The sequence below is a fragment of the Mobula birostris genome, chromosome 2 (genome assembly GCF_030028105.1).
Source record: "Mobula birostris isolate sMobBir1 chromosome 2, sMobBir1.hap1, whole genome shotgun sequence".
Classification (NCBI taxonomy): domain Eukaryota; kingdom Metazoa; phylum Chordata; class Chondrichthyes; order Myliobatiformes; family Myliobatidae; genus Mobula; species Mobula birostris.
Genome location: NC_092371.1, coordinates 152,623,059 through 152,767,237, shown reverse-complemented (window position 1 = coordinate 152,767,237; position 144,179 = coordinate 152,623,059).

The window sequence follows — 144,179 nt, the reverse complement described above, 5'->3', positions numbered from 1 at the left end:
GCAGCATCACAGGCACATAGCATCAGATACACGAAGTTCACAAGAAAAGCAAAACTTAAATTATCTACAATTTTTGTAAGAAGGACACAATTAGAATAAGAAACAACAAGGTCCATTTCAATGTAATGTGGTCAAAGTTAGAGCCTCGTGGTCAAAATGATTAATGTAGAGAATATACAGAAATGCTTCACAGATCATCTCTGAAAAGGTCCTGCATGGGAGGGAGCACTAGAAGGTTAAGTCAATTGCATTCAAAATGACATAGTAAAGTGGATTAGGCTTTGGCTTATCCGGAGATGGGTGCCTCTCGGACCGGAGGCCTGTGATGGTGGTGTGCTGCAGGGGTTGGTGCTGAATTCATGGTTGCTTGTCATCTATATCAACAATCTGGATGATAATGTGAAAAACTGGATCAGCAAAATTGCAGATGACTCCAAGATTTTAGGTGGCTGCAATCATAACAATCTATTAAGCACTCAGCTAAGGCCAATAAAAAGAATGGAGGTGTAAGCAGAGCAGCCGTTGTGTGAGTGGACAGTGTAAGAGTGGTCAGGCTTTGGCTCAACGGGCTTCAGTAAAAACAGGTGGAGGCTCAAAGTAAGTTTCTAGTAAGGGGTTCTTTCTCTTTTTTGTCCTTTAGCTAGTGCAGTGAGAATGGTATGTTCTTTGTGTGAAATTTGGGAACACTGGGAGACTTCCGCTCTCCCTGATAACTACATTTGTGTGAGTGTATCGAGCTGCAGCTCCTTAGAGACTGTGTTAAGCAACAAAGCTGCAGCTAGATGACCTTCAGCTCTTACAGGAGAATGTGGAGGTGATAGATAGGAGCGACAGTGAGATAGTAACCCCTAAGTTGCAGGAGGGAGGCACCTGTGTGATTGCAGGAGAAGGAGGCTGTACAGAGTATCTCTGTGGCCATTCTCCACAGATATGTAGACCACTTGGGGTAGTATTGGGGGATGACCTACCAGGGAAAAGCACAGTGACTATGTCTTTGGCACTGAGTTTGGGTCTGTGGCTCAGAAGTGAAGGGGGATGGGAGGAGAGGGAGAAGAGGAGTGTAGTATTGATAGGGCATTCCATAGTTAAAGGAGCAAACAGGAGATCCTGTGGACGTGAAAGAGATACTCTGATGGTATATTGCCTCCCAAGTTCCAGGGTCAGGGATACCTCAGGTCTGGTCCACAGCATTCTAAAGGAAAAGAATGAGCAGCCAGAAGTTGTGGTACTTATTGGTACCAACAACATTGGTAGGAAAGGGGAGGACGTTCTGAAGAGAGGATGTAGGGAGATAGATAGAAAGCCGAAAAGTAGGACCTCCAGTGTAGTCATTGCTGGATTGCTGCCTGTACCACACACCAGTGATGGTGAGAATAGGATGATTTGGCAAATGATTGCGCGGCCAAGCAACTGGTGCAGAGGGGCTAGGTTTCAGATTTCTTGATATGGGGGCAAAATCAAAAAGGTGAGGAATACAGGATTGAAGGTGCTATATGCACGCAGTATACGATATAAAGTAATTGCTCTTGAAGCACAGTTAGAGGCAGGCGGGTTTGTCATTATTGGCAATGCTGAGTCATGGGTGAAAGCAGATCAGTTGTGAGTTTAGCATCCAAGGATACAACTTGCATTGAAAGGACAGGCCGGTAAGCAGAGGGCAGTGAAGTGGCTCTGTTGGTAAAAAATTAAGTCAAATCCTTAGAAAGAGGTGACATAGGACTGGAAGCTGTAGAATCCTCATGGGTGAGGTTAAGAAACTGCAAAAGTCAAAAGACTCTGATAGGAGTTATATAAAGGCAATATGTAGTCAATATGTGTCAATAGTCAATATGTACCTGTAGTCAATACGTGGGATACAAGCTACAGTGGGGGATGGTAAATGCATGTATTGCAAGAAAGGTACTGGCATAGAGAGAAGATTGGCTGATTGACAAGAGGCTAAGAGTGGGAATAAAGACATGAGATTCTGCAGATGCTAGTAATGCAGGGCAATATACATAAAATGCTGGAGGAGCTCAGCAGGTCAGGCAGCATCCATGGAAACGAATAAACAGTCAACATGTCAGGCCAAGACCCTTCATCAAGTCTGGAAAGGGGGAAGACATCAGAATAAAAAAGGTCGGGGGATGGGATGGAATACAAACTAGAAGGTGACAGGTGGGTTGGAGGAGAAGGAATCTGATTGAAGAGGAGAGAGGACCATGGGAGAAAGGGAAAAGGAGGGGGACATCAATGGGAGGTGTTAGGCAGGTGATCAGTGGTAAGAGGCTACAGTGGGAAATAGAAGAAGAGGGAATGTGGAACCACAAATAGGACCACTTCTGGCTGGCTGACAGTGATAAGTGGTTTTCCGCAGGGGTCAGTGTGTTGGAAACATTTCTTTTTATGTAATATGCCAATGACTTAGAAGGCAGAAGTGATGGCTCTGTGGCCATGTTTGTGGATGATTTGCAGGTAGTTAAAGGGACACTAGTATCGAGGAAGCAGAAAGTCCACAGAAGAACTTAGGCAGATTTGGAGAAGGGGCAAAGAAGTGAAAGATGGAATATAGTATAGTGGAGTGTATGGCCATGCACTTTGGTAGAAGCTGTGTACATACATCTGTGTACATTCATCTATTGATGCTTCTGGACACATCTTCAGTGATGTTCTACATTATTTTCTAAATGGGTTGCAAATTAAAATTCAAGAAAAAATTGGATAGATACATGGGTGGGAGGGATGTGGTCCATATGCAGGTCATTGAGACTAGGCTGCATAATAGTTCATCACAGAGTAGATGGACCAAAGGGCCTATTTCTGTGCTGTAGTGTTCTATGATGCTATGGCATTGTGTTAATTGAAGGACTTGGGTTGTAAGGAAAGATTGGGTAGCTTGCTCTGCTTTCTATGGAAAGGAATCTCAGAGGTGACATGATAAACATAAAATTATGGGAGGGGCAGATAGCCATTGTCTGTTTCCTATTATAAGGGTGTGAGATGCTAGAGCATATTGGTTTAAGATGAGATGGAGAGGACTGGAAAGGCCTAAATATTTCATGCATAATTGGTATCTGATATGAGCTGCCAGAGGTGATAGTGGATGTAGGAACAGTAACAATATTTATGAGACATCTAGATAGGTACCTGATTGAGCAAGGCCTTAAGGGATACAGGATTAATGCAGGTAAGTGGGATGAACATGGAAAGAAATGATGGTTGGCATAGACACTATTAATGAAGATATGCTTCTGTACTGTACAATTCTATATCTCTACATTTTCTGCTTTGGAGAATACCATCAATTCTTGAAATCATACTCTTTGAATCCCAATACCTGATGATCCCTGGATTTCATCACCTCATGAAATGTGACCTGGAATCCTGGAATTCCTGCCTTATACCTTTCTATCTCGAGACTCCTGTTTCTCTTTCATTAAAGTAATCTTTAAAACCTTCCCTTTGACTAGACCTTGGAATTATTTGTGGCTCAGAATAAAACATTGTCTGTCTGGTTGAAGGCTACCCAAATGAAATATGAAGTGTTCCTCTTCCAAACTGAGGGTGGCCTCACTGTGGTAACAGAGGAGGCCACGAATTTAAACCTTGACCAACTGACCTTTAATACACCTCATCATATTCCTGATTTTGAATTAATCTTAATGACATAAACTGTGCATTATTGCAAAATCATCCTTTTTTTTGTTCTCATCTCCTTCTTCTTGAGAAATATGGGGTATATATCTAACAGAGCTCTTTAAAATTACACAAGGTTTTGAAAAAATTGTCTTAGGAAGAATGCTTCAATAATGCAAGTAGTACAAGTATAGTATAAGACAGTCACAGAAAAATCCAAAAAAAAGGAACTCCGAAGAAATTTCTTTACCCAATGAGCAGAGAGAATCTCGTAACACTGCCACAGGGAGTCTTTCAAGTAAATAGCACTGATGCATTTTAAGGGAGCCAGGACAAACATTTCATGAATTTGTGAACAAACGATTGTGCTCAAAACTTCAACTGAGAAAAGATGGATGAAGCTTAAATCAAGCATGGACTGGTTAGACATAATGGCCTGCCTTGATGTTATTCTACTGCATTACCTTCAAGTAATCAATTTAAGTATTTCCCACTACATTTCGTCCAATTTTACAAAAAAACACTCAAACACAACCTCAGGGCTAGACTGTCAAATAGCATTCTAGGCATTTCTCACAATTTAGAAATAGTTGTTTAATTTGATTATGTATCACAACAATTTTCTGTTGGCTGCATGTGTATTCATGCCTCAGAAATAAGATGTTAGTTTATTTTAATTTTATACAAGGTGAAAAATCCATCAAATGATGCTTCAGTCTGATTTTGTTTTGGGATGATGACAGTAAATCTCTTTATGCCATTGTGGAAATCAATTCCAAGATTTGATTTCAGACTGAACTTGCAAGTCGTGGATTGTCTTTGCTGATTGCCATGGACCTTTAAGAGGTTTCCTGAAAAATTTCATCATTGAATTGAATTGACTTTATTTCCTATACCCTTCACATACATGAGAAGTAAAAATCTTTACGTTACGTCTCCGTCTAAATGTGCAATGTGCAATTTATAGTAATTTGTAATAAATAGTATATACAACAGGATAGTCAATATAACATAGAAATAGAATTGTATCAACGTGAATTAATCACTCTGATGGCCTGGTGGAAGAAACTGTCTCTGAGCTTGTTAGTTCTGGCTTTTACGCTGCAGTACTGTTTCCCGGATGGTAGCAGCTGGAGCAGTTTATGGTTGGGTTAATTCTGGTTCTTTTTATGCACCTGTTTCTGTGAATGTCCTGAATAGTGGGAAGTTCACAGCTACAGATGCACTGGACTGTCTGCATCATTCTTTGCAGAGTTCTGCAATTGAGGGTAATACAGTTCCCATACCAGACAATGGTGCAGCCAGTCAGGATGCTCTCAATTGTGCCCCTGTAGAAAGTCATTAGGATTTGGAGACTCATACCAAACTTCTTCAATCATCTGAGGTGAACAAGGTGCTGTTGTGCTTTTTTCACCACACAGCGAGCATTTACAGGTCACTTGAGATCCTCAGTGATGTGTATGCCGAGGAGCTGTTCACCCTCTCAACAGAAGATCCATTGATGTCAATAGAGTCTAGCTTGTCTCCATTCCTCCTGTAGTCCACAACCAGCTCCATTGTTTTTGTAACATTGAGGGAGAGGTTGTTTTCTTGACATTACTGTGCCAGGGTGATGACTTCTTCTCTGCGGGCTTCCTCATTATTATTTGCAATTAGGCCAATCAGTGTAGTGTCGTAGGCAAATTTAATTAGCAGATTAGAACTGTGAGTGGCGACATAGTCATGAGTACACAGAGGGTAAAGGAGGGGCTTAGGACATAGGCCTGAGGGGACATGTGTTGAGGGTCAGAGGGGCAGAGGTGAGGAAGCCCACTCTTACCATCTACCAGTGGTCTGACAGGAAGTCCAGGATCCAGCTGCACAAGGCAGGGTGAAGGCTGAGGTCTCAAGCTTCTTGTCAAGCTTGGTGGGAATTATAGTGTTGAATGCTGAACTATAGTCCAAGAACAGCATCTCACATAAGCATCCTTCTTCTCCAGATGTGTAAGGACCGTGTGTAGAGCTGTGGCTATTGTATCATCTGTTGAGTGGTTGTGTCGGTAGGTGAATTTTGTAGGGGGTCCAGTTTGGCGGTAGCATGCTGCAGATGTTGTCCTTGCTTATTGTTGAGGTGAGTGTGACAGGATGCCAGTTGTTCAGACATGTTGCCTTGGTCTTTTTAGGTACGGGGACAATGGTGGTTGTTTTGAGGGCACTTTACACTGGGAGGGGGAGAGATTAAAAATGTTTGTAAACACACACCTGCCAGTTGTACTGTGCACATCCTGAGTACCTGCTCTCAGATGCCGTCTGCTCCTGCAGCCTTGTGACTGTCCACTCATTGGAAACACCTGCGTATTTCAGCCTCAGAGACGACCAAAGTGCAGGTCACTTCAGCGCTTTTCCTCAGGGTCTCAGTGTTGGCGATATGGAACTGAGCATAAAAATGATTTACGTCATCTGGGAGAGAGGCCGTGATGTTGGCAGCACAACTGCACTTAGCTTTGAAGTCTGCGATGGTGTGCAGAGTTTGCCATAAGCTGCGTGTATTGTTGGTGGAGAGATATGTCCAGATCTTGTCCCCGTATTGTCGTTTTGCTGCCTTGATGACTTTGCCTAGATCGTAGCTGCATTTCTTAAGATCCTTTTGGTTACCGACAACGTAAGCTCTATCTCACGCGGTAAGTGCTGGTCACATGGAACTGTTGATCCAGGGGTTCTGGTTTGGTTAGACCTTGACCAATTTTTGAGGGATAACATCCTTGATGCACTTCTGGATGAAGCTCATGACACCTTCTAGGAACTTGGAGACATCCTCATCATGAAAGACATTCCAGTTGACATCATCAAAGCAGTCCTGTAGCCTGGAGACCGATTGGTTGGACCAGCAGTGGACAGTTTTAACTATGGCCGCCTCTTGTTTCAGGTTCTGCCTGTACATCGGCAGAAACAAGATGGAGGAGCGATCCAACTTTCCAAACGGCAGACAGAGGAGCGCCTTGTAAGCATTTTGGAAGGGAGAGTAGCAGTGGTCGAGTATGCTATCTCCCCGTGTACTCACCTGGCTGTGTTGACAAAACTTCAGAGAGGCTTTAGAGAGCCATGCTATATTAGAATCTCCAGCAACAATAAAGGCAGCGTCTGGGTGTGCAGTTCCAGGGTGCTGATAATCTTGTACGGTTCCCGGAGAGCCAGGAATAGTGCAGTTATATTCACCTACATTATTGCACAGAATGAAGAGAAAATTATGACATTCAAGAGATAGGCTTATTTTATACTACGTCAGAATTTCCTTAACGTACTGTAGGGTGGGGGGAGGGCTGTGTGGTTGACAGCCCACTCCAGCATTCCTAGTGCATGTGTGGGATTATGGTGGAATAACTAAGGACATTTTTTGTTACAGTTTAGCTCAGGTTATGCTGCAGTTATTTGTTTGTGGGTCACCCTGACTGTAATCAGGGTGTGTAATAATCATCTACCCCATCTGTTTGTGACTGAGTGGGTTCTCTCCCCAGGTCACAGTGCCCTGTCTGTTTTTTGCTTGTCACAATAAGTACAAGCCAGCTTTCCTTGATTGTCATCGCGGACTGAATTCGTGCCACATTGCTGTCAGGAGTGGGATGAGAAATTGACTGCAAAATTGAAGAGCTACGACATCGGATGGAGCGCCTTAAAACCTGGGGAATAAGTCAAGGGACTGAGCAGTGTGCCTACCCTGCTCTCCGGGGCCGGGCTTCCGAAGACGAGATGCTGACCTGGAGGGAGGACCAGGGAACCAAGCATTGTGCCTTCCCAGGGAGCCCCTATGGGGCGAGCGTACCCAGGAACTCAGCGGGGTGCGTTACCTGCCTCCCTTGTGGCCCGCACCAGATAACCCAAGACGCTGTCGCCATGGGAGGATGGGCAACATGGAAAGCACCACTGATGCCACTGAAGCAAAACGAAGACCAATAGGCCTCAGCAATTAAAGCCACAATGTCCACCCGGAAGCTCCCCAGGTACACTGGTATCAGCCGCCTGTCCAGCGTGCTGCATTGCGCGATGGGTGGAGCCCCACCGAGATGGCAGTGCACTTTGCCCAGGCACTGGAGGGGAATACCCTGTAGGCCCTCCTCGGCAGAGCACCGGCTGAGCAGCATCAGAGCCCTCATTGTGGCGCTGAAGCAGCGTTTCAAGCAGAGGCCATTGAGGAAAGAACTAGACAGCAGACAGCGCCTTCTGGATGAAAGCCTGGTAGTGTTCACTGCAGATCTCTGCCACTGTGCTCAGCATGACTAGCCCCAGTTTCCTCCTGTGGCCCAGGAACAGCTTGCTCTCCACACCTTTGTAAAGGCGCTAACGCCAGAGTGCCTTGGGCAGAATGTTTACCTGACATCAGCATCATCGCAGGCCAAGGTGCTGGCAGAGGTGGAGGGGGCAGAAGCAATTTTAACACTCCAAGGCATTCCAGCATCACCCTGCATGCTACAGGCCCAGCTTTGTGTCACTGAGATGGCGGAGCAAACTGACAAGGAGGAGTCCGTGAGATAGGCCTGGCCAGTGCAACTCCAGCACTTCCGTGTGTCATAGAGTGATATTTGCTACCTGTGTGGCGAGGTAGGCCATGTGGCCTGGAATTGACCACACCACCACGATACAGACCAGTGCTGCTATTGGGGAGCGTCGAGTGTGCAGTACCACCCGAGACCTCCAGCAGAATCCCTCTGTTGTTGCTTTTCTGGGTGGGCCGTTTGAGTGAGGAGCAAGGCTTATATGTGGACTGTGTGGTGGAGGCCATCAGATGCTGTGCGTTGGTGGACGTGGCATCAGCCTTCACCATGATCCGTCTGGGTGTCCTCCCCAACAGGGACTAGCCATCCGTGCTTGGGTAGACAATGATGATAGTCCAGCTGGCTATGGTCACCGGTGACTGTGCGGTGATGAGTGGGCAGAGGGGCTGGGAAAAACACAGTGGCGCGCAAGGCATGGCTCACTGACATTCGGGAGTCCTGCATCATTGGCCTAGACCTGCTGTCCCGCTGCCTGAGTGGATGTGCCAGGGGCCACAGAGCCAAAGACATGGCCCTCTGGCAAAGGAGCTTCAGAAAGCGGACCCGACAGACGCAGCAACAGCCGTCACTGGTCTCATAGCAGCTCGCCGCAGTAGAGCACATTCTGCAGCGGCCCGACACAACACAGCAGAACCAGGGGCAAACGGCGGTGGCAGTGCTTCTGGTGGCAGCCAGCAGCGATGTAGACATCCCCGCCATTGACCAGCAGCTGCGCAGAGAGCAGGTTAGCGATCCCATGTTGGCTCGCGTGAGGGAATGGCTGAGCGTGGGATGGCAGCAGGAGTGGGCAGAGGTCTCTGCCCTGGACCCAGAGACCAAAGCCCTATGCGCTCAGTGGGACACGCTGAAGGTGCATGACGCGTTGCTATCCCGGCGGTGGCAGTTTTCCGATGTCAACAGACATCTCCTGCAGCTGGTAGTCCCCAGGGGCTCCGCGGCACCGTGCTTCAGTCGGTGTATGGGCTGGCGAGGGCCAGCCACTTTGGAGTCGCAAAGACATTGGGCAAGCTGCAAGAACGCTTCTATTGAGCGAGGCATGGGCAAGACGTGGAGCTGTTCATGCGCTGCTGCGACACTTGCATGTCCCAGAAGGGGCTGGGCAGCCAGTCTGGGGCACCAATGCAGTAGTACGCAGTGGGTGTCCCAGTAGGGGTCTACTGCCCCTCCAGAAGAAGGGACTATCCCCCAAGCTTGGAAGCCACTGGAAAGGGCCAGGAGAGGTGCTCGTCTGGATCCCCAATGTGGTGTATCAGCTGCAGATTCCTGAGCGGCGGAAGGCACTCGAGCTGCATGGGGACCGGCTGGCGCCATATCGGCCCTTGGCCACCACCAACCCAGCAAGACTGAAGGAAGTAAGTAACACTCTGCATGCCCTGCCACTTGCCTCACCAAACAGTGCCTCCTCCCATGGGGAAGGAGTTACAGACCCCCCCCCCCAGTGCACTCGGCATCAGTGTCGACCGCCACCAGGACTCTTGGACTTTCGTGTGGACTCTGGGGTTGTGGGGGATGGCTGACCCTTCAGATCGGGGCAGAGTGGTTCTCCAGAGGTGGGCGTGGTCAAATCCACTCCAAAATTCCTACTGGCTAACTCTATTGTTCTCGTTTTAAAATGCCTTCATGGGATTATGGTGGAATGCTCAAATTCATTTTTGTTACGTTTTAGCTCAGGTTATACAGTAATTCACTTGTGTGTTTGAGAGTCACCCTCACTGTAACCGGGGTGTGTATAATCACCTCCCCCAATTGTATGTGACTGAGTGGGTTCTCTCCCTGGGTCACAGCGCCCAGTCTGTTTTTGTGCTTGTCACAATGAAAATAGTTGTTGAGTTAAATGAACTTTTCTTGTCTATCGTTGTGGACCGAGTGCTCGCCACAATGCTTTATTAAAGCTCAATCACATGCATGTTCCCCTGAGGCCTAAGACTACCTTTCGCACTGTCAAAAACTCCACCACTTTTGTATCATCTGTGAAATTACTGATCCTGCTTCCCAGAGCCACATCTGAATTATTCATGTATATTTCAATCGATAACGGTCCTGGTACTGATTCCTGTGAAACACCACTGGACGATTCTCTGCAATTACTCTCTGTCTCCTATTTTTGCTTCAATTTGCCAACCTTGCTTAATCTTTTGAATTATTTCTAATATTGGGCCTTCTCAAATGTTTTACTGAAATTCAGGTTAATACATCTATTGCACTGTCCTCATCAATACTGAATTGAATTGAATTGAATGATCTTTATTGTCACTATACATAGGAACAATGAAACTCTGTTTGACTTCCTCTCAGGCAATTAAATAAAGCGGTAGATAAAAACAAGACAGTAATAGAAAAACAGTATTAAATAGATAAGTAACAGAAAATAAGTTTCAGCAGCACCAGAATATCACAGTGATGCACAAAGTGCCGTTAGTGCAAGTAATTGAGACCTTGTGTGTGCATGTGTGTGCTCACAGTTTCAGTCATTGTTCTGTGGGAGTGGTGTGATGGAGGCCACAGCTCTGAGATAGAAGCTGGTCCTCAGTCTATTTGTTCTGGCTTTTAGTGTCCTGAACCTTTGCTGGACAGCAGTGGGTCAAACAGGGAGTAGCCAGGGTGTGTGGTGTCTCTGGTTATGCTGAGTGCTTTCCTCCTGAGTCTGCTGGGATAGATGGTGTCCAGTCCTGGGAGCTCCATCCTGACAAGTCGCTGGGCCGCCTTCACCACGCGATGCAGGTCTTGTTGCTCAGTGACCGTGCAGCTGGCATACCACACTGTGGCGCTGCTGGTCAGGATGGTTTCAATTGTGCTTCTGTAGAAGTTAAGCAACAGCTTTTGTGGAAGTTTGGTCTGTTTCAGCTTTCTGAGGAAGAAGAGTCTTTGTTGTGCCTTTTTTACAAGCAGCGAGGTGTTGGTGGTCCATGTCAGCTGTTTTGACAACATAACTCCAAGGAACTTTAGGTTTTCCACACCTTCCACTACCTCTCCATGTATATGGAGGGGGGTGTGTACTCTGTCCTTCGGTCTCCTGAAGTCAATGATCATCCCTTTTGTTTTAGAAGTGTTAAGGACCAGGTTGTTGTCCTTACACCACTCCGTCAGATGATCCACCTCAAGCCTGAAGTCTGTTTCATCCTCATCTGAGATCAGGCCAACCACTGTGGTATCGTCCGCAAATTTAATTATGGAGTTGGAAGTGTAGATGGGGGTGCAGTCATGTGTGAAGAGTGTGTAGAGCATAGATAGGGCTCAGCACACAGCCCTGTGGGGTGCCTATTTTTAAGATGAGGGTGGTGGAGGTGCGCTTTCTAATTCTGACTTGCTGTGGTCGGTCTGTGAGAAAGTCCATGACCAATGAGCACAGGGAGGAACCAAGGCCAAGAGTGTTCAGTTTGCTGACCAGTTTTTGGGGGATGACTGTGTTAAATGCAGAACTGAAGTCCACAAATAACATCCTCACATAAGCGTTCTGTTCCTCTGAGTAAGTCGGAGCAATATGGAGGGCTGTTGTGATTGCATCCTCTGTGGAGCGGTTTGCCCGGTAGGGAAACTGATGCTTGTCCAGATCAGGTGGGACTATAGCCTTAATGTGTGAGCACACAAGTCTCTCAAAGCACTTCATGGCTGTGGGCGTCAGCGCTACAGGGCGATAGTCATTCAGGCACTTCACAGCTGATTTTTTTGGGCACTGGGATGATGGTGGAAGTTCTAAGGCATGTTGGAACAACAGCTTGTTGCAGTGAGAGGTTAAATATACTTGTAAACATCTCAGCAAGCTGGTCGGCCCATGCTTTCAGTACCCGGCCGGGCACTCCGTCTGGGCCAGCTGCCTTACTCACATTCACTGTCCTCCGGGTGGATCTCACCTGATGTTCTTGAGGACCAGTGTGGACTCATTGTCAGGTGGGTTGATGAGTGGAGCAACCTTCTCCCTCTGAGTATCAAAGAGGGCAAAGAACTGGTTTAGGACATCAGGCAGTGTGGTGTCATCATCTGGCAGCAGATTATTAATTTGTTACCTCTTCAAAATATTTAATCAAATTGGTCATACAGGATTTCCCATTAAGCAAAGCCATGCTAGCTGTTATTGATTACTTTCTATTCCTTTAAGTCATCATTAATTTGTGAAAATTTATTAAAATTAATTTAAGGAGCTACCTCCTTATGCCTTAACTTGTACAGTGAATTCTATTCCTGAGATACTGTTTCAGATTGGACACTTAGCAATTAACTTTTTGAGATACTGCAATATACATATTTCAAATTTATCCGTTCTATTCATTGAAAAAAAGATATTTCCCTTTAAGTACTTAAGTGTCCCAAGCACAGAGATTGTAAACAAATTGAGCAACTTTCTATCAGGTTTTCATTAGATTTAAATATTCTGAATCATCACTCAGAAGGTAATATATCCACCAATTTGCATCAACACTTGTGAAGATTATGCAAAACCTCACACAGTTAATTAATTACTATTGGTGTTGCTGTGAGTTGTGTTACAATTCATGTAAGTAGGCCCTAATTAAAATTTGCAGCCATGTAATCTCTTATGAGAATGATTTCTTGCTGATGTCCTTCCTGGTTATGGTTTTAAGTGATAAAGAGGCCTTTCAATATAAAAGTAACTTGTCTTACATCTTGAAAAATAGCATGTGTTTTATTTCCAAGCAACAAATAAAATGACAGTGAACAATTCTTAATGCCAGTATTTCAAATTTAATTTGAGAATTTAGCCTTCAGAACAGTGATCTAGTCACTGGGTATATTTAAAATGGATGTTGATCAGCTCTTGATTAGTAATGGCATCAATGGTTATAGGAAGAAAGCAAGAGAATGGGGCTGATGAATTGCTGGAGCAAACCCGATGGGCCAAATGACTTAATTCAACTCCTGCATCTTATAGCTTTATTAATATGGTCTAAATCCAACCTATTAACTTGGTTTTAAGAGTTGTTGCCACTATTGCAAATGTTGAAAGAAACTTTCCAGCAAACCTACCAGTAATTTGAGCCAACTGCATCAGAAATACAGTAAAAATATGCATTAGTAATCTTGCAGCAAGGAAACTGGAGCCAATTTTGTGATGACTGTTACTTTCTTTATCAACTTTTCATAGGATGAGTTCCCAATGCATTTGAATATAACTATAAATACAGCATAAGGCTTTCTAAATCTGACACAATGCTTCTAGTTGATTGCACCATTTAGATATTCCAGACAAAATGCTTCAGAAGGTTGGAATTTCATTTAACATTGAAAATAGTTCAATAATTCAGTGATAATAATTCTGATTTTATTCTAAGAGCTGTTGAACTGATAAGCCTTAGAGAAATTACACTGAAGGTCATGTCTGGTGTTCGGGCTCAAAATCTCTGAGTTCCTGAGAGTTCTTCAGGAAAGTTCAAACTAGTCTTGATTGATGTGAGCCTAATGCACAGAACAGTCCCTAATAAATCAGTCTTACTCAGAAAATAGTAGGGATGAAGGTAATGGGAAAATAGGCAGTTAACCTTTAACCTTGGAGCTATGACATGGTAACACAAGGGACCGAGGATGGGATAGTACACCAACATTAATTAGTCTCCAAAGCTATACTAAAAAAATAGTACCAGTTACACTAGGTATTTTAGCACTTCCTATTTATGTTTAGCTTTGAGATTATTTTAATACCATTAAATAAAACATTAAATTTGATTTGCTGAAGAGTAGAAGGATTTTGCTTCCTTGTAACAACTTAAATAACCCTAAGGAGCCATAACGATGTAATGTTAGACCCAGGGTCGATCTTGACCCCGGAGTGGAGTTTTCACATTTTTCTTGTGACTATATAGGTTCCTTGCAGAAGCTCCAGTTTCCTCCTACACCCCAAGGATGTGATTGTGGCCACTGCAATTCACCACAAGTGTGTAGTTGGGGTGAGTTGTAACAGTCCACTACTGGAACTACCGTATATTAATAGCATAGGGGGATTACATATTATGTTAATTTCAGTTGATGTAACTCATGCTTTCCATGTTTTAATGTACTGTGTTGCTGCTGTAAAGAGATGATTTGTAATGCCATTTATAACCCGGGTATGTAACACTGTAATAATAAACTGGAACTTAAAAAAGGGGAAAATATATGTTATTTTCATATAATTTCCAAAAATGAAATTGTTTAAATGGCTCGTATTATGGGTAGTTGTTTTGATTTAATGAATCAGATTCAAATTAAAATTGCACAAGGCATTCACTTTTTCTTTGGTTTAAACCAAAACTCTTTTATTGACTCATTGTATTTTGAATGTCATTGAAGGCATTAGATAAAGTTGACGCGCATTGGACTGTACAAGTATTAGTTTACCCAGAAACAATTTCCTCTAAATCCACTGTTTCCAAACTATCAGAATTCATTGCCCTTGAAGCAACGCAACTGGAGCTGGCTGCCTTTGAAAACAGATGCACTTGTTTCAGCTCTCTTCAATAGTTGCATTTAATGTGATGCACAAGCTTCAGTATATTATACATTACCTCGCTCAACTTATACATAGAAAATAGAACATAGAATAGTGCAGCACAGTACAGGCCCTTCAGCCCACAATGTTGTGCTGACCGTCAACCCTTGCCTCCCGTATAAGTCCCCAACTTAAATTCCTCCATATACCTGTCCAGTAGTCTCTTAAACTTCACTAGTGTATCTGCCTCCACCACTGACTCAGGCAGTGCATTCCACGCACCAACCACTCTCTGAGTAAAAAACCTTCTTCTAATATCCCCCCTTGAACTTCCCACCCCTTACCTTAAAACCATGTCCTCTTGTATTGAGCAGTGGTGCCCTGGGGAAGAGGCGCTGGCTATCCACTCTATCTATTCCTCTTATTATCTTGTACACCTCTATCAAGTTTCCTCTCATCCTCCTTCTCTCTAAAGAGTAAAGCCCTAGCTCCCTTAATCTCTGATCATAATGCATACTCTCTAAACCAGGCAGCATCCTGGTAAATGTCCTCTGTTACCCTTTCCAATGCTTCCACATCCTTCCTATAGTGAGGCGACCAGAACTGGACACAGTACTCCAAGTGTGGCCTAACCAGAGTTTTATAGAGCTGCATCATTACATCGCGACTCTTAAACTCTATCCCTCGACTTATGAAAGCTAACACCCCATAAGCTTTCTTAACTACCCTATCCACCTGAGGCAACTTTCAGGGATCTGTGGACATGTACCTCCAGATCCCTCTGCTCCTCCACACTACCAAGTATCCTGCCATTTACTTTGTATTCTGCCTTGGAGTTTGTCCTTCCAAAGTGTACCACCTCACACTTCTCCGGGTTGAACTCCATCTGCCACTTCTCAGCCCAATTCTGCATCCTTTCAATGTCTCTCTGCAATCTTTGACAATCCTCTACACTACCTACAACACTACCAACCTTTGTGTCCTCTGCAAACTTGCCAACCCACCCTTCTACCCCCACATCCAGGTTGTTAATAAAAATCACGAAAAGTAGAGGTCCCAGAACAGATCCTTGTGGGACACCACTAGTCACAATCCTCCAATCTGAATGTACTCACTCCACCATGACCCTCAGCCTTCTGCAGGCAAGCCAGTTCTGAATCCACCTGGCCAAACTTCCCTGGATCCCATGCCTTCTGACTTTCTGAGTAAGCCTACCGTGTGGAACCTTGTCAAATGCCTTACTAAAATCCATATAGATCACATCCACTGCACTACCCTCATCTATATGCACTGGTCACCTCCTCAAATAACTCTATCAGGCTTGTTAGACATGATCTGCCCTTCGCAAAGCCATGTTGACTGTCCCTGATCAGACCATGATTCTCTAAATGCCCATAGATCCTATCTCTAAGAATCTTTTCCAACAGCATTCCCACCACAGATGTAAGGCTCACTGGTCTATAATTACCTGGACTATCCCTACTACCTTTTTTTGAACAAGGGGATAACATTCGCCTCCCTCCAGTCCTCCGGTACCATTCCCGTGGACAACGATAACATAAAGATCCTAGCTATTTCATAAAAGCTTCTCAATGTCAAGCTATTTGATTACTGCTCCACTTTGTCGAATGCCTAGAGCAGCTTTAAATGATAGTTGACTGGTTGATCCACTGGTTTAAGCAATGCATGATGTCCAAAGAGATAAAATGTTATCAGCTTGTCCAGTATGCTCACAGATGGATACCATATATGAGACATAGCTGAAGAAAGATAAATACTGCACGTAAACAAGGCCTTTAAGAGACCTGGTCTCTGCCTACTGCCAAGCACCCATTTACAGTAATCCTACATTAATCCCGTTTTATTAAATGTCTTCACATTCCCATCAACTACAACACAGCCCCCATCCCCTTCTGCATCCCCAGCTGTACAGTAGGGGTCATTTACAGTGTCAGTCTAACTGTTGGACTCTGATGTGTTAATCCAAAGTCTTTCAGAAAAAAGGCATAAAACTTGTTCATTCATGATTGTTTTATTAAGCATTAATAGCACAAAGAAATATTGAAATTAACAGGAACAGAAAGTAGTACCAGAAGGCTGAAAGACTAAGAACCTAAGATGGCACTGCCCTGCAGTCAGCTATTTTTATACCCATAGAGAAGGAAAAATTCCATTCAATTTCATAGATAAGAGTCAACCAATGAGAAAGAACTTATTCAAATAATACAATACCAAAAGAAGCTTCCAGAATTATACCAGTGCAACCACAAGGAGAACACACTGAACAACTGGATATACATAATGTGACCACTATGAAGCAGAGTGAGCAGCTACTTGTACATGTATCAGTAATTATATGAATTACAAGCAGGCAATTAACTGTTAAACTGCAAAGAAAATAATAATTAAATCAATATAAGAATTGAACAGTCGGATCCAACATAATCTACAAACCATCGCATCCATGAGATGTGGGAAGAAACTGGAGTATCTGCAAGGAACCCCACATAGTCATAAGAAGAACATGTAAACTCCACACAGACAGCACCTGAGATCAGGATAGACCCTGGGTGTCAAGCTCTGTGAGGCATTTCTTCTACAATGTGCATAGAGAGTTACAGTAACCCTTGAAGGCCTTAGAGACTTCTTCCAAATTCTCACTCACTGGCTTACATGTTTGGTGGATCCCTCTGTCTCAGCGACCAATTAGTATTTTCACCTTCTTTCTTCCCCTTTGTTAGCTATAGTCAGCTACATGAAGAGAGAAAATGCCTCCTTTTATGCTTCCATTCAGCTGACAAGTTACTAGCTTTCAAAGACCGCTGCTGAAGAGATTCTATCTATACGATCCTCCAGCATACTCCTCAAAGGGGTACTGTTCAATGGAGAAAGACCATATCTAATCATTGGACAACATGTCTATCCTGTGCTATTTCAATTATACTGATGCTGGCATACTGTTTAAGCAGATGAATCCAAAATCTATCATGCTCAGTCTTCACCTTGTGCCTCTTTACTCCTAGAAATCAGAAAGTGGGTACAGAAGCCTGAAGACGATTCAGGAACAGCTTCTTCCCCTCCGCCATACGATCCCTAAATGGACATTGAACCCATCAACATTACCTCACTTTAAAAAAAATATATAATTAATTCTGTTTCTGCACTATTTAAATATATATATAATATTTTAATAATATACTTAATGTGTAATTAATTATTAATAAATTTATATATATTAATTTATTTACTTATTTTTTCTTTCTAGGTTATCATGTATTGCATTGAACTGCTGCTGCTGTTAATAAATTTCACAACACTTCAAATGATAATCAGCCTGATTCTGAATGAACTGCCAAACGATTCTCAACAGCTTTTCCAGGCAAAATCTGTTTAAACGTCTCCCTGACACCATATTGAGTTAGGTTGTCTCCAATAGCTGTTCTTAACATAAACTGCTACTGGGTTCTTAGTGTTAAACTTATTTCTGATCTACTTGCAAACCTGCAAGATTGCTGTCTTCTTGGTAATAATGATCAAAGGACAAGCAAAGCTTTGTACACGCAAATGTTGTATCATTATGCAATGGTGCTAAGTGTTACAACAGGTGTAATTGGGTGATGTGAACTCCTTGGGCCAGAGTGTATCTTCAAATAATTTTTAAAAAACTGTTATTGTCACAGTGGCTAAATTGCCAGACAAGGGATCAAGATGCCTGTACTAACAATCCAAATTTGAATTCCACTATGGCATTAAATTCAGCTTATAACCGTGAATTTGGAGAGAAAAGTAATTATGATAAAAAAAAAATTAGGTTATTGTACAAATTGGCAATAAAGGAGATCCTGTCCAGCATATATATGACTCTAAATCCATCTTTGTCTTATAAATGCCTTCTGAAATGCCAGTGAGTCAATTTGCTCTGTCATTACTGATTCTCCTGTGGACGCACTCTGGGCAAGCGCTTCGTCATCAGTAGAAGATCAGACCCATTACTTCTATGAGTCGCTCACTGCTTTTAGATCTTGGAGTCATAATGTCTGAGTTGTATGGCACACAAATAGGCCCTTCAATCCACAATCTAGAATACACAACAGTACAGAACACAACAGGTCCTTCAGCCCACAGTGTTGTGCCAAACCAATTAAATTAGTAATCAAATGGCTACTTAATCTAATCCCCTCCACCTACACAATGTCTATATCCTTCAATTTTCCTCACATTCATATGCCTACCTAAACACCTCTTAAAGGTTTCTAATGTATCTCCCTCTATCACTGGGCCAGGCAGTGCATTCCAGACATCTACCACTCTCTGTATAAAAAGATCTTGTCCTTCACATTTCCTTTGAATTATGCCCTCTCACCTGAAATAAATACTCTCGGAAATCAGACATTACAACCCCTGGCTAAAATATACTGTCTGTTCTCTATCTATGCCTCTCATAATCTTATAAACCTCTATCAGATCTCCCCTCTGCCTCCACTGCTCCAGAAAAAAAAAACAACACAAGTTTGTCAAACCCCTTGTTATAGCACATACCTTCTAATCCAGGCAACATCCTCATAAACCTCTTCTGCATCCTCTCCAAAGCTTCAACATCTTTCATATAGTGGAAGTGCTATAGCTTAAAGTGCTAAGGTTAAGACCCTAAACAGTTTTGAGGACCAGCGGGATGTTAGGATCCAAGTTCATAGCTCCATGAAAGTGGCTACACAGGTTGATAGGCTTGCCTTTATTAGTTCAAGAGTCATGAAGTTGTGTTGCAGCTTTATAAAACTGTAGTTAGGCTGCATTTGGAGTATTGCATAAGCCATGGTTTCCCAAATGCTCATAAATCATATCCATAAGAATTCTCTCCAGTAATTTCCCAACTATTAATGTAAGACTCAACAGTCTATAGTATCCATCATAATCCCTGGTTCCACTCTTGAATAATGGAGCAACATTAGCTCCAGGACCTCGCCTGTGGCTAGAGAAGACACAAAACTATCATTCAATGCCCCAGTAATCTCTCTACTTGCCTCTCTCAATAACCTGGGTTATACCCCATCAAGCCCTGGAGACCTTTCCAAATTAATGCTCTTTAAGAGACCTAACATTCTGTCCTTTTTACTTCAAAATGCCCCAGCATATTAATACTCTTAGCACTGATCTCTCAATCCTCCACTTGCTTCTCCTTGGTAAATACTGATTTGAAGTACTCATTAAAGACTTCACCCATATACTTTGCATCCGTTTCTCCCTTTATCATTTGCATGCAAATGTTTCTCTTATTATCCTCACGTGGTCCTACTCTCTCCCTAATGGCTTAAGATTCTACTTAATTTTACTGGCTAGGGACTTTTCATGGACTTGATTTTCCCATTTCTATTCTTGAGTTCTTCTCTGGCTTATTTATAATCCTCATTGTCTCTGTTTGCTTCTAGCTTCTTAAGATTTATATACACTTCTTTTTCCTTCTTGGCTAAAATCATCACTTCCCTCGATATCCAAGCTTTTCTTACTTTATATCCTTGTCCTTCCTTCTGACTGTAACATACCTGTTCTATACTCTGTGCAATTGGTTTTTAAACACCCTCTACATGTTGGATATAGACCTGCCCAAAAACAGCTATTCCTAATTAACTCCACTCATATTTACCCTTATCTTACCTAACAAATTCTGCCCCACCCAAGTCCCTCATGACAACAACCTTCTTGCTTTTATACCATTCCTTAATTTGCATGCATATCCATTATGCAATGTCCCGGTGGCTATTGGGTATCTGTAGTACAACCCCATCAAAGTGATTGCACCATTCTTATTTTGGAGTTCTACCCATACAAACTCATTGGCTGATCCCTCCATTATTTCCCCTCTGAGTGCAGCTGTGGTATTGTCCCTGATTAGTAGTGTAACTTCTCCCCTCTTTTACTCCCTCTCTATCTTTTCTAAAACATCAAAACCCTGAGATATTAAGCACCTATTCCTGTCTCTCTCTGAACCAAGTCTCTATAATGGCCATAACATCATAGTACCATGAACTGATCCAAGCCGTAAGTTCACCACTTTTATCTATAATATCCTAGCATTAAAATATACACACTACAAAATATCCATTCCATTGTACCTATTACTTTCCTCCTGCATGTTTTTACTGGCCCTGACATCTACCTTCCTCTCGATCTCCCCACTTTCTGACTTGATCCTCTGGTTCCCATCTCCCTGCCAATCTACATTAAACCCTCCTGAGTAGCACTAGTGAACTTTCCGGCCAGGACATAGTGAAGAAACAGAAGGTGGTACTCAGAGGAGAATGGCCAGAGTGATTCAAGCTGACAGGAAGTTGACTGTCAGAGAACTCAAAGAACCAGGCATTACAACAGTGGTTTGTAGAAGAACATTATATATACATATGCCGAACCTTGAAGTGGTTGGGCTAGAGCAGTAGAAGACCACAAACACACTTTCAGTGGCCACTATTAGAGTCAGGAGGTACCTAATCAGTGGCTACTGAGTGTAAATATATTTTCCAGTATTCTTCTTCATGTTGTTAATGTAGTACAGTGATTCCTCGCAGGGGCAATTCCACATCCCAAGGCTTACATGTATTACAGGAAATAGAAGTTCCTGGGCGGGGGGGGGGTGACATTCAACATTCTTTGTGGGGAGGGACAGTAAATGGCACCCTAACTTGAGGCACAAAATCAGACTGACTGTTAGTAGAGCAGGCACTTCCAAAAAAGGTACAGGAACATAGGAAGAACCATTGCTCCGCAGGCGGTGAGCACTCGTCGTCACAGCGCATCTGAAACTCAGCAATCTAATCTGACATTACCAACCAAACAGATATTATTGGGCAAACAACAGGAATTCTGCAGATGCTGGAAACTCAAGCAACACATATCAAAGTTGCTGGTGAACGCAGCAGGCCAGGCAGCATCTCTAGGAAGAGGTACAGTCGACGTTTCAGGCCGAGACCCTTCGTCAGGACTAACTGAAGGAAGAGTTAGTAAGAGATTTGAAAGTGGGAGGGGGAGATCCAAAATGATAGGAGAAGACAGGAGGGGGAGGGATGGAGCCATGAGCTGGACAGGTGATTGGCAAAGGGGATATGAGAGGATCATGGGGCAGGAGGTCCGGGGAGAAAGACAAGGGGGGGGGAACCCAGAGGATGGGCAAGGGGTATATTCAGAGGGACAGAGGGAGAAAGAGGAGAATGAGAGAAAGAATGTGTGTATAAAAATAAATAACGGATGGGGTACGAGGGGGAGGTGGGGCATTAGCGGAAGTTAGAAAAGTTGATGTTCATGCCACCAGGTTGGAGGCTACCCAGACGGAATATAAGGTGTTGTTCTTCCAACCTGAGTGTGGCTTCATCTTTACAGTAGAGGAGGCCGTGGATAGACATGTCAGAATGAGAATGGAATGTGGAATTAAAATGTGTGGCCTTTGGGAGATCCTGCTTTCTCTGGCGGACAGAGCGTAGGTGTTCAGCAAAGCGGTCTCCCAGTCTGCGTCAGGTCTCGCCAATATATAGAAGGCCACATCGGGAGTACCGGATGCAGTATATCACCCCAGCCGACTCAGAGGTGAAGTGTCGCCTCACCTGGGAGGACTGTTTGGGGCCCTGAATGGTGGTAAGGGAGGAAGTGTAAGGGCATGTGTAGCACTTGTTCTGCTTACAAGGATAAGTGCCAGGAGGGAGATCAGTGGGGAGGGATGGGGGGGACGAATGGACAAGGGATTCGCATAGGGAGCAATCCCTGCGGAAAGCAGAGAGACGGGGGGGGAGGGAAAAATGTGCTTAGTGGTGGTTGCAGATATTATCGGGGATGCATAAATTAGCAATCAGGGTGCTCAACAGTTCCCCTTGACTCGCAGCACAAAATGTGTTAACGCAACAATTTTGGGTACCATATCTCAGAAAAGACATGTTGTTATTGTACAGAGTCCAGAGAGGTTGAAGAGAATGATTGCGGGAATGGAGGGATGAACACATGAGGAGCGTTTGGCAGCTTTGGACCTGTTTCTTATGGTGGGGTTATTCAGAACTAGAGGCCACAGCCTCAAGATTGAAGGGTGACCTTTTAGTACAGAGGTAGCGAGGAAACTTTTAGCCAGAGAGCTGTGAATCTGTTCAATGCTCTGCCACAGACTGTGGTGGAGGCCAAGTCCATGGATATATTTAAAGTGGAAATAGATAGTTTCCTAACTTTTCAGGGCATCAAAGGATATGGTGAGAAGGCAGGTGTGTGGGGTTGAGTGGGATCTGGGATTAGCCATGATGGAATGCCAGCGCAGACTAGATGGGCTGAATGGCCTAATTCAACTCCTAAGTCTTATGGTCTAATTTAACTGTTGGTAGGTCAAGTACACCCTCTCGACTTTCTCGACAGATCAACGGAAACAGGTGGTGCAATGATAGAATACAGGCTGGAACAAAACAGTGAAATTGAGACAATCAATGAACTTGCTGATGCTGAGAATTCCTCTTGGGATATTCAAAGTGGCCTTGCTGTCATATGTGCAGTCAGAAACCATCTTGGGGACTATGAGACCTTACATGATCGGTCAATCACACTGGTTGGAAGAGTATAATGTTAGCTTACTGACCACCAGCTGTATCCTGACTAACATTCAGATTTCAACCTGAATCCTTGTCAATGTAATTTTTGCTGTTGTGATTGTCTTCATCTTCACCTCACCATTCTTTTGAGTATGACTACCATCATTCCATCCATGTCAAGTCACAGCCATCATCAACATCTGATAGGCATTGCCGGTTTGTGTTAGTTTTTTATTTTCATTTAGCCCTGTTAAGGATGGATAAAAACGTATGGCACGATCTCTACAAGTCTGAAGGTGGTGATGCTTTGAATTCTAATCCTACTAAGAAACAGAAACTACAGAAAGTGCATCAATACAATATTACATATTTGGAGTGTGGTTTTATTCTATTCCTGTCAGATCAGCAACACCCCATATGTCTTATTTGTAATACTGTACTGTCTAATGAAGCCATGAAACCATCAAGACTGCAGGAGCACTTCCGTAAAAGACACCCTGAAAAGGCTAGTTATGGTATACTCACTTCCAGAAGATGAAAGAAACATTTGAAAAGCATTGCACACTCCACTCATTTGCCAAGAAAGCTAAAAATGCCCTTCATAGTGGTCTCATTGCTTCTTATAATATTTTCAAAATGATAGCAAAGTATGGAAAATCTCATATAATTGGTGAAAGATTAATAATGTCTATGGTATCAGAGGTGCTCACCACTGTTCACAAAATGGAAACCAGTATTTCAAAATCAAGTCCTTCAAGTAATAACTGTGTAGCTCATCATATCAATGAAATCAGTAAAGTCATTCAGCCTCAGCTATGCACAAAGCTACAAAAAACAGAATTTGGGATAGAACTGGATGAATCAACTGTGTGAGACAATAAGGCATTGTTAATGGCATATGTATGGTTCATCAAAAATGGAAAACTTTATGAAGAGATTCTCTTTTGAAAGTTCAAAACAAATACCAATGAAGAATCAATTTATGACAAGCTCAAAATATATATTGAGGATAAAGGTATTCCGATCAGGAACATGATGTCTTGTGCAACAGATGGAGTGCCATATATGACAGGTCGCCATGCTGTTTTAGTGACATTTAGAAATTCTGAGTCTGTTTGCAATCCATTATATAATTCATCTTCAACATCTCACAGCCATAAACCTCAGCCAGTGATTCTTTCAAGCATGACTCATGTAATATCTACTATCAACAAATTAAAGCACATCCATTAAAATAGCAGAATAGTTTGCCTGTTATGCCAAGATAACGATGAAGCGTTTGAATGCTTGCTCCTTCACGCTGAATTGCTTCGGCTGTTAAAAGGCTGCTGCTTAAAATGTTTCCTTGATTTTTTTGACACTTTCATTGAATTTTTGCTTCAAGTCGACAAGAGCTTGGGAAACAAGATTGAATTACGTGGAGATGTGGCATACCTGGCTGATCCGTATGACAAAATGAACATTCTAAATATGAAACTTCAGGATAGCAATTTTAATTTAATCCAGGGAAAATGCAGTGTCCAGTTTTATCAGAAAATTGGAAATACATAAGCAAAACATTGGGAGAAGAATGTTCTCACAGTTTAACTGCATGGAAAGTATGGCACTCTGTTTCACAGATGGTGATTTACAAGAGTCCAGCTTACATCTGCAGTCACTGAAGAAGGATTTCCAGAATTGATTCAATGACTTGAATGATGTGGAACTTCCAGACTAGGCAACTAAACCATTTCTATGCAAGGTGGAAGAGCAGAACAGATCTTGCAAGAAGAAATTATCTAAATTTGGAATGATGAAGAAGCAAAACTGCTTTTCAAAAATGTTGTCTTTTGTGGTATGTGAAGTTTCCTGGTCGTTGGAGAAGACCCAAACTACTCTTCACTACATTTCCATCCTCCTAACTTGTTGAAAGAGGCTTCAATGCAGTGAACCACATACAGAAAAACAGAAATGGCAGAGATATTTAAAGCATCCTTAGCCACAGCTGAAGTGCCAGAGAATTGTAGAATATCTAATGTTGATCCTTTGTTTAAGAAATTTTCTAAGAATAAGTTAGGGAATTATAGGCTGGTGAGCCTGACATCAGTAGTGGGAAAGTTGTGGAAGGTTTTCTAAGGGACTGAATATATAATATTTGGATAGACAGGGACTGATTAAGGATAATCAACATGGCTTTGTGTGTAGTAGGTCATGTTTAACCAACCTTATAGATTTTTTCGAGGAAGTTACCAGCGAAGTTAACGAAGACAAGGCAGTGAATGTTTTCTGTAATGGACTTTAGCAAGGCACTTGACAAGATCCCACATGGGAGGTTGGTCAAGAATGTTCAGTCAAGGAGAAGTCAGAGAGTTTTAGTAGGTGGTTGCTTCTCTGACTGGAGGCCTATGACTAGTGGAATGTCACAGGGATTGGTGCTGTATCTGTTGTTGCTTGACATCTATATCAAAGATCTGGATGATAATGTGGTACACTGGATTAGCAAATTTGAGTATGACACCAAGATTTGGGGTGTAGTTGACAGCAAGGAAGATGATAAAAGGTTGCTATGGGATCTAGATCAACTGAGAACATGGGCTGAAAAGTTGCAGATGGAACTTAACTCAGACAGGTGTGAGGCGTTGCTCTTTGGAAGTATCAACTCTATGGTAGGTATTACACAGTCAGTGATAGGGCACTGATGAGTTTAGTAGAATTAGAGGTATCTGGGAATATAGCTGCATAATCTTTGAAAGTGGCATCACAGGTAGATTGAGTCATAGAGAATACTTTTGGTACATTGGCCTTCATAAATCAAAGTATCGAGTACAGGAAATGGGATGTTATGCTGAAGTTGCATAAGTCATTGGTAAAGCCTAGTTTGGAGTTTTGTGTGCAGCTTCGGTCATCTACCTCTGGGAAAGATGTAAATAAGATTAAAAGAGTGCAGAGAAAATTTTCAAGGATGCTGCTGGGACTTTAGGACATGAGTTATAGGGAAAGATTGAATAGGTTAAGACTTTATTCCATAAAACCCAGAAGACTGAGGGGCAATTTGATAGAGGTATACAACATTTTGAGGAATATAGATAGGATAAATGCAATCACAAACAAGAGAAAATCTGCAGATGCTGGAAATCTGAGCAACATAAACAAAATGCTGGAGGAACTCAGCAGTCCAGGTTGCAACTAGGAAAAGAGTATAGTCAACTTCTCAGGCCGAAACCCTTCAGCAGGACTGTTGGTGAAATATTTAAGGGGAACATGAGGGAGAACTTCTTCACTCAGAGGGTTGTGAGAGTGTGAAGTGAGCTGCATGTGCAAATGGAGGATAGGGGTTTGATTTCAACATTTAAGAGATATTTGGGTAGGTACATAGTTGGAAGGAGTGAAGAGGGCTATGGTCCAGATGCAGGTCAATGGGACTAGGCAGATTAATGGTTTGGTATGGATTAGGTGGGCCAAAAGGCCTATTTCTGTGCTAAAGTATTCTATGACTTAATGATTCTATCAAAATAGGACCTGTGCAGTTCCTAGTAGGAGTTGCATGCATATCTTGTAGCTGCTGCATCGATGCAGGCATGCAAGTCAGCATTTAATTGTCCCTTTGCAAACCACAGTGCAGCAACAGCAGAGACTTCCAAATGAGAGGGAAATTGTGGTGAGGTAACGCAGTGCTTCCGTTTGTGTCTTCACTCCCATCACAACTTTGTTGGGTTTGATCAACTGCCTTGCCTTCAGTAGCCCCATGTGCTTATGGGGCCAGTGTTCTCAACATGTAACTTGGTAGTGATGAATGAGCTGCTTTCAGTGAAGAGAACACCATTGGATCACAGTGTACATCAATGCAACATGGCAAATTAATGAACCCTATGCAGTGTACTCATACTTTGTTTTACAAGTGAATAGCAGAAATCACTTATGCACTAATGCTTCCTTGCCTGTAGCCATGAAGAAGACACACAGTGAGCAAGCTTATGACATCATTAGGTGCATGACCGTTGCAAGAGTGAACTGTGGATGGAGCATCGGAGCTACTAATATGTAGTTCTGATAAGGAGTGATACTTCATACAATCTTTCAGGGATAAAGTCCCTTTTATACATACAATCAGTGGCCACCTTATTAGGTACACCTGCTTATTAACCCAAATATCTAATCAACCAATCATGAGGCAGCAATTAAATGTCTAAGAGCATGCAGAGATGGTAAAAAAGGTTCAGTTATTCAAATTAAACATCAGAATTGGAAAGAAGTATGATGTAAGTGATGTTTACTGTGGAATGATTGTTAGAGTCAGATGGGGTGGTTTGAGTACCTCTGAAATTGCTGACCTCTTGGGGTTTTCAGGCACAACAGTCTTTAGAGTTTGTGGAGAATGGTGTGATGAACAGAAGCATCCAGTGACCAGAAATTCTGTGGGCAAAAACACCTTGTTAATAAGAGGTCAGACTGGTTCAAGCTGACTGGAAAGTGACAGCAACTCAAATTACCACATGTTACAAAGTGGTATACAGAAGAACATCTCTGAATGCGCAACATGTTGAACCTTGAAGTGGACTGGCTACAGCAGTGGAAGACTACACAGGGTTCCACTACTGTACCTAATAAAGTGGTCACTGAGTGTCTTTTGTGACTTAAAAGAGCAATTGCAAATATAACCAATTTCCAGGATGCAATAGATTATGGAACAGAGATATAATTGAGGATGTAATCCAGTACAGGTAAGTGTGAGATATTATATTTCAGTTGGAAAAATAAAGCAGCACATATTGTTTCTAAATTAGTAATCTATGTAGTGTACAGATTAAAAAGCACAGTAGATTAAATCTAATGACACTTATTAATTAATCAAACCAAACACATAGACTTATTTCTGGAGGGATGGAAGTGGAGTAAAGAAACTTTGAGGAAACCCGAGTTTCTTCATACTTGAAATGCACCATTTGCAGGCTTTGCAAGGGTGAAACCAGAACTTTAACATTCAGAAATTCAGCGAGGCTGAAAGAAAACAAACACTAGGCCTAGCCAAAACTACAGGGTAAAGTAGAGTTCACATGTTATAAACTATAAATTGTGAACTCAGGTGAATAATACATTCTGTTTTAACTCAACATGTAGAAAATCAGTGAGGCAAAATGATAATTCATTCAATTCACACAATTTCAAAACAATTGGAGAAGGTGTATGCAACTTGGCCCCTCAAGCCTGCCCTCACTGCTGTTCAATGTGATCATGGCTGGTCTGTTTTAGGCTTCAACATCTGTTTTAGGCTTCAACATCTGTTTTGTGTTGGTTCCCTATTACCCTCAATTTCCCAATCTTTTCTGAAATGATGTACTGTCTCTTTACATACCATTAGTGATCAGAGCCACACTGTCTTCCATGGTATGAAATCCCAGAGGCTTCTCACCCTCTGCAAGAAGAAATTCCTCAGGTTTAAATGATTGCCCAACCTGAAATGATTTTAAAACTATGGCCTTTATTGGAGATTGCCCCTCTAGTGGAAACAACATCACTTCAACATAACCTGTCAGGCCATTTAGGATCTCATATCTTTCTGATTAGAATTGATTTGATTGATTATGCTAAGATACAAGGTTCATGGTTCACTCCTAGGTAGCTAGCAAATATCACAGTGTCCAAAGTTTATTCTATTTTGACATAAGATGAGTTCCATAGTGGAACTCCAAAATACCTAAAGAAAAAGAAGATAGTAACTGAAGAGTAGCTGATACTAGATTTAACTTCGTGCATTCTCACAGACTGCAGCATGCAGCAGACTGGGGAAGGCCTCATTAATGATTCCATTATATTCAATCAGATAACCCAAGCCAGGATATCTGGGGACATTTTTGTTTTAGAAATGAGAATAGAGATTGATATTTGATATGGCAATCCTGAGTTCATCCGTTGGCTATTCTCTAAATAGCTTGGCCCAGACAATTTTAGCAGTGGCCAAAATGCATTTCAAAGTTTCAAAGGTCCAATTTTATGCCAGACAAATGTATAGAATACACATCCTGAAATGCATTTTCTTTGCAAGCATCCACGAGAACAGGGAAATGCCCCAAGGAATGAATGACAGTTAAACATGAGAACCCCAATGTACCCCCCCCCAGCTTCCCCCTCCCATGCGTAAGCAGCAGCATGCAACAATCCCCCCTCTCCCCCCAGCAAAAAAAATGTGCATCTGCTACCAAGCACAAACGTGAGCTAAGCGATAGCAAAGACACAGACTTGCAGTTACCCCAAAGACTATCGTATGTCATCTGACACTCGACAAACCACAGGTTCTCTCTCTCTCCCTAAAAAGGGAGAGTGAGGTGTCCCCCATTTTCACAGCGAGCAGGAGACATAGCAACAACTCGCTGGTTTACGATATTAAGTCAATTTCATCGCTTTTTACGAGCTCTGTGCCTGAAGATCGCAAAGATCTCGGCTCTTCAGGCCCAGAGCGAAAGATTTTCCGGCCTCCCTGATGACATTTGAGTCTCCTGCCATGGCACCGACCCTCAATCCGCCCGTCTTCAGAGCCCTGAGATCTTAGGCTTCCAATTACGAGCGAGACTCTCAGGCCGAACCCTTGGCATGCCGAACAACAACTGCTGGTCCTGAAACCCCAAGAATGGGTCCCATTCCTGCAGAGAACTGAAGTCTGCGTGTAACTCCAGGTCAGGCTGTTCAAAAGAACCATGAAAGGGAAAAATAAAGACATGAAAGATGGAAATAGAGCTGTTTATGAAGATGCAAGCAAAGGAATCTCCATTTAGCGCCATCTTAACTCTACTCCAACTCCTTGAGGATCAAGTTGAGGCTTCTTCTTCACTACAATGGCTATCATAATTTCCATTTAATACATGGGGACAAGGCACAATGATATGGACATCAGGGTCTATTACAGTCTTAGAATCAGAATGACGCTTGTTATCACTGACGTATGTCACAAAATTCATCATTTTGAAGTAGGAGTACAGTGTTCTGTAAGGAGGCTGTACTCCTCCTTGCTAAGAGGAAGTGAAAAGCATGTAAAATGTTTATGAGCTAACTAATCCATCAAAGCAAGGCGAATATAATGTAAAAAAATTGATCCAAGTGAGTCAGAAGGTGCTTAATTCTGCTCCAAAACTGATATCTAAGCATTGGCTGAAGAATTAAACAAGTCATTGACTGATGAATAGCTAGCATTTTGAAACAGGATGTTAAAAGCTGCGCATGATCTAATTTATTTCTGATTGTTAAAGCAGTTTTGAAAATTTCCAAGTCCAAAACATGCACTCAGTGGCCACTTTATTGTGTACGTCTGTACACCTACTCAGGGCAGCAACTCGAATAAAAGCATTCAAAGATGCTCAAGAGGTTCAGTTGTTGTTCAGACCAAACATCAGAACGGGGAAGAAATATGATCTAAGTGACTTCGACTGTGGAATAATTGTTGGTGCCAGACAAAGTGGTTAGAGAATCTCAGAAGCTGCTGGTGTCCTGAGATTTTCATGCACAACAGTCTCTAGAGTTTACAGAGAATGGAGTGAGAAACAAACAAAAAATATTCAGTGAGTAGCAGTTCTACGGGCAACTGAGAGAAGTCAGAGCAGAGTGGTCAGACTGGCTCAAGCTGACAGGAGGTGACAGTAACTCAGTAACTCATGTTACAACAGAGGTGTGCAGAAATGTATCTCTGAACACACAACACATTGAACCTTGAAGCGGATGGGTTACACCAGTAGAAGGCCACAAACATACACTCAGTGGCCACTGTATTAGGTATAGGATGTACCCAATAAAGTGGTCACTGAGTATATATTACACTAATATGAAGTTATACAAAATACCATATGGGATTATAATCAAGGACATATTAAGATATAGATTATTCCTAAATCATGAAATTCACAAGTGTCTGTGTGAATTGCATTATATCTCTTAAACTGTGATCCACTAACTTCAGTCAACTCCATCTTCAGAAACATCTGCTAATACATTACATATTTAGCAAAATCGACGGAGGAAAGTTTGATGCCCCATGAACTAATGCCAATTTTATTTATGTGACAGAGAAATGCTTTCATACAGGTTCATTCAAAATACATGTTGTTGAAATTAAGGTTTACATTGCCTTAGAATAAGTGAGGAAAATGTAGAAGATGAAACACATATATCCTAGTTAGAGATTTATGAAGTGCATGCCTAATGCATGCAACAAAGGGATTTTTTGCATTGTTCCATTGGTACTTCTACTTGAATGGACACTAAAATGATATTGTAACTGATGTGAACTCCTTATTATACCGTGCCAGACAGTAACAACCTGCAGATGCTCATTTTGTGGGATGCACATAATGGATGCAGCAGCATTCGAAGAAGGGATGTCTTGAATCATTGATGTCTGATAAGTTTGTGAGGAAAAGTTATAGTAGAACCAGATGTCATAAAGTGAATGCGAGCGGCCTGGCTTTCACATCCCAAAATCTTCTTCAGCATGAGGTCTTTGTTCTGAAGATATGCAAAAGCAAGAACTCCTTCTGATCACAGCAGTATAAACACCAGGTGTTGGAGCAATTCTCAGAGATGCTGATTAAATGTTGAATGCTGATAGAAAATGCTTCTCTGATAGTGTTCTGATCTTTAAGACAAGGCCAAGAGAGTATGTGTAGATAGTTATTTTCTATATAGAGCATTCTATTAAAGAAAAAGTTCCTACTAACCTCTTAATATGCAATGATAATTTATTAAAATCAACAGTAACATAATAATAATAATACTAAGTACTTTATTGATCCCAAGTAGGAAATTATCTTATTACAGCAGCAACATTTAAAAACACACTTGGCAATAATAAATAAGAATAATGTTAATATTAATGCTATTAAGTAATAAGTACAGAATAATAATATATACACTAATTTACCAATGTGCAATACTGTGCAATAATAATGCATACTTTTTGCATCTTAAAAGCAGAAGTGATAATGATGTCATTCAGATTCAAGGATGACCTCCACCAGATTTGTGGGTTCTGAAATGGTTGATGGGGGCAATGTAGGAATTGCAGGCTCTTCCATAGGTGGCGCAAGGGTTGGCTGAGGGAGTAGGTGGCTTTGCAGCTGGTGAAGGTCTGCTCCTTCTGCTGCTCATGCAAGGCCTCTGTCTATTCCTGATGCATGACCTTGAGATCCTCAAAGAGCCACCCCAAATCCTATTTCTACACTTTAAGCAATCATTTACAAGAGGAACGGGGTGCACCTGAACCGGAAGGGAATCAATATCGCAGCTGCGAGGTTTGCTGATGCTTCTTGGGAGAGTTTAAACTAGTTTTGTGGGGGCTGGGAACTGAGCCCCAGGTTAGTAAGGGAAGGTAGATGTCAGGGAAAGGATTGAAAGGCAAAATCGAAATAACAAGTATGACGGGTTGTATAGTTTGATGTGTGTATATTTTATTTTTAGCAGTGTTATGGGTAAGGATGTTTAAAGATCAATTGTACAGAGCACATGAAAGGTATGTTTCTGTTAGAAGGAAGGGTGGGGATGGAAAGATGAGAGAACCTTGGATGTCAAGAGAGGTGATGAAATTAGTCAAGAAGTAAAGTATGTAAAACTTTGGAAGTTAGGACCAAACAAAGCAAATGAGGAGTATAAAGAAGCAAGAAGAGAACTAAAGAAAGGAATTAGGAAAGCCAGAAGGGACCATGAAAAGTTATTGGAAAGTAAGATTAAGGTGAATCCCAAGGCATTCTGTACATATATCAAGAATAAAAGGATAACTAGGGACAGGGTGGGATTGCTCAAGGATAAATGGGGGAAAATTTGCTTGGATGCACAGAATGTGGGTGCAGTACTTAATGAGTACCTTGCTTCAGTATTTACCAAGGAAAAGGATATGGAAGACCAGGAGATCAGTGCTAAATACGTTAGGGAGTTCAGAGTTCAAGGAGGAGGAAGTTTAGAGTTCAAGGAGTATTAAGGTGGATAAATTCCCAGGGCCTGATGGGATTTACTCCAGGTTATTGAAAGAGGCAAGAGATGAGATTTCTGGGCCCTTGACCAGTACCTTTATGTCCTAACCAGCCACAGGCAAGGTCCTGGAGTAATGGCGAGTGGCTGTACTTACGAGGGGAACAAAGGAAAATCCTGGGAGCCAACAGACTAGTGAATCTCATGTCAGTTGCAGGAAAATTGCTGGAAAAAGTTCTTAGGGATAGGATATATGGGCATTTGGAAACCTGGGCCTATTCAGAGAGAGGCAGCGTGGTTTTGTGCATGGCAGGTCATGCCTCACCAACTTGATTGATTTTTTGACAAGGTGACAAGAGAGATTGATGAGAGTAGGTCAGTGGATATTGTCTACATGGATTTTAGTAAGGCAGTTGACAAAGTCCCTCATGGAAGGCTAATCCAGAAGATTAATGTGCACAGGATCCATGGCAAATTAGTCTCTGGATTCAGACCTGGCTTGCTCATAGAAGACAGGGAGTAGTGGTTGAAGGGACTCATTCAAGCTGGAGGTCTGTAACTAGTGGAGTTCTGCAGGGATCTCTGCTGGGGCCCCTGTTGTTTGTAATGCATATAAATGGCCTGGATCAGAATGTAGATGGGTGTTTAGTAAGTTTGCAGATGATACCAAGATTGGTGGATTTGTTGATAACAAAGAATACAGCACAATATAGATCTGTTGCAGATATGGGCTGAGAAATGGCAAGAGGAGGTTAACCCAGATAAATGTGAGGTGTTGCATCTTGGCAGGGCAAATGCAAGAAGACAGTACGCTGTTAAGGATAAGGTCCTTAACAATGTTGCTGAGCAGAGAGATCTTGGGATCTAAGTTCATTGCTCCTTGAAAGTCACGACATAGGTCAATAAGAAGTATTACGGAATGTTTGTTTTTATTAGTCGTGGCATTGAGTTCAAAAGTTAGGAGGTTATGTTGCAACTTTATAAAGCACTGGTTAGGCCACATCTGGAGTATTGTGTACAGTTCTGGTCACCCCATTATAGGATGTTGAGGCTTTGGAGACGGTGCAGAAGAGGGTTACCAGGATGCTGCCTGATTTTGAGGGCATGTGCTGTCATGAGATGCTATATAAACTTGTTTACTCTGGAGTGTCAGAAGCTGAGAAGAGTTCTGATTGAGGTTTGCGAGATTATGAGAGACATAAGTAGATTGGACAGAGAGTATTTGTTTCCCAAGGTTGAAATATCTAACACGAACAGGGCATGCATTGGAAGTGAAAGGCCGCAGGTTCAAGGGGGATGTCAGGGGTAAGTTCCTTACTCAGAGAGTAGTGGATGCCTACAATGTGGTCTGTGATATGGTGGTGGAGGCAAATACTTTATAAGCTTTTAAGAGATGTTTGGACAGGCACCTGGATGTAAGGAGGAATGGAGAGACATGGACATGGTGTAGTTAGGAGGGATTAGTGTTTGGGTGTTTTTGATTTGTTTTTTAGCTGGTTCGGCACAACATTGTAAGCCCAATGGCATGCACCTATGCTGTACTCTTCTGTGTTCCATGTGCCTGAGAATTTGAGTTGTAAATATTAATGTTATATTTCATCAAAGAGGATGTAAGTGCAACCTTGTGTCTTTTCCTCTTTGTTCCATGACTGAGCTCTCGGGTATGAAAACAATGGCTGCATCCTAGCCCAGATGTGATCTTGGAGAACCTGTGCAGAGTGAAACTCCTTACAAAATCATTTTGGTTTATCACTGTGTGTTGTCCTTGCAGAAGTTGAAAGATAATTGAAATTATGTCAGATATGGTTATAATCCTTCAGGGTTCTATTCTATTTGAAAAGGAAATAATGAATTTCATAGGTTGGTAGTTATGATGGGGCTTGAAGAGAGCTATACATTGCTCTAAGGTAAAAGTATATCATAATAAAGCTTCTGGGAAGTAAGTGCCAAAGTATTTGAGTGAAACAATGAACTTTAACAGGTGCCCAAGCAGCCCTTACAGAAATTCCACATTAAATTGCAATTTTTTCTTGGAAACGATCTCCAGTCAAACTGGAAAAATTTGAAGTTTATTTTTTTGTAATATCCTACAATGGACAGATGTGAAACAAGCTTACATCTTCTGCTATCCAATATGCATCTTAAACAACTTGAACAGGATGGAAGCTGGAAATTATTGTTCTAAACTGAATTATGAGGCTGTAATTGAACACACTCGGGTGGAGCTGCACCCTAAGCTAAATCGACGGCTTTGATTGCTTTTCCGTGTTCTGTTTTTGTAGGATTGGTATTTTTAAGAAGATATAATCCACAAGGCATTTCAGGCTACTTTTTGTTTCATATAAAGTTAAATTGTATTGCATGTGCATGTGTGTAATCAACTGGCATGAAGTGAAGGACTTGCCAGTTTTCCCAGCCGATCTACCTACTGTTCAAAGATGACAAAGACATTAAATGAAGTATCACCTTGTACAATCACTGGAGACTTCAGGGCAGAACCATGCACTAGAATAACATTTACATATAGATTGTACTTCTCAACATAAAATTGAAGTAAGACTTAATACATTAGGATAAGATCTAATCTGTTGGTTGTTCAGTTCAGCTGGTCATTAGATGAGCATTTGAAAACAGCTCAGCCATATTCCCCAGGCGATGAAATATATCAAGTTTCCATTCATATAAGTAATATTTTGAAGTGCCTATCAATGTTCTCCAATGCTGAGGCAAAAAAAGGTATCAGGGCATCTGTCCATAGCTCTGTTTAAACCTTAGTGAATACAGCACATGGCAGCTCTAGAAGGAGGTAATATCAAGAAAGGGCTAGCTCACATAGACATCTTATTCAGTATAGATTTACTGGACCAAATGCCCTGCTACTGTGGCGTGTAACTCCTATGACAATCTTTGAACGATTGTAGGTGCATGAGGTTACATATTATGGTCCTGCACTACAATGTTAAACAGTTAAGTTTCAGTTCCTTGGGCCAGTCAACACTAAGTTCTTGTCAGGCATATTTCAGACTGATGGTTACAAGTGACCTTTAAAACATGGGGTTGTGGGATGCTGAGTACTTGAAGGTAGGCGAGCCTGGTGCATTTTTTTCAGTGCTACTTGTTTTAGTACAAATGTTGGATGCAAACAGGTTTTGTGGTAATATGTAATGCGTAGACTAACGGGAAGTTGTATTACATTCACTTATACCTTTCTGCTTCATTACATTTCCTTCTTGCTCTTGCATCTGCTGCTTCTCCTGTTTGTCCTCTCCTCCCTCTGTCCTGTGTCTAATTTTTTGCTTCTGCACCAGCACAGAATGCTGCCACAATTCCAGCAGCAATCCATCATCAGTGTAACTTCTGACTGATAGAAGTTTTTAGAAGATGAACAATGCAAAATATTAGCGGGTGATTTGATTCAAGTAGAATCTAGTAGTGTGACTTAGTATGGTGCATATTCCTCCTTTCTCTACATAGTCATGTGACTCTCTGAGATTATCTAAAATGCCTCTATTATATCTGCAGCACATTCCAGGCACCCAAGTTCTTGCCTATATATGCCATTTGAACCTTCCCTCTCTCAAATTAAATGCATGCCCTCTTCAAACAGGACTCCCCTCAGCCTCCGATGCAATATTTCAGGTGTGCCTAACTAGAGTGTTATAAAGTGACAACATAACTTTCTAACTCTTGATCTGAATGCCTTGAGTAATAAAAGCAAACATGGCATACTCCTTCTTTGCAACCCTATTAACTTGTGTAGTTTCTATGTTGGCTTTTGTTGAAGAATTCCCAGCAGCACCTGCTGTTGTCACAATGCTCATCCCTCTTCAGAAATGAAGCCGGGGGATAGGTGTCATAATTTCAGCCTGCAGAGACTTTCAGAAATGAGTTCCGAGCTTAGCGCTGAATGTTCCAGTGACATAAATGAATATACAGAACAAAGGCAACATGCTGCTTAGAATATAATGATTGAATGGGGTTTAATTGAACTTAAATATTCCACTGCCTACTTTTGGAGTCTGTTCTACTTTGCTCACTGTTGGAGGAGGAAATTATTCAACAATATTCACGTTTAGATTATATCTTAATGTGATTTATTTAAATAGAAATAACAAACGTTGTTGCTATCATGTTATTTAGTAGCCACATATCTAAGAAAACATCATTTCCCATTATGTTTTGTGATAATCACTTCTATCAGTGAGTTGTTCTGAGAAATGAATATATTTTGTGCATGGGAAAAAATCTTAGAGTTCGAAGAATTCACCTCTCATCACAAATGGATCTCAGTAGCAGCTCCATCTCTCCTTAAACACCTCCTTAATTACAGATGCAGCCATTCCATCATTCACTTGTGAATAAGCCTCAGATGTATCTATCTCATCTCTCAATTTGATTTCCATTTGGAGCGAAGGGAACTGGAATATTTACATAAACATATGGCACATAAGCAGAATGGAATAAAATTAGTAAACATGGCTAACATGAGCAAACTGAAAAAAAATGCCATTTGGCATTTACTCACAGATAAATGTTGGATGGTTCTAAGAGGGCTGCAGTCAAAATATTACGGTCTGTATCTTCCTCTGAATATGTTCTTTGAATTTCTGAAAACTATAAAACTAACAGGGCAGAAGGCAGGGAAGTTGTAGTTTAAGAAAGTCATAAAATGTTGCATCTTCTCGCCCTAGCAGCTATTACATAACACCACACATGACAAATATAGTGTATGACAAGTAAAAATGTTAACTTCAGTATTGCCACGTACCATTCACTGTAAGATTTAAAACTTTGATTTTCCTTGGAAACTCAAACAGTTCTCTCTAGTTCATGAGACATGGAAGAAAAAAACTAGACCAAAATTTAACACGTATTCTCAACTGTCCTTGAGAAGGTAATGCTGAGAACCTCCTTGAACTACTGCAGTTGTTTTGAGGGAGGCCCTTCCATAGTGATACTCGACAAGTAGTTTCAGATTTCACATCTGCTACAATGAAAGAATGATAGTTTGTACTCGGTGGCCACTTTATTAGGTACACTTGCCCATAAATACAAATATCTAATCAGCCAATCATGCAGCAGCAGTTCAATGCATGGGGGTTCATTTGGTGTTCAGATCAAACTTCAGAATGGGGAAGAAATGTAATCTAAGTGACTTTGGCTGTGGAATGATCATTGGTGCCAGACAGGGTAGTTTGAGTATCTCAGAAATTGCTGATCTCCTGGGATTTTCATGCACAACGGTCTCTAGGAATTACAGAGAACGGTATGAAAAACAAGAAGAAAAAAAAACACCTTCGGTGAGCACCAGTTCTGTGGATGAAAATGCTTGTTAATGAGAGAGGGCAGAGGAGAATGGCCAGAATGGTGCAAGCTGACAGGAAGGCAACAGTAACTCAAATAACCACACATTACAACAGTGACACGTAGAAGAGCATCTCTGAACGTACCACGCATCAGTCCTTGAGAAGGATGGACTACCACAGCAGAAGACATGAACATACACTCAGTGCCTACTGTATTAGGTACAGAAGATACCTAGGTGTATTGCCTAGGAAAGATGGTATGTGATGTACGAGGGAACTTTCAGGTGTTGAAAGAAGACCTTGTCTTTTTTAGTGTTAGGCACAGCAGGGTAGAAGGTGATATTAGAGTAGGGAGAGAAATTGCAGAGCATTTTATTAATGATGGACATCAAGATCAAAGGAGTAAGTGATTAAAATAGTAAATTCAATGTTTATCAAGTGACCGCTTTATGACCTTGAGTATTGTTGAAGTTGCAATCATCCAGCTAAGTAGAGACAATTCCAATAATTCTGACCCGTGCCTTGCTGATGGTGGGAAGACTTGGGATAATCAGGAGCTGAGTCACCCACCATAGAATGCTCCCAACCTCTGATCTGCAGTGTTCATGTAGTTGATTCAGTTATGCTACTGATCAATGGTGATCTCTTGGATATTGATGATGCTGGATTCAATGATGAGTGTGTCATTAGATGTCAAAAGGAGCATGGGGGCTAGTCTCTCCCTTCTGAGACTGTTGTTAATTGCATTTCAGTGACATCTGTGAGGGGATCCAGGAATATCCCTATTAACTGTTTGGAGAGAGACATTTATCATTATGGTTTGTTTGGAAAAGAGAGAGAGACAGAGTTATTTACCACTGATATATTGCTTTTGAAAAGAGAGAGAGAGATGAAGATCAACGGTTGGACTGTCACTTTAAGACATTGGAAGTAACTTTGGATTTTTACTGAGTTTGGAGTTGGAGACAGCACCGAGCAGCTCGTAAGTTGCTATGGTGACCGAAGGTGGTGGACACTCGATGTTATGATTTTCAGCAGGTTATTGATGTTACTTCCAAGGACAGGTTGCCTGCTTGTGCTCTCCTTTACAGACAAAGGAAGGAGGGACTCTTTGAGTGACAGGTGATGCTCAGCCTGGTGAAATAAATGGGAGGTCAGATGATACAGACCTCAGGACACATGATCTGGACACTGAATGAACATTGTTCTGCCCGCAGAGAAAGTGGGTTTTGGAGGATCAATCAGGTGGATCGGTCCAAGTTGCTATTCCAGTTTGAGGAGAAGGGGTTGACTGGTGGGGAGTTGTCTATGTGTCCACCCTCGCCTGGGTGATTGCTCCACCACAGAAGACCGGCCCCCCTGGTTAAAGTCACAGTCGGTGACTTGTAAAGGGTTTCGGAGGACGACGAGAAGATCAGTGGCATCAGCTCACCTGAAGACTCAACTCACTCTCTCTCTCTGTCTCTCTCTCTCCATCACTACTCAACTAAATACCACGAACTGAACTGAACTGAACTTTACTCAACATCGTAACACTGTATCTTTTTACCCCTAGACTTAAAGAAGCTTGGTTTTCATACATATATATTCCACACTTACTTTTATATATAATCATTGCTAACCTGTTTGATTTATCTGCATTTATATTACTGTATTGCGTAGTTACTAATAAATATTATTAGTTGTTAGCAATACTGGACTCCAAAGTGTTTTCCATCTCTGCTGGTTCTTTATCCCTGTCACAGGGTACGTGACACATCATTGTGAAATTTAAACTAAATCCTTTGATTTTGTTTTAGAAGTTATGTCCTTGGTTAAAAAATATGTAACCTTTATTCAGAAAACAGTATCATAATCATATTGTGTCTATTATTGCTAAATACACACCCATGAAAAAAAAATTAACAACCACTATCATTTCCTGACCTGCACCTTGCCATTATCATTTAAGATTAGTGCACATGCGCCGGTCGTACATGCAGCCTAGTACAGCCGTTCTGATCTATTCTTACTTTCCTCTTCTTACTTTTTAATTTACGTTACTTTTTGTATTTTTTTTTCTCACGGTAACACGTCGAAGCTGCACCCTCTCTAACATGCTGGTAGAGAGAGTTTTATTTGGGTTTTCTTTAGCGCTGGAAATGGTTACATCCCAACACGTGGGACAGAAGCAAGGTCGCATTGTGTATTCCACAGACCAGCAAAGACCAGCCAGCTTAGCGAATGGAGCGGTGGTCACCTCTGCTGAAATCCGGAGGAAAACACACAGAGGGGGATCACAAAGCGAGGAAAGAGGACCGGGTCGAGACAACAGAGACTTTTGGAGAAGAGGAGTTCGGTGGGTAATACTGTTCCGGCTGACCGGAAGTGCATGGAGAGCAGTAAGCATAAAGGAGTTCGGTGCTTACTGTTCTGGCTAACAATGGATGGTGCAATCCGGGGTATATTATGATCGAGGAACGTGTTTGCAGACTGGATATTGAACTTCTTACTGTTGGACTTCGGCCACATTCCACCGTGATACAACACTTGGCAGCACGGGAGGTCGTTCCTGCCTGTGGCCATCGAACGTGCAGCTCCTCCCTTAGAAGATCAGACACCCTGAGCCAATAGACATGGTTCCTGGACTTATTTTCCATCTGGCATAGTTTGCATTTTGTTGTTTGATTGTTTGTGGTTTTTGTATTGCTATATTTACGCTCTATTCTTGGTTGGTGCGGCTGTAACGAAACCCAATTTCCCTCGGGATTAATAAAGTATATCTATCCATCTGTCTATCTATCTATTAGGCAGGCAGCATACAGATATCAAAAACATTCAGTATCGATTGTGAAAAGAAAATTATTGTCTTAAATTTCTAGTGCAATATCCCTTATCAAAACTGAAAGGAGATAAAACATAATGTAAAAGGGTTCAAAAGTACAGGTCACAGGATCTAGAATGGAAGAAACTCCAAGAAGTTGAATAATATGTGGCATAATGGCGACGTGCAAAAGAAAACCAATGAAAGTCAATGAAAGAGCATCATGGGTCTGAAATTGTTTTGAATACAGACATGCTGTAGGGTTAGAGGACATTTCTTTGGAGGCCCATGTCAATTCAATGTAGCACTGCAGATGGTAATTTTGAATCACAGATCACATGCATGACATAATGTGTGTGAGTGGGCTTTCATGCTCCATTGAACTTCCATGTCCTTTGACATGACTCAAACGGCTAGACTCAGCAACAATAGACAAACTTTACAAAATTAGCAACACATTACACAGACATGGGATCTTAAATTGCTCCATTATTCCTCTCTCTCAGAGTTCCCTTTGTTTTGCCTCCTGCCCTCTCCCACCTTCTCCGCTATCTAACAGAATTAGTTTCTTTCCTGAAGAATGGTCTCGGCCCAAAATGTCAAGAGTTTAAACATTTCCATGCATGTTGCTGAGTTTCCCCAGCATCTTGTGTGTGTTGTTTTAGTTTCTTTCTCAGCTCTGAGGAAGAGTTTCAGACCTGAACCATTCACTGTTCACTTTCCACAGATGATGACTGACATGCTGAACCTTCTCCAAAAATGTCTTTTTTATTCTCAATTATCTAATACAGACAGGATGTGCAAAGTAAAACATTACATTCACCCTGAATATCAAATTGTTCAATTCACCCAATTTCATTCAGGACGGTTCAATTGTTGCTTTTTACTTCAAGCTTGGCCTGAAGCACCCTGATTATTTCATTTCATTTTGGCTTCCAGCCTCTGTGAGCTGCCTTCTTTCCTGAAACCTTGTTCTGCTCTCTGCTTCACACCTTTGCATCTGACACTTAGCTCACTTCTTGTCTCATCTGCCCTGCTATGTGCTCAGATCCTAATGTGAGCCAGCAACTGTATTTGCAAGGGCTGGTCTGAGAGCAAGCCAAATGCTCTGCATGCTGCTTCCCACCAAGGAGAATGAGCTGGTGGAGGAGGAGGAGTAAGAAGAGGAGGATGAGGAGGAGGAAACACCCACACTATTTTAGTTCATCAACTTCTACTCCATCTCCATCCCATCAAAATTCATGTTAATCTTTAGTGCAATTAGAGGTGACATATTTCCATTCTTTAAGCATGCATATTAACCCAGCTGTCAGATAAATCTTAAAGACAGATGGTTCTGATCTGGAACCATCCTCTACTCTGTCACCTTCTCTCTCTGGCAGTCTTGTCTGAGCTTCACAAAATTAAAATCCAACTGTTGCCCATCACACTCTCCTACTGATCTTAGATGGATCACTTATTGCAAATTACAGTTTAGAAAATGAAGTCTCAGATGAAACTGAAGTCAACTGGACTATTATTCCGATGGACTTCTGCAGGAATTGTCACTTAATATTTCTATAGTAGAAGAATATCATTGATTAAAAACAAGTGGTAAAAACATCTGTCAACAAAGGAATATTTGGTTCCCTCGAATGTTGAACAGTAACAAAGAGATAGAATTAAGCTTCAGTCTTATCAGATAGATTTTAATTCCAAGTTCAAGTTTATTGTCGTGTGTGTGTGTGTATCTCTCTCTCTCTCGCTCTTTATATATATATATAAAAAAAAACAAAAATAACATTCCTCCAGAGCATGGTGCACCCACAGAATATATATAACACACAGCACATAAGACAAAATATTACTATAAATAAGTTAATAAATATAATTCAAGTAGTGCACAGCACAGGTAAATAGTAAACAGTGAACTTGCTGTCCTAGTGATGAGACCTCAGAGGAGCTAGGGTATTCATTAGTCTCACAGCCTGGGGGAAGAAGCTATTGCCCAGTCTGGCAGTCCTAGTCCCGATGCTCCTGTACCTTGTTCCTGATGATAGTGTGTCAAGGAGATTGTGGGATGGATGGTAGGGATCTTCAACAATCCTTTGGCTCTTTGTCTACAATGCTCCCAGTAAACGACACAAATAAAGGGTAGGGAAATCCTAGTGATACTCTCAGCAGCTTTTACTATCCTCTGTGGGGTCTTGCAATCCGATGTATTGCAGGTTCCAATGAAATCTCTTCATATCTACAAGAAGAAGGGAATGAAATTGATAATGTTAGGATTGTTGAGGACATATGAAGATAGAAATTAATCAAAGAACCATGAAAATGAATTGACCAGCAGCTTATTCATCATTAAGTGTTGTAGACTGTCTTGGAATACTACCACTCAGAAGCAAGACTTCTCACTTACTAAATTCATGCCAACCATTGAGCACCCATTTACAGTGTATGAATTGTATTTTATTATAGGCACATTCCCATCAACCTCCCCCACAGACTGTACCACTCACTGACGTAATATGCTAATTTAGAATCCCAATACAGATCACTGTTTTCCTTTCATTAGGTATGTGCATGCTTCTGGAATGGATTGTCAATACTTCCAGTCAAGATGGCACAAGTGAACAATGATTCCTCAGGCAACATCTTCCAGATAGCAAACTTACCAATCATTTCATTTTTTCTATGCTTCTGCTTGTCCTTTTTGTCTTCTTTGTGTTATGAAATTGCAGTTTGAATCTCGATGGGAGGGTCAAGCGCTGTGCTGTGTCCAGAGACCTACCTTATGGAGGTCAGAGGGGGGAGGTCTGAGCACACAAGGTCACTCATGGTGAGGTAATGAATGACCCCATCTTGAAGCAGTAAGGAAAATTGAAGCATCAATGTGAATGTGGAGGGGGTCAGCGATGGTTCGGCATGAGACAGTTGACAGCTGGATAAGCACATTTGGCTTAAGGTTGGCGTTCCGACCCAGTTTGGCCCATTCGGCCCTGGTCGTGGTGCTCGGCCCGGATTGGCATATTCAGCCCCACTTTGGCAGTCACCCTTAACAGAAGGACTGAGTTTGTGCGGCTGCTCTGCTCATAGGCAGCGAAAATATGTTTGCCATATTCAAACATTTATGTGATTATTAGACTGTCCTTTATATTGGCTTCCTTCAGTTTTTTTGGTGTCTTCTTTCTTGTGGTCGATTGGTAGGTGGGTGATCTGTTAATTTTTTTGTGTGTTGGGGGGAGGAAGTTGGGGATTTGCTGCTACTGTTGCTGTTCTTTTCTGCGAGTGATGGGGTTGGCGGTTGTTATATGTTGAGGATCGTTGATTGTTTTTGTGGCTGTTTTTTGCTGTTGTCGGTGGGGGGGGATGATTTTGGGGTCTGCAAGTTATGTTTGTTTTATTTTTTCATGCCAGTTGGGTGGGAATTAATGTCTTTATTTCCATCAATACCAATGATCTTTCTTTATTTACTGGCTATCTGGAATAGACAAATATCAGAGTTGAATTACACATGTATACTTTGATAATAAAATGAACCTTTGAACCTTTAACTTTTTCCAGAGGCATTCTTTTTCTCAAATTCAACTGTCAAGAAAATTTCCTTGTAAACACTCAGCTATTTGTAAACCAGTAAACACGATCATCAGAAAATGCTTGTTTAATGGGAGCTTTTTTTTTTGCGAAAGCCCTCTCCACCAATCTCTGTAATATCAAGAGAATTCAGGCTGTCTTTCTTAAATCCATCAGTGATGATTGATGGAGTTGTGGAGTAATACAGCATAGAAACAGGCCCTTCAGCCCAACTTGTTCATATCAACTAAAATAGCCACCGAAGCTCGTCCCACTTGTATGCATTGGCCCATATCCCATTATTCTTTTCAAGCTGTTCAAATCCTTGCGCATAATTTTCAGATTTTTCCGACCACTGTTGTTAGACTTACCAGTTATTAACTCAAGAAACTTAGAAGCAGGACACAAACACAAGAGATTCTGTGGATACTGTAAATCTTGAGCCACACTCACAAGATACTGGAGGAACTCAACAAGTCAGGCCTGTGCATCTATGGAGGGAAAAAAAAAAATCAATGTTTCAGACCAAGACACATGAAATATTGTCCATTTATTGCTCGCCATAAATGTTGCTTGTCATGCTGAGTTTCTCCAGAAGTTAGTGAGCGTTGAACTGGTAGCAGGAGGCTACTTGGCCCTTCAAGCCTGTCTCACCATTCAGTTTGCGGGCAACACACAAAACTACAGATATTCTACTAGACAAATGTCTTGTGAATTATGGTTGCTGTAATCTGCAGCCTGTAATATTCCTTTAAGAAATTTACTTTTGAACTGTCTAAACCAGTGGTTTCTAAGCATTTTTAGATTACCATCCTCTTTGTTCCCAGACCACATCTGCAGCTCCAGCCTCTCTCTCTTTCCTGCCATTATGTAAAAACCAAAGAGAGTTTTGAGTTGTGATGCACAGTGGAAGAAAAAGGGAAATGTAACTTCAAAGAAGTGACAAATTATTTCAAAAATTATTTAAAGCTACAAATAAAATTATTTCTTTATTTAATTACGGGGAGAAATTTTCATCATCAACTTTAGAGTGTACACTAGTGGTCCAACTATTCACTATTTCATTGTTTTTTTACCTTTCAATGACATGGTGCAGTAACATCAGTTTCTCAATGTCACACTAAAAGTCATGCAGAAGGAGTCACAGATCCCCACATTCAGTGATTTGCAGTCTGCTTCATTGCTTTGAAAGAAGATAGGCAAATGTGCTGAATGACATTGGAAAGCAATAAAGAGTATCTTGACATTTTTCCACAGTGCAGGATAGCATTCAGAGATTTCCTTCTGCAACCGAAACTCTTGATATGATTTTGTTGAACTTCAGTTTCAAATCAAAGTAATCTTGGAGTGAGATCATTTCCTACTACATCTTTTCCATTGATTAATTAATTATTTTTTGAGATACAGCATGTAGTACATCCTTCTGGTGGGCACAGTATACTTGAAGATCGTCATTTGGTATTCTTTCTTTTTCTTCCAGCTCAGAGAGGCTCAGAAGTTGGAAAATGTCACGATAGAAAATGCTACACATAAGTAGGGTTAAACTGGACGGACATGTGGAGATGACTGATTCAACTTTAAGATTCACATCAGATCCTTGCAATTGGAAATTGAATAATTCTGATAAATAACCAATGTCATCCCTAATATTCTTGAATTGATTACTGAATAAAACATTCAAGTTTTCAAAGAACATTATTACAGTTTCGAAAAATGCATAAAGGCATCTCAGGCAGTTTTCCTTTGAGAGCCATCTGATTTCTGTATGCAACAGCAAGCATTCAAACTGTTCATCATTAGCAATACAAAGTTTTAGAAATAACATGGAACTTGATCTTATTGACTGCTGTGATAACAATGCTTAACAATCTGTGCAGCTGATCAGTTAGGCTTTTTGCAACAAGATGCTGGCTGTGAATTACACAATGAATGGTAAATATGTTACCATTCTTTCAAGAAACTAATAACGCCATGGTGGCATCTTGTCATTGATTGTGTCCCACCTATTGCACGAGCAAGAATGTTGTTGAGCAGAATGTCCATTTCTTTGAAAATTGCTCAACAACCCAAAATATTGACTCCTCCATATGCAAATGTTTCTCATCCCCTTGCAAATAACAACTCTTGAAACAGGTTCTCAGCTTTTAGGAGGTGAACATAAGCAAGAAGCAGATTCATTGCCTGGCAAAATTGACTCATCTAACTGTAGAGCAAATTCTATCGTCCTAAAAATGTTTCACATTGCCTTCCACATTCTTAGACATCTCATCTCATCCATTTGCCTTTGTACAGAGTTTTTCTGAGTGGAATTATTTTAATTATTGATTTACTCTATGCAAAACCGTACTCAGAACCTCTCTTACTGCTGGCAGAATCAGTTCTTCTCCAATTGTTTGGGGCTTTCCAGATTTAGTCATGAGTGATGAAATGTTGTATGAAGCATACAGATCATCATTGTTTTGTTGTGAAGGGTTGGCAAACATGTTTTGAAATGTTTTCTGTTTCTGAAAGTTTTCACACAGTGGCTGACAATAGGCCAAGTTCTTGTCTGCTTTATCAAAGTTTTTCTCTTCAAATGTTCAAGAAACCTAGATAGTTTCATTATCTCTTTGAAAAAAGCTTGTGGCAGGCAGCTGTTAGAAACATAGAAAGCCACAGCATAATTCAGGCCCTTCAGCCCACAGAGCTGAGCCACACATGTCCTTACCTTAGAATTTACCTGGGGTTACCCACCACCCTCTATTTTTCTAAATTCCATATACCTATCCAGAAGTCTCTTAAACGACCCTATCGTATCCGCCACCACCACGGTCACCAGCAGTCCATTCCACGCATTCATCACTCTCTGCGTAAAAAAAACTTGCCCCTGACATCTCCTCTCTACCTACTTCCAAGCACCTTCAAACTGTGCCCTCTCGTGTTAGCCATTTCAGCCCTGGGAAAAAGCCTTTAACTATCCAGGTGATCAATGCCTCTCATCATCTTGTACACCTCTATCAGGTCACCTTTCATCCTCCATCGTTCCAAGGAGAAAAGACCAAGTTCACTCACCCAAGCTGTTATTTGCTTGTCGCTAGTGTAAATCTAAATTTCAGATACTCCACACTATACTCTCTACATTTCATCTTTGTTTGGTTTGCTTCTGTAATTTTCATAATAGATTAACAACCATGATCAATCACCTATTATTTAAGTACAACCTTAAGCGCTTTGATCAATAAAGGGAAAAGTTGACATTATTATAGCTCAGACAAAACCTGCCTCTCTGGTTGAAGGTAGGTAAAATGGGAGAGCAATATCGTGGTTGGGCCATGGCTAGCGAAATTCAATCAAGACTATTTGAAAGGGCAGATTTTGAATTTTACTCCATCAAACGCTAAACCCTAATTCACAGGAATTGTGTCACCAAGTGATTAGAGTAGTGGAATCATAGTTAGCACTGTGCTACAGTAGTGATGGGTAATAATGCATGGGCCGGGCCTGTAGATAACATAATTTCTTCAGTCCAGATTTCTCATGATATGCCAAGCACAGAAGTGTCATATTGCTTTTCAAAAATTAAAATGTGCTTTGAGCAAAGTCTAAGAGGTCGGCAGGGTAGCAAGAGATGAAATGATTACATAATTATTGTAATCAGTTCTGAAGTACTGAGGATCAAATGATTATAATAAATAATTCAATTCTTAAATTAAGCCTAAATCCATTAGTTGCTCCCTTGCTACTGAGCACCCCCCTCCTTTATCTTCATCGCCCCCTTAAAATATCCCACTGCCACGAAGTGGTCAATATCGCCTACTTGGGGAGCCACAGGTCTAACTGAACTAGTGATTTTACAATCTCCTGAAGTATTAGGTGAACTTGACTCTGGGGAATGTGGGTTCAGCACCTTGAAGACAATGAGGTTCAGCCATCATCAACAGAAAAGGGAATGGAAGAGACAGCTGGGGCAGACTTCAAGAGAGATTAAAGATCCCACACCTGAACCTGCCCCGTCTGCCTGCTTTTGACCCATCTACCTCTCTTCTCATTAATACCATCAGGCAGTAGACGCAGGAGACTTGGATCCCATGCCTCCAGTTTCAGGAGCAGTTGTTGCCCTGCAGCCATCAGGCTCCTGGACTGGCTTCACTCTGCTGCCTGTGGATTCACTTTCTGCAGCTCACGTTCGATGAATTATTTGTTTACTTTTTTATTATTTGTATGGTATTTGAATTTCCACATTGGAGGTTTGGAAGTTGGACAGTCTTTGTTGTGTGTGGTTTTTCATGGGTTCTGTTGTATTTCTGTTTTCCTTTGGGTGCCTGCAAGGAAATGAATTTCAAGGTTGTATATGCTATATATACCTTCATAATAAATTTACTTTGAGCTTTGAATATGACCAGGGTGATCGGCCCTTGACCTCACTGCATCTTCTCTGACAGTTGCCGATAGCTTCCGATTATTGATCTTTCAAAACTTTATCCACTACCCTCAGTGATCTAGACTCCACAGACCTTCAGGAAAGAGAATTCCAGAACTTCACCTCCATCTATGAGCTCAATATTAAATGATTGCTGTCTTACCTCCTTTGTCCCCTGTTCAAGACTCTCCCACAAGTGGAAGCATCTTAATATCTATCCTGCACTACCCCTTCATCATGTTAAGCATAATCACCTACTATCATTCTTAGCTCCATAGAATACATATATTATTAAGGTGATACATGCACATATTTACTGTATTATATTAAATAAATAGAAAGAAAATGCTGGAAGCATTCTGCAGGATTGGCAGCACCTGTGGAAAGAGAAACTGTTAGTGTTTCCTTTCTGGGATCCTTTATTAGAATTTTTTTTAATGTTGGAGAGTTTCTGTGCATTAAACATGGATCCCTGAGCCTTGTATTGCATAATGCTATCTTTGGGTAACCTACAGCTGCCTGCTAGGGAATGCTTGAATACTAGAAGTTAATATGAAATGCTTACAAATCAACTTCAAAAGCCATCTGGCATCTGAGGATCCTCATTGGTGTGAAAAACTAACCTCTATCAGTGCAGCTGGGTAGGGACCAACCATGGACTGTGAGTTTGAGCCGTCTGCTAAGTCCAGCATGATCCTGCCATGATTTAGTGTTTAAAAACTCTTGAAATAATGGCTAAACATTATTGAGGAGCAGTAATAGTATTTATCATAAATGAAACTGGGTCAAACTGTCCTTGAAATTTGTTTAAGAATTAATTTGGTCAACTACTTTTAAATATATGAAATATTATTGCTAATCCCCATGTTTTCCTCCAATAGCATTTTTTTTTCATACTAGAAGGTTGCACTACAGTACAGCTGGTAGTGAGGCATCACAGCTCCAGAGAGCTTTATTCAATCCTGACCTCTGGTGCTGAATAGAACTGATAACAGTATGGATGCATAGACTGAACTGCAAAATGTATACATATAGAGAAAGAAGGTAGAACACTAAAGCACAATACAGCCCAGGATGTTGTTTCAACCTTAAAACCTAACCTAAGATCAATCTAACCCTTCCCTCCAAGGTAGCTCTCCATTTTCTTATCGTCCATCTGCATACCTAAAGGGTTCTTAAATGTTCCTGGCAGGATGTTCCAAGCACCCACCTCTTTGTGTAAAAAAATAAATAAATGAAATAAATTACCTCTGATATCCCGTTTATACTTCTCCAATCACCTCAAAATTAACGATTTCTACCCTGGGGGAAAAAAGTCTCTGGCTATAGATGTGACCTATACCCCTTATTATCTTGTACAACTCTATCAAGTCACTGCTTACTGTCCTTCACTCTGAAGAGGAAAAAATGTACTAGCTTGCTCATGCAGTTTTATTTTGTATTTCCTGTGTATTCATTTGTAGATTATTTCTTGAATATATATATTTTCATGGTGAGGATGTCTCTGAGTTCACGGATGGAGTCATGTGCTTCATCTGGAAATTCATCAACGATGTTGTCTCCCAGAAGTCAGTCAGGGTCTTTGCAAATCAGATGCCCTGGATCAATAGTTCTGTACGAACAGTACTTACCGCATGACACAGTGCTTACATTGCTGGCAATCAGCAGGAGCTCAAGAAAAGCTGCTGATCTGCACAAAGCTATGGAGGCTGCAAAACAACAATACAGGGACAAGATTGAGTCAAGATTCATAACGAATAGCACATGTGACTTGTGGCGAGGGTTGCATACCATCACAGGCTTCAAAGCCAATCGTGGTGGTGCCGCAAACACCGCAGCCTCCCTCCCAGATGAGCTCAATCGCTTTTACTCTCGGTTCAATGTTGCTAACTCTGAGCCTCCAAGGAAAGCCACTGCTACAACCTGCAACCTGGTCATCTCTGAGGCTGAGGGACGCAGATGTTTCCAACTTGTAGACAGTTGCAATGCTGCGGGACCAGACGGCATCCCAGGGCGAGTACTCAGGATGTGCACAGCACAACTGGCAGGTGTGTTTACAGACATTTTTAATCTCTCCCTCTCCCAGTGTAGAGTGCCCTCCTGCTTCTAATTATCCACCATTGTCCCTGTACCAAAAAAGACCAAGGTAACATGCCTGAATGACTGGTGTCTTGTTGCACACACCTCACTAATAAGCAAATGCTTTGAGAGGCTGGTCAAGGACTACATCTGCAGCATGTTACCACCCAAACTGGACCCCCTACAATTTGCCTACCGATCGACAGATGACGCAATAGCCACAGCTCTACGTACCTTCCTCACACATCTGGAGAAGAAAGATGCTTATGTGAGAATGCTGCTCTTGGACTACAATTCAGCAATCAACACCATACTTCCATCCAGGCTCGACAGGAAGCTCAGAGACCTTGGCCTTGACCCTGCCTTGTGTAGCTGGATCCTGGACTTCCTGTCAGATTTCCAGCAGGTGGTAAGAGTGGGCTCCCTCACCTCCAACCCTCTGATTCTCAACACAGGAGCCCCTCAGGGCTGTGACCTAAACTCCCTCTTTTACTCCCTGCATACCCATGCCTGTCGCCACCCACAGCTCCAATCTGCTAACTAAATTTGCCGATGACACCATATTGATTGGCCTAATCTCAAACAATAACGAGGTGGCCTATAGGGAAGATTCATCCCTCTGACACAAAGGTGTCAAGAAAACAACCTCTCCCTCAATGTCACAAAAACAAAGGAGCTGGATGTGGATTACAGGAGGAATGGTAACAGGCTAACCCCTATTGAAACCAATGGATCTGGGGTTGAGAGGGTAAACAGCTTTAAATTCCTCGGCATTCACATCACTGAGGACCTCATGTGGTCTGTACACACCAGATGTGTGATGAAAAAGGAACAATAGCACCTCTTTCACCTCAGACAGTTGAGGAGGTTTGGTATGGGTCCCCAAATCCTAAGAACCTTCTACAGGAGCACAACTGAGAGCATCCCGAATGGCTGCATCACTGCCTGGTATGGGAACTGCACCTCCCTTAATCGCAGAACTCTGCAGAGAGTGGTGCGGACAGCCCAGCACATCTGTAGATGTGAACTTCCCATGATTCAGGAAATTTACAAATACAGGTGTGAAAAAAGGGCCTGAAGGGTCATTGGGGACCCAAGTCACCCCAACCACGGTCTATTCCAGCTGCCACCATCCGGTAAACGGTACTGCAGCATAAACGCCAGGCCCAACAGGCTCTGGGACAGCTTCTTCACCCAGGTCATCAGACTGATTAACTCACGCTGATTTGAGTATTTTTTCTATGTTACATTGACTGTTCTATTTAATATAAATTACTATGATTGCACATTGCACATTTAGACAGAGACGTAACGTAAAGATTTTTACTCATGTATGTGAAGGATGTAAGAATTAAAGTAAATTTAATTCTATATATAATACATCTGTTTCTGAATAAAGTTTATTTTTGAAATTTAATAAAGGTATGGAGTTTGCCCGTTCTCCCACATCTGGGAGGATTTTCTCCAGGTGCCTCAGGTTCCTCCCATGTCCTGTAGATGTGTTTGTAAGTTAGCAAGTCAATGTAAATGATCCTGAGTGAAGTCTGCTTTGGGGGGTTTGGGGGGGCGGGAATGGATTGGTCACAAGGGGTGGGCGTTCATGGGACTGTGGGGAAAATAAAAATACAATTTGGATGTTTGATATTCGGAGCAGCCTCAGTGAGCCGAAGGACCTAACCTGTTACTGTCCTGTATGACTCCAGGATTCTATAAGGGCATAATTCCCCAACTTCACTTTTAAGTATTGCTCGTTGTAATTTCTCTCTGCCATCACACTCACTAGCCCATAGAGAATGTCAGACAACTGTGATTCTGACAGAGGGCAAAGACATCAGGAAGCAAAAGTAAATACTCAATTATTTTTGGCAAGAACGTGAATTCACTCAGTTAAATGTTCAAAGTCAAACCTGAAGCTGCACAGAATGGTGATCACCTGAAGATCTATTTGTTGAAGTAATTAAATGGATTTAGATAAGTTTTGAAGGTTCAGAAGGTATGTAATCTGATAAATACTGAAAATCAATTTGGTAGGGTGATGCATGCTCTGGGCAAGGACACATTCTGCAATGATGGTGTAAGTTGGAGAACTGTCTGAAATTCTGGTGGAATTGGAAACTGAAAGCATGGTTTTTGTCTGAATATCAGGATACAAAACATAAGCCATATTTGAATAAATGACATGAAACCTAATCTACCTGAATGTTTGATTAGCAAAGCCTATTGTCTGGTTGCTGTGAGTGCCTTTTCACATAATATTGCATATTGCCATATAAATCCATTTGTGGCTGGATGCCATAATTCTGAGAAAGTTCGCATGAAGGCAGCCAGCAGAACAAGGCAGAGTATGGAGAGTGTCATCAATCAAAATGCAGCTATAAGGCTTCAGATGCTGAGGAGCAAGCTGATGGAAGTATATCAGCTTATGAGAGGTAGAAATAGCAAATACCAGGAGGTGACAGGGAGAAAACTTAAAGGAGATTTGCAAGGCATGTTTTTAAAACAGGAAGAGGTAGGAGCCAGCAATGTGCTGCCGAGGAAGGTTGTGGAAACAGATTTGATAGCAATGTTTAAAAGGTGTTAGAAAGGCAACTACGATGTGGGGGCCATTACAGAGGCTTGGATGTCTTAGGGCAAGAATGGCTGCTGAATGTGCCAGGCTTTAGATGTTTCAGAAAGGACAGGGAAGGAGGCAAAATAGGTGGATTAGTGGCATTGCTAATCAGGGATAGCATCATGGCTGCAGAAGAGGAGGAAGTCATGTCTACTGAGTCATTGAGGCTGGAAGTTAGAAACAGGAAGGGGGCAATAACTCTACCGGGTGTTTTTATAGACGCCCAGTAGTAACAGAGATATTGAGGAGCAGATAAGGAGGCAGATTCTGGAGCAGTGCAATAATAACAGAGTTGTTGTGATGGGTGATTTTAACTTTCATGATATTGACTAGCACCTTCTTAGAGCAAGGGGTTTAGATGGGGTGGAGTTTGTTAAGTGTGTTCAGAAAGCTTTCCTGATGCAATATGTAGGTGAGCCTACAAGAGGAGAGGCTGTACTTGATCTGGTATTGGGAAATGAACCTAGTCAGGTGTGGTGTCAGATTTCTTGGTAGAACACTTTGGAGGTAGTGATCACAATTCTATTTCCTTTACCATAGCACTGGAGCGGGATAGGAACAGACAATATGAAAACATTTAATTGGGGTGGGGGAAATATGATGTTATTAGACAGGAACTTGGAAAGATAAATTGGGAGCAGATGTTCTCAGGGAAATGCATGGCAGAAACATGGCAAATGTTCTGGGAACGTTTGCATGGTGTTCTGCATAGATATGTTCAATTGAGGCAGGGAAAGGATGGTAGGGTAAAAGAACCATGGTGTATAAAGGATGTAGAAAATTTACTTAAGAAGAAAAGAAAAGCTTATGAAAGGTTCAAGAAACTTGGTACTGTTAGAGCCCTAGAAAGTTATAAGGATGTCAGGAAGGTCTCAAGAATTAAATTAGGAGAGATAGAAGGGACCATGAGAAGGCAGTAGAAAGCAGGATTAAGGAAAGCCCCAAGTCATTCTATAAGTATGTGAAGAGCAAGAGGGCGAGCTATGTAAGAATAGTACCAAACAGGTGCGATGGTGGAAACGTGTGCATGGAGTCAGAGGAGTAGCGGCAGTACTTAATGAATACCTTGCTTCAGTATTCACCAATGAAAAGAACTTTGGCAATTGTGGGGATGACTTACAGCGGACTGAAATGCTTGAGCATATAGACATTAAGAAAGAGGACGTGCTGGAGCTTTTGAACAGATTTAAGTTAGATAAGTCGCTGGGACCAAATGCGATATACCCTAGGCTACTGTAGGAAGCCAGGGAGGAGATTGCAGAGCCTCTGGTGATGATCTTTGCATCATCAAGAGGGATGGGAGAAGTACCAGGGAATTGGATGAACACTCTCCAATGTTCAAGATAGGAAGTAGAGATAACCCAGGAAATTACAAACCAGTGAGAATGACTTCAGTGGTGGGCAAGTTTCTGGAGAAGATCCTGAGAGGCAGGATTTATGAGCATTTGGAGAGACATAATCTGATTAGGGATAGCATACATAGCTTTGTCAAGGGCAGGTCATGCCTTACAAGCCTGATTGAGTTAGTTGAGGATGTAACAAAACACAATGTTGAAGGTAGAGCAGTGGATATAGTGTATATCAGGGGTCCCCAACCTTTATTGCAACGCGGACCGGTTCATTATTGACAATATTCTTGCAGACCAGCCGACCTGGGGAGGGGGGGTAGGGTTGCCAACGGACAAGTATAGCAGTCAAATATGTTGTGTTTACCCCGAGAAAGACTACAATGACCATGAAGCCTTGCGCGGGCACCAGTGCGCATGCGTGTACGTGCCGATTTTTTTCTACAAATCGTTTTTAGCAATTCTGTTCGGGGGGGCGGTGTTAATCATAACTGGAATATAGGTGATAAGTGAATAATACACTCAATTTCATTTCTAAAAGGGTTTATCTAACGAATTTAATATTAACCACACAGCGCATATTTTCCTCGCATGAATATAGTGATAAGTCAATTATCAGGGGAGGACAGGGGAGCTTGAAGTAAGCGTTGAATGAACTTCCAGTAGAAGTGGTAGAGGCAGTGTGGATATTATCATTTAAAGAAAAATTGGTTAGGTATATGGACAGGAAAGGAATGGAGGGTTATGGGCCGAGTGCAGGTCGGTAGGACTAGGTGAGAGTAGCGTTCGGCACGGACTACAGGAACAGAGATGGACTATTTCCATGCTGTAATTGTTATATGGTTATATAAGTCACTTATAAGTCAATAGCATCATAACATTTTAAGTAATGTTTGGATATTAAACACACAGCACATTATTTTCCCTGTATGAACATATAAAATCATTGCAACACACCAATATCACTGAATCAGTGGGAGCCCTGGGCTTGTTTTCCTGCAACAAGACGGTCCCATTGAGGGGTGATGGGAGACAGCGATACTCGAAGGGGGTTCCTTATGTCCAGTCTATTCCGCAATTTAGTTTTCGTTGCATTCATTGTAGAGATATGTTGGAAATGGAAGCAACGTTTTCAGTGCTTTCGTGGCTATCTCAGGATATTCAGCCTTGAATTTGATCCAGAATGCCGGCAGAGATGTTATGTCAAACATACTTTTCAGCCCGACGTCATTTGCAAGCTCGAGGAGTTGATCTTCTTCCCATACTGACATGGATGATGCGTGGGTAATGACCTCGCCTGCGTTCAAGCTCAACAGTGCGTGACGGAATGAGGAAAGGTGCAGCTAACTCATATCGCCAAATCATATTGTTTCCTCGCAGCCTTGTAGCACGTGCTTTGTGACCCAGTACCGGTCCACGGCCCGGTGGTTGGGGACCGCTGGTGTATATGGATTTCAGTAAGGTATTTGATAAGGTTCCCCATGCAAGGCTCATTTAGAAAGTAAGGAGGCATGGGATCCAAGGAGAACTTACTTTGTGGATTCAGAATTGGCTATCCCCCAGAAGGTAAAGGGTGGTTGTAGGTGGTTTGTATTCTGCATGGAGGATGGTGACTAGTGGTGTTCCGCAAGGATCTGTTCTGGGACCCCTCCTCTTTTTGATTATTATAAATGACCTGGATGAGGAAATAGAAGGGTGGGTTAGTAAGTTTGCTGATGCCACAGAAGTTGGAGGTATTGTGGATAGTCTGGAGGGTTGTCAGAGGACATCGATAAGGTGCAGAACTGGGCTGAGAAGTGGCAGATGGAATTCAACCTAGATATATGTGAAGTGGTTAATTTCGTTAGGTCAAATGTGAAGACAGAATATAATATTAATGGTAAGACTCTTGGCAACGTGGACGATCAGGGAGATCTTGGGGTCCATGTCCATAGGATACTCAAAGCTGCTGCACAGGTTGACAGCATTGTTAAGAAGGTGTGATGGCCTTCATCAAATGTGAGATTGAGTTCAAGAGCTGTCAGGTAATGTCAAAGCTATATAAGATGTTGGTCAAACCCTACTTGGAGTACGGTGTTCAATTCTGGTCACCTCAGTACAGGAAGGATGTGGATACTGTCGAGGGAGTGCAAAGGAGGTGTACAAGGACGTTGTCTGGATTGGAGGGCATGCCTTATGAGGATAGGTTGAATGAACTTGACCTTTTCTCCTTGGAGTGACGGAGGATGAGAGGTGACCTGATAAAGGTGTATAAGATGATAAGAGGCATCATATGGATAGCCACAGGCTTTTCCCAGGGTTGAAATGGCTAACACAAGGGGCCAAAGTTGTAAGGTACTTGGAAATAGGTACAAGGGGGATTTCAGAGGTAAGTTTTTCACACAGAGAGTGGTGGGTGCGCAGAACGCACTGCCAGTGACAGTGGTAGAGGCATATACAACAGAGTCTTTTAAGTGACTCTTAGATGGAGCTTAAAATAATAGCGGGCTATGCTGTAGGGAAATTCTAGGCAGTTTCTAGAGTAGGTTACATAATCGGCACAATATCGTGGGCCAAAGAGTCTGTAGTGTGCTGAGGATTTCTATGTTCTATGTTTGTTATCAATGATAATCAGAATGAAGCATTCTGGCCCAAAACATCGACTGCTTATTTCCATCTATAGATGCCGGCTAACCTGCTGAGTTCCCCCAGAATTCTGTGTGTGTTGCTCATTAGTTCTTTCAACAGATTCATAAATCTTTAGTTGATAGCTTTGTTTTGTGTTCTCTGTCAACATTTTCACTATTTTGATTTTCTCTATTTTCTGTATTTTCCTTTTGTACATTGCTCTTGGAGGATTCCAGGTTAAAGACATGCCAGTCTGTGTTTTCATGGCCTCTCTTCATGTAGTTCCTGGCTCAGTTTTTCAGTAATCCCACACAAGCCTAATTGAATTCTGTTGTCAGTTGGCTCTGCCATCTATCTTTGATCACAAATCAAACTCTGTTGTCCTTCCCGTTTGTCATCCACTCAGGTCCATACTGCCCTACTGTCAATATTAAAATAAAATGATCCTGAGATTTTGAAAGAAGCCCATCTGTATATGACCATGAGACAAAAGGAGCAAAATTAGGCCACTCAGCCCATTGATTCTGCTCTGCCATTCCATCATGGCTAATCCCAGATCCCACTCAACCCCATACACCTGCCTTCTCACCATATTTTTTGATGTCCTAACTGATCAGGAAACAAACAACTTCCGCTTTAAGTATATGGACGGAATTGACCTCCATCACAGTCTGTGGCAGAGCATTCGAAAGATTTACTACTCTCTGGCTAAAAGAAATTCCTCCGTACCTGTTTTATGGGTCGTAGCTCAATTTTGAGACTATGCCTTCTAGTTCTGGATACCATCATCATCGGAAATACCCATTCCCATCCACCCTATCTAGTTCTTCCAACATTCGATATATTTCAATGAGATTCCCCTACATTTTTCTAAATTCTAGTGAGTACAGGCCCAAAGCTGTCAAGCACTGCTCGTATATTAACCCCTTCATTCCTGGAATAATCCTCGTGAACCTCCTCTGGATTCTGTCCAATGACAACACATCCTTTCTGATATGGGACCCAAAACTGTTGATAACACTCTAAGTGCAGCCTGACTAGCGTCTTATAAAGGCTCAGCATCATCTCCTTGCTTTTATATTTAATTCTCCTTCAAATAAATGTGAACATTACATTTGCCTTCTTTACCACTGACTTAACCTGCATATTAACCTTCTGAGAGTCTTAACCGAGGACTTATAAGTCTCTCTGCACCTCTGATGTTTGAACATCTCACTATTTAGATAATAGTCCACACTGTTGTTCCTTTTACCAAAATGCATTGTCATACATTCCCAACACTGTATTCCATCTGTCACTTTTTTGCCCATGCTTCCAAATTGTCTAAGTCCTGCTGCAATCAGAATGCTTCCTCAGCACTACCTACCTCTCCACCTATCTTTGTATCATCTGCAGACTTGCACAAAGCCATCAATTCCATTATCCAAATCCTTTGCAAACAATGTGAAAAGGAGCTGTCCCAATACTGACCCCTAAGGAACACCACTAGTCACTGGCCGCCAACCAGAAAAGGCCCCTTTTATTCCCACTTGCTGTCTCCTGCCTGTCAGCCATTCCACTATCCATGCCAGTATCTTTCCTGTAACACCATCGGATTTTATCTTGGTAAGCAGCCTCCTATGTGGCACATTTTCAAACGCCTTCTGAAAAAGACTGTAGGACGTAGAAAAATTTACATATTTAAAATGGTACAATGTACAATATTTTATGTAAAGTAATTAATTCATTGCATTTCGATTTATTTGTCAATGCTGTGCCTATAAACAGTATTCACTGCCATTGGAGCTTTTCATGTTTTATTGTTTTATAACAATAATCAACAATGATTTAATTTGGCTTTTTTTGACACTGAGCCACAGAAAAAAAAATCTCTACAAAGTGATCAAAATCAATTACAAATATAAAACACAAAATAATTAATTGTATAAGCATTCACCACCTCCCCACCTTAATGTGACACACCAAATTATCACTGATGCAGCCAATTGGTTTTAGAAATCACATTAGTTAAATAGAGATCACTGAATCCAGTCAGGTGTTTCAACTGATTGTAGTAAAAATACACCTGTATCTGGAAGGTCCAACTGCTGGTGAGTCAGCATCCTGCAAATACTAAACCATGAAGCTAAAAGAACACTCCAAACTCCACAAAAAAGTTATTGAAAATCACAGGTCAGGAGATGGATAGAAGAAAATTTCCAAGTCACTGAATATCCCTTGGAGCACAGTTAAGTCAGTCATCAAGAAATGGAAAGAATATGGTACAACCATAAATCTGCCTAGAATTGGCCGTTCTCAAAAACTGAGTGATCATGCAAGAAGGGGACTGGTGAGGGAGGACGCCAAGGTACCTATGATAACTCTAGAGGAGTTACAGGCTTTAGTGGCTGAGATGGGAGAGACTGCACATACAACAACTATTGCCCAGGTGCTTCACCAGTTGCAGCTTTATGGGAGACTCTGAAGTCAGCTGGAAGAAGGGACTATGGTCTGATGAAACCAAAATGGAACTTTTTGGCCAGTCTAAATGCTATGCTTGACATAAGTCAAACAGCACACATCATCAAAAACACACTATCCCTACTAGGAAGCATGGTGGTGGCTGCATCATGCTGTGGGGATGCTTCACTGCAGCAGGCCCTGGAAGACTTGTGAAGGTAGAGGGTAAAATGAATGCAGCAAAATACAGGGAAATCCTGGAGGAAAACCTGATGCAGTTTGCAAGAGAGCTGCAACTTGGGAGTAGGTTTGTTTTCCAGCAAGACATTTACCCTAAGCATAAAACCAAAGCTACACGAGAATGGCTTATAAACAACAAAGTTAATGCCCTGGAGTGGCCAAGTCAGTATCTAGACATCAATCCAATTGAGAATTTGTGGCTGGAGCTGAAAAGGGCTATTCATTCATGATCCCCATGTAATCTGACAGAGTTTGAGCAATTTTGTAAAGAAGAATGGGGAATAATAGCAGTCTCCAGATGTGCAAAGTTGAAAGAGACCTATCCACACAGACTCAAGGCTGTAATTGCTGCCAAGGTGCATGTACTAACTACTGACTTGAAGGGGGTAGATACTTACACAATAAATTATCTTGTATTTTATATTTCTAATTAAATTAGATCACGTTATAGATATCTGTTTTCACCTGTAAACAAAAAAATGGTTTTCTGTTGATTGCGTCAAAAAAGCCAAATTAAATCCGCTATGATTCAATGTTGTAAAGTAACAAAAGATGAAAACTTCCAAGGGGGAGGGGATGAATACATTTTATAGGCACTGTATAGGGACATTTGGAAGGCTAGAATTTGTTCTGCTATCTAAAGCAAAATGTACTTTATTAATAGCATTTACAATTTAATTCACCTGCAATGTTAAGCAGAGAAATCCTTCCTCGAACATGATAGCTGGTCTGCAATGCATCATTTTTAAAGCATTAATTATATAAAGTGCATTAAGGAATAGCTATGTCATGCATGACTTCAGTATTCTTTATCAGGAAGAAAGATTGGATGTGGAAAACTTTCAATTCTGTTCATTCTTTTCATTCACGTACAGCAGCAATGTATTAGATTCGTACTCGAATTTCTATTAATGCTCATGGGAAACTCAAGCACACAAGCTGACAGATGGAGCTTTAATTTCAAGGCAATAAAGTTTTGATAATGCAGCATTCTTTAGTCTTTTATTGCCAAAGAGAAACACAACTATTGTGCATGTTTGATTCAGATATAAGAAATTGCTGTAACACTCTCTGTAAATTCTGTGTCAAAGGGTCATAGTGTTACTGTGTCTGTAGTTTTGGACACTCATTTTCCTTGGGCAGACTAAATTCAGTTCATTAGAAAGTGTGGTGTTTGTTTTAAAATAAGCATATCTTATGAAATTGAAGATTCTTGTAAAACCCATTTGGTTCTTGATGTAAGATAAGTCATATCAATCTTTGACTCCAATTTCAAAGCAATGCAAGGGACTTTTAACTTCCCCCTTGTATCAAACAACTCAAGGGGTAGTTAGATGTGGCAAACAATGTGGCCTTGGCAGCAATGATCAGAATTTATGAACCTTCCATTTATTTTTCAAAAATCAATGTTCAAAGTGCAGTTTCAACATTTTGATCAGTTTAATTTTGTTTCCTTTATTTCTCAGTGTAATTCTCTGCTGGTGGGAAAAGCAAACCCTTTTAAAGAAGGATGAAGTGCTTGAAACAAATTTTGCTCTTCTCTCTGAAGAGTTTTTTCTCTAGTTTTCCAAATGGTTTCAACTGTCCTATTTTTTTTAACTTATATGACAAGGTGTCCTTTAGTTAGGACCTAGACAAACCATAATCATTTATATTGATAACAAGTAATAACCCACATAATTTTTACTGCACGGTCCTAAACAAACCATTCCAATAATCTCTTATATATTATTATAGATTTGGACAATATGAAGGAGGTCATTCAAGCTATTGAACCTGTTCTAGCTCTTTTTAAATAAGTTACTCAGTTATCCCACTCCCCTCCTACTTTTCTCACTGCATTTCTAATCTTTATTTTTAACAATAAGTTTACTTATTTTTATCACGTGTACCAAGGTAGAGTGAAAACCTTATCTTGCATACCGTTCATACAGATCAATTCATCACATCAGTGCATTGAGGTAGTATAAGGTAAAACAATACCAGAGTGCAGAAAGCCCGGCACACATAGACAATAACGTTCAAGGACACAGCAAGCTAGATTTTGATAAGTGTCCATCTTATCATACTAGGGAACTGTTCAATAGTCTTATAACTACAGAATGGAAGCTGTCCTTGAGCCTGGTGATATGGGCTTTCTGGCTTTTGAATCTTCTACTGATGGGAGAGGGAAAAGAGACAATGTCCGGAGTGGATGGGGACTTTGATTATGCTGCCTGCTTTATCCAGGCTGTGAGAAGGGTACACATAGTCCATGGAGGGGTGACTGTTTTCTCTGACCCGCTGATCCGTGCCCACAGCACTCTGCAGTTTCTTGTGGTCACAGGCAGAGCAGGTCAGGCAGCGTTCGTGGAAATGAATAAATAGTCAACGAGACTCTTCATTATGATTTACTAATTTAATATAAATGAATATAAATTAAACAGAATTTTTTACATGAAGGAACACAATTATAACAAAAAATCAATGTTCATTTTAGTACAAAGTGATCATAGTGTGTTATGATGTAGTGATTAGGGTTGTGAGGTTGTTTCAAGGTCTGAATGGTTGAAGGAAGTGATTGTTCCTGAACCTGGTGTTGTGAGACTCCAGGCTTCTGTATCTGCTGCCCGATAGTAGTTGGAAGAAGATGGCATGACCTGGGTGATGGGGAACTTTAATGACAACTATTGCCTTCTTGAAGCAATGCCACATTTTGATACTTATTTATCTAATAATGGAGTAATTTTCAATGGGCATATACAGTACTGTGCTTAGGTCTCAGGCACCCGAGATTTTTTTAATGGTTTCAGTTAATACAACCTCCACAGGGCCCCGATCTCAACATCTTTGAGGTTGTTTGGGGTTACCTGGAGAGACAGAATCAAGAGAGACAGTTAAAGTCTGCAGAAGATCCATGGCAAATTCTCCAAGATCCTTGGAACAATCTACTAGCCAATTTTCTTACCAAACTGCACAGCAGTGTACCTAAGAGTACTGGTGCAGTTTTAAAGGCAAAAAGGTAGTCACACTAAATATTGATTTGATTTTTTTTTTACTGTTTACTGCTTTTCATGGGAGGAGGATTGAAAATCTGGCTGAGTGGTGCCACAACTACAACCTCTCATTCAATGTCAGGAAGACCAAGGACCTGATTATTGACTTCAGGAGGAGGAAACCGGTGGTCCATGAGCTAGTCCTCATTGAGGGATCAGAGGTAGAGAGGGTCAGCACTTTAAATTACTTGGTGTTATTATTTCAGAAAGACCTTCCCTGGGCCCAGCATGTAAGTGCAATTACGAAACAAGCACAGCAACAGCTTTACTTCATTAGGAGTTTGTGAAGATTCGGCATGATATCCAAAACTTTGACAGACTTCTACAGATGTGTAGTGGAGAGTATATTGACTGACATGGAAACACCAATGCCTTTGAATGAAAAATCCTACAAAACATAAGGGATACAGCCCAGTACATCAAGGGTAAAGCCATCCCCACCACTGAACACATCTACAGTACATGAAACATTGCCACAGGAAAGCAGTGTCCGCTAGCAGAGACTCCCACCACGCAGGACATGATCTCTTCTCAATGCTGCCATCAGGAAAAGGTACAAGACCCATACCACCAGTTTCAGGAACCCTTATTAACCCTCAACCATCAGGCTCTTGAACCAGATGGGATATATTCACTCAACTTCACTTGCCCCATCATTGAAATATTCCTACAACATATGGATTCACTTTTAAGGACTCTTCATTGCATGTTCTTGATATTTGTTGCTTATTTATTTTTTTTTGTGTTTGCACTGTTTGTTGTCTTTTGCACACTGGTTGAACTCCCAAATTAGTGTGGTCTTTCATTGATTTTATTGTGTTTATTATTCTATGATTGATTTATTGAGAATGCCCTCAAGTAAATGAATCTCAGGATTGTATATGGTGACATACACATAATTTGATAATAAGTTTACTTTCAACTTTGAACCCTGAAAGCTTCTTCACTTTGCAGACATTTATTACATGTGCCTAAAACTCCTGCACAGTACTATAGCAAAAGAGTCACAGAGCTATACAGTACAAGAAACAGACCCTTTGATCCATCTAATCCGTGCTTACCAAATTGCCTAACTGAGATAGGTTATTTGCCTGCATTTGGCCCATATCACTCTGAACTAGCTCTATCCATATACCTGTCCAAATGTTTCTTAAATCTCATCATTGTACCTACCTCTACCACTTCCTTTGGCAAAGTGTTCCATATACTCTCTGTATGTTGGATGAAAAATATCCTTTCAAAACTTTCCCAGCTAACTTTAAATCTATGCCCTCTAGTTTTGAACAACCCTGCCCTAGGACGAAGACTGTAGCTCTTCACCTGATCTCTGCCCCTCATGATTTCATAAACATCTGGAGTGTTACTGCTTAGTCCCTGAAACTCAGGTAAAGTGCTTTAGCTTCTCCTTATAACTTAAAACCTTCAGACCCAGTAATATCCTCATATATATTTTTCTGCATTTTATCAGTGTAATGGCAAATCTCCTATAGCAGGAAGATCAGAACTGTACAAAGAACTTTAAATGTGGCATCTTATACAGTTGTAATAAGGCATCCTGACCTTTGTATGAAGGCAAGCATGGAAAACAGCTTCTTCACCACCCTGTCTACTTGTGTTGCCTGCCTGTCTAACTATCTGCCTGGACTCCTCAATCACTCTGCTCTAGAACATTCCCCAGGGCTCTAACATTTACTGCCTAACTCTTGTCTTGGTTTGTCCTACAAAATACAACATATCCGTTTATCTGTTTTAAACTTCATCTGTCATCCTTCGATCCACTGGGCCAGACAACCCATTATAAACTTTAATAAGCATCTTTACTGTCCATTTTATCACCAATTTTAGTGCCATCCACAAATTTACTAACCATCCCAGCACATTCATGTCCAAATCATTAATATAAACAGTGGATTCAGCACTGACCCCTACAGTCCACTGCTTGTCACAGGCCTCCAGTCTGAAAATCAACACTGTCTCCTACCTCCAAGCTAATATTGTATCCATTTGGCAATCTTGCCCTGAATTTTATGCTGGACTAACCTATTATGTGATTGATTGCTAATATATTTGTTTCAGAATATACATATTTGATGAGGTCTCAGGATTTATCTACCTTGTCATTTAGAAGTCGATTTTGGAATACCATACTGATATTAACAACAAGAGTGCTGGAAATTGTGACATGACAGTCACATGACATCAAAAATACAGCTCAGAACACCAATTCAGGAGTCCCTGAGACAGGCGTTCAGTTCAAACTAAACCTTTTCAAGGAGTTTGGGTGCAATTCTGTTGGCCTTCAGCTTTAACCAACTGTCAGAGGTTGTGTTTTCTTCCATGAGGACATTAACCCCAACAGAATGTGGATATATTGCAGCCCAGCTGTCTATAACAGCTGTAGCAATTAACTGATGGCACAACTTCAGTTCTGTTTATGGTTGAACATGAATAGAAATCTGAGCCGTGAGTATTTTGACTGAATATATATTGTAATAAATTTAGATTTCATTTGAAAAACCTGAGACAATATTGAAGTGATTGTCCAGCACCATTTTAATATATATGGAGTAGTGGGTATTCTATCAAGAATTTTCTTTTACAGCAGTTGATAAACCCTTTGAATCACAAAATAAGGACAGAAGTTATTCACTTGAACAGCAAAGTCCTGATAATCTGAGTTAGCAGCAGACGCAGTAACTTGGTGCAGGATAACAGGCCCAGTGTTTCCCAATTACAGTGTCTTCAATATTCTGATACATTGCCTTCAGTAATGTGTTGCTCATTCAGATCTCAGCAGCTTTTATCCCAGTTCTGAGTCACCGTTCATCAATATGCTTGCTGATTAACCTTGGCTTCCCGTCTAGCACTTCTGAATATTTCCAAAGTATTACTCCTCTTTATCTCTCAAAATCTTCTAGCAAGCTTGAAACATCTTCAAGGTCTCTAACTTCTTAGGATTCTGGCCTCACGAGTTTTCTTGGTTTTCAAAAGAGGTATATTTAGAAATGTTGTATGTAGCCTGCAGAACGTTGCCATGGTTCACCAATGCCAACTTGCATGTCCACCACAACTCAGGACATACTCTTTTCTCACTGCTGCCTCAGGAAGAAGGTACAAGAGCCTCAGGACTCACACTACCAGGTTCAGGAACAGTTATTACCCCTCAGCCATCATGCTCTTGAACCAGCTCCATCACTGCACGTTTCCCACAACCTATGGACTCACTTTCAAGGAATCTTGATTTCATATTCTCGATATTTATCGCTTATTTATTTATTATTATTTTTTCTTTCTTTTTATATTTGCACAATTTGTCTTTTGCACACTGGTTCAACAAAAGACAAATGCTCTTTCATTAATTCTATTATGGTTATTTATCTACTATGGATTTATTTGGTATGCCCACAAGAAAATGCATTTCAGGGTTGTTTAATATATATTTACTTTTAACTTTGATTTTGAAATGTACTATCCAGTCATGACTAAGTGGGTGGAACTGAACAGATATTAATCATTTCTATTCGCTGTGGTTTTTACTTAACAGACTCATAACAGTCCGTGTTACAATGCACTTCCTAAGTGATATGAGAAGGTGCTGAGATCATATATTTCTATTAGAAATGTCTTAAAATAATTTCAAAACTGAGAGGTGGTTGGGTTTACAAAGTAAGTGAAATTCCCATGGAATTAATTCTTTTGCATTGAAAATGGGTGTTAAAACTGGAGTGTTGGTCCAGTTTATCCCTTAGTTAATATGGCAGAAATTAATTAACTCTTTGTTATTGGCACTCTGGTATTAGCTCCAAATAAAGTATTCTGTTTTAAAACATCCAAGATTCAAAATTGTTTATTGTCATTCTTCAGTATATGAGTCTAAAGGAGAACAAAATAGTTATCACACCGGATCTGATGCAAAATAAGAAAAGCACATTATGCATGAACATCACAGTAAATATAAATAGAAGGGCAATCCTATAAAATACAATCTACAAGTGACTGTTCCAATCTGGCAGTATATGCATTAGATTGGCTAATATACAGTCGTCCCTCAGTATCCGCGGGAGATTGGTTCCAGGACCCTCCGCGGATACCAAAATCCGCAGATGCTCGAGTCCCTTATGTAAAATAGCGTTGTATTTGCATATAACCTATGCACACCCTCCCGTATACTTTCAATCATCTCTAGATAACTTATAATACCTAATACAATGTAAATGCTATGTAAATAGTTGTTATACTGTATTAAGGAATAATGACAAGGAAAAAAGTCTGTACATGTACAGTACAGACGCAACCATCGCGATCCGCTGTTGATATTTTCGATCCGCGGATACGGAGGGCTGACTGTACATTCTAGATTGATTGTACATACAGGCAAATCTGTAAAGCTATGAAAGACACTGTGCAAGTGTTTACACATCTAGCCTCACTAGACAATTTTCCTTCTACCAACTGAATCTAAAAACCTCTCTCTTTCTCCCCTTCAAGTCTCATCAGTCCCAATATTTGCTTCCTTATCAGAGTATGAAATTTAATTCAGTTATACTCCTGGAAAAAAAATTGATGTCCTGTGCTACTTTGAGCGACTATACAAATGCAAGACGTTTTTGTTCTTGATGTAGTAATTTCATGCTGGAAATTACTTTCTGTTTTACCAACCATTTCAGCCTTGTAAGCTTCAACATTTTGCGTGGCCTTGGGGAATTTTACCCAGCATCCACAAGCACCTTTTGCCTGATTTGAAAGCAGTGTGTTTTTAAAATTTTTCACAGTGCCATCCAAAGTAAAAGCTGATCAGTTACACAATTACTTTTACTGCATAGATTGGTAACATAGATAAGATAATTTAACTATGGATTTTGCAACACTATTTAATCTTCTCATGTAATGGTGTGATTTGTTGTTCAACATCATTACTGAATGAATAAAATCCTTACATGAAAGGATTAAATATATTATCTTTTACATTCAGTTAAGTCACCATCTAGCTCAGTATGATTTTTAGTGTTTCAACATTTTTGTATGCTGAAAAATTGCACGGGAAGTAAACTTTTATAAGGACTAGCATAGCTGTTAAATGAAAGGAGCTGTAAACAATTATTATCAATATTCCCAGAGATTTTAAGAGAAGGTCTTTTCATGTTATAAGATAAATAAATCATAATTCAAAGCAGCTGTTTCTAAGTGAGTAGAATGATTAAAAAATATATAACCAACAATTTTGCACTGATCTTTTTTGAGGAATAACATTATTGTGCCTCTTATCCAAAGCATGAAAATATTGATTCAGTTACTATGTTATCACATAACAGGTTATTTTGATGAACAGTAACTGATAAAGAATTTTTATTAATATTACAACTTTCAGAACATCTGGACTCCAATATTCTCTGCTTTGTGAACTCCACCCCCCCCCACCCCAGCAACTTGCATCTCATTTAAATATCAAATGTGATAGTCATTTAGAGACATTTGGAGAATGAGGAGGTAATTGAGCAGACCATGGTCTAATGGTCTATGTTTTCAGTCACAACCTTATGTGTTTTGTGGTTAAATAAAATTTTTAACACTTTAATTTCATTTTATTATAAAAACAGAAGGTTCCTTGTCCATACTGGTCTATTAAGCAATCTGGCACTCTAATCCTCATGCTTTCTCCTTGAATCTTAATAAAATATCATTTCCCAACACCCTTCAATTTTATTGTTGCAGCTCTAATCTATTTTGGTTTCTGTCATTCTTATAGTTCATGAGTTCCAGAAATTTGGAGCCTATTATACATTCCCGTCCCAGACTGTCCCTATAACTCTATGAAGGCAACCTCAAACTGATGCGGAGACTGAACATGGTGGGGACTGAAGTCACATTCTTACAAAGAAAGTGAGATAGGCACAACTAAAATCTTAGCATACCTTTAGAAATACTTCCAGTTTCTATGGGAATAATATAGGATGGGAAGGAAATTAATGGATGAGCCATGGATCACATTCTGCTCTATCACTCAAACTTAGGCCGAGTAGTCGATACCTTCATCAAAATCTACAAACATTATTTATCTACAAGCATTTGGAAAGTGTAGAGCACATTGGTGCCACTACTATCTCACATCCCTAGGGTCCTGGGTTTGATCCTGACCTTGGATGCTGTGCCTCTACAGTTTACATGGTTTCTTTGTACATTTGCCCTGAGTTTCCTCCCATGTCCCAAACACATGTCAGCAGGTTAATTGCTAGCAATGGAAAGGATATTTTTGGAAGAGTGCCCAGTGAGACTATATTAGTGGAACTATGAAATCAGAAGTGGATGATCACATTGAGAGCATTGTACCATAGGCTCCCTGATAGTCAGTGTGAATTAGATGAGAAAATATTTAGAAGAATTGTAAATAGCTGTAAGAATAATAGAATTGTAATGGTCAGGGATTTTAAGTTTACAAACAATAATTGAGACTGCCATAGTGTTAAAGGCTTGGAATGGGAGATATTTGTTAAAGATAAAGGAAGATTAGATCTACTTGCCACATGTATATCAAAATATACTGTGAAGTGCGTTGCTTGTGTAGGGACGTGCTTGGGCATCCTACAAGTGCCACCTATTTTCCGGCACGAACATAGTATGCCCACAATTTACTGATAATGACTATGTCTTTTGAATATGGGAGGAAACTCAAGGACCCAGAGGAAGCTCACACGGCCACAGGAAGAACTTACAAGCTCCTTATAGATAGCACATGACTCAAACCCAATCGGTGATTGTTAGAGCTGTAAAGTAATTGTGGGAACCATTATGCTCCATGTCACCTATTAAGTGCATTCAGGAAAAGATTCTCAATTAATATGTAGATAGCCCTAGTAGAGATGAGGCAAGTCTCTTTTTGGGAAGTAACATCATGGCAAGTCACTGAAGTATTTCTGGAGGAGCACATTGGGAATAGTGATCATAATACTTTTAATTTCATAGAAATAGTTCACAAATTAATGTCTTAAATTGGGCCAAGGTTAGTTTTGAAGGCATTATACAAGAACTTTCAAAAGTTGATTGTGGAATGCTGTTTGCCAATAAGGGGACATCTGGCAAACAGGGGACTTTTAAAAGTGAGATAGCAAGAGTTCAGCACCAGCATGTTTCAATATGTTAGAGTGAAGGTCAAGGCTGACAAGAGTAGGGAACCCCCGGTGACAAGAGACATTGAAGTTCTAGTCAATAAAAAGAGGGAGGCTTATGTGAAGGTGAGCTCAAGACAGAAACCAGGAGGGCAAAATCAGGACATAAAATAACTTTGGCAGATAAGGTTAAGGAGAATCCTGACAGAATCTGCAAGTAAATTATGAGCAACAGAGTAACTAGGGAGAGAACAGGACTCCTTAAATGTCAACAAAGTCAACTATGCGTGGAGTCACAGGGACTAGTGATATTCAAAATACATATTTCTCAAAAGACCATCAGACCATAAGACATGGGAGAAGAATTAGGCTATTCAGCCCATCAAGTCTGTCCATCATGGTGATCCCAGATCCCACACAACCCCATACATCTGCCCTCTCGCTATATCCTTTGATTTCCTGACCAATCAGGAAACTATCAACTTCCACTTTAAATATACACATGGACTTGGCCTCCACTGCAGCAAGCAGCAGAGCATTCCACGGATTCACTATTCTCTGGCTATATAAAAAAAAAAAATCCTCCTTACCTCTATTTGAAAAGGTCACCCTTCAATTTTGAGGCTGTGCCCTTTAGTTCTGGATATCCCCACCGTAGGGTACATCTTTGTCTCATCTCCATCAGAGCCATCTACATATTGATTGAGAATTTTTTCCTGAATGCATTTAGTAGGTGACATGCAGCGTAGTGGTTCCCACAATTACTTTACAGCTCCAGTGATCACTGATTGGGATACAGCCACTGTAGGGAACATCCTATCCAGTCCCTTCAACATGCAGTAGGTTTCAATGTGATCCCCCCGCATTCTTCTAAATTCCAGTGAGTACAGGCCCAAAGCTGCCGAATGATCCTTATTTGTTAACCCCTTCATTCCTGGAATCATCCTCACTAACCTCCTCTGTATTTACTGTATAGAAAGGCATGGATACTAAAGATCTTAGTGAAGTTAATAGTGAAATTGTCATTTCTTCGGGTCAAAACTTTAAGTCCTTGCTGATGGCTCAAAGTATTGAGAATCCCTCAGAGAAGCAGCTCGACCTAATGAATTCCTCCAATAGATTATTTGTTTCTCCAGATTCCAACATCTTGTGTCTCTATCTTCTATACTACTTTTCCATAGGTCTCTGTTAGTCATTCTTCATCATAGTCCCAAAAAGCTGAAATAACAAGTTTCACTACAAAATAAAAGCAGAAAATGTTGGAAGAACACTGCATGTCAGGTACGGCAGGTTCCTAAAATATCCCCTGGCTATTCGTTTTACTGAAGGTCTAAAGCTATCACTTCCTCAGCTGCACTGCCACTGCAAAACCAAGGTAGGACACAGGAAACAACAAGAACAATTAAAAGGTAGCGATCTCTCTTAGGCATTTAAATACATTAAAATATTTATTGAGTTTGTGAAACAAGCCCCAAGCTGCACTGATAACATTACAGTTCACAAGACTACATAATTTTAATCAAATGTGCACAAAGTCACTTTTGGACTCAGTGAATTAAAGAAGCCAGTCCTAAATAGGGTATATGACAGCACACATATTGCATATCTATTATGAAACCTTTTTAAAAATTATATAATGGTGGGAATAGAAAGAGACAGCAATATCATTGCCCTAAATTGTTGTGCTGTCCCTGTTTATCACTGACTCCATAATTAGGGTTGTACAATGATATAGTTATAGTGCAAAGCCAGATAGATTTTTCTTGAAATTAAAAATATACAGTCCTTGACTTGTATAGTTGAAAGCTCTAGCCACTGCACAATTATAAAAACAAAGTGCAATATCTCTTCTGTGCACTGGACCACAAAATTACTTTTTCCTTTATTCTGACTTGCTCAGAATTAAGTCATAATTCTAATATGCCAATATGAAATTATATCCAGATTGAAATATAGCTTAAAGCTGCCATTTACACAAAAAGTGAAAGTAAACTGCCTGGTCCTTGGACCGGAGGTGCATTGACGTACTTAGATATTTTTCTTCAATCTTAAGTTTCAGGATTTATTCCTCACATTGAAAAATGGTATGTCAACAGGAAGCAGGAAGATAAGGACACTTGGTCCTTTGAGCCTTATCGCAGCTTATTACTGATCTACTTATAGGTCTTCATTCACCTTTCATTCCTATTTCCTCAAAACCTTGATTTCCTGTAAGTTCATAGATCTATCCAAATACTCCTTTAAAGATGCTTACAGTCAGATGCAATTGAATGTCTTTCTACCCATTTTGGAGGCCAGTTAAAATTATTCATATTAGTACATGATGGAGTTAATAATAGATTAGACTAGTACAGAATCCATTGGTGAACCAATGCAATACTTACTTCACTCCAGAGCTTACATGACCACTTACAATAACGCCAGGGTTGTTTCCAGATTTGAATCTGCCCTTAAATTATCTTGACAAGATAAATTTTGTACCAATAAAGTTGAGATTCTAATAAAACCTTTAAATTATTTTGACAAGATTAATTTTTGCACTAATAAAGCAGAGAATAAAGCTGGGACAGCCCAGCATGTCTGTGGATGTGAACTTCCCATTATTCAGGAGATTACAGGGACAGGTACATAAAAAGGGTCCAACGGATCATTGGGGACTCAAGTCATCTCAACCACAAACTGTTCCAGCTGCTACCATCTGGGAAATGGTACCACAGCATTAAACCCAGGACCACAGACTCTGGGACAGCTTCTTCCACCAGGTGATCAGACTGATTAATTCACCCTGACATAATTGAATTTCTTAGCTATATTGACTGTTCTGTTATAAATCTTTTTATAGATACTATTTATTACAAATTATAATAATTTGCATATTACACATTCAGATGGAGACATAATGTAAAGATTCTTACTCCTCATGTATGTGAAGGATGTTAAGAATAAAGTCAATTCAATTCAATATTTAGTGGTAACATATCCAGTGCAATACCAGTTTTACTGAAAGATTATTAATATGAAACATTATCTATTCCTATCTTTGTTTTTGGGGCCATGACCAGCTGAATATTATTAAAGAATACCAGCAACCATTATTCATATTTATTTCTGATGAACAGCCATTGATTTGCATGTTGACTTTGTTTCTGTCATAAGGAGGTGGCTGAGAACAGACCCAAGTGCAAGACACAGACACTGAAGTACTAGGGACAGGACTAGGATACAGGCTGAGGGCAAGGACCTGGACACAAAAACTGGGAACCCAGAACAGGACTGGACAAGAGAGCTAGGAGCCCGTGCTGGGACAAGGACCCAGTATCTGAGTCTTGCCCCTGGCTCAGACCCCAAAACTAGGCAAGGACAAGGCTTGGCAGGCAGGCAGACAGAGGCTGGAGTCTTCAGGCTTGAGGCTAGAGGCTAGAGACTTGGTAGGAAGCAGGAGGCTGGATTATTGAGGTGAGGCAGAGGCTGGAGTCTTCAGGCGCGAGGCTGAGCAGGCTCCTCCTGGGCAGGGCGCAGTACCTCTGGGCAGGGTGCAGATTACCACCCTACAGAGGCATGGGACAGGAAGTGACAGAACCAACCGCAGATAACAGCAAGACAGCCTGGCTTACCCAACAGAGGCAAGGGACAGAACCAACCGTAGGTAACAGCAAGACAGCCTGGCTTACCTGACAGAGGCAAGGGACAGGAAGGGACAGAACCAACCACAGGTAACGGCAAGACAGCTTGGCTTACCTCGGCAGAGGCAAGGGACAGGAAGGGAGCTAGGTACAGGGTAGCTCCAGGACAAGACAGCAGGCAAGACAAGGCGAGAGTTACCAGCAAGACAAAGCAAGGCTTCAGGCAAGACAAGACAAGAACTTCAGGTGAGGCAAGAGTTCCGGGCAAGGAAACAGAAGACGATGGAAGGGATATAAGAACAATCCCACAACCCCACCCTGGTCTCTGAAGGTATTTATGCAGCTAGCCCCAACGAGCATCAGCTGACTCAATTAGAGCTCAACAAGAACAAAACAGGGTAGATAGGAAAACCTGGAGCAAGAGTCGATGGACCGGACTGTGAACCGGAATACAGACTTCATGGACCGGACCATGACAGTTTCATTCTCCACAGATTCTGCCTGACAGACTATTTCCATATCTATAGAATTTTGCTTATTTTTGCTACACTGTGTCAACCAGATCACTTTGCTGAATCCTGAAACAAGCACCTTAGAACCAAGAGATAAGGTGCCATAAATGTTATGCTTTTGTTTCCTCAGAAGAACTTTGCAGCTCAAAAGGCATGTGAAAGCCATGACACATGATATTCACTATCACAAACACAAGAAATTCTGCAGATTCTCAAAATGCTGCTTAAGACTGAGAAACACACATAAAAAGCTGGAGGAACTCAGTAGGTCAGGCAGCATCTATGAAGGGATATAAACAGTCAAGGTTTTGGGTCATGTCCATTCAGTTGTCTCACTCTTGGGGTGTTTGATAGTAAAGAACATTGAAAGTTATGTGCATTCTTGATGGAGTAACATTACATATTTCACTCTGGTAGCAAATTGATGCACAGAAGGAGCGACAGCATAAAGCCAGCACCCAGTGATGCTATAAACACAAGAACCCAAGGGAACTATGAAGGAATAGGTTTGTCCAACTGGGGCTGATCTGCCCAGACATCAACTCATTTTCTGCACCAGTTCTCCATTGCTCTTAGTCCCCTGATCTTTCAAAAGTGTTTCTACCTTCTTTTCAAGCTGCTCCAATGATTAAACATCCATGACTCTCTGAGGTAGAGAAAACTAGAGATTCATACACTTCTGCAAAAGGAAGTGCCAACTCAATTCATGGAAAGTGAAGCACTCCTCTCCAAAAGAGTAATGTAGTCCATACTTATTTTTCATTTTGACTTCTTAGTGACCTGTCACTTATCACTTGTCAATTATCATTTTTTTTTTGCTTCCATCTTTCACCACTACACTGTTTTACGCATAGCATTTAAATGAACCATAGACATCTCTCAGTCCACCACACAAAAAAAACAACCTTCTATCTATGGATTTTGCCTATAATTCTTACTACTTCAGTAAATCACCCAACATAATCCATGACCACTCTTGACTCAGACTTTCTTTCTTCACTGCCCTTCCATTGGGTAAGAGGCACAAAAGATTGAAACACACACACCAGAATGGTCAAGGACAATTCTGTCTCATTTTTATAAGGCCCTTAGATGGATCTCTTGTATGTTAAGATGAAACCTTGACTTCACAATCTACCTAATTGTTTACCTGCTCTGCAGTTTTTTTCTGTAATTGTAACTGAAATACTATATTCTGCATTCTGTTATTGGCTTTCCCTTGTACTACCTTGAGGTACTTATATCTTGGAATGAACTATATAGATAGCAGTTTGATTGTATCTTAATGCACGTGACAATAATAAACCAAGTCCAATTATACTGAAATAAATATACAATATCAATGATATTATAACTTGGTCTTTGTATCCTGAAAGAGCACCACAAATCTTTTATTCTCCTACCCTGTTCTCCCGTGCTGTTTGGTTTACTTTTTTACCAATTGCTATCATAACCCTCCATGAGTTAGCAAACAGCCGGTATGATTTTCATTCTGAGGAACTGGAGTTCTGCAGGATAGGAAGTGTTGTCAAGCCCACGCTTCACGTTATTTTTTCAGAGACTTCTTGTCTCTTTTGATAAAAGAAACATATGTTACTCCAACAGCTTTTATTTTGCACAAAATGGAGCTAAATAATTTTAAAGACAACACAGCAGAAACTTTTGAGAACAGATTTTTTTACTGACTTTCCCAAAATTAATGCCCATTCATAATTGTCCCAAAATGGGAAGGAGCCATTTTCCTGAACTGTAGTCTCAATAGTGAATGTGATCCCCTGTGATGCCCTTACTTAACTTCCATGAAAATGATCTTGTCACAATGAAGGCAGCACAAAATATTCCATGCATTTTATTATTCTTGTCTACAGAAGTTTAATATAACTAAGTTGTAAACTTTATGGAATAATTAAGGACTAAGCATATTGATCTGGATCCAGGCAGATATAATGGATTTACTTTTCTACTGAGCAGTTGTGAACTAGTTTCAAAATCTAGAAGTTTCAAGCATAACATTTTTAATATTTTGTATTATTTGTTCTCAGCTGCCAGAAATAGATCAGATTATGATTGATTCATCATAGAGTGAAATGTATTATTTGCGTTAATGACCAATACACCTAAGAATGTGCTGGAGGCAGCCTGCAAGTGTCACCATACATTCCAGCACTGAAATTGCATGCCAGTGATGCCTAGCAGAACAGTACAGCACACAACAAGCAACAAAACAAAAAACAGCAAAACACGCTCCTTTCCTTTCTTCCTCTTCCCTCTCACAAATGAACACCAGGGCAGGGCTCCAGGCTCCAGATTTAAAATACATCTCTAGATGTTATACTTGGGCCTCAGGAATTTTCTTCCAATAATGCAGCTATCATCTTTTATGATAAACTATTAATCAGGTGGAAGTTCATTTTATTTGCACTGCAGTGTAGTGAATGCCTGTTTGTGATGTGGGTCCGAGGTGGTTTTCTGAGGGCATTATGCTTATACTTATACTTTATACTTTATTGTCGCCAAACAATTGATACTAGGACGTACAATCATCACGGCGATATTTGGTTCTGCGCTTCCCGCTCCCTGGATTACAAATAGATAGTAAATATTAAAAATTTAAATTATAAATCATAAATAGAAAATAGAAAAATGGAAAGTAAGGTAGTGCAAAAAAACCGAGAGGATATTAGGAGGGTACGGCCCAGATCCGGGTCAGGATCCGTTCAGCAGTCTTATCACAGTTGGAAAGAAGCTGTCCCCAAATCTGGCCATACAAGTCTTCAAGCTCCTGAGCCTTCTCCCTATCCTTAAGGTTGTTATAGCTGGGGGTGGTAATAGGGTCAAGCTCCCAAAGGCATGCACCTCAAATAGCCTCTGACAATCAAGTCCAGCTCCTGTCCTTCATGTGTGGCTTAGCTACTAAGCCTGGTGGAACCTTTTTCTACTGACAGAAGGGGTAAAGGCAGGTTACCAGCGCCTTAAAACCGATCACTTCGGTCAGATGGGGCTCATCAGCCGTGGTTGGCAGCTCATCAAGGAGGAGGAAAAATCTGTTCTCAAACCTCCGTAGCCTTGTGGCTATACCCACTCATGAGGAAGGCTTCAGGAGTAAACCCTGAAGGAAAAATCCAGAGCTGGAGTCTCTAAGGCAGTCCTACTTTGAGTTCAATGCTGACTGGCAACTCCTGCGATGCTGCTGGTGCCAAAACGTATCGGCCTCTGCCGTCCCTTTAGGTTCATCGGTTGCATGGGGAGGGGGAGCTTGATCTCCATATCGTACAGACCAGGCATTGCATATCTAGACAGCTAAGATGCAATATCTGTGGTCAGCTCTGACCGACGGAGGCCTCAGACTCAGGGATGCTTAGACATCAACCGAGGAACAAATTTTTATTTAAATATGTAGATTTGGTGTTGTGCAATGAAATAGGATTAATTTGTTATCTCAAAGCAAACACAGTGAATTTTGGTTTATTGAGACAAGTCAAGGTCAGTACATTTTGGACCAATTAAGCAGCTCCCCCAATTAGCTGAAGTTTCTTGGAAATAGTTAAAACGGTATAAAAAAGACAAACTACTATTTAACTGAGTAACAAATTACGGATTTAAATGAAATACAGAACAAATTAGAACACTAATGAAACTATGACTGTATGATAAAACTGTATTAGCTCCTAATAGTTATTGATGGATGAATGTATTTGGTATACACTACCATGTTCTTTTGATTAACTGTAAATCAACAAAATCAGCACCAATATCTAGTGCACAGAATGGGCCACTTTCATACAATGCTTTTGATGATTGCATCCTCCAAACCAACACTTTCACTGTAACATTCAAAGTGATTTTCAATACCTTCAAATTCTTCGTAGTTCCAAACTTGTTGAAGTAATGAAATTGCTTCATTTTCACTCCCGCCCATTTCCAGCATCTCCAAGCCTGAATGTGTGAAACTACAGTGAGCAAAACAGTTCTGAATTGCCTTACTGCTTATTTCTCACCATTTTTAATGACAAAAATAACAGCTTTTTGAACACAAACACACAGAACTGATGCTATTTAAAAACTGTTTGCTCTCAGCATTGTGTAATATCAAAAGGCCATGCACGTGCATGTGACTGATGCTAGTTAGAAACTGTTCAGAGACAGTCTCCTCTCCTAATTAAGTGGCACAATATCCCAAATAAGTGAAGGGAATCCCAGCTATTTTCTCGAGTAGTTTTTGTTCTTTGAGACCTGCCCTAAATAAGCCCCTGCCCAATTAACTGATGGACCAGTTAATCGGAATGCACTGTAATAGCTGAGGAAAGACTGACTATAGAAAGGTGGAACTTTAAATTCTGCTGGAAGGTGATGAACTTCAAGATGAAAATACAGTCCTAAATTTAAGTAAAGGAACTTACATTTTATGAGTGAGGAATTGACTAAAGTAAACTGTAAAATAAATTAACAAGTAAGATTGTAGATTTGCCATGGTAAATTATTGAGATATTTCATAAAACACAGTAAAAGTATATTCTAGTGAGGACAAAAGACTCAATGGTGAATTAGAGTATCTATGGAATTTAAGGATGACATGCCACTGAAAATAGATGTACTACGTTGTGAAGGCAAGAAGATGGGGAAATTTTTAGAATCTAGTAAAGAGTAACTAGAATATTACAAACAGGGTGAAGATTAAGAATAAGCATAAAGTAGAAAATTATATATTTTAAAAAAAGACACTAAGAGCAGCTGGTGCATATAAACTGAAAATGAGTAGCTAAAATAGATAAAAATAAAAAATCCTTTGAGGATGAGTAGAGAAATACTGTGTAAAGGACTAAACGGGTTGAGACAACAGAGACTTATGGAGAAGAGGAGCTATAAGCTGTGTTGCCCCTCTCTCATTATGGGCAATGTGAGATCGTTGGGTAATAAAATGGCCGAGTTGACGGCGCTAGCCAGGAGTCAGAGAACACATTGGGAGAGCAGTGTTATGTGTTTTACTGGAATGTGGCTGCACGAGGACATACCCGACCAAAACATTTCCATAAAGGGCTTCCAGACCGTTCGGGCTGACCGGAAGTGCACTGAGAGTGGTAAGCATAAAGGAGGGGGGCTTGCTGTTCTAGTTAACAACGGCTGGTACAATCCTGGTCATATCACGATCAAGAAACATGTTTGTAGCCCGGATATTGAAGTTTTTGCTGTTGGACTGCGGCCATATTATTTGCCAAGGGAAATCTCACATGCAAATGTGGTTGTTGTGTACATCCCTCCCTCTGCCAACCCGACGTCGGCCTGTAACATCATTTACACCGTTGGGCACAGGAGTACATTCAGCCAGAGACTCACTCCACCGGGATGCAGCACTGAGTGTCATGGGAAGTCATTCCTGCCTGTGGCCATCAAACTTTGCAGCTCCTCCCTTGGAGGGTCAGACACCCTGGGCCAATGGGCTGGTCCTGGACTTATTTCCTGGCATAATTTACATATTACTATTTAATTATTTATGGTTTTATATTGCTATATCTATACTCTATTCTTGGTTGGTGCAACTGTAACGAAACCCAATTTCCCTCGGGATCAATAAAGTATGTCTATCTATCTATCTATCTATCTATCTAAGTGGCAAAGATTCTAAGTGACAATTTGGATTTGTTTTCAATTTAGATATCAAAAACAAATTTAAAAAGTGTTTAGTGTTTAGGAAGAGAAGAATATTTTACACAAGAAAACAATAACTAAGTATACTAATTAGGTCAATTGTGTCTCTGTGCTTAATGATCTGGATTCTTTGGTTGCTTCGACAGCAATGTACTAGTTGTGGCTTATCAACGTTCCATAGATTCTGAAGATATCCAGAGTGTTTGGAGAGTACAAATGTAACAATAATATTCAGGAAAGCATGACGATAATAAAGAAAAAAAAATATACCTGTTATGTTATCTTAATGTCTGGCATTGTGAAAATGCTGGAATCCATTTAAAATGAGCTAATAGCAGGGCATTTAGCATATCATACAACTAACAAGCAGAGTCAATAGGATGCTATGTGAGGAAATTTGTTCTTCGATTTAAAATAAAAAGTGAAGAAAGGGGAAACTCAGATGCTGTGTATTTGGATTTTGATGGGGATGTAGAATTATGGGGCATAGTTTCAGAATAAGAGATCATCTATTTAAGACAGACTGAGGAGGAATTTCTACTTCTTGATGATTAGAAACTGCTGGAGTTGCACATCACAGAAACAAGGAGGTGGAATAATTTAATATTCTCAAGACAGAGGATGGCAGATATTTAAACGTGGGACAGCAGGGTAGTGTAGCTGTTAGTATAATGCTATATAGCACCATTTGTATTATCAGGTTTCATTTCCCTCCATGGTTTATAAGGAGTTTGTATGTTATCTCTGTGACTGTATGGGTTTCCCCCTGCTACTCTGGTTTCCTCCCACATTCCAAAGACATATGGTTCGGATTAGTAAACTGCAGGAATGCTATCTAGGCACCAGATGCATGGTGCCACTTACTGGCTGCCCAGCACAATGCTCAATACACACAGCACATTTCATTAATATTTCAATTTACAAATAAAGCTAATCTTTAAAATCTTTTAAACTACAAGGAATACAAAAGCTTCTGTGAACAGTAAAATAGTTTTGAGGCCACAATTGGTTATGAGTAGTGGAGCAGGCTTGAGCAGTTAATGACCTTCTCTTTTTTTATGATTCTATGTAGGTTCTTCTAAAACCATAAGACTGTCAGACACAGGAGCAGAATTAGGCTATTTGGCCCATTGAATCTGCTCCACCATTTCATCATGTCTGATCCATTTTTCCTCTCAGCCCCAATCTCCTGCCTTCTCCCCACATCCCTTCATGCCATGATCAATCAAATATCTATCAACTCTGCCTTAACTATACATAAACACTTGGTCACCACAGCTGCCTGTGGCAACAAATTCCAAGGATTCACTACTCTCTAGCTAAAGGAATTCCTCCTCATCTTCATTCTAAAAGGACACCACTCTATTCTGAAGCTGTGTCCTCTGGTCTTACACACTCCCACCATAGGAAACATCCTCTCCACATCGACTCTATCAAGGCCTTTCACCATTCAATAGTTTTCAACGAGGACACCCCTCATTCTTCGGAAATCCAGTGTATACAGCTCCACAGCCATCAAACTGTAAAGTCTGCTTTATAAAGTCTCAAAATTACATCCCTGCTTTTGTATTCTAGTCCTCTTGAAATTTACAGTAGCATTGCATTTGCCTTCCTCATCACAGACTCCACCTGCAAATTCACCTTTAAGGAATCCTACACAAGAACTCCCAAATATTTTTGCACCTCAGTTTTTATGAGAGAACAGAAGTGACACATTAATGGTATACACCATTCACCTACGTGCCTGTTCCATGATACAATTAGATGACAGGGGACAGCTAACCTATGTCTTCAATCCACATGACTACATTTATTCCATATCTTTTAATGACTGGAACAAGAAAATAAATCCTGGAGTTAAAATTTTGATCAACCACCAGGGGATGTGAGATAAAGATTCCCACAACCCTTTTCTGTGAAGAAGAGCATTCTGACTTCATTTCTCAGTGGGTCTGTAATGTATTGTGTGAGTAGTCGTAGTATCAGAGTGCGTATGACGTCAGGATGTAGAGAAGTAAAAATGGAAGTCTGGTGAATAAACGTGGTTGTTCAATCTATAGAGGTGTCCGAGTCACATCAATATTACATGGTGTCAGAAGAAATCATAAAAGAAAAGGAAGAGAAGACACGTAATAGGTGTCACAGTTACAGCCACCATCAAGTTTAAGCCTACAAGGTAATCTTGCTGAAAACTGGAAAATATGGATCCAGAAGTTTGAGCTGTTTTTCACCGTTAGTGGCATAGCTGAAAAGACGGAGAAGGTGCAATGTGCTACATTTCTGCATGTGGCGGGAGAAGAGGCAATAAAGGTTTGCAACACGTTTGTCTTCCAAGATGATGAGCAAGATAAAATTGAAGTGTTGAAGAAAAAGTTTCAAGATTACTGTGAACCGAAAAAAAACCTACTGTACATCCGACACAAGTTTTTCACGAGGGCTCAAGGACCAAAAGAGACCATAGAAGCCGAAATAACAGATTTGAAGAACAAGGCAAAAAACTATGAGTTCGGACAACAGCATGACTCTTTAACATGTGACAGGATTTTATGCGGTACACGGGATGATCAAGTGAGAGGCAGGCTATTGAGAGAGGTGGATCTTACATTAGAAAAGGCGATTGATGTCTGCCGTGCCAGCGAGATCACGTCAAGTCAGGTTAAAGTGCTCAATGAGGAGATTGGAGTGCACAAAATAAAAACTGTGAAAACTGACAAGAGTAGGACAAAGCCAGCTCCACAAGATGATCTAAAGGAAGTTAACTGCAACAGATGTGGTTATAAATGTGGATACAGAAAATGTCCAGCCTTTGGTCAGACATGCAAGTTATGCCAGAAAAGAAATCACTTTGCAAAGATGTGCAAATCGAAGGAGCACGCAAGGAAAATGCCTGCTGTGGAACAGAGTGAGGGCAACAGTGATATGTTCATTGGCACAGTTGAAGTGGAACAGGAAGTATGCATCAGGAATATTGACAATGCAGAGATGGGGGATGAAGATGATTGGACTCAAGATCTGATAATAAACAGGATGAATGTGACATTTAAGCTTGACACTGGGGCAAAGTGCAATGTAATGTCAGCAGAAACATTCGACTCACTGGACATCAGAGGAAGACTGAGAAAATCCACCTGCAAGCTTGTTGCATATTTCGGCTACAAGACGGCACCACTGGGCAAAAAAAAGCACTCACCTGTGTTTACAAAGGTCAACAATATAAGATCGAGTTTGAAATAGTCCAGCAACATGTTCCAGCAATACTGGGCAAAGCAACATGCACAAAGCTAGTCCTGGTGAAGTGAATCTATGGTGTTGAAAAAGAAAATGACATTCTCAAAGACTTTGATGACTTGTTTTCTGGATTAGGACGTTCACCAGGGAAACACCATATCCAGATTGATCCAACTATTGCACTAGTCGTGCATGCCCCGAGAAAGATTCCAGTAGCTCTTAGGGATCGAGTAGTGGAGGAGCTACACAGAATGGAACAGATGGGAGTCATAACAAGACAAATAGAACCGACTGGCTGGGTGAATAGTATGGTGACAGTGGTCACAGAAAAAAAGATGAGGATTTGCATGGATCCACAAGGTCTCAACCAAGCCATCAAAAGAGAGCACTATCCGCTGCTCACGGTTGAAGAGGTTGTCTCCCGCATGCCTAATGCAAAATGTTTTTCAGTATTAGACTCAAATCAAGGTTTCTGGCAGATCAAGCTGGATGAAGAAAGTTCCAAATTATGTACTTGCAACGCGCCCATAGGGAGATATTGTTTCCTGCGTCTACCCTTTGGGATTTCTTCTGCATCAGAGGTATTCCAGAGATCCGTGGCACAAATGATTGAAGACCTGGACGGGGTGGTCAACATCATTGATGATTTGCTAATATGGGCTGACACAATTGAGGAACATGTTCAGAGACTGAGGAAGCTCCTGGAAAGGGCACGTGAGTACAACCTAAAACTGAACAAAAGTAAATGTAAGATCAGAACAACAGAGATCAAATACATAGGTCATGTACTCAGTGCTGAAGAGCTAAAACCAGATGATGAAAAGATCAGAGCTGTGGTACTGCTACCACAACCTGAAGACAAGCAAGAACTATTGAGGTTCATGGGCATGATACAGTATCTTGTCAAATTCATTCCCAACTTATCAGAGGAAAGCGCTCCACTCTGAAAGCTACCAGAGAGCAACACTGAATGGCATTGGGAAGACGAACAAAAGAAAAGTTTTGACACATTGAAGCAGTTGGTTACCAATGTACCAGCACTCAAGTTCTTTGATGTCAATAAACCAGTGACAATGTCTGTGAATGCCAGTTCGGAGGAAATAGGAGCTGTTATACTGTAGGATGGGAGGCCTGTGGCGTATGGATCATGAGCACTTATGGACTGTCGATGCCGATATGCTCAAATCAAGAAGGAATTACTCACCATAGATTATGGGTGTGAGAAATTCCACCAATATGTAAATGGCAAAGAAATCCAGGCTGAGGGTGATCACAAACCATTTGAGAGCATCTTCAAAAAGCCACTCCACCAAGCTCCTATGAGGCTACAAAGGATGCTTCTCAGGCTACAGAGGTACCCTCTCACAGTCACCTATAAGCCGGGAAAAGAACTGTACATCGCTGATGCTTTGAGCCGTGCTTACCTCAAAGAGCAAAAGGAGGAGTTGCTAGGAAGAGAGCTGGAGGTCAACTGGGTTACACCTCAGCTACCCATCTCTGAGGAGAAGTTGAACATGTTCAGGAAAGTGACGACAGATGATCCTGAAATGCAAATGCTAAGAAACATTACAATGAATGGATGGCCAACAGAAAGAAAAGATGTTCCAAAGGAAATGCAGAAATACTGGACATTTAAAGAGGAAATCAGCTATGCATCAGGACTAATGTTCAAATGGGCAAAACTCATCATACCAAATCAAATGAGACAGGAAATGCTCAACAGAATTCATGAGTCACACCTGGGGATAGTGAAATGTAAAGAAGGAGCAAAGGACTTTCTCTATTGGCCAGGCATGTCAATTAGGATAGCAGACATTGTGTCTCAGTGTGCTGTCTGTAATGAAAACAAAAACAGCAATCCAAGAGAGCCTCTGCTTCCCCACCCACTACCAGGAAGACCATGGGAGAAGATTGGCACAGATCTCTTTCACTACAATGGTGCAGAATATCTGCTTTATGTGGACTACTATTCAAAATATCCGGAGATCACCAAGTTAAGTAACAAGTCCAGTCGAGATGTCATTACCGCAATGATGTTGACATTCGCAAGACATGGTATTCCAGATATTGTTGTTAGCGACGATGGTCCACAATATGCCAAAGGTGAGTTCAGAGGGTTCTCAGAAAGCTGGGAATTTCAACATGTTACTTCCAGTCCAGGGCACGCTCAGTCTAATGGACAAGCAGAGAGAACTGTAAACACTGTCAAGAACATGCTCAAGAAGGCACAAAGCAGCAATGGTGACCCTTACATTGCTCTGCTTGAATACCGCAACACACCGACTGAGGGTGTGGGGTTCTCTCCTGCGGAGCTGTTGATGGGACGTCGTCTGAAGTCCAAACTGCCAACATCCACAACTCTACTGGCTCCTGAAGGTAATACTCAAGTACATGACAAACAGAAGTACAAGCAAATAAAGCAGAAGAGCTACTATGACAGACATACAAGATTTTTGCCGGATCTGCATACAAGTGAAAATGTCAGAACGTAGAGAGGAGACACTTGGCAACCAGCTGTGGTTGTGAACAGACATCAGCAACCAAGATCCTTCATAGTTCGCACGCCGGATGGAAGAGTCTACAGGAGAAACAGGAAGCATCTGCTGAAGACAGGCGAGAGGGAGTTTCCACGTACAGATGCACAGGACATTTCCACAGATACAAACATGGAAACAAACGACACCAAGAATGATGCAGACCGCAAAGACACAGAGGCCACTCGAGAGACTGACACTGATGAAGGTCAAGCACAGTCACAGTTGTATCACACACGGTCTGGGAGACAGGTCAAACTTCCAGCTAGATACAGAGACTAGACATACATACAGTCTCACACAGTTTGAGGCAAAGTCACTCATGTTATAATTTCCAAGGTGTGAAATAAAAGGTTTATTAGTCTATGTTAGTAAAAGAAAATACACTGCTGTTAGTATTGTAAGATACAATGCAGAATACGGTACAAGAAGGATACCTAGAGGCATTGTTTTGGTAATTCACAGTGCTGTAAAAAGAAAAAAAAAATCTTGAGAAGGGAAATATAATGTATTGTGTGAGTATTCATAGCGTCAGAGTGCGTATGATGTCAAGACGTAGAGAAGTAAACATGGCAGTCTGGTGAATAAATGTGGTTATTTAATCTACAATGGTGTCTGAGTCACATCAATATTACAGGGTCCAGTTATGATTTTAAAGCTATGCACCAATGGATTTTTTTCTTTCATTTACCCGAATGCATTAATCTTATTAGACACATGGCTGTCGCTCTTTGTGGCTAATATCACATATCATTCGCAGTTACAAAATTGGAATTTAAAAATCATGAACATTAACCTTCTCTGAAAAGCCCGTTCCACATTGAACATTTTGAGTTAAGGTCACAAAGAATCAGACTACTTGCTTCACAAGTGAAAACTGAAACACAGTGCGATTTAACCAATCAGATTGTGGTTTATATTGTGAATTTTGTCCTGCATGATCACTTCACTTGAAGCCAATGAGTGGATCAATGACTCCAATTTACAGCTACAATTTGGTGTTTTAAAAGCCACATAAAAGAACAATAGGATGAAAGAACCCTTAATTTTTCAAGCAACCACACATCAAAGTTGCTGGTGAACGCAGCAGACCAGGCAGCATCTCTAGGAAGAAGTACAGTTGACGTTTCAGGCCGAGACCCTTCGTCAGGACTAACTGAAGAAAGACCAAGTAAGAGATTTAAAAGTAGGAGGGGGTGGGGGAGATCCAAAATGATAGGAGAAGACGGGAGGGGGAGGGATGGAGCCAAGAGCTGGACAGGTGATTGGAAAAGGGATATGAGAGGATCATGGGACAGGAGGCCCAGGAAGAAGGAAAAGGGGGAGAGGGGGGAAAAGCCCAGAGGATGGGTAAGGGGTATAATCAGAGGGACAGAGGGAGAAAAAGGAGAGTGAGAGAAAGAATGTGTGTATATAAATAACGGGTGGGGTACGAGGGGGAGGTGGGGCATTAGCGGAATTTAGAGAAGCCAATGTTCATGCCATCAGGTTGGAGGCTACCCAGATGCAATATAAGGTGTTGTTCCTCCAACCTGAGTGTGGCTTCATCTTTACAGTAGAGGAAGCTGTGGATGGACATGTCAGAATGGGAATGGGATGTGGAATTAAAATGTGTAGCCACTGGGAGATCCTGCTTTCTCTGGCAGACAGAGCATAGGTGTTCAGCAAAACGATCTCCCAGTCTGTGTCGGGTCTCACCAATATATAGAAGGCCACATCGGGAGCACCGGACGCAGTATATCACCCCAGCCGACTCACAGGTGAAGTGTCACCTCACCTGGAAGGACTGTCTGGGGCGTGAATGGTGGTAAGGGAGGAAGTGTAAGGGCACGTGTAGCACTTGTTCCGCTTACAAGGATAAGTGCCAGGAGGGAGATAGGTGGGGAGGGATGGGGGGGGACGAGTGGACAAGGGAGTCGCGTAGGGAGCGATCCTTGCGGAAAGCGGGGGGGGGAGGGAAAGATGTGCTTAGTGTTGGGATCCTGTTGGAGGTGGCGGAAGTTATGGAGAATAATATGTTGGACCCGGAGGCCGGTGGGGTGGTAGGTGAGGACCGGGGAACCCAACTATTCCTAGTTGGGTTGCAAGACGATGAAGTGAGAGCAGAAGTGCGTGAAATGGGGGAGATGCGTTTGAGAGCAGAGTTGATGGTGAGGAAGGGAAGCCCCTTTCTTTAAAAAAGAAGGACATCTCCCTCGTCCTGGAATGAAAAGCCTCATCCTGAGAGAAGGTGCGGCGGAGATGGAGGAATTGCGAGAAGGAGATGGCGTTTTTGCAAGAGACAGGGTGAGAAGAGGAATAGTCCAGATAGCTGTGAGAGTCAGTAGGCTTATAGTAGACATCAGTAGATAAGCTGTCTCCAGAGATAGAGTCAGAAAGATCTAGAAAGGGGAGGGAAGTGTTGAAAATGGACCAGGTAAACTTGACGGCAGGGTGAAAGTTGGAGACAAAATTAATAAAGTCAACCAGCTCAGCATGCGTGCAGGAAGCAGCGCCAATGCAGTCGTCAATGTAACAAAGGAAAAGTGGGGGACAGATACCAGAATAGGTACGGAACATAGATTGTTCCACAAAGCCAACAAAAAGGCAGGCATAGCTAGGACCCATACGGGTGCCCATAGCTACACCTTTAGTTTGGAGGAAGTGGGAGGAGCCAAAGGAGAAATTATTAAGAGTAAGGACTAATTCCGCTAGACGGAGCAGAGTGGTGGTAGAGGGGAACTTTAATTTTTCATAAACATCACACACAAATCAAAGCAATGTATTTTCATAACTTAATTCTTGTTTGCCCTCAAAAAACTGTTCATGGTACATGCAAATGCAGTACAGTGAAAAAAACATTGTTTTGCATGTCATCATTACAGATCATTTAAATACAGCAGTGCATAGAGGTAGTCTAAGGAAACACACGACAGAATGCTTTATAAAGTGTTGTAGTTGCAAAGAAAGGTCAGCGCAGTCTGACAGTGATGTGCAAGGCCATGATGTCTCAGGTTCAGGATCCATCCTGAGTTCCGCTTTCCAGCATCTGCAGATAGTTTTTGCATTTTCATTTCTGTCCCAGATCCAGAGTATATACCCTTCAAGCCTCCTCCCCAGTTCAAAAAATCTATGACTGATTCCATGGTACAGGACCACTCTCCACCTGCTCCACATATTCTCTTGATTGCACTGAAGTCCAATCATTCATTAATCTCATCATAGAATATACAGTACACAGGCATCTGAGCCAGATGATAACAAAGATATGCCATGCTTTAAAGAAATTCTCATTCCAGAGAGGGTGTCAGCTCCTTAGTTAGCATTGCCAGCACCTGGCACAACATGTTCATTGAACTGGAGCAGAGTTATAGAGTAATGGACCAATCCAGCACAGAGTCATGCCCATTGGCCTAACAAGCACTTGCTGAACATGGTGCTCACACAGCTGAGCCTCTTTTCCTGTATTTGCTCCATATCCCTCCAAGTCCCACCCTTCCATGTACCTCAACCAATTATTTCTGAAAAGATACTATTGTAACTTCCTCAACTAGTTCCTCTGGCAGATATTTCCACACACTCATCACCCTCTGCATAAAAAAAAGTTGCCTCTCAGACCCTATTTAAATTTTCCTCCACTGATCCTAAGCAGTAGCTTCCTAGTTTTGGACTTCCCTACCCTGGGGAAAAGACTATTATAATTTTGAACACTGCTGCCTCTCATAATTATGAACACTGCTGTAAGTTCACCTTTCATTTTCCTCCATTTCAAGGAATAATGACCTAGCCTGGCCAACGTCCCCTGATAACTCAGGTCCTTTAGACGTGACAATGTTGAAATCAAATGCATAAAAGTGTAAGCTAGCTCATATGGTGACTGTCTGAATGTTGTGCCAAATTCTGACATCTGGTTGATTTGTTCAGGAGACATCTGTACATGATCAGAGGGACTGTGCTTGTAAAGGAGGTGAACCCTGCCAACCATCTGTAGCTGTCTCCATTCTTTGGAAAGGCAGAGAGGATCACTGAAGCTTAATTAAATGATTCAGACATGATTGATGATTCAGATGGCCTTGCTAATGACCTTTTCACTATGGTATAGACTTTGCTTTGTCTGATTCAAGAACACTTTGCACATGCTCCTATATGAAGAGTGATTTCCCCAAGGATTTTGTCCTCTCTTCTTCCTATGCATTTCCCAAAAGTGTGGAGCCTTAAGTAAACAAACTTCCTGAAATTAGCTCATTGCAGCACATCCATAGTAATTACTAAATTCACCAGAACCCAACCAGATTAGCAAATCTATTAAGCACTCCTTCATTCAAGTCCACCCATGGGCTTACCTGACAGTTTCATGTGGGTGAGGCATATACTTAGTGGCCACTTTATTAGGTACATCTGTACACCTGCTTGTTAACGCAAATATCTAATCTACCAATCATGTGGCAGCAATTCAATGCAAAAAAGCATGCAGACCAAGTCAAGAGGTTCAGTTGTTCACACCAAACATCACAAAGAGGAAGAAATGTGAACTCAGTGACTTTGATTGTGGAATGACTGTTGGTGCCAGAAGCCGTGGTTTGTGTATCTCAGAAACTGCTAATTTCTTGGAATTTTCACTGTTATGTACCCCTAGGGTTCATATTTTCTGTGGACTGTCACTTTGAAACGTCGGGAGAATGAGACTGACTTTTGGACACTGTTTGAGCTGCTCCAGAGAGAGAGAGAGAGAGAGGTGGAGTTATTTGATGGACAATCAATGCTGTGGTTTCTCTGCAGCTTGTTTTGAATATACAAGGACACACAGACACACACAGTTAGAGTCAAGATGGATTCGATCAATGGAAGACACCAATGAGTTGGTCGCTGGTTTAAACTTTCAGTAGCCCAAAAGGGGTGAGTTTAGATCGATCCTGAGTATTGATAAACGACTCTCACAAGTTTTCTGCAACTAGAACAAGTCTGCAGGAAGAGAAGAGAGGAGAGAAAGGTTTGAAACAGAAGAAACTTAGTGACAAAGAGATCACTGTTTGGACTCTCTCTCTATGTAGCCCATGAGGGTTAGTTTGTTTCCATTCGATTATGAAAGTGTGATTGTCAGTTAGTTAATCCACAGGAGTGGGTTCTCTGGTGAGGGGGAAACCTTTGTGAATACCACGTGTGTGTTTACTCTTTGTCTGGGTGTGGTAATTCACTGAAGAAAGGCACCCCTGTGGCAAATCACCGTTGGAGTTATTCCGTATGTCATGGAACTGGATAAGTGGCTATCACATTGTGTGTTTGCGGTAAACTTGTGGAATCTACCGGTGTGTTGACCCTTGCCTGGGTGGTGGTTCCCTTGAAGAGGGTCCCCTTTGTGATAAGCTACTGTTGGTGATAATCCATACTTGGATTCTGTTGGAGTATCCTGTGTTCACCACTTTGAGATGTCCTGTAGCTGAATTCAGGTGTGGTACCATTTGTGTTGAATGGATATTCATTCACTGTTGGTGATATTTCGTGTGTGGAGTGGAACAACTTCGGAGATAAAACCTGCTACTATTGTTATCTTGTAATGCTGCCGTGGAATCTGTGGATTATCAGCGTAATTGCCTTCTCACAACATTCGCCTTTGAATTACAAACATCTCACATTAATTAACCTGTGCATCTGAACTGAAATTTTCTTACCTACCATCGTAAGACCGTATCAATTACCACCTAAGTTTGAAGAAGTTTGAGTTTTGTACTTACACACCTATATATATGCATAAATTCCGCTAACCTGTTTGATTTCTCTGATTTTGTTACTTCATTACGTAGTTACTAATAAAATAGAATTAGTTAACAGTGAAACCAGACTCCAGGTGTGTTCCATTTCTGCTGGTTCTTTAACCTGTTATGGGGTATGTAACATCACACACAACAGTCTCTAGAGTTTACAAAGAATGGTGCAAGAAACATAAAACGTTCAGGGAGTGGTAGTTCTCTGGTTAATTAGAGAGGTCAGAGGCAAATGGCACAACTGGTTCCAGCTGACACTAAGGCAGCCCGTAACTCAAATAACAATGGGTTACAACAGTAGTGTGCAGAGCAGCATCTCTGAATATGTCAGACTTTGAAGGGATGGGCTACTGCAGCAAAAGACCACAAACCTGATGTTGAAGATGTACCTAATAAAGTGGCCACTGAGTGCAAGGTACCATCCCATTGCTGCAAGGAACCTTTCACCAGGAATGTTTACTTGTTTTGAATTATCAGTCACCAAAAGCAATGAAAAATACTGCATAGTAGGAGATTGATGCAATGTAGCACACTCCTGATGAAATCAATTTTCAACCTCACTCAGACTTATGGAACCATCTTCAAAAAATAAATTTAAGTTCAGCTCCTTAACAAAAAAAAAGGGCAATTCAATTGATAGATTGAATCATTCTTTTTCAATTTTGTTTTTAGGTGTTTAATATTGCGCATAAGAACTTCAATCACTGACAAAAAACAAAAATAATCAAGAATTATTTTTTTTAAAAAAGTGTTGAATTTGTTGGGAATAGTCAGACTGTGTCACGACAGTGTGACAGATGCACAAGATGTCTGTTTAAGGATGATCTTTGGCATGAATGAATGACAATAGCAATTGTAATCTTGAACAAATACACATGGATGGTAGCAATTTGAAACAAAATAATATAAATATTTGTGTAGCAAAACCAGCATTTTCCTTCATTGCATTTCTATTATTGTGCAGAATTATAGTTTACAAAATTTATTCAATAATGACGATAGCATGCAGTTTTCAGACATGTCGTTTTCAGAGCCACCTCAGGTGATGCAGAATGTCAAAACCTGGGACATTTGGCATTTAATCCTGCATGGCGTGTGTTTTTGGGACTTCTGGTGAACTCAACTTAATATCATTAAGTTTAAAGTTACACAGTTAAAGGTTTAATAATAGGGACCAGAGGATTTAAGTCAGAATCAGAATCAGGTTTATTATCACCGTCATGTGATGTAAAAATTGTTAACTTAGCAGCAGCAGTTCAATGCAATACATAATCCAGCAGAGGGAGAAGAAATTATAAATAGAATAAAATAAAACATAATAATAAATAAACAAATATATCAGTTACATATATTGAATAGATTATTAAAAATGTGCAAAAACAGAAATATTGTACATTAAAAAAGTGAGGCAGTGTTCAAAGCTTCAGTCCATTTAGGAATCGGATGGCAGAGGGGAAGAAGCTGTTCCTGAATCTCTGAGTGTGTGCCTTCAGGCTTCTGTATCTCCTACCTGATGGTAACAGTGAGAAAAGGGCATGCCCTAGGTGCTGGAGGTCTTTAATAATGGATGCTGTCTTTCTGAGACACTACGCCCTGAAGATGTCCTCTGTACTTTGTAGGTTCATATCCAAGATGGAGCTGACTAGATTTATAACCTTCTGCAGCTTCTTTCAGTCCTGTGCAGTAGCCCCTCCACACCAGACAGTGCTGCAGCCCATCAGGATGCTCTCCACGGTAAACTATAGAAGTTTTTGAGTGTATTTGTTGACATGCTAAAGCTCTTCAAACTCCTAATGAAGTATAGCCGCTGTCTTGCCTTCTTTATGACTACATCAATATTTTGGGACCGGGTTAGATCCTTAGAGATCTTGACATGCAGGATCTTGAATTTGCTCACTCTCTCCACTTCTGATCCCTCTATGAGGATTGGTATGTGTTCCCTCATCTTACCCTTCCTGAAGTCCACAATCAGCTCTTTCGTCTTACTGACGTTGAGTGCCAGGTTGTTGCTGCGGCACCACTCCACTAGTTGGCATATCTCACTCCTGTACAACCTCTCGTCACCATCTGAGATTCTACCAACAATGGTTGTATCATCAGCAAATCTATAGTTGGTATTTGAGCTGTGCCTAGCCACACAGTCATAGGTATACAGAGAGCAGAGCAGTAGGCTACTGTTGATCGTCAGCGAAGAAGATATGTTTTCACCAATCCGCACAGACTGTAGTCTTTCAGTTAGGAAGTCAGGATCCAATTACAGGAGGAGGTACAGAGTCTGGCGTACTGACCTCTACCCTGACAACTCGCGGATACTTCCTCTTATTTACTCCTCGATCGTAACCCCACTAAGGAGCACCAGGCCGTTGTCTCCCACACCATCAGTGACTTTATCCGCTCAGGGGATCTCCCATCCACTGCTACCAACATTATAGTTCCCACACCTCGCACTTCCCGTTTCTACCTCCTACCCAAGATCCACAAACCTGCCTGTCCTGGCAGACCTATTGTCTCAGCTTGCTCCTACCCCAGCGAACTCGTTTCTGCATACCTCGACATGGTTTTATCCCCCCTTGTTCAATCCCTTCCTACTTATGTTCGTGACACTTCTCACGCTCTTAAACTTTTCAATGATTTTAAGTTCCCTGGCCCCCACCGCTTTATTTTCACCATGGATGTCCAGTTCCTATATACTTCCATCCCCCATCAGGAAGGTCTCAAAGCTCTCCGCTTCTTTTTGGATTCCAGACCTAATCAGTTCCCCTCTACCACCACTCTGCCCCGTCTAGCGGAATTAGTCCTTACTCTTAATAATTTCTCCTTTGGCTCCTCCCACTTCCTCCAAACTAAAGGTGTAGCTATGGGCACCCGTATGGGTCCTAGCTATGCCTGTCTTTTTGTTGGCTTTGTGGAACAATCTATGTTCCAAACCTATTCTGGTATCTGACCCCAATTTTCCTTCGCTACATTGACGACTGCATTGGCGCTGCTTCCTGCACGCATGCTGAGCTGGTTGACTTCATTAACTTTGACTCCAACTTTCACCCTGCCCTCAAGTTTACTTGGTCCATTTCTGACACCTCCCTCCCCTTTCTAGATCTTTCTGTCTCTATCTCTGGAGACAGCTTATCTACTGATGTCTACTATAAGACTACTAACTCTCACAGCTATCTGGACTATTCCTCTTCTCACCCTGTCTCTTGCAAAAATGCCATTCCCTTCTTGCAATTCCTCCGTCTCCGCACCATCTGCTCTCAGGATGAGGCTTTTCATTCCAGGATGAGGGAGATGTCCTCCTTTTTTAAAGAAAGGGGCTTTCCTTCCTCCACCATCAACTCTGCTCTCAAAAACATCTCCCCCATGTCACACACATCTGCTCTCACTCCATCCTCCCGTCACCCCACTAGGAGTAGGGTTCCCCTGGTCCTCACCTACCACCCCACCAGCCTCCGGGTCCAACGTGTTATTCTCCGTAAATTCCGCCACCTCCAACGGATTCGCACCACCAAGCACATCTCTCCCTCCCGCCCCCCCCCCGCTTTCCGCAGGGATCGCTCCCTACGCGACTTCGTTGTCCGTTCGTCCCCCTCATCCCTCCCCACTGATCTCCCTCCTGGCACTTATCCTTGTAGGCAGAACAAGTGCTACACATGCCCTTACACTTCCTCCCTTACCACCATTCAGGGCCCTAGACAGTTCTTCCAGGTGAGGTGACACTTCACCTGGGAGTCGGCTCTATATTGGTGAGACCCGACGCAGACGGGGAGATCACTTTGCTGAACACCTACGCTCTGTCCACCAGAGAAAGCAGGATCTCCCACTGGCCACATATTTTAATTCCACATCCCATTCTCATTCTGATATGTCTATCCACAGCCTCCTCTACTGTAAAGATGAAGCCACACTCAGGTTGGAGGAACAACACCTTATATTCCATCTGGGTAGCCTCCAACCTGATGGCATGAACATTGACTTCTCTAACTTTCGCTAATGCCCCATCTCCCCCTCGTACCCCATCTATTATTTATTTATATACACACATTCTTTCTCTCTCTGTCTCCATTTTCTCCCTCTGCCCCTCTGACTATACTCCTTGCCCATCTTCTGGGTTTTTCCCCCACTCCCCCTTTTCCTTCTTCCTGGGCCTCCTGTCCCATGATCCTCTCATATCCCTTTTGCCAATCACCTGTCCAGCTCTTGGCTCCATCCCTCCCCCTCCTGTCTTCTCCTATCATTTTGGATCTCCCCCTCCCCCTCCAACTTTCAAATCCCTTACTCACTCTTCCTTCAGTTAGTCCTGATGAAGGGTCTCAGCCTGAAACGTTGACTGCACCTCTTCCAAGAGATGCTGTCTGGCCTGCTGCGTTCACCGGCAACTTTTATGTGTGTTGCTTATATGTTTATAGAATCAGGATCAGCATATTTATATACTGCCCTGAAACACTTCCATTGATAGTGTTTATCCTGTAGGGGGATTCTAATTCATTCGAACCTTAATATTAACCAGGAGATTAATGCTAATTCTAGTGTAATCCCTTTCCAATGTTCCATAAAACTAGAAGAGCATAAGAGATAGGAACAGAATTAGACCATTTAGCTTATCGAGTCTGTTCCACTATTCGATCATGGCTGCTTTATTTTCCTTTCAACCCCATTCTCCTGCCTTCTCCCTGCAACCTTTGACACTTTACTAATCAAGAGCATATCAACTTATGTTTTAAAATATATACAACACCTTGACCTCTATAGCTGTCTGTGGCAATGAAATCCACAGATTCACCACCCCATAGCTAAAGAAATCCCTTCTTATCTCTCTTCTAAAGAGGTGTCCTTCTATTCTCAAGTTGTGCCCTCTGGTCCTAAAACTCCCACACTATAGGGGATATTGCCTACATGCCCACTCTATCCAGCCCTTCAATATGTGGTAGGTTTCAATGTGATTTCCACCTTCCCCCCACCAATTCTACTAAATGCCAGTGGGTACAAGCCCAGAGCTATAAAATAGTCTTCATATGTTAACCCATTCATTCCCAGGATCAGTTTCATTAACCACCTCTGGGCATTTTCCAATACCACCTTGTCCTTTCTTAGATATGGGATCCAAAAACACTTAAAATACTTCAAGAGTTGCCTTACTAATGCATTAAGAACTTCCCTCCCCCTCCTGTCTTCTCCTATCATTTTGGATCTCCCCTTCCCCCTCCCACTTTCAAATCTCTTACTCACTCTTCCTTCAGTTAGTCCTGACGAAGGGTCTTGGCCCGAAACATCGACTGTACCTTTCCCTAGAGATGCTGCCTGGCCTGCTGTGTTCACCAGCAACTTTGATGTGTGTTGCTTGAAATTCCAGCATCTGCAGAATTCCTCATGTTTACAGAGGCCCAGGTTCTGCACATTCTCAGTCAGGATTGTGGGAATGATGTTATTAAATGCTGAGCTATAGTCGATGAACAGCATCCTGACATAGGTGTTTGTGTTGCCTAGGTGGTCAAAAGCCATGCAAAGGGCCATGGAGATTATGCCTGCCACTGACCTATTGTGACGAAAGGCAAATTGCAGTGGGTCCAGGTCCTTGCTGAGGCAGGAGTTCAGTCTGGTCATAAGCAACCACTTAAAGCATTTCATCACTGTTGATGTGAGTTCTACTGGGCGATAGTCTTTAAAAAATTATGAGGAATATTGCTGAGGTACTGATGGGTAGAAAGACATTTGTTTGACAGAGACCTGATGAAGGGTCTCGGCCCAAAACATCGACTGTTCACTCCTTTCCATAGATGGCGCCTGACCTGCTGAGTTCCTCCAGCATTTTCAGGGGGCTGCAGATATCATAGTCATAGACATAGTCATAGTCATACTTTATTGATCCCGGGAAATTGGTTTTCGTGACAGTTGCACCATAAATAAGAAATGGTAATAGAACCATAAATAGTTAAATAGTAATATGTAAATTATGCCAGTAAATTATGAAATAAGTCCAGGACCAGCCTATTGGCTCAGGGTGTCTGACCCTCCAAGGGAGGAGTTGTAAAGTTTGATGGCCACAGGCAGGAATGACTTCCTATGACACTCTGTGTTGCATCTTGGTGGAATGAGTCTCTGGCTGAATGTACTCCTGTGCCCACCCAGTACATTATGTAGAGGATGGGAGACATTGACCAAGATGGCATGCAACTTAGACAGCATCCTCTTTTCAGACACCACCGTGAGAGAGTCCAGTTCCATCCCCACAACATCACTGGCCTTACAAATGAGTTTGTTGATTCTGTTGGTGTCTGCCACCACAGACTCGTAGAACATCCTCAGCATCGTCCGGTAGATGTTAAAAGAACCTCAGTCTCCTCAGGAAATAGAGACGGCTCTGACCCTTCTTGTAGACAGCCTCAGTGTTCTTTGACCAGTCCAGTTTATTGTCAATTCGCATCCCCAGGTATTTGTAATCCTCCACCATGTCCACACTGACCCCCTGGATGGAAACAGGGGTAACCGGTACCTTAGCTCTCCTCAGGTTTACCACCAACTCCTTAGTCTTTTTCACATTAAGCTGCAGATAATTCTGCTCACACCATGTGACAAAGTTTCCTACCGTACCTGAGTACAGACTTCCTACCTGAGTACAGACTCAGCCTCATCTCCCTTGCTGATGCATCCAACTATGACAGAGTCATCCGAAAACTTCTGAAGATGACAAGACTCTGTGCAGTAGTTGAAGTCCGAGGTATAATTGGTGAAGAGAAAGGGAGACAAGACAGTCCCCTGTGGAGCCCCAGTGCTGCTGATCACTCTGTCGGACACACAGTGTTGCAAGCACACGTACTGTGGTCTGCCAGTCAGGTAATCAATAATCCATGACACCAGGGAAGCATCCACTTGTTTGCCTCACTTTGATGGCAGGTTGCTTCTTCTCGGTGCATGCATGGAAGAATGATACTTGGCAGCGCTGGCAGCCAGGACATTGAGGCCAACTGAGAAGTTCTGGTGAAGCATTACATTTCAGTCATCAGTTCGATATTGACAAGTAAAGAGTGACAGCTTCTGTACCACACCAGCAAGCACAGCATTGATACCAAGTCTGTCCAGCTTGATTTCACCAGCTGGCCATTTTCTTCACCTTACCAGCTACCTTTAGGAAGAAGGTTATTCAATCTAGCTCCTCTCTGATTTAGGTTGCACCTCCATGTTAGGTTATACTACTGAATACATTAGTTTGGTGCCTAGTAGAAAGGTGGAGGATGGGGATTTTCTGAAGACTTCATTTTCAGTAAGTTTCCTACACTCTCATTAAATACATTCTTTATGACATAAGATAAAGCACAAAATGAAGCTAACCCACTGGTTCACAGATTAAGGTGAATTTATTTTAAAAATATCATCATTGAGCACGTTCACTTAAAATAGCAGAGTTAAAACAGGCCAGTTTCAGGTAAATATAGGGAGACAAGAATAAGGAGAATTGAATGTGGAGGGAAAGCTGTGAAACATGGTTTGTGTAAGCAGGACTTTTACAGCTTCTTGATCTGCATTGCATGTAAAGATATATTCTCTCAACCCCCAGCCAATGTGAGGGCTGGACCTCATAATCTGTGTCTTATCATTGAGTGTCTCTATTTAGCTTTCTAATTTCATCAAACACAATCAAGTGGATAACATTGACTTAGGCAGTGTTAAGCATTTGATCAAAGGTAATAGCAAACATTAATAGAAAATAAGCTGGACTGACATCAGCAAGAATTTATATTCTGTACATTTTTTTTCAGGATGATGGAATTATCAACACATCTTAATGGCTGCACTGCTATCAGCAGAACCAGTTCAAAAATCCAACTACAGGTGCCTCATGGTTCATTAAATTGCTTTCAAGCTCTCCACGTTGATTGACAGCCAGGTCACTCTGATTACAAGCTGAGGTCACCAGAACAGCTTTTCATCAGGCTTGAGGGATTTACGTGATCAATGCGGGTGCATGTATAATCTAGGGACTGCTGTTTCATTCCAAGGTAGAAAAAGTGGAAAGAAATATAGGTTAGAAGCAGAGAAGATAGAGCAAAACTTTTTCTGCCACGCAGAATATTCAGATTGAACTTGAGACCACAATTGTTTAATACTTCACAGCAGTACAATCCATATTAACTAGACTTGAAGATTACTTTTATTGCAATCATGAGAAGAAATGTCACTTATTTGAACTTCTTCATATGATACACACGTTTAGGGCTATGTGTACTGTCGGGTATAAACACAGTCAAGTTGTGCGATTGCACAAAAACTCCATGTTCGAATGGACTTTGTTGAAATGCTGATTACTCTCTTCCTTAGAAGATCATGCAATGCTGTCTGGAAATGCTCACATAGCAAAGACAAGTTATGTCTCAAGGTGGTCTGTTACCTTGCTTCAAAGCTACCTCTTTATGTGATATTTAAGTATGGTTAACTCACCCCGAACAGATCCCTTACTCCCAGTTGAAGAAAGGTCAGCGGGCCTTTGGTGGGCAAAGAAAATGCTTCAAATATAATATCAGAATCAGCCTGATGAAATTCAACATTACATCTAAAAACTGGGAAGACATTGCACTCAATAGAAACACCTAAAGGAAATCTGTTCAAGAGTGAGTTGCACTACACTAGAGCAACCTCTGCTGTGCCACAGAGATCACACAACTGCTGCAAAAGGACAGACTGAACAACTAAAAGGCACATCCATGACCCACAGCCTTCAGTTACTCCTGCCCACTCTGCTCCAGAATACATGGATCCCAGCTCAGCTCTACAGTCATCTGAGGGCCCAGTAATCGACATCCCCTTGGGAGAACATTATACCTGTTTCGAGTGATCACACTACTGCTACTTAAACATGGTGCTGTTCAATAGAAATGTCATTCTGGCTTGTGCCAGTGCCCATCCATGGAACCTGTCAATGGGCCATTGAAAATCAAATAGCTGTGTGAGCATTATCTTATTTTCTCTTGGCTCTCTCACCAATACATTCATAACATTTTCAATGGTGTATTGACTGGAACAGAGAGCAGTGCCGTAAAAAAATCCTTTATCCATTCCTCAGCATACCTGGACCTAAGGAAATTGATAGCAGGGATGGAGAGCATTTATTGGAAACCTGGAGCACAGCATATCACTGGAGCATCTTCTAATTAAGCCCTAAACAGAATATACCTTCATTATGCTTAGGGGTAATACGAGAGGGAGTTTCTTCACTCAGAGGGCGGTGTGAGTATGGAATGAGCTGCCAATGGAAGTGGTGAGTGTGGGTTTGATTTCAACATTTAAGAGAGATTTAAATAGGTACATAGATGGGAGGGCTATAATTCAGGTGCAGCCAATTGGACTAGACAGAATAATAGGTCAGCATGGAGTAGACAGGCCGAAGGGCCTGTTTCTCAGCTGTATGTTTGATGATTCAATGACTACATCTTTGGAAATAGTTGCCAAACTAAAATGACGAACAGCAGAGAAAGCTGATTCCTCACAATCACTGTGACCAAAGCTCAATCCTGATTACCAGTGCTGTCTGTGTGGAGTGTGCATGGTCTCTTTTGAAACACTGGCTGTCTCTGGAAATGTGGCCGTTAGTCCCTCGTTAACAGCCATTTGATTCTGTGGTGAGAAACCCACCTTCCTCAGGCTTCGTATGTCTAAGGTGTATATGACTTTGGTCCTGCCAAATCTGTGAGGTTGGGATGACTCGACCACCCAAACCCTGGTTTGTGTGAATGCTGTGTGATTTACTGCCCCTGGCAATCGCCCGTCTGCAAGAAATAACAGATCATTCACTACATACAATTAATAAGAAGTGTATTTAATAATGTTAATTAAGCAAACGGTTATTAAAGGAAAGAAAGAAAAAATTTAAGAGCTCATTATACTTAAACAGTCACGTGCACGGTGGAGCTCAAATCTTGAACTTGTCTGTAACTCATGCGCTGTTCTCTCAGTCTTTGTGAAAGCACACACTACCTTCCAAATGTCACTCGAAATCCATCTTGAATAAGCAGGCTCTCCCTCAAGAGTATTTGTCCTTCCTCCTTGAAGACATTCATGTGCACAAAGCACCTTGTGCAACAGGGACAGCATTTTCCCTCCTGTCTTCTCCCAACAAAAACCTCTCTGTCTTGCATTCTCCAGAACCTTTTCCCAATTCTACCATCTTGATTAGTTGACACCACATTCCTAAGCAGAAAAACAAAGCTTCTTTTCTCAGCTGAAACTCAAATAAGCGGAAAGCAGAACAGACTGCTGTTACAGAACTGCTACAATGAAATATCTACACATAGTAGTAAAGAACTTAACCAGGGTGTTACACTTTGTTATAGTGTGGATTTCCTTGGCATTCTCCACTTTCCTCACTAATCAATGCTGGTTGATGAATCAATAAGCTACTGCAAGTCACCCATTTGAAGTTGGGTGTTTGGAGAGAAAGGATGTAGTTGATGTGAAAGAGAATGGGCTAGGGGAGATGTGTGGAAGGAGGGATTTTTCTGAAAGCCAGAATAGGCCTCAATGTTCAATCTCACAACTGAAAATGAAAACCAATGTTTTCATAATCTCTTATGCAATGATGCAGAGATTATTTTTGGTTACTTAGAGAATTTTTTGATTCGGAGCAGGAAGGCTGCGAGTGAATGACTAAGGATTTCCGGAGCTAAGGCAGTTTTACTACTCAGGGTAAAAAAGAGTCAAGACTGCCCAGGTGCGTGACGTCAGCCAGTAGAGCAGGAAAAGTTTAAAAAGAAGACCGCCACATCCAGCAGGCAGTGTTCAGAGCAGGCAGCGAGTGAAAGGGCTTTGGCTCAACAGGCTTAGGCGGTAACGAGGCGAGGTAGGTTTACCTGTGTTAATTGCAGAAAGGAAGAATGTGCGTGAGACCGGCTTTCTGCGCTTGGTGTCAGATGCAGGAGGTCCTGGAGTCTCCCAGCCTCTCAGACTGCCATATCTGCACTCGGTGTGTTGAGCTGCAGCTCCTAAGGGAACTGGAGATGCAGCTCCATGACCTTCGTCTGGTCAGGGAGAACGAGGAGGTGATAGAAAGGAGTTATATGTAGGTGGTCATACTGCGGCCACGGGAGACAGACAAGTGGGTAACAGTCAGGAGAGGGAAGGGAAAGAGTCAGGAACTAGAGAGTACCCCTGTGTCTGTACCCCTTAACAATAAGTACTCCTGTTTGAGTACTGCTGTGGGGGCGGGGGGTGGGGGGGGACAGCAACAGTGGCCGTGCCTCTGGCACAGAGTGGCCCTATGGCTCAGAAGGGTAGGGAAAGGAAGAGGAAGGTAGCTAGGAGGTCAGACAGGTGATTCTGTGGGATGCAGGAAAGAAACTCGGATGGTAGTTTGCCTCTCAGGTGCCAGGGTCTGGGATGTTTCAGATCGCGTCCAAGATATCCTGCAGATGGAGGGAGAACAGCCAGAGCTTGTGGTACATATTGGTACCAATGACATAGGTAGGAAAAGGGAAAAGGTCCTGAAAAAAGAGTACAGGGAGTTAGGAAGGAAGTTGAAAAGCAGGACCGCAAAGGTAGTAATCTCAGGATTACTGCCTGTGCCACATGACAGTGAGTATAGGAGTAGAATGAGGTGGAGGATAAATGCGTGGATGAGGGATTGGAGCAGGGGGCAGGGATTCAGATTTCTGGATCATTGAGTCCTCTTTTGGGGCAGGTGTGACCTGTACAAAAGAACAAGTTGCAATTGAATCCCAGGGGAACCAATATCCTGGTGGGAAGGATTGCTACAGCTACTGGGGAGAGTTTAAACTAGAACTGTTGGGGGGTGGGAACCAAACTGAAGAGACTGGGGAAGAGGCAGTTGGCTCACAAATAGAGAAAGCTTGGTAACAGGGTATGAGGGAGGATAGGCAGGTGATAGAGTAAGGATGTGCTCAGATGGACGGTTTAAGATGTGTCTATTTTAACACAAGGAGTATTGTGAACAAAGCGGATGAGCTTAGAGCGTGGATCAGTACTTGGAGCTATGATGTGGTGGCCATTACAGACTTGGTTGGCTCTGGGATAGGAATGGTTACTTCAAGTGCCGGGTTTTAGATGTTTCAGAAAGCACATGGAGGGAGGCAAAAGAGGTGGGGCGTGGCACTGTTGATCAGAGATAGTGTCACGGCTGCAGAAAAGGTGGACGTCATGGAGGGGTTGTCTACGGAGTCTCTGTACGTGGAGGTTAGGAACAGGAAGGGGTCAATAACTTTACTGGGTGTTTTTTATAGGCCGCCCAGTAGTAACAGGGATATCAAGTAGCAGATAGGGAAACAGATCCTGGCAAGGTGTAATAATAACAGAGTTGTCGTGGTAGGAGATTTTAATTTCCCAAATATCGATTAGCATCTCCCTAGAGCAAGGGGTTTAGATGGGGTAGAGTTTATTAGGCGTGTTCAGGAAGGTTTCTTGACACAATATGTAGATAAGCTGACAAGAGGAGAGGCTGTACTTGATTTGGTATTGGGAAATGAACCTGGTCAGGTGTCAGATCTCTCAGTGGGAGAGCATTTTGGAGACAGTGATCATAATTCTATCTCCTTTACAATCGCATTGGAGGGAGATAGGAACAGACAAGTTAGAAAAGTGTTTAATTGGAGTAAGGGGAATTATCAGGGTGTCAAGCAAGAAATCGGAAGCTTAAATTGGAAACAGATGTTTCCAGGGAAAAGTACGGAAGAAATGTGGCAAATGTTCAGGGATATTTGTGTGGACTTCTGCATAGGTTTGTTCCAATGAGACAGGGAAGTTATGGTAGGGTACAGGAACCATGGTGTACAAAGGCTATAATAAATCTAGTCAAGAAGAAAAGCTCACAAGTGGTTCAGAGAGCTAGGTATTGTTAGAGATCTAGAAGATTATAAGGCTAACAGGAAGGAGTTTAAGAAGGAAATTAGGAGCGCCAGAATGGGCCATGAGAATTCCTTGGCAGTCAGGATTAAGGAAAATCCCAAGGCATTCTACAAGTATGTGAAGAGCAAGAGGATAAGATGTGAAAGAATAGGACCTATCAAGTGTGACGGTGGGAAAGTATGTATGGAACCAGAGGAAATAGCAGAGGTACTTAATGAATACTTTACTTCAGTATTCGCTATGGAAAAGGATCTTGGTGATTGTAGTGATGACTTGCAACAGACTGAAAAGCTTGAGCATGTAGATACTAAGAAAGAGGATGTTTTGGAGCTTTTGGAAAGCATCAAGTTGGATAAGTTGCCGGGACTGGATGAGATGTACCGCAGGCTACTCTGAGAGGCGAGGGAGGGAATTGGTGAGCATCTGGCGATGATCTTTGAATTATCAATGGGGACAGGAGAGGTTCCAGAGGAACGGAAGGCTGTGGATGTTGTTCCTTTATTCAAGAAAGGGAGTAGAGATAGCCCAGGAAATTATCGGCCATTGAGTCTTACTTCAGTGGTTGGTAAGTTGATGGAGAAGATCCTGAGAGGCAGGATTTATGAACATTTGGAGTGGTATAATATGATTAAGAATTTGTCAAGGGCAGGTCATGCCTTATGAGTCTGATTGAATTTTTGGAGGATGTGACTGAACACATTGATGAAGGAAGAGCAGTAGATGTCATGTATATGGATTTCAGCAAGGCATTTGACAAGATATCCCATTGAAAGTTTATTGAGAAAGTAAGGAGGCATGGGATCCAAAGGGATATTGCTTTGTCAAGTCAAGTCAGGTTTTTCTATATAGCACATTTAAAAACAACCCACGTTTTTCAAAGTGCTGTACAGATCAGAGCAGATAACTAAAATCACAGATACAAGAAACACAGTCATATCCAGCAAGCCAAACAGCTTATAGGCACAAAAGAAACAACGCGAGGGCCTAGGCACAAGCCAAAAATCAGCCACATCAGGAGGATTCAAATGAATTCAAGTGAATAAAAGTAAGTTTTGAGCCTGGATTTAAATGAGTCGATGGAGGGGGCAGATCTGATAGGGAGGGGAATGCTGTTCCACAGTTCAGGGGCTACAATAGCAAAGGCACGGTCACCCCTGAGCTTAAGTTTAGATCGCGGGACAGCCAGGAGCCCCAAGTCAGCTGACCTGAGGGACCTGGAAGTAGAATAAGGGGTTAGAATGTCTGTGATATAAGGGGTGGCCAGCCCATTTAGGGCTTTATAAACAAACGGGAGAATCTTAAAATCAATTCTGAATCGTACTGGCAGCTATTGGACAGAGGCCAGGATGGGAGTAATATGGTCCCTCTTCCAGGCACCTGTCAGGAGCCTGGCTGCGGCATTCTGGACCAGTTGCAGACTGGACAGGGACGACTGACTAATCCCAGTGTACAGGGAATTGGAGTAGTGCAAGCGGGAGGGTATAAGTATGTGAAATCTTTGAAAGAGAGAAACTGCATGATTTTGGCAATAGTATGAAGCTGGAAAGAACTGGCTTTTACACTGCATTAACTTGCTTGTCAAACTTAAAGGTGGAATCAAATATCACACCAAGGGATTTATCATGGGGTTTGACAAGGGTGGACAAGTTACCAAGACTGTTGGTAATCACTTTGATGGAGTCAGGGGGGCCAAATAGGATAACTTCAGACCTGCCTTCATTCAGCTGTAAGAAGTTTTGTACCATCCAACGCTTTATGTCCTCAAGGCAGTTCATGAGTCTGGCTAGGTTTGACTGGTCGTTTGGTTTCAGGGGGAGATAAAATTATGTGTTGTCAGCATGACAGTGGAAAGAAATGTCGTATTTTTGAATGATTTGGCCGAGGGTTAGCATATATATAGAGAAAAGAATGCTTTGTGGATCCAGAACTAGCTTGCCTACAGAAGGCAAAGAGTGGTTATAGATGGGTCATATTCTGCGTGGAGGTCGGTGACCAGTGGTGTGCCTCAGGGATCTGCTCTGGGACCCTCACTCTTTGTGATTTTTATAAATAACCTCGATGAGTAAGTGGAGGGATAGGTTAGTAAGTATGCTGATGACACAAAGGTTGGGGGTGTTGTAGACAGTGTGGAGGGCTGTCAGAGGTTATAGCGAGACATTGATAGGATGCAAAACTGGGCTGAGAAGTGGCAGATGGACTTCAACCCAGATAAGTGTGAGGTGGTTCATTTTGGTAGGTCAAATATGATGATAGAATATAGTATTAATGGTAAGACTCTTGGCAGTTTGGAGGATCAGAGGGATCTTGGGGTCTGAGTCCATAGGACGCTCAAAGCAGCTGCACAGTTTGACTCCATGGTTAAGATGGCATACAGTGTATTGGCCTTCATTAACTGTGGAATTGAACTTAGGAGCTGAGAGGTAATGTTGCAGCTATATAGAACCCTGGTGAGACCCCACTTGGAGTACTGTGCTCATTTCGGGTTGCCTTACCACAGGAAGGATGTGGAAGCCATAGAAGGGGTGCAGAGGCGACTTACAAGGATGTTGTCTGGGTTGGGGAGCGTGCTTTATGAAAATAGGTTGAGTGAACTCGGCCTTTTCTCCTTGGAACAATGGAGGATGAGAGGTGACCTGATAGAGGTGTATCAGATGATGAGAGGCATTGATCATGTGGATAGTCAGGGGCTTTTTTCCAGGGCTGAAATGGCTGCCACAAGGAGACACAGGTTGAAGGTGCAGAGAGTAGTGAGTGCGTGGAATGGGCTGCCGTCAACGGTGGTGGATGCAGATACGATAGGGTCTTTTAAGAGACTTTTGGATAGGTACATGGAGCTTAGGAAAATAGAGGGCTATGGGTAAGCCTAGTAATTTCTAAGGTACGGATGTGTTCAGTACAACTTTGTGAGCTGAAGGGCCTGTATTGTGCTGTAGGTTTTCTACGTTTCTAATTGCACCTATTCTCTTCTGACTCCGTGTTTTTTTAGAATAGAGCCACAGAGTCAGACAGCATGAAAACAGGTCCATGCCAACCATGAGCACCCATGTACACTAATCCTACACTACTCCTGGCTGAAGGCAAAGCAAGGCTGACATCCTTCAATAAATAACTTCTCTCACCATTAATAAAACTGCATGAAAGGAAGAAATTTTTCATTTTCCAGTTTTGAGATACTACCACTTTCATTAGTAAGGGAAAGAAATGACTTCAGCAGAACTCTCGAAATACCATTCTTTATATCAGAGCTTTGAAATCTGTACGAATGCCTCAGAATTAATTGTTATATTTGTAGCATCAATGCCTCCAAGAGCTTTCGAGCTTAACTAGTCGCTGACAAGTTATTAAAAGATAACTTTGTTGATGCTATGCTTCAGGCACTTCTGATGATAGTTCCTGTTGAAATACAGTAAAAGGTGGATTGGGAATTCCATAAATATCTCTCCCCACTAATATCCCTCCCGGCACTTATCCCTGCAAGCAGTCTAAGTGCTACACCTGTCCAATCACCTCCTCCCTCATCTCAATTCAGGGCCCCAAACAGTATAGCAGTCCTTCCAGATGAGGCAGTACATCACCTGCAAACCTGCAGGTCTATTGCTTCTGGTGCTCCCGATATGGTCTCCCCTATATAGGTGAGAGACATCGTAAGTTGGGGGACCACTTAATTGAGCACCTCTGCCCATCGGCCACAAGTGGGACTTCCCTGTAGACAGACAATTGAATCCTCATTCCCATTCCTATTCTGATATTTTGCTCCATGGCCTCCTGTTGTGCCAAGAGGAGGCCACCCTTGGGGTGGAGGAGCAACATCCTATAATCTGTCTGGATAGCTTCCAACTTGGTGGAATGAATATCGATTTCTCCTTCCAGGAAGCATTTTCCCTCCCCCTTCCCTCTTCCTCTATTCCCCACTTCGGCCTTTTACATCTTCTCAGCTGCCTATCACTTCCTCCCGGGTCCCCTCCTCCTTCCCTTTGTCCTATAGTCCTGCTATGATGGCCAAAATTCTATTAGTTTTCTTAATTACTTGCTCTATCTGCTATTTTTTTTTATGTCTCATGCTCTAAAATCCTTAAAATCCCTTTGTACCACAATATTTTACTATTTCTCTCCATTTAAATAATTTTTCCTTTCATTCTTCCTTTCACTGTGAATAAAATCACATTTTTCCCATATTACAAACAAGAGAAAATCTGCAGATGCTGGAAATCCGAGCAACACACACAAAATGCTGGAGGAACTCAGCAGGCCAGGCAGCATCTATAGGAAAAAAGACAATCAACGTACAGTCCCACATTATACTCTATGTGCTATCTTCTTGCCCTCCCACCTAGCTTATCCATTTATTAGTGAATTTTAAGAGACTCTTAGATAGACACATGGATGATAGAGAAGTGTAGGGCAATGGAAGAGGTAAGGGTTAGATTGATCTTAGAGTAGTCTAAGAGGTTGGCATAACATTGTGTGCCAAAGAGCCTGACTGTGCTGTATTGTTCTAGGTTCTGTGCTCTTTGTCAGTTCTTCATGACCTCATTCATTGGCAAACCACCGATCTTTGTGTGTTCTGATTAATGAACAATAAATACAATATTATTAAGATAGCTTGTTGTGCATAAGGTAGTTGTTGGGTTCCCATATCTAGGACTACTCTTTCAAAAATTCTAAATGGCATCTATAAATTTGCTGATAATGAAACTATTGTTGGCAGAATTACAGATGGTGACAAGAAGCTTACAGGAGTGAGATGGGTCAAATGGTTGAGTGGTGTCACAGCAACAACCAATGTCAGTAAGACCATAGAACTGATTGCGAACTTCAGAAAGGTAAGACGAGGGAATACATGCCAGTCCTTATCGAGGGTTCAGAAATAGTAAGGATGAGCAATTTCAACTTCCTGGCTGTCAACATCTTTGAGGATCTATCTTGGGATCAACATATTTTAGCAGTTACAAAGGAGGCATGACAGTGGCTATATTTCAATAGGAGATTGAAGAAATTTGGTATGTCACCAAAGCACACAGAAGTTTCTACAGATCTACCAAGGAGAGCATTCTAATCTGGTATTGGGGGCGGGGGGGGGGGGGGAAGCACTGCACGGGATCAACATTAGCTGCAGAAAGTTGTGCACTCAGTCAGCTCCATCATGAGCTCTAGCCTCCACAACAACCAGGACATCTTCAAGGATCGGTGCCTCAAAAAGGCGGCATCCATCATCCAGGACATGTCCTGTTTTCATTGCTACCATCAGGAAGTTGGTACAGGAGTCTGAAGGCATGCACTCAACAATTCAAGAACAGCTTCTTTCCTTCTGCCATCAGAATTATCAATAGACATTGAATCCATGAACACTACCTCATTACTTTTGCAATAAAACTTAAAAACTTTAAAAAATATATTTATATACACATATGTACATATATATTTCATATATATCTATACACACACACACACACACACACATATAAGTTGTTTTTTTCTTGTGGTTTAACTTTATACTTGTTTATATGTTTGCATAATCACCTCTTAGTCTCTAAATGTTTAGTGTATTTGCAGCAATTTGTAGGAGAGCTGGAACTATACTTTTGTACTTTTTGGTCTGTAAGCCTGAGATGTCACAGAAAGATAAATAAAGACCATTCCTGTTGTCTTATAGACTGTTCATATCAGGGATAGTTGCCTTATCTATCCAGCTCAAACCATATTTTTGTGTAAGGAAAAATTACAAGACAGTTTTTCTGTTAGAGTGAAATGGTTACAGTCAGAGTTAGTTAACTGCTGCTATGTCGTTTATTCACAGTGCTTCGCTTTTATTTCTTTGATATGAAACACAAGATCTATACATCATTCTTGATTTCTGAAGAACCTTCTGGACAATATCATCTCCAGACCCAATAATCGTTTGCATCATATTTTATTCCGCCATTGACAAGATCAATTAGTTCTTCGGACCTGCTTTTAAGCTGAATTTGAGGTGATATAATGCAGGGTCCCCAACCTTTCTTGCACTGTGGACCGGTTTAATATTGACAATATTCTTGCGGACCGGCCGACCGGTGGGGGGGGGGGGGGGGGTAGAGTTGCCAACAGAGAAGAGTAGCAGTCAAATACTTTGTGTTTACCCCGAAAAGGACTACCATGACCATGAAGACTTGCACGGGTACCAGTGCGCATGCGTGACTTGCGCATGCGTGTTCGTGCCGATTTTTTTCTACAAATTGTTTTTGGCGATTCTTTTCGGGGGGGGGGGTGAGTGTTAATCATGACCGGAATATAGGTGATAAGTTGCTAATACACTCAATTTTGTTTCTAAAAGGGTTTATCTAACGAATTTAATATTAACCACACAGCGCATATTTCCCTCGCATGAATATAGTGATAATTCAATTATCAGGGGAGGACAGGGGAGCTTGAAATAAGTGTCGAACGAACTTCCAGTAGAAGTGGTAGAGGCAGGTTCGATGTTATCATTTAAAGAAAAATTGGACAGGAAAGGAATGGAGGGTTATGGGCTGGGTGCAGGTCGGTGGGACTAGGTGAGAGTAGCGTTCGGCACAGACTAGAAGGGCAGAGATGGCCTGTTTCCGTGCTGTAATTGTTATATGGCTATATAAGTCACTTATAAGTCAATAGCATCATAACATTTTAAGTAACATTTGGATATTAAACACACATATGAACATCTTCCTCATATGAACATACAAAATCATTGCAACACACTAATATCGCGGAATCAGTGAGAGCCCTGGGCTTGTTTCCCTGCAACAAGATGGTCCCATCGAGGGGTGATGGGAGACAGCGATACTCGAAGGGAGTTCCTTATATCCAGTCTATTCCGCAATTTAGTTTTCGTTGCATTCATTGCGGAGATATGTTGGAAATGGAAGCAACTTTTTCAGTGCTTTCGTGGCTACCTCAGGATAATCAGCCTTGACTTTGATCCAGAATGCAGGCAGAGATGTTATGTCAAACATACTTTTCAGTCCGCCATCATTTGCAAGCTCGAGGAGTTGATCTCCTTCCCGCGCTGACATGGATGACGCGTGCGTAATGATCTTGCGTGCGTTCAAGTTCAACAGTGCACGACAGGGAATGAGGAAAGGTGCAGCTGACTCATATCGCCAAATCATATTGCTTCCTCGTGGGCTGGTAGCACATGCTTTGCGGCCCGGTGGTTGGGGACCACTGATATAATACAAAGCTTTTGCTGCCTGCTATTTACACATACAGCAAATTAAGTCAGGAATCTCACATTCCAGCAGCAAACTTACACAAAAAAAACTCTTTGTAGTTCATGATAGGCTTTCCAAACTAGTCAGTTCTCTCACCAGGTTGCTGAGGGATGAGAAAATGAGAAAATTAGTAATGCTTCTGAGGGATGAGCATTTGAGAATTAGATACGACCGTTTTGTTGGTGTAGAGAAGCCAGAGATCACATGACCTGGAAGTAATTAAACCTGTTGAAAGATATTTAAGTTGGCCCATTTTGTGGCACAACATCCCCTGAGAAGCACAGAAATTCACTAACAATATTAGATGTAACAAGGCTGCAGGTTGTAAAGATAAAGTAGAGGTTTGGGTGATTAAACACTCTACACATTGGTTCCTGTGTTGCTGGGACTGTGGGAATTGTTAGCTGTGAAAAGCAACTGGGCAACTGGTCAGGGTTGGATAGTAATAAAATAATATATGAGAATAATAAATATTGCCATTAAATTGATATCCTGGCATTAATGCTTTCTTGAATTTGGAATTAGGTTGAAATGCGATATTTTAAAATCATCGTAAATGTTTCTGAGCCATCAGCAACTCAAGTGAATTGGAGAAAATGTGCCCATTGTCAGCATAATATATACAAGAATGTTTAGTTCCTTTTTAAATGCCTGCTGAAATGAAACCTAGCAGAACTTGCATTCGTAAAATGTGCTGACATGTCACATCATACAGGATCAGTTCTGGAGAAATCACTTACTGGGTGAAATACACAGATATTGCATCACAGTGATTAACTGATGGGAATAATAATCCAGGAGCCTAGACTGATGGCCCAGAGCCATGGATTTGAAACAAATTAAGGAGGCTGAGGAACTCATGTTCATTCAATTGATTAAATAAATCAGATGTAGTAAGTAAGTATTAGTGAATGTAACAACTTATCAGGTTCTCTAGGAAATAAAATCTACTGAATGTACCTAGCTAGGGTGCCCTCTAAATGACCTAAAATATTATCGTCCAATAATGTAATTCAGAATGTCCGACAAGCTGGTCAGGTCAAGGTTAATTAGGCTTGGCTATTAAATTCTGCAAATGAAATAAATGTTCAAGGTTAAACTAAGCCTCACCTTTCATGAACCCATCAGGGGCGCCTGGTTTAGATGAGTTCAGGTGAAGGTTAAAGGTCTTTGGATTCTTTTGAAGATAAGCAGGGAAACAAGCCAGCCAACGTTTTTCCTATCAACCTATGCTGCTGTCAAATACATTAATCAGCTTTCCAAGCCATGGCTCTGCCACATTGGTGACTTGATTGTCCATGTTATTTAATGAGCAGAGAAATTAATTGCTGAGAAGCAATTTGGAAAGTGTAAAACATCCACTGATACATATTTCTCCCTTTATTTCCAAATAAATCCAACAGAAGACTGCAGAATGATATGATGTCACTAAACTTTTCATTTGTTTTTAATAAGCACACAGTTCGAGGGTACTGAAGACATTAATCCTTCATGAATGTAGCTGCTACCTAATCATATTTATTGAAAAATATATTTTCCCCAGTCTTATGTATAACAAATAATCAACAGAAGAGATTCTGCTGGAATTCCAGAGGAACACACACAAAATGCAGGATGAATTCAGCAGGTCAGGCAGCATCTATGGAGAGGAATCAAAGAGTCGACGTTTCAGGTCAAGACTCTTTCGTTCAACAGTCTTGTAAAAGTGTAAAGGAAACATAAACTGTTATGATTTTTCCCTGTAAAGGTTGGATTATATCTTTGAAAACTGCAATGATCAATGAATTTGAGCATAAAATCAACTTCTGTCACTTCGAGCAAAAACTTGCACCACACTTGATTGACAGGAAAATTACCCTAACATTTTCACTCTGGCTGGCAATGCAGTCATCAGTGAAAGTTAAGTTAAAGAACTTAATTACAGATTGTCTCTGGGTAATAAAATTGTTTTAAGTTATTTTTTCCCATAAATTGGAATATGCACAAAAATACTTAATATAGTAACCTTACCTCCACAAATATAATGAATGACATCACAAGCGGAAAGAACAAATACTAAAAATGACAAGAAAGAGGAAACTAACTCTGCTGAATGTTGGAACATACGTATACACATATATCAGACAATGGAACTTAAAAATATGATAGGAGACTGATCAAATATACGGTTGTCTATAATTCAAATGTTTGTAACTAGGATTGAGCCTGTAGTGTTGTGAGATACACCAGGATGATTGAGTAGTTCAGATTGTTATCTTTACTTGTTCATTTGCCATTAAGCCAACTTCAGAAAGAGATGTACCTTCTTATTTTATATATACAAACATTTATTCAGATAACTACAAAATCAGAATATACTATTGTGCAATACTCAGGACTTCATAAAACATGCTATTTTTAGTTTCAAATGAAAATACAGTTACCACTATCTACATCACACTCGAGACGCTGAGGGAATTCAAGTTTTTCCTCTCAACTATTCACCTTTTCTTTAAAGGTGAAAATTGAGTCCGCTCAGACCATTGTGTTGAGCTGTGTGGGGGATGAGTGGGATGGAGTTACAGGCACTATTGGACAAGGTTTAAATTAGTTTGGCAGGGAATGGATTGGAAAGTGTGAGTGCCCTAAGAGGTGAAGAACAACCGAGTAGAAAAAGAAAGTTGAGCCAGTGCAATAGGCAAAGCTAAATGTACTTAATGCAACTGCGAATTTATATTGTCTATTTTACTGCAAGTCCGGCATGTAAGGCAGAAGGCATGAATGACCTTACAGAAACTTGGTTAAAAGATGGGCAAGATTATCAGCTAAACATTCCTGAGCATAAAACAGCATGAGTAAAATTGGTTTGAGATGATCCTACTTTATTTTCCAAGCTAGCAATGTGCCTCAAGTGATCACCTTAATGGAGTTTTGACATATCCTGATATAACATATCATGATATAGAAGATGGAAGTACCACTAAGAAAAATAAATCTGGTTAGAATAAAGCCTAACTTGGATACCTTTCTGGGCAGTCAGTGTTTCAGATTGAGACCCTTTATTTGGATCTAGAAGAGAGGTCACAAGCCAAAGGGTCGACTGTCCATTTTCCTCCATCAAAGCTGCCTGGCTCGCTGAGTTCCTCCAGCACCCTGTCAGTTGCTCCAGATTCCATCATCTATAGTCTCTTACGTCTTGTTGTTTATTTAACTCCTTTATGAAAGGCAGTCTGCCATTTCTATTTGACAAAGCATTCATGTGACTCTATTTCCACACACTATACTTGACCCATTATATTGTAAGCATAAATTAAAAGCACCACACATGTCTTTAATGGGCTTAATTAAGAACAAAAATGCAACAGCTTAAAACAAACATGGGTAAGTACAACTAAGGCTTGTATCAGATCTGATTCAGTTGAAAGATGGGATATTTAAAGACATATATTTCTGGTTTTAACTTAATGAGATACTGCATGGAATGGGCCCTACTAGCCCTTCAAGCTGCACCATCCTGCAATCCATCCCAACCGAACTGTGGGAGAATTTAAAATGACCATTAACCTACCAACTGGTACATCGTTGGACTGTGGGAGGAAACAGGAGTACCCAGAGAAAGCCCACATGGTCATGGGGAGAAGTAAAAACCTCCTTACAGGCAGTGATGTGAACTGAACCTGGGTCGCTGCTACTCTAAAGCGTTGTGCTAACCACTGCGCTACCGTACTGTCCCATTTTGAAGGGTGATGACCTTCCTACTTACCAAGCCTTTATTTTCTGTTTTGATATGCACAAAAGTTGCATGCAGAACTGCATTATAGCTCAAGTACAAATGTTGTTTGCATTGAGAAATGCATCAGTGTGAGATAAATCGAGAGCCATTACATTAATCAATTTAAGGCATAACGCCACTACTTGCAATGAAGTTGCTGCAGAATATCTTAAAAAGAAAACTTTTTAAAAGTTCTTAATTTTCCAGTATCAGAGGATAAATATTGGCAGCAGAAACTTTCCTTCAATCTATCATTAGGCCCGAGAGCCTTTCTCTCAAACAAAACCATTAATAAAAGTAGAAAAAGGAAAATAAGAGTCACAAATATAAAATAAATAAACGTTAATATAACTCAAAGCAAATTCCAAACTGCTGGATCAATGGGAATAAAACCAATGAAATTGGATTACCAATATATCATCCTAAAATGTTGAAGTTAGCCAAAACTGAATTATAGCTATAAAGCCCAATTAACTTGAATTATTTCATTTCTGTAGTTATAAAAAAAAAGTTGTTCAGACTTCAGTGGAATGTTTTTTAAGAAAACTAAAACATTGCAAAGTTGATTGAAGGAAAATTGGAATTAGAATTGGTTTATTATTGGTACATGTACTGAGGTATAGTGGAAAAACTTGCCTTGCATTCTGTTCATTCAGATAAATTTATTACACAGTGCATTGAGACCGTACAACATAAAACAATAACAACGCAGAATAAAGTGTAAGAGCAAAAGATAAAGTGCAGTTCAGGTAAACATTAAGGCACATTATAATGAGCTAGTTTGTGATATCAAGAGCCCATTTTTTGTACCATAGAACCATTTGATAGTCTGATAGTGACTTGTTCTGACTTCATTCATTTGGAGGTAGCTGAGTGGTGTAGCTGCTAGTTCTATTATTTCACACCCCATCAGCATAGGTTTAATCCTGACCCAGCCTCCAATCTGATAGAGTGAACATCGATTTTTCCAAATTCCAGTAAATTTCTCCCTCCCCCTTCCTTCTTCTTCAGTTCCCTAATCTGGCGCACTTCTTAACTCCTGATTTCTCCTTTCCTGACCCCCAATGTTTCCTGTGTGGAGTCTGCATCAACTCCCTTAGAATATGTTGATTTCTTCTAATTTGTCTCACGTCCCAAGACACGGGGGCTCCTAAGTTCATCTGCCACCATAAATTCTTTCTAGTGTGTGGAATTTATGAGAATAGACAGATAGGAAATAAGTATTGTTTAATCCATGGGATGAAAGGTCAGTTCATACATGATATGTCTCATTTCTAGTCACTTATAGTTATGATGTTTCATTGTGGCCACTTGCTTAATACTCAATAAAATGGACTTTGAAATTAAAACAGATAATATTCAAGAACATTAACATTCTGTTCGTCTTTCATTTTGCTGAGTATTTCCATCAGTTTCTGTTTATATCTGAGACATTAGCATCTGCAGATTTTTAATTTTTGGATTAGAAATTCTAGAGAAAAGAAATAGTTAATATTTATCATCATGGGATGGAAGTACCTTTTCATTCACCTCAGTGGGATGGGGCAGAGGCTGAAGGGGTGTTACTAAGTGAGTGATAGTTTATTCAAGAACATTGCTGAAGGTCATCCCCTTGTTTAAAACTTACCAGCCAATTTGACTTTCATGACAATTATGGAGCCATGGATTTTTTAAAATATTAAGAATATGAGGAAGTATGTGGAGAGCCCGCTAGGCCTGAGTCAACGTAGTAGTAGTAGTAGTAGTATGTGGAGAGTAATAGTCATTCACTCTGTCAATTTTTTTCATCCAATCATAGGTGATGCCAAAAGCATGTTGTAAATTTATAGAATTTTCAACACAACAAAATACCTCAAAACACTTCACAGGATTGCTAGCAAAACAAATTTTGATATGTAATCATGTCAGGGCTGGTGAAAGAAAGATATTACGAAGCTATTTAAAGGAGAGAAAAAGAGTGGTCACCTTATACTTTATACTTTATTGTCGCCAAACAATTGATACTAGAATGTACAATCATCACAGCGATATTTGATTCTGCGCTTCCCGCTCCCTGGATTACAAATCGATAGAAAATATTAAAAATTTGAATTATAAATCATAAATAGAAAATAGAAGAATGTAAGGTAAGGTAGTGCAGAAAGAAACTGGAGACAGGTCCGGATATTTGGAGAGTACGGCCCTGATCCGGGTCAGGATCCGTTCAGCAGTCTTATCACAGTTGGAAAGAAGTTGTCCCCAAATCTGGCCGTATGAGTCTTCAAGCTCCTGAGCCTTCTCCCGGAGGGAAGAGGGACAAAAAATGTGTTGGCTGGGTGGGTTGTGTCCTTGATTATCCTGGCAGCACCGCTCCGACAATGTGCGGTGTAAAGTGAGTTCACAGACGGAAGATTGGTTTGTGTGATGTGCTGGGTTGTGTTCACGATCTTCTGCAGCTTCTTTCGGTCTTGGACAGGACAACTTCCATACCAGGTTGTGATGCACCCTAGAAGAATGCTTTCTATGGTGCATCTATAAAAATTAGTGAGGGTTTTAGGGGACAGGCCAAATTTCTTTAGTTTCCTCCGGAAGTAAAGGCGCTGGTGGGCCTTCTTGACAGTGGACTCTGCTTGGTTGGACCAAGTCAGGTCATTTATGATATTGGCCCCAAGGAACTTAAAGCTCTTGACCTGTTCCACTTGTGCACTACCGACGTAAATTGGGTCGTGCGGTCCGCTACTCTTTCTGAAGTCAACAACCAATTCCTTCGTCTTGCTGACGTTGAGGGATAGGTTATTGTCTTCGCACCATGCCACCAGGTTCTTAATTTCCTCTCTATAGTCAAACTCATCATTACCCGAGATACAGCCTACAATTACGAGCTACACCTGTACACCAGTTTGTTAACTCAAATATCTAATCAGCCGATCATGTGGCAGCAGCTCAACGCAGACATGATCAAGAGGTTCAGTTGTTGTTCAGACCAAACATCAGAATGGGGAAGAAATATGATCAAGGTGACTGACCATGGAATAATTGTTAGTACCAGATGGGGTGGTTTCAGTTTCAGAAACTGTTGAGCTCCTGGGATTTTCACAGAGAAGCTGTCTCTGGAGATTACAGAGAATGGTGCGGAAAACAATAAAACATCCAGTGAGTAGCAGTTCTGTCTTGTAAATGAGGCAGGTCAGAGGAGCAGGCCAGACTGGTTCAAGCTGACAGGAAGGCGACAGTATCTTAAATAACCAGGCATTAAAATAGTTGAATGCAGTAGAGTATCTCCGAATGCACAAAACGTCAAACCTCAGAGTAAGTAGACTATAGCGGCAGAAGACCATGAACATGCACTCTGTGGCCACATTAATATGTACAGGAGGCACTTAATAAAGAGACCATTTAGTGTACTGTACATGAAAATATATTTTAGGAAGAATTCCCAGACTTGTATGTTGGCATAACTAGCTACATGGCCTATGCTAGCTGTTTGCCCTGTTCTAAAGATAAGTCCATACCCAAGATTCTCTGGGCCAACTGAACAGCCTTCAAGATCAATTAGAGTAGCCAAGGCTGAAATATATCCTGGATAAGAATCGTCATCCTTTTATGTGAATTTTATATCTATTCTAATTATGGAAACATAATTATTGTAGATAGTCAAATAAACCCTCTTTTCCAAATAAAATTTTGGTACATTGAAACAACTAAAAGAAGAGATGTTTAATGGACTAAAAATGAAAAACATGGAAATCTAAGGGCCAGCATTGTTGACAGGGTTATCAGGAGGATACCTCAAGGAGAAGTTTGAAAGAGCTTATAACTGAGGTGATCAATAAGATCATAAGCCAGAGGTTGAGCAGAGTTGATGGTTGTGTGAGATAGAATTTGGCAGCAGAGTTTTGAAGGAGTTCATTATTGTGAAAGATAGAAAGATAGACAATTCAAAGTGACATTATTCTGAGGTTGCAAATCTAATTGTCGCTCTTTCCCTATTTATTTTACCAAAATCTCATAGATTTTTCACAAATCTCACCTTTGCAAGCTGCACACTTTGGAACCATATTTTATCCTATTTTCTTTTAAAGTAATTCAGCTGATAGGTGACTTATTGCTTTTTGCTGGCTTGCTGGGGACGTTGCAATGAATGCTGCTGCATGTGCAGACTTCCCTGTGGGAGAACTCATTCCATCAGCACGTGGTCCTTCTCCAGGCCACTTCATCTTGTACTTAACTTGTTTTGAAATCATAATTTAAATTAAATAACACGTTCACATCTCCATTATCTATGCCTCTTGGCCTTTTTAAATATCAGATTCCCATCATATTTCTCGTTAGTTTCCAATAAAAACGAGTTGAGTTGCATAACTTAAGCAATATTATCACCAAGAATGAAACAGAATATATTTTACAAGAATCTAGCACAAAGGAGCAGGAGAAGGCTGCATTGATGGTCACCATTTAATTAGATCATGGTTGATTTGTATCTGATCTATATTTACTACTGATCTCATCACCCCCGTTCATGCTAGAGCAGGAAACGTGTACCCCCAGGCCTCACCTTGTACCCTGCCAGCTTCCTTACTTAACTGCTCAACCCGTGATTTTTGTCAGATTCTGCAAGATCCCACCACCATACACATCTCACAAAAAGCCTACAAAAAGTAGTTGATAAAGCCCAGTCCATTACAGAAATTAAGTAGCCACCCCATATCCAAGCCATACTCTATTCTCGCTGCTGCAATTGGGAAGAAGGTACAGGAGATTTAAGTCCCACACTACGAGGTTCAGGAACAATTATTACCCTTCAATCATCAGGCTCCTGAACCAGTATGGATAATTTCACTCACCTCAACACTGAACTGATTCCACAGCCTATGGCCTCACTTTCAAGGACTCTACAACTCATGTTCTCAGTATTATTTCTTTTACTTACTTATTACTGTTTTTTCTGTATTTGCACAATTTGTCTTCTTTTGCATATTGGTTGTTCTCAGTCTTTGTAGATTTTCATTCTTTATATTGTATTTCTATTGTGAATGTCTACAAGAAAATTAATCTCAAAGCAGTATTTGGTGACATGTATGAACTTCAATAACAAATTTACTTTTTGAAACTTGAACATTTTGCTATTCCACTTTCCTTTTCTTTTCAGAATTGTTGTCATGATTCCTTGCTCTGTTCTTGCATCTCCACCAACCATTTCAATTCTCACAGCACTTTCCCATGCAACTGCAGAAGATCCTCTTTTATCTTATACTTCTCATCATCCAGCAGCCCAGAGAATCTTTCCAGGTGAAGCAGTAATTCACTTGTATTTCTTCCAATCAAATATTCAATGTTCACACTGGAGAAAGCAAGTGTCGATATGGTGACCAGTAATAAAACAGCTCAGTTAGTCCACAGGGTTGATTGTGAAAATGCAGTTCTCTATTATTTGAATTCGCCATCCTACTCTCACTCTGACTTGTCACAACAAATCCCAGCATAATTTTGAGGAACAGTACCTCATCCATTTAGGTGTATGCAGCTTTCTCTGGACCCAAAACTGAATTCAATAATTCCAATTAACTCCTTTTCCCTGTTTTTTTTCTGGTCATATCTGCTGTATGGTGATCTATTGTAGTACTGGCTGTATTTTGATCCTTTCAACAAGATGACACCAGCTGTGCTGTGTGTTTCCAGCATTCTACGTTTGTGTATTTTAATGCTTGGAGTATTATGGGTAAAAGTGACAAAATTAAGAGTATGGATCATAGAACTGTGATGTTGTGGCCAAAACAGAAATCTGGTTGAGATGGGGGATTAATATCCTAGGATATTTTAGAAAAGATAGAGAGGGAGGTAAAAGGTGATGGGATGGGGGGGTGGGGTGGAGTTGAAGTTGCACTACTAATCAGGGGACAATACCACAGCTGTAATCAGAGAAGCCATAATGAAAGGCTCATCCACTGAGTCTACTGTATATGAGTAGAACTCCGAAATAGGAAGGGTGTAATCACTCTAGTAGGATTATACTATTGAACCCCAATAGCCACAGGGACATTAAGGAACAGATATGCAGGCAGATTAAGGAAAGATGCAAAAGCAATACGGTTGTTGTCATGAGGACTTCAACTTCCCTAATACAAACTGGGACCTTCTTAGAGCAAGTAGGTTAGATGGGGCAGAAGTTGTTAGGTGCATCCATGAGGGTTTCTTAAATTAGTATGAAGATAGTCCAGCAAGAGGAGCGGCTGCATTGGATCTTTTGTTGGGTAATGTGCCTGGCCAGGTGACGTACCTTTGATCTGGTGATAGTTAGGGAACAGTGACCACAACTCCTTAAAATAGCTAGAGATAACGATAAGCGTAGACCTAACGGGAAAGTATTAAATTGCAACAGGGCAAATTACCAGAGCATTAGGCAGAGTTGTAATACAGGTATGTTTCAGTCAGAAGGGCGAAGACAGCAAGGTAAGGGAATGTTGGACGTTGAGGAAGGTGATAAATTTAGTCAGGAAAGAAGAAGGAAATATGTAAAGATTGAGAAGCCAGAATCAAACAAAGCTCCGGAGGATTATAAAGAAGTCGGAAATGAACCTAAGAAGGGAATTAGGAAAGCAATGAAAGTACTTGGCAAGTAGAAATAAAGAGAATCTCAGGGAATTCTATACATGCATCAAGAGCAAATGGATAACTCAAGAGAAGATGGGATCACACAAGGGTAAAAGGAGGAACATTTGCCTGGATGCAATTTATGTGGGTAAGGTCCTTAATGAGTACTTTACATCAGAATTTACGAAGTACATGGTAATCTACTTAGTATGTGAAGGATAGGGAGAAGTGTCGAGAATATTAATATGACTTGCATTTCAAAGTAAAGGAGGAGGTAGTGTGTTTCTTAAAGAGCACCAGGGTGGATAAATCCCCACAGTTGGATGGAATATACCCCAGGATATTGTGAGAGGCAAGTAAAGAGATTGCTCGGGCCTTGTCCTCCTTGCCACAGGTTTTGTTCCAGAGGACTGGCAAGTAGCTAATGTTGTTGCATTGTTCAAAAAGGGAACCAGGGATAACCTTGAAAACTAAAGACCGGTGAGTCTCACGTCAGTAGCTGAGAAGAAACTGGAGGAAATTCTTAGGATTTTGCAGCATTTGGATAACCATTGCAGAATCAGAGTGAGTCAGCTTAGCTTTGTGCAGGGCAAGTTGTGTCATACTAACTTGGTTCAGTTTTTTGATGAGGTGATGAGTGTGATTGATGAAGGTAGAGCTGGGGATATTGTCTACATGGATTTTAGTAGGGTGTTTTGGAGGCTCATCCAGAAGATTAAGAATCATGGGATCAATGGTGAATTGACAGTTTGGATTCTGAACTGGCCATAGAAGACAAAAAATGGTGCTCAAAGGGACATATTTTAACTGGAGGTCTGTTATTAATGATGTTCTTATAATGAGAGAACTACAGTATGTATGGTGATGAACCCAAGTGCAGAGTAAGGACTAGAATTAACTCAGACTCAAAATAAATAAGGCAACACAAACAAAATCTAAAGAAATACACAAACAGTGATACTAAAAATGGAACTTCTATGATTGAGGACTAAAACTCAGCATGATGATTTTAAGTACAGACTTTCCATGAAGGAATGTGGCAGGCAATAATTGGCATTCTGAGATCTAAAGGAACAGCAGTAGCTAACCATACTCCAGGGAAACGGGGGGCTGAAATTTGGATGCCTGCTCCTATTCTGCTGTGACTATTACAGTATGTCCCCTCCGACGGCTGATTCCTGACTGCCCAGGATGATTAGGATAGTGCTGTTGAAGGTAGGACCCAGGATGTCCAGTGAAGGAATCCAGCTTTTTTTTGGGACCATATCCCTCTCAATCCATGAGGTACTGCCTTTTACTTCAAACAATGCGAGTGTCCAAAATTCACTGAACTGTGTCAGAGGATTATCCCTCAACAATTCTGGGAGATGGTGATGTTAGGGAACCAAAGCCAAGGGGCTGGTACTCACAGGCTTGAGCTGGGATATGTGTAATGTGGTTTGAATCCCCATTGTTCTCAAGATTCAGAGACAATATGTAACAGCATTAATGCATTGCAGGATATTGAACACAGTGAGGTAATGAGGGGCCAATTTTCTGAATTCAACCCTCAAGGGAGATCTCTATTTGAGAGAGGGAGACCCACTGAGCGGGAACAAGTGCTGGTCCCTGTCTTCTCCAGTGGTTGGCCTGGTCTTGGTGTTGCCACGAATTGGCCAATCATGTCTCTTTCACATTAACCGATTTCTGGCTACGTATGTGGACCAGTTGTTCTGCTGATGAAATATCTTCTTCTTGTTTTGGAACGGTGTCTAAATTGACATTCAAAAGGGGACTTCACAATAGGTGAATGCTGAAGTGTGTTGAGCACAAACTCTGCCCAGATCAGGTAGTAGGATTCCCCAAGTCTAGACATCTAAGTGTTCTCTCTAAGACCTAGGATCACCATAATTACTGTATTACTCTGAGATGGTGGAAGACCAGTGTCAAAGTCATAGAAGGACCAAAGGCAAGTAGTAATGGGGAGAGGCTGAAGCAGATCTTAAGACTCTGCTCTGTGTTCTTTATTTCATGCACAGTCACCAGTAGCGTCTATTGAACTCTGGGGTGTGAGCCATGGCAGGTCATTAGGACAAGATGGTCTGTACTCCCATGTCTGATGCTTCGACCTCCACCATGAAAGCTAAGACCAGGTCCAGTGGAACCAGGATAGGTGCAAAAGTGGACGTTTCTTTTAACTCCGTGAAACCCAACTTGGTCTCTGGGGTTCAGTGGAAGATCCCAGTAGATTTTGGTGAGCAGCGCTAAACTGAAATTGTGGATGAGCCACTTGTAAAAGTTGGCAAAACCTAGAACCTGCTGAAGTTGTTTCATGGAGGTGGGTTACAGCCAATTCATCACGGCCCAGATCTTCTCTGGGTTCATTCACAGTTTGTTATTAGATATAACAAACTCAAAGTGGAAGACTGTGGATAATGAAATTCACTCTTCAAGTTTGACGGATAATAGATTCTTGTGAATTGTGGAGCCTGCCAGACATGCTGGACATGTTCATGAGTGGACCGGGAGAAAATAAGTATATCATCTAGGTTGACGAAGATGAAGTGGTGTAGCAACTCCTGGTGCATGTCATCGATGAAGGCTTGAAATACTGTTGGAAAGTCTGAACACCCAGAAGGTATGACCATTCATAGTGGCCCAAAGAGGTGTTGAATGTCATTTTCCATTCATCACCCTCACTGATGTGGATTAATTTGGTAAATATTGTAGCTCCTTGGAGAATCTCAAAGGCTGTGTTCATAAGAGAGACAGGGTACTCTGATCTTATTTAGCCCCCATAGTCTATGTAGGGCCTTAGTCCACCATCCTTCTTGGTGACAAAGGAAAACACAGCCCCAGCAGGAGATTTGGACAGTTAAATAAACCCAGATGTCAGAGCTTCTTGGATCTAGTCCTCCATGGCTTTTCTCTCTGGGGCTGATAGAGAGTAGAGCCATCCCCAAGCAGGAAAAGAACCTGGTAGCAGATTGATAGATGGATGGTGTAGACATAGTCTTGGTGAGGTGGTAGAATGGTGACCTTTTTCTTGAAGACCTCCAATAGGTCTGAATACTCTGGCAGTACTCTAAACAAATCAGATACCCTGGAGTTAGAGGTGGAAGGTTCAACAAGTAATTCGGGAAACATGCCTGAATTTCTCTTGGAGGCAAACTCAGGAGGCAAACCTTTTTACATGCTTTGACCTGCCCTGAATGAGGCCTGTAGTCCAATTTATTCTCAGGTTGTGGGATGACAGCCAAGAGTGACCTAGAATAAGTGGTATTTCTGGAGGGTGAATGAAATGAAGCTAGATTGTTTCCACATAATAGCCAATTTTGAGCATGAACGAGGATGTTTGGTGGTTGATCTACCCCAACATGAAAGGTCTCCTATCCAGGGCTGTGGTAATGAACTGCTGGTTGTGATGCAAAAAGGTAGTTTTCAATCTTTTGGCTAGTCCGAGGTCCAAAGAATTCCCTGCTGAACTGGAGTCAATAAAGGCATCTAGGGAATGTTTTTGGTCTCCTCATGAAGGTGACATGGGGAGCACCACTCCGAAGGGTGGTGAACCAGGAGTGAGGCTAGCAACTGTCACAGCCCTCTCTGTGATGGACGGTCCCGAGAGTTTCCAGCAGCTTATGACAAGAGGTCCATTAATGTCTTGCCTCTCCACAGTAAATGTAGCACCTTTTTCTCCTCCTTCTCTCTCGGCTCAATAAAGCTTAGTCCAGCCTGTTTGTATAGGCTTCTCAGAGGCTAGGATCGGCAGTGGCTGAGAAGGAGTTCCAGCCCAGGGAAAAGGAGAGAACAGGATAGTCAGGCGGAAGGAGCCTCTTTGTGTTCCAATAGGAGCTTGGATGGCTGTAACTCAAAGGCCACGGAGCAATGTATCAGGAATCCTTGGCGTACTTTGGGATTACCATCATACTGTACAGGAACCAATAGGTGCAAGGATCCCTCATGAGTGCTGACTGAGTCTCCAGCTTGAACATGCCCAGAACTGGCCGAACTCAGGTCCTCCCAACTGGAGCTGGAGAGTTTCTGTAGAATAGCGAGGATCTCCTGAAGCCTGTTGTCATGTCTGCCTACAATTACTCCCTGGTGGGCCAATTAAGTTCACAGGCATTCATATTCTGCTGGGTTCATGATGGCTTAATTGCATTGTAACAAAAGAGCTATGGATGATGGTGGAGTAAGATCTAGAATTAATTCAGACTCAGAATAAAACAAGACAACACAAACGTGATCCAAAGGCAAAGTCACAAACAGTATTACTAGAAATAGAAGCACTCAGCACGAGGCCTTTAAGCACAGACTTTCCATGGCAGTATGTGGCAGGCAATAATTGGCAGTCTGACTCTTAAAGGGACAACAGTAGCTAACCAGACTCCGCAGAATTGGAGTGTCTAAACTAGGATGCCTGCCACTGTTCAGTAATGACCATGACAGTTCTGCAGGGATCTGTACTGGGACATCTGCTCATTGTGATATACATAAATGACCTGGATGAAAATATACATGGGTGTGTTAGTAAGCTTGCAAGTGATATGAAGATTGATGGCGTTCTGGATAGCATAGATGACTGGCAACAGGATGTCCTGTAGATCAGTAGCAGATATTGGTAGAGAAATGACAGATGGAGTTTAAATCGGCCAAATGTGAAATTTTGCACCTTTGTAGGTCAAATGCAAAGAAACAGTATGCTGTTAAGAGCAATTTGTTTAATAGTGTTGATGAGCAGAGGGATCTTGGGTCTAAGTTCATAGCTACCTAAAAGTGGCTACACGGGTTAATAAGGCATAAGGCATGTTTGCCTTTATTATTCAAGGCAATGAGCTCAAAAGTCAAGAGTTAATGTTGCAGCTTTATAAGACTCTTGATAAGTCGCATACAGGGCTGGGCACCCCATTACAGGAAGGATGTTGAGGCTTTGGAGAGGGTGCAGAAGAAGTTTACCAGGATGCTGCCTGGATTGAAGGTCAAGCGCTATAACAAGAAGCTGGACAAACTTTGGTAGTTTTCTCTAGAGTGGCAGGGGCTGTGGAGAGGCTTACAGTATAAGATTATGAGAGGCATAGATTGAGTAATAGACAAAGTATTTTTTTCTGGGGTGAAATGTCTTATATCAGAGGGCATATATTTATGGTGAAGGGGCCAGTTATAAAGGAGATATGAGAGGTAAATTTTATGCACAGAAAGTGGTGGGTGCTTGGAATGTGCTGACTGGAGTGGTGGTAAAGGCTGATATGTTCAGGACTATTAAGAGATGTTTAAATAGGCGTGTAAATGTGCAAAAAATGGAGGGATATATCATTGTGTAGACATGAGAGATTAGTTTAGTTGACCATTTAATTACTGATTTATTTGATTCGGCTCATTACTGTGTGCTGATGGCCCTATTCCTATACTGTGCTGTTCTACTTTCTATGTTCTATGCTGAAATGTTCCTGCATTTTAAGTTTGGTTTTACCATTAAGAGCTTATTCTAATTTCATTCTCCAGGATTAAAAGCAGATGATCTCACAGTGAACTCCATTTACCTTCATATTGTCCACTTATGCAAGCTTTCTTTATCTGTGAATGCCTATATTTTCCTACCCAATTGTCTTAGAAGTTTGATTGCAAGCATGGAAACTGATTGATTGTACTACCACAAATCTAAGCTGTAGTTTCAAACTTGTGCAGCGTAGGACAAACATATGCCAATGAGATTCTGATAATATCTCGGTCACTTTGGAGCAAGATCCATTTATGCTTTCACTTGAAAGAGCATTTCCATCATTTAGAGCTAACAAAAAGTTCTGACTGATGGAGGAGCTGGTTACAATAACTAATATGCATTGCATTTACTTGAGAAGCGGGCTCACCTCAGCAAGATTATACATTCTGAACAGCTAAATAAAAATCCATAAAGCCTTTTCAAAAGTAGAAGTTTTATTTATCTTTGATGTGTGAACTCAAGAACTGCGAATACTTTTTAATAACTTTCTATAAAAGTTTCTTAGTATAGAAGTGTATCTAAACTTGATGACATTAAATTGAGTGGAAAAACAAACTGTGCGGATGTGGAGTGTCTCCAGAGAGATATAAAAAGGTTAAGTGAGTGGGTAAGGGTCTGGCAGATGGAGCACTACATTAGAAAATGTGAGGTCATTCACTTTAGAAGGAAAATAGAGGACCAGATTATTATTTAAGTGGTGAAAGATTGCGGCATGATGTGCAGAGGGACTTGGAAGTGATCATGCATAAATCGCAAAAGATTGGTTGCAGGTGCAACAGATAATCAATAAGGCAAATGAAATGTCCTTCACTGCTAGAGATTGAATTTAGGAGCAGGGAGGTTATGCTGTAACTGTACAGTATGCAGTTCTGGTCTCCTTACTTGATGAAAAAGATACACTCTCTTTGTCAGTGGTGGTGAAAAGGTTTAGCAGGTTGATCTCAGTGATCAAAGGGATAACCTAAGAGGAGGGATTGAGTTGCCTATGATTATACTCACTGTAAATCAGAAGGATGAAAGGAGATCTGAAATAAACACATAAAAAGATGAAAGAAATAGATAAGATAGAGGCAGGGAAGTTGTTGAGACTGGCAGGTGAGACATAATCCCAAGGTTTGGTAGAAGAGAATTAGGGTAGAGATAAGGAGAAACTGCTTTTCCCAGGGAGTAATGAACCTATGGAATTCACTACCAAGGGAAATATCGCTAGTTGCCTTATTAAATACACGTGAGACACAGTTAGATTTTTGTATTTCAGGGGATTAAGGCTAATGGAGAAAAGGCAGGTAGGTAGAGCTGAGCCCATAGCCAGATCAACCATGATCTTATTGAATGGTAAAACAGGCTTAATGGTCCAGATGGTATACTCCTGCTCCTATTCCTTATTTTCTTATAATTAGCATACATCAAGCAACTAATATTAGTTAAAACATCGAGTTCAAGAAACAGAATGCCATGTTGCAGCTTTATAAAGCTCTGATTAAGCCACATCTGGAGTTTTGCATTTGTTTCTGGTCGCTCCATTATAGAAGGGATCTGAAGGCTTTGGAACTGGTGCACAAGAGGTATAACATGATGCTGACTGGATTAGAGAGCATGTGTTATGAGAAGAGATTGGACAAGCCTGGGCAATTGTCTCTGGAGCAAAAGAGGCTGAGAAGAGACTTGATAGAAGTTCATAAGATTATGAGAGCCATACATAGAGTAAGCAGCAGGCACCTTTTTATCTAGGTTGAAATGGCAAATACTAGAGGGCATGCATTTAAGATGAGATGAGGTAAGCTCAAATGGAACGTATGGGTTAAGTTTCCTTACATGGAAAGTTTTGACTTCCTGGAATGAACTGCCAGGGGTGGTAGTGGAGGCAAAACTATAGAGATATTTTGGCCCCTCAGATAGGCACAGGAATATGCAGAGAATGGAAGGATATGGACGTGTAGAAGGAAGAGATAAGTATAGTTAGATTTTTTAATTAATAGCTTAATCGGTTCGGTATAGCATTGAGGGCTTTAGTTATTTTTGGTGAGGGCCATGTAGTTTTCATCTTCCATAAGATTTATATTATATGGAGAAGGTCTAGAGTGCAGACAAACTGTGGTGAAATGGACAGCAGACCGAAGGAACCTCACCTCTTGAAACATCATATTTGACATTAACAGTTACATATGCATTCAACCAGCAGAGTCTGTGAAGAAAGTTCAGGCATTACCTATACTTTGCAGTGTAAGATCTTCTCCAGCATGTCAATCCAGATCAATCCTGTTCTCCAGAGACACAAATAAATATATTTAATATCTGTTATAGTGGATGAGTTCTGGACAGCCTGCTGCTCTTTACTCTCAACTTCATGTTTCTCTAGGTGCACTAAAATGATGGGCCTTCTGTATTTTCCCAAGCACTGTTGTTTGCCTTTTGCCAACATTGTCTTTCTCATAGTTTTAGATATTGGTGTTTTAACTTCTATCATTGAATTTCTGTGGAAATTAATCAGATTGTCAATGCTAGCAATGAAGCTGCTTTATTATTCTTGCTTTCACTTATTTTGATCTTCTTCTCCGGAATAGTTCTGTCTGTTTTTGGAATTACATATAGAGTTGATCTACTTTTAGCTAGTTATCCGTTCTGTCATGCAATAAATTTTGTTTAATTGGTCTAAGGTCATTCCACACTATCTCAGTTGTCTGTGGTTCGAGGATTCCAAAACATCTACTGGTCTCAAATATAAATGTTGATGTCTGTTCACAGTCTCTGGGAAAAGAATTCCAAAATATTTTGAATGAAGAAATTTAATTGCTTCTCTTTTCTAAATGGCTGTTCCTTATTCTGAGATTGTGATCCTATTCTTGACTCCTCAACCATTACACAGCATTATCTTAGCTTACCAAATGTATATCATTCTTGGTGTGAGGTTAAGTAGTCCCAATGAAATTAAAGAAAATTAAAAGGGTAGGGAAATAGAAAGATCACTAGCTAAATTGAGGGAGAGGGTGCAGGGAAAAAGGAGTAAGAAAGCAGTTGAGAAGATCAGAAAGAAGAGGCAAAATACAATGAGAGGTTGATTGAAATAGATTGTGATAAAAGATACCGAGGATTATACAGGGGAGAGGAGGCTAAGGTAATGTGTGAGTGAGGCTACAGCAGGCACTTTCTGTGAATTTGAAGCAGAACTGGAATTAGGTGAAAGGAATCTTGATTTAATCCAGGAGAATTTTCAGTGCTGGGCCAGTGTGGACTTGGCCTCTGAGGGAACCGTTCAAAGGTTCATTTTATTGTCAAAGTATGCATGTACAATACAACTCTGATATTCGTCTTCCCTAGATAGCCATGAAATACAGAAAAAGAAAAAAACATTAACCCTTCTCCCTGCAAGAAAAGGAAAAAGAAACAATATTCGCAGACCTCAACCGCCTCCCCCCCCCCACACACACAAATGCTAGGAGATCACCCACATGGAAACTGGCAGCTGGTACCTCAAACCCCAAACCCTCAACACCCTTCCTCACAAAAAAAAAGTGACAATAACATCAAACTCCCAATCCCCTCCCTTGCAAAAAAAAGCAACAATAACATCAAACCTCAACCCCATCCCTTGCAAAAAATAGCAAAAATAACATCAAATCCTCTACCCCCTCCTTTGCAAAAAAAACAGCTACAATAGCATCAAATCCCAACCCCTCTTTCATACACAAAAGCTGACAGACCGCCCACACAGAAAAACCACAAGAACATCAGACCCCAAATCCCCAACTCCTTCCTCTCACAGAAACTAACATAATGCCCACTTGGAACCCCTACCAGCAATGAGAAAGAAAATACAGAAAACTGAAGGAAAGCAATATAAACTAGTCAAATCATATAAATCTTTGAATTTCAAAAACACCAATTTAACCTCGAGAGCGGAGCAGAGTCAAGATGGTGCTATACAGTGACTCCTTTGTTTGCATCTTCGGAAACAGCTCGATTTCTATCTTTAATATCTCTCTTTTGTTCCCTTTTCAAGGCTCTTTTGAAGACCTTAACTTGGAGTTACACTCTGACTTTGGTTCTTTACGGGAATGGGACCAGCTTTTAGGGCCTCACGACTGGTTGCTTTTTGATATCGCAAGGGCACGGCCGGGAAGACTAGTGCGCCTTCAGGGTGCCAGATTTTCATGGCTCAGGAGTCGGGCTGATTCAAGGCTAGTGCCCTTAACATGGGAGAGCACGGAACATCGGGAGCAATGGGTTAGCTGCCGTGGGCTGTGTGTCCAGATACTTGAGCCCTGGGGCCGACTCTCTGGGCGCAGAGCTGGGAAAAAGTGACTCAATAGACCTTTAACATCATAAATCAGTGAGTTGTTTCTTATGTCTCCCCTCTCGCTGTGAAATCGAGCACCCCTTTTTCCTTTATTAGGGAGAGAGAGAGTCTATGGTATATCAAACTACCGGGAGAATGAGTAGTCTTTAGGGTACTGCAAATCTGGGTCTTTATTTATGCTTTGCAGCACGCTTGAGTGCTCTGTGAAGGGGGCTGATGCTTTTCTTCTGGTGGGTGGGGTGGGGTTGTTGCCTTGCTTCTGCTTGGGCATGGGATGGTGGAGCTGGGTGGTTGGGTTTGGGGTTCTAACATTTAACTGTCATTCATTCTTTGGGGCACACTATTTTCATGGATTTTTGTGAAGAAAAAGAATTTCAGGATATATATTGTATACATTTCTCTGATGTTAAATGTACCTATTGAACTGATTGAATATCCTTTAATCAGAATTGAACTCAGTCCTTCCATGAAGAGTGACCACTGCGCTGCCAATCTGTGGCCTTCTAAACACTACACTGCCAACTTGCAGCCCTCTGAACACTGCGAACCTGCTGCCTCCCGAATGCCACGCTGCCGACCTATGGCCTTCTGAACTCTGCTGACCCAGCTGCCAACCCACCGACCCATGGCGTCCATTGAGCATGACCATTGACCTCATCTGCATTCGCCTCGATGCTACAGTGTTACTCAACAGTACAAAATGGAGTCGATCATGGCCCTGCACCTCATCTCTATTCTTCTGTACAAGGCAGCTCTCGGTCCTCTCCAGGGACAGCAGAGCGCTGGATCATTTGATCAAACTCCAACCTGCACATCAAAGGCTCCAACAGTTTCTGAAACACAATCAAGACCAAAAGAACAAGCAGAAGGTGTAGAAAAAGTGAAATAATTGATGAGATTCACTAGCTGCAAGAAGTCACCCGACGAACCCTTTGCTGGCGCCATCTTAACCGGACCCAATTGATTCTGTATCCAATGGATAAAATCTTCAGTGGGGAGCGGGCATTTGTTAAACCAAGTCCTTGTACTGCAAAAGTTCAAAGTAATTTTAGTAATAAAGTACATATATGTCACCATGTACAGTGCTGAGATTGATTGCCTTGCAGACATACTCAATAAGTACATACAATTTATACCAGAACTGACTCAATGAAAGACTGCAGCAACTTAGGTTTTCAGCCAATATGTATAAGGCAACAAACTGTACAAATAGAAAAAGAAGGAAAAACGTAATAACAATAAATAAATAAATAAATTAATAATACTGAGAAAGTGAAATGAAGAGTCCTTGAAGTTAGTCCATAAGTTGCGGGAGCATTTCAATGGCGGGTCAAGTGAAGCTATCTCTTTTGGTTCAAGACCCTGATGGAGGGTGATAGTTGTTTCTAAACCTGGCAGTCTGAATTCTGAGGTTCCTGTACCTTCTTCCTGATGGCAGCGACAAGAAGAGAGCATGGCCTGGGTGATGGGAGACCCTGATGATGGATGCTGCTTTCCTATGACAGTGTTTCATGTAATTGTGTTCAATCATGAGGAGGGCTTTACCATTGTTGGATTCCTCCATATCTACTACCTTTTGTAGGCATCTCTGTTCAAGGGCATTGTTGCTTCTATTCTAGTCTACATACTCTTCACTATACATCTATAGAAGTTTGTCAAAGTTTTAGATGTCATGCTGTATCTTTACAAACTCCTATGGAAGTAAACGCTTCGCAATGCTTTTTTCATAATTCCACTTACGTGATGGATCCAGGACAGATCCTCTGAAATAACAACAGCAAGGAACTTAAGGTTGCTGACACCCTCAACCTCCGATTCTCTGATGAGGACTGATTCATGGAACCCTGGTTTCCTCCTCCTAAAGGCAATAATCAGTTGCTTCATCTTGTTGACATTGAGTAATAGGTTAATATTATGGCACCACTCAGCCAGATTTTTAATCTCCCTGCGATAGGCTGATTCATCACCACATCTGAATTGGCCAATAGCAATGGTGTCATCTGCAAACTTGAATATGGCATTTGAACTGTGCTTAGTTATACACTCATGAGAGCAAAACAAATAGACCAGGGTTCTAATCACACAGTCTTGTGGTGCACCTGTGCTGATAGAGATCATGGAGGAGATGCTGTTGCCAATACGAACTGTCTGGGGTTTGCAAGTGAGGAAACTGAGGATCCAATTGCACTAGGAAGTATTGAGGTCAAGGTCTTGGATCTTATTGATTAGTTTTGATGGGATGATAGTATTGAAAGCAGAGCTGTAGTCCATAAAGAGCATCCTGATATACGCATCTTTGTTGTCCGTTTGTTCCAGGATTGAGTGAAGGGCCAATAAGATGGCATCTGCTGTGGACCTCTTGCTCCAGCAGGCAAATTGGGATGGAACCAAGTCACTTCTCAGGCAGGAGTTGATACGTTTCATCACCACACTGTCAAATCACTTCATCACTGTAGATGAACATGCTACGGGACAATAGTCATTAAGGTAGGTCACTGGGTTCTTCTTAGGCACTGGTATAATTGAAGGTTGTTTGAAGCAGGTTGGTACTGCAGGCTGCCGAAATGAGAGGTAAAAGATCGCCGAATACTCCAGCCAGTTGATTAGCACAGGTCTTTAGTACATGGCCACATACCCCATCTGGACCAGATGCTTTACATTGGTTCACCTTCCTGAAAGTTGATCGCACAGCGGCCTCAGAGAGTGAAATTGCAAGATCATCAGGGGCTGTGGGAGTCCCTGATGGTTCCTCCATGTTTATACAGCTAAAGTGAGCGTAGAAAGCATTGAGCTCTCTGGAAGTGAAGCCCTGCTGTTGCCTATGTTGCTCGATTTAAGAGGTGATAGTATTCGAGCCCTGTCATGATTACTGAGTATCCTTCGTTGATTCAGATCTAGTCCTGAGTTGCAACTTCACCCATGCTGTGGCTTTCCAAAGATCATACCTGGACCTCTTTTAACTTTCTTGATTATCAGATGTGAATGTCTCTGATCTGACCCTCAGCAGATAATGGATCTCATGGTTCATCCAGCGTTTCTGGTTGGCAAAGACTCTAAATGATTTTGTAGGGACACACACATCTATAACTGTCTTATTCAAGTTCTTTGACAACCATAGTTTATTCATTAAGATCCACAGATGAGTCTTTGAACATGGCCAGTCCACTGACTTGAAGCAATCTCAAAGCTACTCCGCTGCCTCCGACAATTACCTTTCCATTGTCCTAGTCTCTGGAAATTTGCTCTTTAGCCTCTGCCTGTATGGAGATAGGAGAAGGACAGCTGAATGATCTGATTTACTGAAATATGGTCAAGGCATGGAACTGAAGGCATTATTTATCTTACTATAATAGTGGTCTAGTATATTAGGACCTCTGGTACTATAGGTTATATGCTAATGGTAATTGGGCAGGGTTTTTTTTTCAAACAAGCTGGTTGAAGTCTCTGACTATGATTTAAAGTTCATCGGAATGGTTGGTTTCTTGCTTGGAGACAGTATCATGCAGTATCTGAAGTGCCTAATTGTAGTCAGCTCTGGTATGTAAACTGCAGCAAGGATTATGGAAGAGAGCCCCCTTGGTAAATAGAATGAATGTCATTTCATCATTAGATATTCAAGTCAGGGGAACATGTTTCAACAAAAATACCACATCAGAACACCACCATGAGTTTGTCATGAAACATATACCTCTACCTTTTGCCTTTTCTGAATCAGCAGTTCAGTCATCGAGTGAATTGAGAAGCTTTCCGGTTCATTCACTGTATATGGCATGCCTGGGGATAGCCATGTCTTGCTCAGACATAGAGTATAACAATCCCTCATTTCCCTCCGATACAGCAATCTTGCTCTCAGGTCCTTGATCTTGTTCTCTGGTAACTGCATGTTTCTTAACAAGAATCTGGGTAGAGGGGGCCTCTGCGTTTCAGCCTGGCTTGGAGTGTCCCCATACCGCCTCGCTTCTGGCCACAGCAATGAACTTTCGTCAGCTTAAAGGTCTCAATTCTGCCTGGACTATCAAGTCTTTCAAAAGATCATGGATCATTAAATGATCATTAAATATGTAGGCCATTAAATTGATTTAAAAGTACATTGTTTCAAGGGAAATTACATGCTGCAGATTTCAGTCAAAAAAGAGAGCTTCGAACTGAAATGTTGTACAGTATCTCATAATCTGCTTGGTTAACTTGCAACCCAGTGGTAGCAATACCGACTTTCAAAATTTCAGTTAACCATACCAAAAGTGCTCTTCTTTCAGAAACACTCACTTGCTGTGCTATACCTCTCCTCATCTAGCATCTGCAAACTATCTTTGTCATCATTCCTGTGTTGTCCTTTGATTGATGTCACTGAGCATGCTCAATGATCTTAGTCTGTAAATGTATCAATCACATAGATTTTACACTTCAATTTGCAGAACAGGAATGTGAGCATTATTTGGTTTCCAGTTGCATTTTATTGCATAAAAACCTTACACTCTGTGATGGTGATTCTAGACTAATGCATTTTAATGAGTTGAATTTATGTCTCCTTCCAACATAGTTAAGAATATTTTTCCCTGATTCACAGAAGAATGAGTGGAGATTTGATAGAGATATACAACATTATGAGTGTATAGATAGGGCAGGCTTTTTCCACTGAGGTTGGGTGTCACTAGAACTAGTAGTCATCAGTTAATAGTGAAAAATGAAATACTTAAGGGGAACCTCAGGAGGGGTGACTTCCCTCAGAAGGTGGTGCGAGCATAGAATGAACTGGCAGCTGAAGAGGTGGATGGGGTTTGATTGCACCAAGTTTGGGTAGGTACATCAATGGGAGGGGTATGGAGTGTTCTGGTCCAGGTGCAGGTCAATGGGCCTAGGCAGAATACGTGTTCACAATAGATTAGATAGGCCAAATGGCCTGTTTCTAAGCTTCAGCACTTTATGACTCTATGAATCCATAACTCTGTAATTTTATCTTCCAGATTGGACACAAGCCTGGAAATTTTATCTTCCAGGTTAGACACAAGCCTGGAAAGTCAAAATTCATTGGATTTATCCTGCAATAAACATCAGACTATTGCAAAATTTAGCTCATATTTTGTGGTCACAGCTCACCCTGCGGCTGCACTAACCTCTTGTGTCTGCCTGAAGGCTGCAAAGCTTTGATATTGCAGCTGTTCCAAGGTAAAGAAGACCGCAAACAGCGATTATGCCTCAGGACCAAGCGGTCATCTGACAGCAAGGGTTACGTGCTATTAAATTTATTTGGAAACCAAATTTGCTAGAAATTATACCATAATGGGCATGTGCATTGGCATCAGAAAATACATCCCTGATACCTCTCGCATAATTTGTTATATAACTTTTAGACATAGTTAACTAATAATTAGAAACAGTGGAAAGATAATTAATTAAAATATTATTCATACAAACTTACAAAATAATAAATTATCTTCAGTTACAATTAACTGGTGTAAATTAATTACAAAATAAAAGGAAACACGACACTTCGCTTAGATTTGTTACAAAGGATAGCAATACTATTCAGATGAATTGTTTTATCAGATACCTGAAGCGCTTTTAACCTTTTAGTCAGGATTGTTATGAAATGCTCGTGTACTAGCTGGTGCTTCAAAATTACAGTGCAAGATTGCTAATTCAGAATAGACTGACATGTACATTGCAGACAACAACAGGTTTATTACAGATCTGCCCACTTGACATTCGTGCATTTTAGTCCAGTATCTTATTTTTGCCCGTTCAAACTTAGAAAGTGTTTGCTGCAGCCTGTGGTATTTATAGAACAAGAGAGGCTAGAAGATAAAACCAAGGATCTAATGCTGAGGGTTTAGAAGGCATTGGTCAGTCCACACAGAGAATAGTGAGCAGCTTTAGGCCCCTTTTCTAAGAAAGGATATGTTGACATTGGAGAGGGTCCAGAGAAGGTTCACGAAAATTATCCAGGGGAAGAAAAGTTAACTCATGAAAAGCAGTTGATGGCTGTAGGCCTGTATTCCTTGGAATTTAGAAGAATGTTGGAGAATGTCATTGAAACCTATTGAATGTTGAAAGGCCGAGGTAGAGTGGATATAGAGAGGATGTTTCCAAAAGTGGGGGAGCCTACGAGAGAACACAGTCTCAAGAGGACGTCTCTTGAGAACAGTGATAAGGAGAAATTTCTTTAGCCAGGGGGTGGTGAATCTGTAGAACTGATTGCCACAGACAGCTGTGGAGGCCAAGTCATTGGGTATATTTAAGTAAAAATTGAAAGTTTCTTAATTAGTAAGGATGTCAAACATTATGGGCAGAAGACAGGAGAATAAGGTTGAGGAGGATAATAAATCAGCCATGATAGAATGGCAGAACGGACCCGATGGGCTGAATGGACTAATTCTGCTCCTATGCTTTATGACCTTATGGTCTTACAAGTTACATCAAGTGACTGACTCAGTACCTTTGAAAATAGCAGGGTGACTGATTTGAGGAGAGTTATGAAGAACAGTAATCTTCACCAGCACTGTTTGCTTTTTAAAATGAAAGAAAAATAAATTATTACCACCTAATACAGAGACTATTCAATAAGGGTGAGAAATCAATAATAAAACAATTATCCAAGGATGCAACATTGAGTGGAACTGAGGGCCCAAATTACTTCAGCTCCCCTCGGATCCTCCATTTTTTATTTACTTTTCATTTAATGTTCTTTTAACCTTTTGACAATGTTTACACAGCAACAATTTCATATGCAGCAGTGTATGAAATTGCCACTGTGCTGTAGAAAGTTGTGAATTCTTATTTCTTTCCTGGTGCTACTTGACTGGTTCATCTGTCTGAGTAGAAACAACCCTAGTGGTCCCAGCAATGCACATTTAATGTCCACTTGGCAATACCAGAACATGAAGTGGAAGATCCGCAAACTCAAAGACTTCAGTCTTTAGAATGAAGTCAATCTCATTCTGGAAGCTACACTCTCAGGAATGCAGGTATAACACCCTGACCCAGATGAAGGTTCGGCCATCACCAGAGGCACTGGAGCAGTCTTCAGTCAGATCAATGCGTCAAAACCCGAGAGCGGAAAGTGAACTGGAGTTCAGCACAACTACTTCATTACAGCCAAGATGCTTCACCTGAGCTCATCTTGTTTGACCTACCTCCCTCTCTTCTCACTACTACCATCAGACAGTATGTGTAGGGGTCTTGGTTTCCACACCACCAGGTTCAGAAGCAGTTTTTACCTTGAAACCATTGGGCTTATGGATCAGTGTGAGTGGCTTCAATCAGCTCAGTGCTAAACTGTCTTCACAGCCTGTTGGCTCACCTTTACCGACTCTGTTGTGCATGTTCTCAGTATTTGTTTACATTTTTATTAGTTCCTCAACTTGTCCTCTTTTGCATATTGGATGTTTGCCGGTCTTTTTCATGCATTTTATTGTATTTCTCCACCTTCCAGTGGGTGCCTGCGAAAAATTGAATCTCAAGGTTGTATATGCTTTTCATACTTTGATAGTATGTTTACTCAGAATTTCTGGACTTTGAACTTCCCTCACTAGAGATGTAGCTGCTCAAGAAGATTTCAGAACATTGCTGTCAGAAAAGATCTCTGAATTGTGGATTACTGTTACCAGCCTTTTATTTATTGTGGTTAGTAACTATGGTTTATGGCTCTGGATTTTAGTAGTGGATTTTTTTTGTGTCCGTGTGCAACTACATACTGTGCTTATAAAAAGTATTCAGCCCCTTGGAAGTTTTCAGCTTATATTGCTTCACAACATTGAATTTAATTTGTTTTTTTATGCTAATCAACAGAAAAAGACTCTTTCCTGTAAAAGTGAAAACAGATGTTTACAAAATGATCTAAATTAATTACAAATATAAAACACCCCTTCCCCTTTAATATGACACACCAAATCATCACTAGTACAACAAAATTAGTTTTAGAAGTCACATAATTAGTTAAATAGACATCTGCTTTTTGAGACCTGTGTGCTGTCAAGGTGTTTCAATTGATTGTAGTAAAAATACACCTGTATCTGGAAGGTCCAACTGCTGGTGAGTCAGTATTCTGGCAAAAACTACGGCTTGAATACAAGACAATACTCCAATCAACTCCGTAGAACTGTTATTAAAAAGCACAACTCGGGAGATGGATACAAGAACATTTCCAAGTCACTGAATTGCCTACCACTGCCATTGGTAGTGCAGTTAAGTAAATGATCAAGAACTGGAAAGAATATGGATCAGAAGAGAGGAAATTTGATGAAAGCCTATGAGTTGGCTTTTTAGAGCAGCTTGTGCTTGAGTCTGCTGGGGGAAAGGTTATGTTAGATTGGGTGTTGTGTAATAAACCAGATCTTATTAGAGAGCGTAATGTAAAGGAACCCTTAAGAGATACTGATCTTAATATGATTGAATTCATTCTGAAAATTGAGAGGGAGAAGCACAAGTCTTATGTATCAGTATCACAAAGGAATAAAGAGAATTACAGAGGTGTGAGAGAGGAGCTTTCCCAGGTGGGTTGGAGGAGGACACTAGCAAGGATGATGACAGAGCAGAGATGGCTGAAGTTTCTGGGAATAATTCACAAGGCACAGGATAGATATGTCCAACAGAAGATAAAACTTCTCCAATGGCAGTGGTAGGCAACCGTGGCTGACAAGAGAAGTTAAGGACCGCATAAAAGCCAAGGAAAGGCAATATAAGGTAGCAAAAGTTAGAGGGAAGTTCAACGATTGGGAAGCTTTAAAATACAACAAAAAGCATCTAAAAAAGTTATAAGAAGGGACAAGATTAAATATGAGGGCAAACTGGCCAATAATACAAAGCAGAATACTTAAAGTTTTTTTTTCAGTATACAAAGAGTAAAAGGGAGGTGAGAGTTAATAATGGACTACTGGAAAATGATGCTGGTGAGGCAGTAATGACGGACAAAGAAGTGTCAGATGAACAGAATGAATACTTTGAATTAATCTTCACTGTGTAAGGTACTAGCAGTGTGCCAGAAGTCTGTGAGTGTCAGGGAGCAGGAGTGAGTGCCACTGCTATAACAAAGGAAAAAGTGCTAGGCACATTGAAAGGTCTTGAGGTGGAAAAGTGACCTGGACCAGATGGACTACATCCTAGAGACCTAAGAGAGGTTGCTGAAGAGATAATGGATGCATTGTTCATGATCTTTCAAGAATCACTTGATTCTGGCATGGTCCCAGAGGACTGGAAGATTGCAAATGTCACTCCACTCTTTAATAAGGGAAGAAGGCAAAAGAAAAGAAATTATAGGCCAGTTAGCCTAACCTCAGTGGTTGAGAAAGTGTTAGAGTCTATTATTAAGGATGCGATTTCGGGGTACTTGCTGACTAATGATAAAATAAACCAAAGTCAGCATGATGTCTATGAAGGGAAATCTTACCTGACAAATCTGTTAGAGTTCTTTGAGGAAGTTATGGACGGGATGGACAAAGGAGAGGCAGTGGATGTCATTTAGTTGGATTTTCAGAAAGCATTTGAAAGGGTGCCACACATGAGGTTGCTTAACAAGATAAAATCTTATTTCATTACAGGAAAGATATACTGGTATGAAGAGAGGAATGGCTGACAGGCAGGGGACAGTGAGTGGGAATAAAGGAAGCTTTACTGGTTAGCTGCCAGTAACTAGTGGTGTTCCTCAGGGGTCAGCATTGGAACTGCTAATTTTTACATTGTTTGTCAATAATTTAGTTAATGGGCTTGATGGCTTTATGGCAAAGTTTGCAGATGATATAAAGCTAGGTGGAGGGTTAGGTAGTGCTGAGGAAGAAACATGACTGCAGCAGGACTTAGACAATCAGAAGAATGAGCAAAATAGTGGCTGATACAATACAGTGCAGGGAAATGTATGATAATCCATTTTGGTAAAAGGTGGACCAGTTGCTACTAACAAATTCTGAAATACAAAGGGAAACAGGGAATGACCTGACATTGTCAAAAACCTGACATCACCAGGTAAGGATGGCCAGCTCATGGTAATCCTATGTTTCCAGAGTTCTCAGTGAGACAAGACCAAATGTCATTATGTCAAAGAATGCTGATGTGTGGATCTCGTGTTGTGGTCCCCTCTAGGCTGCGTACAGGGTGTTTGAGAATGTACATGAGGAGACCTGGGTACAGTCAAGATGAAGAGTCTCATGTGTTGTGGCCCAGAACAGATAAACAGATTGAAGACTTGGCCAAACTATTTGAGATGCTAAGAAGTTCAAAATGCATACCCCCAGGAAGTGTAACGCCCAGAGGAGAGGCCGTCTTCGCCATGACAAAGAGTACATATTGACTTAGATTAGATTATGAGAACACTCAGTCCTCTTTTATTGTCATTTAGAAATACATACATGCATTAAGAAATGATACAATGTTTCTCCAGAGTGATATCACAGAAAACAGGACAAACCAAAGACTAACACTGACAGAACCACATAATTATAACATATAGTTACAGCAATGCAAAGCAATACCATAATTTGATGAAGAACAAACCATGGGCATGGTAAATAAAGTCTCAGAAGTTCCTGAGTCGATCGACTCCCAAGTCCCTGATAGCAGGCGGCAAAAGGGAGAAACTCCCTGCCATAAACCTCCAGGCAACGTCAACTTGCCGATGCCTTGGAAGCAGCCGACCACAGCCGACACTGAGTCCATCCATCTGAAAACTTCGAGCTTCCGACCAGCATCTCCGATACAGCCGCCAGAGCGCCATCCTCTGCCGAGCACCTTCGACCTCGCCCCGACCACTGAAACACACAAAGCCGAGGGTTTCGGGGCCTTCAACTCCAGAGATTCCGGTTACCACACAGAAGCAGCGGCAGCAAAGCGGGCATTTCAGAAGTTTGCCAGATGTTTCTCTGTACTCTCACATCCGTCTCCATCAAATCAGAACTGTGCACGGTCCCCTACTTGACAGATAACAGACATCACCACCGAAGTGGCCACGCACCAAGTGGACTTTGCTGGGCCATTCATGGACTCCATGTTTCAGATTGCTGTGCATGTTCATTCAAAGTGGCCAAAGCTTGTACCAATGAAGTCAACTACGTCAGCAAAGACTGTCTCCACTCTGAGGACTATCTTGGCCAGAAATGGCTTACCAGAACAAACTGTGAGTGTCAATGGACCACAATACACATCAAAAGAATTCCGATTTTTCATGAAGAAAAATGGCATCTGACATTACAAGTCCACTCCTCTCACCAATCAGCAATGAATGGGTTGGCTGAAAGGCTTATCAAGCACTCAAGAAGTCCGTTAAAGTGACAGACAAGAAGGATATTTCTCTACAGCACAAGGTGGACAACTTCCTTTTTGTGTATCTGAACTCTGTTCATGTGACAACAAATCAAACACCTGCAGTGCTGTTCATGAACAAGAATCTGAGATCTTGCATTGACTTTCTGAAACGAGATCTACGGAGGGAAGTGCAGAACAAACAGTTCAGTCAGTTGCCAAGTGAAGCAGAAAAGAGCTTTGAGATTGGACAGGGAGTTGTAACATATGATTATTGAGAAGTTAAGAGGACACCTGTTTGGATAGCTAAAGACTGGACCACTAATGTACAGAGTGGATGTTGGAGATCATACATGGAGAATTCATGTGGACCAAATACTGGATGCTCAGCCAAAGAACACACCTGAGTCAACTGCATCCAACATCATGGACACATTACAGCCACTGGAGTCACCCCTCAGTAATCATCACGTCACTGACAGCAACATGATACCAGACCGAGAACTTCATCTTAGTCAAGACACCTACGCAACCTGCTGCCACTTCACAGGTCCAGAGGCACTATCCAGAAGGAAACAGAGTGCCACCCAAAAGACTAAACCTTTAGTATAGTGAAAGGAGCTATGGACCGTTATTGTGAATATGGTTTATGAAAGAAAATTAAATATTTTGTACATATACAGTTTTATGTTGCATTGCAAGGGGAAGAAGTGTAATGTATGGATCTACTTCTTTTGAAGCAATCACTCCCCCTCCCACTTTCAAATCTCTTACTATCTCTTCTTTCAGTTAGTCCTGACGAAGGGTCTCGGCCCAAAACGTTGACAGTGCTTCTTCCTGTGGCTGCTGCCAAGCCTGCTGTGTTCCACCAGCATTTTGTGTGTGTTGTTTGAATTTCCAGCATCTGCAGATTTCAAAACTTAAACATGAGGAATT